We start from the raw sequence: 144,179 nt of genomic DNA on the forward strand, positions 1-144,179 counted from the left end.
CAATGATGAACAGCACAATAAATGAAATTAAAATTTCTCTAGAAGGAATCAATAGAAGAATAACTGAGGCAGAAGAACGCATAAGTGACCTGGAAGATAAAAGAGTGGAAATAACTACTGCAGATCATAATAAAGAAAAAAGAATGAAACGAGTTGAGGACAGTCTCAGAGACATCTGGGGCAACATTAAACACACCAACATTCAAATTACAGGGGTCCCAGAAGAATAGGAGAATAAAAAGCGTCTAAGAAGATATTTGAAGAGCTTATAGTTGAAAACTTCCCTAACATGGGAAAGAAATAGTCAATCAAGTCCAGGAAGTGCAGAGAGTCCCATACAGGATAAATCCAAGGAGAAACACACCAAGACACATATTAATCAAACTATCAAAAATTATATACAAAGAAGCAATATTAAAAGCAGCAAGGGAAAAGCAAAACAATAAAATACAAGGGAAATCCCCATAAGCTTAACAGCTGATCTTTCAGAAGAAACTCTGCGAGCCAGAAGGGAGTGGCAAGACATATTTAAAGTGATGAAAGGGAAAAACCTACAACCAAGATTCCTCTACACAACAAGGATCTCATTCAGATTTGATGGAGAAATTAAAATCTTTACAGACAAGCAAAAGTTAAGAGAATTCAGCATCACAAAACCAGCTTTAAAACAAGGAACTTCTCTAGGCAGGAAATACAAGAGAAGGAAAAGACCCACAAAAACAAACCCCAAACAATTAAGAAAATGGTAATAGGAACATGCATATCAATAATTACCTTAAATGTAAATGGATTAAATGCTCCAACCAAAAGACATAGACTGGCTGAATGAATACAAAAACAAGAACTGTATATATACTGTCTACAAGAGACCCATTTCAGACCAGGGGACCCATACAGACTGAAAGTGAGAGGATAGAAAAAGTATTTCATGCAAATGGAAGTCAAAAGAAAGCTGGAGTAGCAATTCTCATATCAGACAAAATAGACTTTAAAATAAAGACTATTACAAGAGACAAAGAAAGACACTACATAATGATCAAGGGATGAATCCAAGAAGAAGATATAACACTTGTAAATATGTATGCACCCCACATAGAAGCACTCAATACATAAGGCAAACACTAACAGCCATAACAGGGGAAATCGACAGTAACATAATAATAGTAGGGGACTTTAACACCTCACTTTCACCAATGGACAGATCAACCAAAATGAAAATAAATAAGGAAACACTAGCTTTAAATGATGCATTAAACAAGATGGATTTAATTGATATTTAAAGGCCATTCTATCCAAAAACAACAGAATACACTTTCTTCTCAACTGCTAATGGAACATTCTCCAAGACAGATCATATTTTGGGTCACATATCATGTCTTGGTAAATTTAAGAAAATTGAAATTGTATCAAGTATCTTTTCCGACCACAACACTATGAGACCAGATATCAATTACATGAAATAAAACTGTAAAAAATACAAACACATGGAGGCTAAACAATACACTACTAAATAACCAAGAGATCACTGAAGAAATCAAAGAGGAAAGCAAAAAGTGCCTAGAAACAAATGACAATGAAAACACGACGACCCAAACCTATGGGATACAGTAAAAGCAGCTCTAAGATGGAATTTTACAGTAATACAATCCTATCTCAAGAAACAAGAAAAATCTCTAATAAACCACCTAATCTTACACCTAAAGCAATAAAAGAAAGAAGAACAAAAAACACCAAAGTTAGCAGAATGAAAGAAATCATAAAGCTCAGATCAGAAGTAAATGAAAAAGAAATGAAGGAAATAATAGCAAAGATCAATAAAACTAAAAGCTGGCTGTTTGAGAAGATAAACAAAATTGATAAACCATTAGTCAGACTCATCAAGAAAAAAAAGGGAGAAGATGCAAATCAACAAAATTAGAAATGAAAAAGGGGAAGTAAAAACTGACCCTCCAGAAATACAAAGGATCATGAAAGAGTACTACAAGAAACTATATGCCAATAAAATGGACAACATGGAAGAAATGGACAAATTCTTCAAAAAGCACAACATTCCAAGACAGAAACAGGAAGAAATACAAAATGTAAACAGACCACTCACAAGCAAGGAAATTGAAACTGTGATTAAAAATCTTCCAATAAACAAAAGCCCAGGACCAGATGGCTTTAGGGACGAATTGCATCAAATATTTAGAGAAGAGCTAACAACTATCCTCAAAGTCTTCCAAAATATAGTGGACAGAGGAATGCTCCCAAACTCATTCTATAAGACCATCATCACACTGATACCAAAACCAGATAAAGATGTCACAAAGAAAGAAAACTACAGGCCAGTATCACTGATGAACATAGATGTAAAATTCTCAACAAATACCAGCAAACAGAATCCAACAGCACACTAAAAGGGTCATACAACATGATCAAGTGGGGTTTATCCCAGGAATGCAAGGATTCTTCAATATATGCAAATCAATCAATGTGATACACCATATTAACAAATTGAAGGATAAAAACCATATGATCATCTCAATAGATGCAGAAAAATCTGTTGACAAATTACAGCAAGGATTTATGATAAAATACTCCAGAAAGTAGTCATAGAGGGAACCTACCTCAACATAATAAAGGCTGTATATGACAAACCCACAGCCAACATCATTCTCAAGGGTGAAAAACTGAAACCATTTCCTCTAAGATATGGAACAAGACAAGGTTGCCCACTCTCACCGCTATTATTCAACATTGTTTTGGAAGTTTTAGCTGCAGCAATCACAGAAGAAAAAGAAATAAAAGGAATCCAAATCGGAACAAGAAGTAAAAGTGTCAGTGTTTTCAGATGACATGATACTATACATAGAGAATCCTAGAGAGGCTAACAGAAAACTACTAGAGCTAATAAATGAATTTGGTAAAGTAGCAGGATACAAAATTAATACACAGAAATCTCTTACATTCCTATACACTAATTATGAAAACCTGAAGAGATATTAAGGAAACACTCCCATTTAACATTGCAAGAAAAAGAGTAAAATATCTAGGAATAAACCTACCTAAGGAGACAAAAGACCTGTATGCAGAAAACTATAAGACACTGATGAAAGAAATTAAAGATGATACAAACAGATGGAGAGATATACCATGTTCTTGGATTGGAAGAATCAACAGTGTGAAAATGACTATACTACCCAAAGCACTACCAATGGCATTTGTCACAGACCTAGAACAAAAAATACACAATTTGTATGGAAAACTCAAAAGACCCTGAATAGCCAAAGCAATCTTGAGAAAGTAAAACGGAGCTGGAGGAATCAGGCTCTCTGACTTCAGACTATACTACAAAGCTACAGTAATCAAGACAGTATGGCACTGGCCCAAAAACAGAAATATACATCAATGGAAGAGGATAGAAAGCCCAGAGATAAACCAATGCACATATGGTCACCTTATCTTTCATAAAGGAGGCAAGAATATAAGATGGTGAAAAGACAGCCTCCTTAATAAACTGTGCTGGGAAAACTGGACAGCATGAAAAGAATGAAATTAGAACACTTCTTAACACCATACACACACGAAAAATCTCAAAATGGATTAAAGGCCTAAATGTAAGGCCAGACACTATAAAACTCTTAGAGGAAAACATAGGCAGAACACTCTATGACATAAATCACAGCAAGATCCTTTTTGACCTACCTCCTAGGGAAATGGAAATAAATACAAAAATAAACAAATGGGGCCTAATGAAACTTCAAAGGTTTTGCACAGCAAAGGAAACCATAAACAAGATGAAAAGACAACCCTCAGAATGAGAGAAAATATTTCCAAATGAAGCAACTGACAAAGGATTAATCTCCAAAATTTACAAGCAGCTCAATATCTAAAATCCAAAAACCCCAATTCAAAAATGGTGAGAAGACCTAAATATACATTTCTCCAAAGAAGATATACAGATTGCCAACAAACACATGAACGGATGCTCAACATCACTAATCATTAGAGAAATGCAAATCAAAACTACAATGAGATATCATCTCACACCGGTCAGAATGGCCATCATCAAAAAATCTACAAACAATAAATGCTGGAGAGGGTGTGGAGAAAAGGGGACCCTCTTGCACTGTTGGTGGGAATGTAAATTGATACAGCCACTATGGAGAACTCTATGGAGGTTCCTTAGAAAACTAAAAATAGAACTACCATATGACCCAGCAATCCCACTACTGGTCATATACCCTGAGAAAACCATAATTCAAAAGAATCATCTACCACAATGTTCATTGCAGCACTATTTACAATAGCCAGGATGTGGAAGCAACCTAAGTGTCCAGTGACAGATAAATGGATGAAGAAGATGTGGCACATATATACAATGAAATTTTACTCAGCCATAAAAAGAAACGAAATTGAGCTATTTGTAGTGAGGGAGGTGGACCTAGAGACTGTCATACTGAGTGAAGTAAGTCAGAAAGAGAAAAACAAACACCATATGCTAACACATATATATGGAATCTAAAAAAAAAAAAAATGTTCTGATGAATCTAGTGGCAAGACAGGAGTAAAGACGCAGATGTAGAGAATGGACTTGAGGACACAGGGAGAGGAAAGGGTAAGCTGGGACAAATGGAGAGAGTAGCATTGACATATATACACTACCAAATGTAAAATAGATAGCTAGTGGGAAGCAACAACATAGCACAGGGAGTTCAGCTCGGAGCTTTGTGACCACCCAGAGGGATAGGATAGGGAGGGTGGGAGGAAGACGCAAGAGGGAGTGTATATGGGGATATATGTATACATATAGCTGATTCACTTTTTTATAGATCAGAAACCAACACAACATTGTAAAGCAATTTTTCTCCAATAAAGGTGTTAAAAAAATGAATGAAATTCTGCCATTTGCAATAACATGGATGGATCTAGAGTTTACTATCCTAAGTGAGGTAAGTCAGACAGAGAAAGACAATTACTCTATGCTATCACTTATATGCGAGTCTAAAAAATAAATGAATGAATATAATAAAACATGAACAGACTCAGAGATATAGAGAACAATCTAGTGGTTACCAGTGGAGTGAGGGAAGATGTTAGTGGCAAGATATTTGTATGGGATTAAGAGATGAAAACTACTATGTTTAAAATAAACAAGCAACAAGTACATATTGTGAAGCAGAGGTAAATATCTGAATCATGGAGTCTTAAAACTGCTTTTTCCTGAATTCCAACACACTGAAGCTGGATGAATTGATATAAACACCAGGGAAGACACCATAACAGATCATTCATGTGCAACCTTCATGCTCGCTGCTATGTGGGTCACTCACATTACCATTACCACAGACATTCAAATTACAAAATAGAATATCAATTGAATTCCTTGACTCCATCATCTAAAGATGCTTTGAGCCCAACACCTAGAAATCTGAAATGATTGCCCTCTGGAATCAGAAAATGAGTTAACTATAAATCTTTATTTTTGTTTTATTTTCATAGTATCTCCACATCATTAAATACCTGAAAATACCCACTACAGCCAAGTCTCAACAGATGATTAACCAGATCCTTAATGAACAAAGTTGAACCCAAAAAGAGTTGAACTTAAAATGTTCAAAGGAAAGAAAGAAAAAATCTCTTGTTTTTTCTTGAACTTGAGGTGGTAAAATGACAAAGATTCTTTGATTGGCCTAACTTTAGTCAGGCCCCTGAACCTACTCCGAGGCACATGTGTGCACTTTCTAGTAATATCTTCAGCAAGAAAACTTCTAAGTGAGCTCAGCAATAGTTCCTCATCCTCCATATCTGATTGCCCTAAATATCTAATCAGAATTCTTCTCCTCCTTCCACCAGGTGATGAATGATCTGCCTGGCCTCTCTTTGCAACAATCCAGTTAGATTGGTTTAGTCAGAATGCTCTTTATCCTTACTGTTTCCTTTTAGCAATTTTATAAAAAGTGGCCTCTACCAGGCTCCTTGACTATATATTCACATTTGCAAATTGTTCATTCATATTTGAAACTGGTTCTATACTGAAGTCTCCTTCCGCCATTACAATAGTTTTTAATAAACCTACTTTTTCTGCTTTAATGACTGTTGAGCTACACTTTTTCTCTAACAGTAGTCAGAGTGAATCACGCCAGATAGTACAGTAAATTCCCTCTTTACCAGTTGATTCAGAGGCATGAGGAGAAAAATGTGGCAATTTGGCAGCCTTAACTTCCATTTCAGGGGAATCATTGTTTTGTCTACTGGTGGAAGCATTTATTCCTCTGGAACTAAGACTTCTAGGTCAACAGAGCATGAGATTAGAGGAAAAGGAAGGAAAAATTTGCTTGTAGGTTAGTAGAAGTAGGAGGTAGTCATGTCATTCCCGTTGCCAACCTTCATTTCTGGACCCATGAGTACCAGAAATGAAGGTACCAGAGTAACACCACAATATGCTGAATGTAATTCAGAGCATATACAACTTCTTGGAGAGCCCTGCTACAGCATTCCAACACATTGCCACCCAGCTGGCACTGAAACTGAGTCTTCAAAAGGCCCTGTCTCTGTTCTATCAAGTCAGCTGCTTTAGATGGTGGGGATCATGGTAGGATACTGAATTTAATGAACATGGACCCATTGCCACACTCCCTTTGCTGTGAAGTGAGTTTTTTAATCTAAAAACTATAGTTTTCACTACTATAGTAGTGAATAAGACATTCTTTAATCTACAAAATGTAGTTTTGGCAGTAACGTTGCATGCAGGGAAAGCAATTTCATACCAAGTATAAGAGTCAGTTCCAGTAAGGACAAAACAACCACCTTCCTATATGGAAGCAGCCCAATGTAATCAATCTACCCCCAGGTAGCTGGTTAAACACCCCAGGGAATAGTGCCATATCAGGGACATAATGTTGATGTCCCCTACTGGCAGACTGGACACTTGGCCTTGGTAAATAGAAGTCCAAGTGGCTGAACCTATGCATGACTTCCATCCCTGCCACTACGGCCTCTTTCTTTATTAACCTGCTGGGAAGTAACAGGGTGGTGAGGGAAAGAGGCTACTGGTATCCACTGTTGTGTCATCCTATCCACTTGATTATTAAAATCTTCCTCTGATGATGTCACACGTTAGTGAGCATTCGCATAGGAAACAAAATCTTCATGTTCTTTCCCCATTGAGAGAGAACTATCCATATACATCTTCATCAAATTTCATTGTCACCAATTTTCCTATTAATTTCATTTTAAGTTCTTGGCAATAGCACCAAAGCATTGGCCATAGCCCATGTAGTGGTACATAATTATACATTACTAATTTCTCCCTTTTAGTAAAGTGAACATCCAGGTGCACTCTCCAAAGTTCTTCTCACTGGGAGGACTTCCCTCTACCACTATCCTTCAGGCATATCTCAAGAAGGGCTGTAGTCCTGCAAACTGTCTACTTTCAGGTGGTGCTTGCAATGGAAGAGAACAATCTGTTATCTAGGCTCACCTCATTTCTTCTTCCGTCAACTGAATTCAGGGAGCTGCTAGTGTAGGGTAGCTTTTTTTTAGGACTTAGTAGGTCTGATAACACCCAATACATGATAAGCAGTCCAGTCCCATGGAAACTTGATGGCCCATGGTCAAGCATTCACTCCCTGGTAAGAATCAGTAGCAAGCCAAGAGCTGTTCTCTAAAGGAGAGTAGGTATCTGAGGATGACAGCAGTACCTTGCACCAAAATCCTAAACACCTATGCTGATATTCACCTAAAGGCATTGCCAAAGTCTCCATATAACATCCCTATCTGCCAGTGAAGCTTCAAGAACCATTGGGACTGCTGGAATATATGGCCAAAAGTTGTAGAGGAGTTTTCACAGCTGCCTAGACCTTTTGAAGAGTCTTCTCTTCCTCCAGGTCACACTCAAACTAGCAGCTTTTTGGGTCACTCAAAAAATGGGCCAGTGTAACACACCCAAATGAGAAATATATTACCTCTAAAATCGAAAGAGAACCACCAGGCAATGTTCCACTTTCTTGGTTGTAAAAGAGGCCAGATGCAACAACTTATTCTTCACCTTGAATTAGATATGTAATTAGATATGTAAGTGTTTCTATAATTAAGTATTCCTAAAACTATCAGAAATATAGAAATAAATCCAATTATTTAAAGTTTTATAATCTAAGACCATCTTTGGTAAATAAAGCTAGTTTTTTTAACTTGTTGGTAAAATTAAAACAGGCACATCTTCAGAGTTGCCAGCATTAAATATAAGGCAGACATATATTTCTTTCTACCTAGGTTTATCTGTCAAACAAGCTTAAGTTATCTCTCCTAGGTGGTAATAATTATAAAACTATAAATCCAACTTAAAAATGTACAATAAATTGAATTGCTGGATGCATGTCAAGAACAGGATTTTTAAAAGAAAAAAACAAAGTGAGAGGCACCATATGTTTAATTTTTAAAGTTATGGGTTTCTGTGATTTTGGGGGTGGAGGGGTATATGCTATATTTGCCGACTTGAAAAATAACTTGGGATGATGACTAGATTTGTTTATTTAACTCAAATATTTCTATGATCAATTTAACTATAATTTTAAGAACAAGTGATTTGAGTATATGTAAGTGGGATAAAAGTTTATAAAGTATCTTTAAACAATAAATGTTTTATTATAGGTCTACAAAAAATAGTTCTGCAGGCGTTTTAGTAACTTGAAACTTTATGTACTAAACTAAGATAAATAATAGATATTCAATGAATATCTAGATCATTCCCAAATTTAAAAAATTGAAGCACAAATTGCTGAACAATATTTTTCTTTCCTTAAAAATTAGTCATTTTAATAATGAAAACATGGATTCATAATATTGTACATAAGATCTCAGGTTTGGTTTGATATCTTCATAGCACTTGCTACAATTTTAACTAACTAACTGCATATAATTAATTTAATGTTTTAATTCTCAGATAGACTATAAACCTCAAAGGCAGGGCTCATGACTCCTAATCTCACCTGAAGTGCCTGACACAGTGGTTGGCTCAAAAAATCCCTGTTGAATGAATGAATGGCTTACTCATCTAGTCTCATGGTTCCTAAACCTTCTTTTTAATTGTTGAATACTTTATTCAAATTAAACAAGATAAAAAAAAGTGCTGTTCTGCTTTGAGGGGGCTTAGGGGCTTGGACACCAGCCAGCTGCACCTTGTCCTTGCCACATACTGTGCTTCTTCAGGCACCAAGTGGAGGCACTAGGCCTCCTTAGAAAATCCTTTGTGAACCACTGAACCAGTCTAATTGCTTGGATTCTTTTCTGTAATATCCGTATCAATTAATCACCTAACGGAAGCTTGAATCGTCTAACTCTGGGGAACTCACTCTGTTCTAAGACTGCCTGTTTCCTTGTTGGACTGCCTCTAGATTAAGATTCTTTATTAAATTAAGCTGAAATCTTTTCTTTAGTCCTTAGGACTATCATCTAGGAATGATGAGAACAAGTCTATTTTCTTCCACATTTCAAATTTCTGAGGTCACTATTATAGTCTTCTTTTTTTTTTTTACATCTTTATTGGAGTATAATTGCTTTACAATGGTGTGTTAGTTTCTGCTTTATAACAAAGTGAATCAGTTATACATATACATATGTTCCCATATATCTTCCCTCTTGCATCTCCCTCCCTCCCACCCTCCCTATCCCACCCCTCTAGGTGGTCACAAAGCACCAAGCTGATCTCCCTGTGCCATGCCGCTACTTTGCACTAGCTATCTATTTTACGTTTGGTAGTGATATATGTCCATGCCACTCTCACACTTTGTCATAGCTTACCCTTCTCCCTCCCCATATCCTCAAGTTCATTCTCTAGTAGGTTTGTGTCTTTATTGCCATCTTACGACTAGGTTCTTCATGACAATTTTTTTTCTTAGATTCCATATATATGTGTTAGCATATGGTATTTGTCTTTCTCTTTCTGACTAACTTCACTCTGTATGACAAACCCTAGGTCCATCCACCTCACTACAAATAACTCAATTTCATTTCTTTTATGGCTGAGTAATATTCCACTGTATATATGTGCCACATCTTCTTTATTCATTCATCCAGTGATGGACACTTAGGTTGCTTCCATGTACTGGCTATTGTAAATAGAGCTGCAATGAACATTTTGGTAATGACTCTTTTTGAGTTATGGTTTTCTCAGGGTATATACCCAGTAGTGGGAATGCTGGGTCATATGGTAGTTCTATTTGTAGATTTCTAAGGAACCTCCATAATGTTCTCCAAAGTGGCTGTACCAATTCACATTCCCACCAGCAGTGCAAGAGGGTTCCCTTTTCTCCACACCCTCTCCAGCATTTATTGTTTCTAGATTTTTTGATGATGGCCATTCTGACCAGTGTGCGATGATATCTCATTGTAGTTTTGATTTGCATTTCTCTAATGATTAATGATGTTGAGCGTTCTTTCATATGTTTGCTGGCAATCTGTATATCTTCTTTGGAGAAATGTCTATTTAGGTCTTCAGCCCATTTTTGGATTGGGTTGTTTGTTTTTTGGTTATTGAGCTGCATGAGCTGCTTGTAAATTTTGGAGATTAATCCTTTGTCAGTTGCTTCATTTGCAAATATTTTCTCCCATTCTGAGGGTTGTCTTTTGGTCTTGTTTATGCTTTCCTTTGCTGTACAAAAGCTTTGGAGTTTCATTAGGTCCCATTTGTTTATTTTTGTTTTTATTTCCATTTCTCTAGGCGGTGGGTCAAAAAGGATCTTGCTGTGATTGATGTCATAGAGTGTTCTGCCTATGTTTTCCTCTAAGAGTTTCTGGCCTTACATTTAGGTCTTTAATCCATTTTGAGCTTATATTTGTGCATGGTGTTAGGGAGTGTTCTAATCTCATACGTTTACATATACCTGTCCAGTTTTCCCAGCACCACTTATTGAATAGGCTGTCCTTTGTCCACTGTACATTCCTGCCTCCTTTATCAAAGATAAGGTGACCATATGTGTGTGGGTTTATCTCAGGGCTTTCTATCCTGTTCCATTGATCTATATTTCTGTTTTTGTGCCACTACCATACTGTCTTGATTACTGTACGTTTGTAGTATAGTCTGAAGTCAGGGAGCCTGATTCCTCCAGCTCAATTTCTCATTCTCAAGATTGTTTTTGTTATTCAGGATCTTTTGTGTTTCCACACAAATTGTGAAATTTTTTGTTCTAGTTCTGTGAAAAATGCCAGTGGTAGTTTGATAGGTATTGCATTGAATCTATAGATTGCTTTGGATAGTAGAGTCATTTTCACACTGTTGATTCTTCCAATCCAAGAACATGGTATATCTCTCCATCTATTTGTATCATCTTTAATTTCTTTCATCAGTGTCTTATAATTTTCTGCATACAGGTCTTTTGTCTCCTTAGGTAGGTTTATTCCTAGATATATTATTCTTTTTGTTGCAATGGTAAATGGGAGTGTTTTCTTAATTTCACTTTCAGATGTTTCGTCATTAGTGTATAGGAATGTAAGAGATTACTGTGCATTAATTTTGTATCTTACTACTTTACCAAATTAATTGATTAGCTCTAGTAGTTTTCTGGTAGCATCTTTAGGATTTCCTATGTATAGTATCATGTCATCTGCAAACAGTGACAGCTTTACTTCTTGTTTTCCGATTTGGATTCCTTTTATTTCCTTTTCCTCTCTGATTGCTGTGGCTAAAACTTCCCAAACTATGTTGTATAAGAGTGGTGAGAGTGGGCAACCTTGCCTTGTTCCTGATCTTAGTGGAAATGGTTTCAGTTTTTCACCATTGAGGATGATGTTGGCTGTGGGTTTGTCATATATGGCCTTTATTATGTTGAGGAAAGTTCCCTCTATGTCTACTTTCTGCAGGGTTTTTATAATAAATAGATGTTGAATTTTGTCTAAAGCTTTCTCTGCATCTACTGAGATGAATATATGGTTTTATCCTTCAATTTGTTAATATGGTGCATCACGTTGATTGATTTGTGTATATCGAAGAATCCTTGCATTCCTGGAACAAACCCCACTTGATCATGGTGTATGATCCTTTTAATGTGCTGTTGGATTCTGCTTGCTAGTATTTTGTTGAGGAGTTTTGAATCTATGTTCATCAGTGATACTGGCCTGTAGTTTTGTTTCTTTGTGACATCCTTGTGTGTTTTGGTATCAGTGTGATGGTGGCCTCGTAGAATGAGTTTGGGAGTGTTCCTCTCTCTGTTATATTTTGGAAGAGTTTGAGAAGGATAGGTGTTAGCTCTTCTCTAAATGTTTGATAAAATTCACCTGTGAAGCCATCCGGTCCTGGGCTTTTGTTTGTTGGAAGATTTTTAATCACAGTTTCAATTTCAGAGCTTGTAATTGGTCTGTTCATCTTTTCTATTTCTTCCTGGTTCAGTCTTGGCAGCTTGTGCATTTCTAAGAATTTGTCCATTTCTTCCAGGTTGTCCATTTTTTTGGCATAGAGTTGCTTGTAGTAGTCTCTCAAGATCTTTTTTATTTCTGCAGTGTCAGTTGTTATTTCTCCTTTTTCATTTCTAATTCTATTGATTTGAGTCTTCTCCCTTTTTTTCTTGATGAGTCTGGCTAATGTTTTATCCATTTTGTTTATCTTCTCAAAGAACCAGTTTTTAGTTTTATTGATCTTGCTATCGTTTCCTTCATTTCTTTTTCATTTACTTCTGATCTGATTTTTATGATTTCTTTCCTTTTGCTAACTCTGGGGTTTTTTTTTGTTCTTCTTTCTCTATTTGCTTTAGGTGCAAGGTTAGGTTGTTTATTCAAGATGTTTCCTGTTTCTTAAGGTAAGATTGTATTGCTATAAACTTCCCTCTTAGAACTGCTTTTGCTGCATTCCATAGGTTTTGGGTCATCGTGTCTCCATTGTCATTTGTTTCTAGGTATTTTTTGATATCCTCTTTGATTTCTTCAGTGATCACTTCGTTATTAAGTAGTGTATTGTTTAGCCTCCATGTGTTTGTACTTTTTACAGATCGTTTCCTGTAATTGATATCTAGTCTCAGAGCATTGTGGTTGGAAAAGATACTTGATACAATTACAATTTTTTAAAATTTACCAAGGCTTGATTTGTGACCCAAGATATGATCTATCTTGGAGAATGTTCCATGAGCACTTGAGAAAAATGTGTATTCTGGTGTTTTTGGATGGAATGTCCTATAAATTAAGTGCATCTTTTTTAATGTATCATTTAAAGCTTGTGTTTCCTTATTTATTTTCATTTTGGATGATCTGTCCATTGGTGAAAGTGAGGTGTTAAAGTCCCCTACTATGAATGTGTTACTGTCGACTTCCCCTTTTATGGCTGTTAGTCTTTGCCTTATGTATTGAGGTGCTCCTATGCTGGGTGCATAAATATTTACAATTGTTATATCTTCTTCTTGGATTGATCCCTTGATCATTATGTAGTGTCCTTCTTTGTCTCTTCTAATAGTCTTTATTTTAAAGTCTATTTTGTCTGATATGAGAATTGCTATTCCAGATTTCTTTTGGTTTCCATTTGCATGGAATATTTTTTCCATCCCCTCACTTTCAGTCTGTATGTGTCCCTAGGTCTGAAGTGTGTCTCCTGTAGACTGCATATATATGGGTCTTGTTTTTGTATCCATTCAGACAGTCTGTGTCTTTTGGTGGGAGCCTTTAATCCATTCACATTTAAGGTAATTATCGGTATGTATGTTCCTATTCCCATTTTTTTAATTGTTTTGGGTTTGTTATTGTAGGTCTTTTCCTTCTCTTGTGTTTCTGGCCTAGAGAAGTTCCTTTAGTGTTTGTTGTAAAGCTGGTTTGGTGGTGCTGAACTCTCTCAGCTTTTGCTTGTCTGTAAAGTGTTTAATTTCTCCATCAAATCTGAATGAGATCCTTGCTGGGTAGAGTCATCTTGGTTGTAGGTTTTTATCCTTCATCACTTTAAATATGTCCTGCCAGTCCCTTCTGGCTTGCAGTTTCTGCTGAAAGATCAGCTGTTCATTTTATGTGGATTTCCTTGTGTGTTATTTGTTGTTTTTCCCTTGCTGCTTTTAATATGTTTTCTTTGTATTTAATTTTTGACAGTTTGATTAATATGTGTCTTGGTGTGTTTCTCCTTGGATTTATCCTGTATGGGACTCTCTGTTCTTCCTGGACTTGATTGACTATTTCCTTTCCCATATCAGGGAAGTTTTCAAGTATAATCTCTTCAAATATTTTCTCATTCCCTTTCTATTTCTCTTCCTCTTCTGGGACCCCTATAATTCGAATGTTGGTGCATTTAATGTTGTCCCAGAGGTCTCTGAGACTGTCCTCAGTTCTTTTCATTCTTTTTTCTTTATTCTGCTCTGCAGTAGTCATTTCCAGTATTTTATCTTCCAGGTCACTTATCCGTTCTTCTGCCTCAGTTATTCTGCTATTGATCCCCTCTAGAGTATTTTTAATTGCATTTGTTGTATTGTTAATTGCTGCTTGTTTCCTCTTTAGTTCTTCTAGGTCCTTGTTAAATGTTTCTTGCATTCACTCTAGTCTATTTCCAAGATTTTGGATCATCTTTACTATCATTATTCTGAATTCTTTTTCAGGTAGACTGCCTATTTCCACTTCATTTCTTAGGTGTGGTGGGTTTTTATCTTGCTCCTCATCTTCTGTGTGTTTTTCTGTCTTCTCATTTTGTTCATCTTACTGTGTTTGGGGCCTCCTTTTTTCATGCTGTAGGTTCGTAGCTCCCTTTGTTTTTGGTGTCTGTCCCCAGTGGCTGAAGTTGGTTCAGTGGGTTGTGTAGGCTTCCAGGTGGAGGGGACTATTGCCTGTGTTCCGGTGGATGAGGCTGGATCTTGTCTTTCTGATGGTCAGGTCCACGTCTTGTGGTGTGTTTGGGGTGTCTGTGGCCTTATTATGATTTTAGGCAGCCTCTCTGCTAATGGGTGGTGTTGTGTTCCTTTCTTGATAGCTCTTTGGCATAGGGTGTCCAGCTCTGTGGCTTGCTGGTCGTTGAGTGAAGCTGGGTGTTGGTGTTGAGATGGAGATCTCTGGGAGATTTTCGCCGTTTGATATTACGTGGAGCTGGGAGGTACCTTGTGGATCAGTGTCCTAAAGTTGGCTCTCCCACCTCAGAGGCACACCACTGACTCCTGGCTGCAGCACCAAGAGCATTTCATCCACACAGTGACAAACTGGCCCCAACCTGCCAGCCCCGGCCTGACCTAGGTGGATTGCTGCTGTTGGCATGCCACAACCTCGCAGCCTCATGGCAGGCCCTGAACAATAATTTGATGTACTTTTGGAATAACTTTTTATACCATATGGAGAAGGTAAATATATTCGACCTGTTAATAAACATGAGAAATTATATTATGAAAATGCATATACAGAAAAAAAGTCTCAACAAAATATTAGTAAACTGAATCCAACAACACATAAAACGTTCATACACCATAATCAAGTCGGATTTATACCATCACAAGAATGGTTCAACATAGGCAAACCAATCAATGTGATATACCACATCAACAAATAAAAGACAAAAAATTACATGAACATCTCAATAAATGCAGAAAAAGCATTTGATAAAATTCAACATCAATTCATGTTAAAAACCCTTCAGAAAGTGGGTATAGAGGGAACATATCTCAACATAATAAAATATATTTATGACAAACCCACAGCCAATATAATACTCAATGGTGAAAAGCTGAAGGACTTCCCACAAAAATCTGGAACAAGACAAGGATGCCCACTCTCACCACTTCTATTCAACATAGTACTGGATGTCCTAGCCATACCAAACAGATAAGAATGAGAAATAAAATATATCTTAATTGGAAATCAGAGGTAAAACTGTCATTTTATGCACATGACATGATACTATGTGTGAAAACCCTGAAGACTCCACACAGAAACAAACAGAACTGATAAACAAATTTAGCAAGGTACCAGGATACAAGATTAACATACAGAAATCAGATTCATTTCTTTACATCAACAATGAAATATCAGAAATAGAAACTAAAAAAAAATCCTTTCTAAAATCTAATCCAAAAGAATGAAACAGTTAGGAATAAACCTGACCAAGGATGTGAAAGACTTATTTGCTGAGAACTATAATACATTGATAAAGGAAATTAAAGAGGATTCAAAGAAATAGAAAGATATCCCATGCTCTTGGATTGTAAGAATTAATATTGTTGGGACTTCCCTGGTAGTACAGTGGTTAAGAATATGCCTGCCAATGCAGGGGACACGGGTTCGAGCCCTGGCCTAGGAAGATCTCACATGCTGTGGAGCAACTAAGCCTGTGCAACACAACTACTGAACCTGCGCTCTAGAACCCATGAGCCACAACTACTGAGCCCACATACCACAACTACTGAAGCCCGCATGCCTAGAGCCCATGCTCCACAACAAAGAGAAGCCACCACAATGAGAAGCCCATGCACCGCAACAAAGAGTAGCTCCCACTCACCACAATTAGAGAAGAGCCTGCACTCAGCAATGAAGACCCAATGCAGCCAAAAATAAATACATAAATTTATTTTTAAAAAAGAATTAATATTGTTAAAATGGCCAAAACAATCTACAGATTTAATGTGAGCTCTATCAAATTACCCTTGATATTTTTAACAAAACTAGAACAAATAATCCTAAAATTTATATGGAACCATAAGGGACCCAGAATTGCCAAAGCAATCCTGAGGGAAAAAACAAAACAGAAAACAAAGCAGGAGGTATAACCCTCCCAGACTTCAGACAATACTGCAAAACTACAGTAATCAAAGCAGCATCGTATTGGCACAAAAACAGATATATGGATCAATGGAACAGAATAGAGAGCCCAGAAATAAACCCACACACCTATGGTCACTTAATTTTTGACAAAGGAGGCAAGAATATACAATGGAGAAAACACAGTCTCTTCAGCAAGTGGTGTTGGGAAACCTGGACAGCTGCAAGTAAATCAATGAAGATAGAACACTCCTTCACACCATACACAAAAATAAACTCAAAATGGCTTAAAGACTTAAATATAAGATATGACACCATAAAATCCTAGAACAGAACAAATGCAAAACATTCTCTGACATAAATTGTACCAATGTTTATTTAGGTCAGTCTTCCAAGGCAATAGAAATAAAAGCAAAAATAAACAAATGGGACCTAATCAAACTCATAAGCTTTTGCACAGCAAAGGAAACCATAAGCAAAATGAAAAGACAACCTATGGACTGGGAGAAAATATTTGCAAAGGATGAGACTGAGAAGGACTTAACTTCCAAAATATGTAATCAACTCAATAACAAAAAGTCAAACAACACAATTGAAAAATGGACAGAAGACCTAAATAGACATTACTCCAAAGAAGACATACAGATGGCCAACAGGCACATGAAAAGATGCTCAGTATTGCTAATTATTAGAGAAATGTAAGTCAAAGCCACAATGAGGTATCACCTCACACCAGTCAAAATGGCCATCAATAAAACGTCTATGAATAATAAATGCTGGAGAGGGAGTAGAGAAAATAGAACCCTCCTACACTGTTAGTGAAATTGTAAGTTGGTGCAGCACTATGGAAAAATGTATGGAGGTTCCTTAAAAGAAATAAAAATAGAGTTACCATATGATCTACCAATCTCACTCCTAGGCATATATCCAGAGAAAACTCTAATTCAAAAAGATACATGCCCCTCAATGTTCATAGCAGCACTATTTACAATAGCCAAGACATGCAAGCAAAGTAAATGTCCATCGACAGATGAATGGACAAAGAAGATGTTTAGATAGATGATAGATAGATAGATAGATAGATAGATGATAGATAGATAGATGATAGATAGATAGATAGATAGATATAATGGAATGCTACTCGCCATACAAAAAGAATGAAATAATATCATTTGCAGCAACATGGACCTAGAGATTGTCATACTAACTGAAGTAAGTCATACAGAGAAAGACAAATATATGCTATCACTTATATGTGAAATCTAAAATATGACATAAATGAACTTATTTACAAAAGAGAAACAAACAGAAACAGACTCAGAGACATAGAAAACAAGCTTATGGTTACCAAATGTAAAAGGGGGTAGGGGAGGAATAAATTAAGAGTTTGGGATTAACAGATACAAACTACTATATGTAAAATAGATGAACAACAAGGTCCTACTGTATAGCACAAGGAACTATATTCAATACCTTGTAATAACCTATAATGGAAAAAATATGAAAAGTATATATACATATATATGCAAAATTAACATATAATATATACATATATATTATATATGTGAACCCCCTTCCTGTATACCAGAAACTAACACAACATTGTAAATCAACTATACTTCAATTTAAAAATGCATATACATATAGAAAAATATGAAATGATGTATTCATAAATCTGCTACAGAATGATAGTATATGACAGCTTAAAGTTGGTTACATCTTACTTTTCTCTATAAAAATAAAGGTGTCTAGTGGTTACAAGTTCTAATCAATATATGTAATGACACACTGTGACTAATAAAGTTAAAGAAAAAAACCTGTGTGCAAGAAATGAAAGATGTGTTTTTGATAAGAAAATGGATAACAAATATCTTTGTTAGGGACAATAAGACAGTCATTTTGATATAGAGTAGAAAACTGGTTGTTCAAGATTGAGAAAGATAAGGAAGTAGGAAAAAAGTGAATGGACGCTTTTAAAATTTTGTTCAAAATTTGTGAGGAGGGAATTTTGGAAAAGGAATCTTGTCTAGCCGGATCTGGCTAAGATTAGATGGATATATTTATAATGTTTGTTTTTAATTGGCCCAAGAATATTATAATGATGCAAAATAGGAGTTTAGTTCTGTCTCTCTAGTGTTGCAAAACATTTTTCAGAGATTATTAGATGTCTCTTATTAGAAATTGTGTTTAAAAAAATTTTTTTTTCTTTACCTTTCAAGGAATCAGCCTGGGAAACCAAGATTTTGTGTCTTTAAATAATTTCCTGTACTTCATGTTGCCTTTCTCAGGTCTTTAAGTACTTAAGAAAGTGTTAACAAAGATGAACCAATTCATTTTCTCCCTATCTTCCAGAGTTTGAATACTCTTAGTGAATATTGTTATTTCAAGGAAATATATTTATTTGCAGATATAAATATAATATATATATTAGATTATGTTATAAATATAATTTATAGTATATAAATAGATTAGCAGATTCAATAGAACCTGCTATCCTTGTAACAGGACATAATTGGAAACATTGACTATATTACCAAAGTGTTGACTGGAATGTCATATTTGAGAATCATGTGCATTGAATCAAACATGACCAGATAGATTTAAGTGACTTAAGGGGCTAATGCCTATAATGCTCCCTTTGGAAAACTGGCTTTAACCTGGCTAAATATGTTCCCCATTTTAGAGGTTAAGGAAGTTCCAGGGCCTACCATTAAGATGCCTGGAACCACAGGATATTTGGGGGAACTCAAGATAGAGGAATTTGCTTAAATCTGTAAGTATTGCCAGCAAAATCTGGTGGTAAGTGATATGCTCTGCTTCCTAGCCTAAAGAGGGTTTTTAAAGCCTAACCTGAGATTCCTTAAGAAAAGTTCCAGCATGCAAATTCAAAATACCAATGTGACCAATCATTGTCCTTGCTGCCTTAGGTAAATAATTAGGCAAAGTTTAGTAACAGTAGACTTATTTTGAAAACAAATTCATCTGACTTTGATTCTGTCAAATAAAAAAATGTGGTGATTATAGAGAGAAAAATTATGTCTCAATGAAAAACTCTACTGTACCCTTATGGGTTCAGGCCTACATATTTCACCAGTCTTTGATAAACTTGAATTCCTCTAGTATTATCCAATCTCTGGCTACAAGTCGCCAAATTAATGTTTCCATTTGCTTAAACTGACTTGGAATAAATGAAACATAAAGGGGTGGGATAGGGAGGATGGGAGGGAGGTTCAAGAGGAAGGGGATATGGAGATATTTGTATACTTACAGCTGATTCACTTTGTTGTACAACAGAAACTAACACAACACTGTAAAGCAATTATACTCCAATAAAGATTTTAAAAAGTAAAAAAAAACAAAAAACTGCCCATTTCCCAATCCCTGCAAGTTGAATCTGCACAACTTGATATAAACTTCATGGAAATATCTACAACAGATAACAAATGGGCACCCTTTGTGCAAGCTTCTGTGTGAGCCGCTCAAAATTTCACCAGAACACCTATGCCATCACCACAGACACTCAAAGTGCAAACCAGTAATATCATGTATTGTTTCTGCTGTCCTCACTCCACCATGTAATGATGATTTGATGCCCAAATCTAGACATCTTCTCCACTGGTTGCCCTCTAGAATCAGAAAATTAATTTTAACTTTTATTCTTGGGTTTAATTTTCATAGAGACTCCCCTAATTAAATGCCTGACATCTAGCACCAAATAGTATATCCTCCTCTGTCAAGTCTCAACAGATGATTCAGCTGGTCCTTAATGAACAAAGAAAACCAAACAAGAAGTGGGCTTATATTGTTTAAGGAAAGAAGAATATCCCCTCTTTCCTGTGAACAATAGAAGGCTGACAAAGTTTCTTTCTTGACCAAACTTTATCACACTCTTGACCTTCTCCTAGGCCCACCTGTGTACCCCCTTGTAAAATCCTTAGGAAGAACCCTACTAAGTCATGTGGAAGAAATATACCATCCTCTTTTCTGATTACCCTTGGTATGTGGTGGAGCTTCTCACCCTACACCATCCACCAGGTGTTGTCTGATAAGGCTGGCTTGTCTTCAGCTAGAATCCTGTTAGGTTGTTTTTGCCAAAATCCCCTTATACTTGATGTTTCATCTTATTAGTCTTTCATTCACTGACCACCATCAGGCTACTCAGCTATAAATACACAATTGCCTGTGATGTATTCAGATTCAGATTTGAGCCCCCTTCTATACTGAGGTTCTTTTCCCCCTCTTGCAATAGTTCTGGAAAACAACTGTTTTTTCTACTTTTAACACATCTGCAAGCAGATTGGGCACAAGGAGTGATGAATGGAATCCCATGATGCTGAGCCCATGGATAACTTCATCCTGCCACCATGGTCATTTTGTTGATCCCATTGAGCAGTTAGAGGATTGGCTAGGAAAGAAACTGAACAGCATTCACACGTGTCTTCCTAACCATGTGATTACCGAAATCATCTACTGAGGTGGCCTTAGTAATCATTCACATGGAACACAAATATTTTCAGGTATATTTACATATTGAGAGAGGTTTATCCATATATTTTTTCCCCAAAGTTTATTGTTACCAATTTTCCAGTCATGTTTCTTTCAAACCCGTGACTAACCATTGGTAACAACACGTGAATCAACATATAATCAAATATCTGGTCATTTAGGTCAACAAACAGGTACATTGCTCAAAGTTCTGCCCATTAGGAGAATTTCCATTCACCATTGTCCCTCTAGGATATCCCAGAGAGTGGCTCTAGTGCTGCAGCTGTTCAGATTCAGGTTGTGCCTATATATTGTGCAGAACCATCTATAAACTAGGTTTTAGATATTTTCTATTTCTCTGTTAACTAATAGAGAGAACTCCCCACTATGGACTATGTGTAGGCTGAGAATGATAAGGCAATATAGCAGGGATAGGGACCATATTTACTCGTGACAATGTTTCATGTAACTTATTTGTGTTTTCTTTGTGGGCCTGGACACACACCACCCATTTGATGATGGAGATTTGCTGTCTAGGGCCAACTTTATGACTTGGTGGGTCAGATAACATTCAGTCATAATAGGGAGCATAGGTCACATGGGAACTTAGTGGTCTATTGTCAAGTATTTAGTCTTATAAACCCAGTAGCAAGCCTGGAGCTGTTTCTCAAAAGTGAGTAGGTATCTTTGCATGATAGCAATACTTAGCTCAAAATCCTAAATGCTTGTGATGCCGTTCACTTATAGGGGCTGCCAAAGTCCCAAACAGCATCTCTATTTACCAGTAAAACTTTATGAACCATTGAGTGTGCTGGAATATATGGCCAGCATTCTGGAATGTTTGCAGAGCCTTCTCTGGTTCTTGGCCTCATTCAACACTAGCGGTTTTGGAGGGCACTAGATAAATGGGATATAGTAACACCCCCTAGATAAAAAATATTTTTTCTCCAAAATCCAAAGAAACCCACCAGGCATTAAGCCTGTTTCTTAACTGCATGAGGACCAGAAGCAACAACTTATCCTTAACCTTAAAAGGGATGTCTGAACATACCCCAACCCAGACCACAGGACCCTAGAAATTTCACTAAGGTAGAAGACCTTTGAATTTTAACCAGATTAATCGACACCCTCTGCCACATAAATCTCTTACCAATATGTCTCGAATAGTTATTATTCTTGCTCACTAGGTCTAATCAGCATAACAATCAGTGTAATGGACCAGTGTAATATCTTGTGTAAGGGAAGGGCAATCAAGATCCCTTCAAACTAAATCATGACATAGTGCTGGAGGCTTGAGATACCCCTGAAGTAAGAAAATGGAGTTGTATTGCTTGCCTTGCCATCTGAGAGAAGTAAGCTATAAGTGGGCCTTCTGGACATTTATGGAGAAAAAGACATTTGCTAGATCAATAACTGCATATCAAGTACCAGGTGACATGTAAATTTACTCAAGCACTGGTACAGCAGCTACAGTTAGAGTAACTACTAGGTCAAGCTTGCAAAAACCCACTGTCATTCTTCAAGATGCATTTGTCTTTTGCACACCTAAATAGAAGCGTTGAATGGGGATGTGTTAGGAACAATACCCCTGCGTCTCGCAAGTCCTTCCATGATGACATGAATATCTGCAATACTTCCAGGAATTAATATTGCTTTGGATTTACTATTATCTTAGGTAGAGGCCGTTTTAATGTCTTTCATGTTGCCTTCCTCACCATAATAACCCTCATTCTGCAGGTCAAGAAGCCAATGAAAATATTATGCCATGTGCTAATTATCTCTATTCCAATTATGAATTCTAAAACTGGGAATATAACAACAAGATCAGTCTGGTGACCACAGGGACCACTGTAAGATCATCTTAAGCTAAAAACCAGAGATCATCTGACATTCAAAAGCTCCCACTTTGAATGGAGGGCCACAGTAACATTTTGGGTTTCCTAGAAACTATGTCAGTTCAGTTCAGTGTACATGAAAGTTCTGATTATTTTCTTTCTGCCATTGCATATACCTCCACCAAATACTGTAGGTCCCTTTGGGGAAATCTAGAGAAAGATTAACATGATAAACTTTTGGTACTGTACTAGGGTCTTTCCTCAATGGGACATGAACTCTCCTTAATTGAAGTAATATCTGGGTCTGTAAACTGAGTCAGTTCTGGGAATTGATTAATTGACCCTGACTCTCATTTTTATGATTCAAGTTAGACTATAGTTCACTTGCCCTACATATCAAGGAAGAATTTAGTAGGCTTTCTATTTCTTTCACTTCTAGGAATATTATGTATAACTAGGCCATAAGTCTGTGCAATTCAGAATATTCTGATTACTGCTTTGACCCTGAAACTAAGCCTACTTTGCCTCAGTAGATAAGCAAAGCCACCTTATCACTGCCACCAAAGGATCCAACTACTCCTGTCGCATTTAGATTTTCCAATTGAGTGGCTGTGGTTCTCATTCTAAGTTCTGGCCTAAAGAGAAGAACATCATAGACTCTTCAAAGATATTGGAACTCCACTCACTAATTTATTTCACAAAGTATTGGTGAAAGATGTGTCTTCTACACCTTCCCATTGTGAATTAGTAAGTCTTAAATCCCAAATCCACTTTAACATTCTAATGTTCCTAAACTTTGGAAAATCTCCCTTTTTATTAAACCAAGGGAAATTGGACATATCTGTTTAACTTAAGGTGGCCCATTTTTTGATCCATCTTTCAGCCAACCAATCCCCCAAAATAATACATCCCTTTTTATCTTTCTGAGATGCAATATTAAATGCTTAGTGGTTCCATAGCAATAAATTTGGCCTAATTCAACTTTATGGAACTTCTGCTGTTATCCAATAGCTTTAATATCCTTTCCCACACACATTCCCCCAAATTCTGATTGTATAAATTTTAAAACTCAAGCAGTTATTTTGAAGTGTAATGCAACTCCTCATATTCTCACTTTGTACCACATCTTTGGGGGCCTCGAATCTAGTCATAGGTGGCAACTGTCTCAGAGGAGACCATTACTTTTTTCTCAGGCAATGTAAGGTCAACCCCCTCAGATTGAGGTGGAAAAGCTGATACCACCGTGAGTTAGGAGTGTGCTATCATTTGGGTGAGGATACCACTATAACTGAGGTTGACAAGGCCACTTTTGCTGGGGTTAAAGAAACCACTTCTATGGGCAAAGGAGACTCATAATAATTCAAGGACTAAATGTCCCTGGCTTCATCAGGGTCTTCCCACAAGTACCCATCCGATTTGCAGGATCCCATTCTTTTTGAGTCAATGTCCTCACTCTAAGAGTAGATACACTTTGAGCCTGGGATTTCAATGTGCCAAATTCAGCCAATTGAAATTTAATTTTCAGCAATTTCAGCCCTGCCTGGAGATGAGTCTGCCTTGGGCACACCTAGAATTTCTTAGGATATTTGTGCAATGTTTGAGATGAGAATTTCGAATTCCTTAGCTCATCATTTTCTTTGACCATCATTTTTTTTGACCAACTCCATTAGAAGGAACCAACCGTTTATATCCTTTAGTTTTCAAAAATATGTTAGAAATTATCATATATAGAGTTACCTAACTCCTTGCTTCTTATAACTCGTCCATTAGAAGTAGACTCTGTAGATATTTTGCTTAGGTCTATGAACAATTTCACACCCTGGACTATCAGTGCTGTGTTTACTACTGGAAATAGTCAATAGCACCTTTAAATCTAATCAGATTCCAGGAGCCAAGTAAGTAATTTTGAAAACTAATACTTAAAATTTTGTTACTCTAGAGCCACTCTCCTTACCAAAGTCCATATTATGCAGATTTATCCCCAAAACAGAATCAATAGGGTATATACATATATAGAGGAAGAGAGAGACAGAGAGAGAGAGAGAGATCCATAGACCTATGTAAGAGGAGATTTAATATAGGAATTGCTCAGACATTATGGAGGTGCAGAAGTCCCATAATCTGTCATCTGCAAGCTGGAGAACCAGAAAATCCAGGGGAATAATTCAGTCCAGCACTGAAGGCATAAAAAAAGAGACCACTTGTGTAAGTCCCAGAGCCCAAAGACCCAAGAAAGTAGAGTACTGATATGCTAGGGTAATAAAAGATGTACATGGAGCTCCAGAAAAAAGATAGGAATTTGCCCTTCCTTTGATTTTTTTATTCTATTCAGGCTCTCTATTTGGATTGGATGATATTTGCTCACATTAACAATGGAGGATCCCTTACTCAGTCTAGTGACTCAAATGCCAATCCCTTTCAGAATAAAGTCTCACAGACACACCCAGAAATAATATTTTACCAGCTACCTGAACTTCTCTTAAGACAAGTCAAGTTGACACATAAAATTATCCATCACATTTCACCCCTTGTCAACTTGACCCTATACATATGGCCTTAAACCATATTAATCTCCAAAAAAAGTAAATAATGAGGTCACAATTCTATCTAACATAATCCAACTATGCTGCATACAATAAAAAATGCACTAATTCCTTCTCCAGATGAGAAGGGGAAGTCCTTAATGAATGTGTACTCTTTATCCTGCACCAAATAATATGATGTAAAGTTAACAATATTTAAATGCTATGATATACAGTTAATATATCTAGTGTTACCTGATAAGGCAATAGAAGAGGATAGAAAATAAAGATATTTGCTTAATATATGTTTATACACACACACACAAACATATTCTTAAGAAAATAAGAGAAATATTGATGGCAACAGTATATATACATACACATGTACACACAAAGGTATTCATAACAAAATAAGGAGGACATACTCATGACAATTACAGTCCTCACTTCTCTAACTGGTCGTTAGGTCAAATTTGGTATGTATACCTGCCAACTTTTGATGGGAAGACCCAAACATACATTACTGAAAGGTCTGGGTAATTACTAGCATTGCTTGAATCGGGTTGTTGTCATTTCCCATTGATCTTAAACATAGGTTATAGTAATCCTGAGAGACATCTTAAGGGGTATTGCATACTCCAGATGTACTCTTTCTTTCCTTCATTGAGTTAGTTAGCTAAATTCCCTCTGGTAGGGACAAAGATTTTTTGCTTCACCAAAAGTTAGGCAAGTTCCTGAACATTCTCCTAGAACCATCTGTGCACATCCTCACAAAATCCTTAGCAAGAACTATGCTAAGACTGTGTAGCAGGAGTGTCTCTTCATATATGTCTGATCTTTTTTTTATATCTAATCAGGTTTCTCATCTTCTACCCTCTACTGGTCTACGGGTGATGTCTGATCAGACTGGCCTACCTTAAGGAAGAATTGTGTTAGGTCAGTTTAGCCATAATCCTCCTTACCCTTGATGTTTTCTCTTGGTAATTTTCCATCTATTGATCCCCATCAGGCTCCTTGGCTGTAAATTCCCACCTGGCCTTCCTGTATTTAGAATTGAGCTCAGTTCTATACTTAGGTATTTTTCTCCCATTACAATAGTCCTGAATAAAATCTGTTTTACCAAAGTAATTGCTTTCTATTTCTAATTTATATTTGATACTACCGTGATGCAACTTTGATAGGATCAGTTTATCATTCAAGCCTCAGACACTCATCCAGGACCCTATGTGCACACCTTTGAAGTCTTTTCTTCATTCCTAACTGATTTATCAGGTATCCATTAGTGAGTCTGTCCCCTAAATCAATGATCCAGACCAATTTCCCTTGTAGCTGGTAGGAACAGATTTTGAATCTTAAGATTTTGATTAAACTCTAGAAGCTAGTTTAGAGTCCCAGACAAATATGCTGGGTTATAGTTCAAGGTTTTTCTCTTTGTAAGAAACTGGGTTAGTATCCCATGCAAGCAGAAGTTGGGTTAGGGTTCTAAATTACACTGTTCATAAGTATATAGGTATCATAAGTTATGAGCTTAGGAACTTATCAGTGACTGGAAGCCCCCTTCTTGAACCCCTGCTGTTAATGCCCTTTGCCAATTGTGTCTGTTTCCTCTCTTGTTGGCATGATTTTACTAAGGATAATTTGGAACTTTAATGGCCTCTTTGGGAAAAAAATGTCTTTGCAAACTGGCTCCTTAAAACGCTCCCTTCCCATCACAGCTGTTTCTACTTTCTCCTTTTACTGCTTTAGTTCTTTCCTCCAGTTTCCTGAATCCTTTGCTACATCCCCCTTCAAACCCTTCAAACCCTTACCTCCTCCATCCCTCTGTGAATCCTGCCAGGTTTTCTCATCCTACCTCAGCTCCTCAGCTCCCTACAAGTCACTTGAATGTTAGGCCCCCTACCCTCCATTGAGGGTTCTTAAGGGACTTAGGAACCCCACAAGCAACCACCTGAGGCTGAATAAAGAACAAGAAGCTATTTGGAAACAGAACAAGAACTTTTGTCCACTCAGTTGGGTTTTGGAGACATCCAGACAGCTGCTAGATATCTACATAGTCACTGTTCTGAAATTTACTCCACAGACTTTATTAGGTTATATATCAGGGAAAAAGAAAATCTTAAAAGTCTCCCCCACAAATAGTGGTAAACATGTAGTCTTAACCTGTCCCATTTGCCACAAAAACAATTCAGATAAAAATATAAAGTTGAGATAAGCCAGTGACATTATATAATTATGTTTTATTGACTCAAGGCTGAAATTTTAGAATGAAAGCTCTGAGATGTCTGTTTGCATCTGTCTGTATGTTTATGTATGTGTGTGTGCCTGCATGAATGCATGTGTGTTATATATACCTGACATTCTTCTACTTCTAGATATAACCAAATTAACTTATAAAATCTCTTAAGAGAATTATATTAAAATTGGCTTAGAGATAAATGAGTGCTTCTATAAATTAAGTATTTCTTAAAAAATCTCAGCTAGGGCTTCCCTGGTGGCGCAGTGGTTGAGAGTCCTACTGCCGATGCAGGGGACACGGGTTCGTGCCCCGGTCCAGGAGGATCCCACGTGCCGCGGAGCGGCTGGGCCCATGAGCCATGGCTGCTGAGCCTGCATGTCCGGAGCCTGTGCTCCGCAACAGGAGAGGCCACAGCAGTGAGAGGCCTGCGCACCGCAAAAAAAAAAAAAAAAAAAAAAAACTAAAACAAAAAAACACAATTCAGCTATATAGAAACTAATCCAACTTTTTAGGTTCACATGATTTGGGATACTCTTTGACAAATAAAACTAGTTTTTTAAAAAATTGTTGTTAAAATAAAAACTGGCCTATCTTCAGAGTTGTCAGTATTAAATATGACATGCAATATTTTTGTACCTGAGTTTAGATGTTCTCTACCTTATGTTATCTATCTTATGTTTAGAAAACACACACAGTCAAACAAGTGTATGTTATCTACACTACATGTTTAAGATTATAAAACTATAAATCCAAACTAATAGCAAAATTTACAATAAAAATGAATTTTTGGTACCCATCAAGTGTGCTAGTAAATTTTTACAAAAGAAAAGTAGAAAGGAAGAACCATATGTTAAGCTTATTAGTTTCTCTGCTCTGAGATTCTTTTTTATTGTTACCTAATTTGTAAACAAGAAAAACAACTTAGAATGATGACTACATTTGTTTGTTTAGCTTATGAAATTTTCATGATCAATTCAAACATAATTGATAAGCACAAATGATTTAAATAGATGTAAGTGAGCTAACATTTCAGTAATTGTGTTTTATAATATAATTCTCTTTTATACTCTTCCATTGGCATTTAATTTTTGTAACCACAGTTTTATTGAGATATAATTGCTATGTAACATTGTATTAGCTTAAGGTGTACTACAAAATGATTATAAATATATTTGACTACCACAAAAAGTTTAGTTAACATCCATCTCCTCACATAGTTAAAAAGTTTTCTTTCTTATGATGGGAATTTTAGTTCTATATGGTTAATTATAGATACAGATAGATGATAGAAGATAGATAGATAGATAGATGATAGATAGATAAACTATAGTCACCATGCTCTATATTATATTCCCAGAACTTATTTATCTCATAATTAAAAGTTTGCACCTTTGACCACCTTCACCCATTTCCTTCATCCCCTCTCTCCCACCTCTGGCAACTACAAATCTGCTCTCTGTATCTAAGAGCTTGGCTTTTTTAGATAATACATTTAAGTGAGTATTTCTCTGTGTGTTTGTGTTTTCTGTGTGTTTCTCTGTGTAACTTATTTCATTAAAATAATGCCCTCAAGTTTCATCTATGTTGTCACAAATGGGAGGATTTACTACTTCTTTATGGCTTAATAATATGCATATATTAATAATATATAAAACTTATAAACAACCTAAGTTGTTTCCATGTCTTGTACATTCCATGTACTTCAATGGAAGTAGAGTTATCTCTTCAAGATACTGATATTGTTTCCTTCAGGTAGATACCCAGAAATAAGATTGCTAGATCACATGGTAGTTATATTTGTAATTTCCTGAGGAATTTCCATTCTGTTTTCCAAGGTGGCTGCACTAATTTATAGTCCCACCAACTGTACACATATGTTCCCTTTTAACACATGCTCTTCAACAGGTCTTATCTCTTATTTGTTTGATAGCAGCCATTTTAACAGGTGTGAGGCAATATCTCATTGTTTTGATTTACATTTCCCTGATGATTAGTGATGTTGAGACCTTTTTATGTCCCTTTTGATAATTTGTATATTCTTTGGAAATAAGTCTATTGAGTTCCTCTGACCTTTTTAAAATCAGATTGCTTGATTTTTTGCTGTTGAGTTGTATGAGTTCTTTATATCATTTGGATATTAATCCTTTATCAGATATATGACTTGCAAATATCTTCTCCCATTCTTCACATTGCCCTTTCACTTTGTGAATGGTTTGTCTTCTGTGCAAAATGTTTTAGTTTGATGTAGTCCCACTTCATTACTTGTGCTTTTTTTCCCTTTGCTTTTGATTCAATATTAAAAATCATTTCCAAGGCAGGTGTCATGAACATTACTCATGAAGTTTTCTACTAGGAGTTTTATGGCTTCAGATCTTACGTTCAAATCAAGTCAATTTATAAAATTTATAAACATACTTATCAATCATTGTGATTTGTAGTATCTTATTTTTATAACATGCTTTATAATAATTATGTTTTATAATATGTCTACTTAAAAATAGTTTCACTAAGCTTGTTGGTAACTTGAAATCTTAAAGCTGTACTAAGACAAAAAGTGTGTAATCATTGAATAATTAGATGGTATCCAAATAAGATAAAATATTAAAACATTAATTGCTGAACATAAGTTTATCTGCACTTGTCATCTTGTACTATATGCTATAGAGGAGCTTAACATATTTGGATCTATTTTCGTTTCTGGTTTTGTTTTTGAAGTATAGTTGAGTTATATTTTTATTGAAGTATAGTTGAGTTACAATGTTGTGCTAATTTCTGCTGTACAGCAAAGTGATTCAGTTCTACACATATATACATTCTTTTTAAAATTCTTTTCCATTATAGTTTATCCCAGGAGATTGGATATAGTTCCCTATGCTATACAGTAGGACCTGGTTGTTTATCCATTTTAAATGTAATGGTTTGCATATAGTAACTCCAAACTCCCAGCTCATCCCTCTTCCTCCCACCCTCCAATTTGGCAACCACAAGTCTGTTCTCTATGCCTGTGATTTCTGTTTCTGATTTGTAGATAGGTTCATTTGTGACATATTTTAGATTCCACATATAAGTGAAATCATATGGTACTGTCTTTCTCTTTCTGACTTACTTCTCACTTAGTATGGTAATCTCTAGTTGCATCCATGTTGCTGCAAATGGCATTATTTCATTCTTTTTTATGGCTGAGTAGTACTCTATTGTATATATGTACCACTACTTCTTTATCCATTCATCTGTCAATGGACATTTAGGTTGTTTCCATGTCTTGTTTATTTTGAATAGTGGTGCTATGAACATGGGGGTGCATGTATCTTTTTGAATTATAGCTTTGTCCAGGTGTATGCCCAGGAGTGGGATTTCTGGATCATATGGTAATTCTATTTTTAGTTTTTTGAGGAACCTCCATACTGTTTTCCATAGTGGCTGCACCAACTTACATTCCCACCAACAGTGTGTAAATGCTCCCTTTTCTCCACACCCTCTCCAACATTTATAGTGTGTAGACTCTTTAATGATGGACAATCTGACTGATGTGAGGTGGACCTCACTGTAGGTTTGATTTGCCTTTCTCTAATAATTAGCAACATTGAGCATCTTTTTATGTGCCTCTTGGCCATCTGTATTTCTTCTTTGGGGGAATGTCTATTTAGGTCTTCTGCACATTTTTGGATTGGGTGGTTTGTCTTTTTGTCATTGAGTTCTATGACCTGTTTATAAATTTTGGAAATTAAGCCATTGTCAGTTGCATCATTTGCAAATATCTTCTCCCAGTCCATGGGTTGTCTTTTCATTTTGTTTACGGTTTCCTTTGCTGTGCAAAAGCTTGTAAGTTTGATTAGGTTCCATTTGTTTATTTTTATTTCTATTGCATCGGGAGACTGACCTAAGAAAACATTGGTATGATTTATGTCAGAAAATATTTTGCCTATGTTCTCTTCTAGCAGTTTTATCGTGTCATATCTTATGTTTAAGTCTTTATATGCTCCATTAATTAGATTCATTTAGCATGTTAAGCAGGAAATATTAACAAATAAGTAGTGATGATAAACTTTTATAGGTTATATATCTGGGAAGATATATATTACTAATACAGGTATTTCAAAATTTTATGAAGTTCATAGAAACGTGTCAATACCATTGCTGTCCAGCTATTTTGCTTAAATGTTGAATGCCAAAGAAATAATTAATTTTCTTGTCCATGAACTCTCATCAGAAGTTTAACCTTGGCCTTTATAAGTCATTTGCTATTCTCATTTTTTGCTTCAATTCCTCTGTTTACAATCAGCTATGGGCATAAATGATTATGATAGCATAACTGTAATAACTTTGAGACCATGACTCTGGACTGAGTAAGAATTTTCAGAAATAATAAAGAAGATATTGTATTCAGAAACTAGTAATCTAAGATCTATTAGAACAAGAATTAATTACATGGGACTTAATGAACTGATAAGGATGATTATACTTTTTAATAATTTTGAATAAACATTGCTTTTTTTTAAAGTTTTTCATGTATAAGGAAAACTTTTTCCTCTTAAGCTATGTAACTTACTGCAATTTGGTAAAGTAGAACTTTGTGAACAAACATGAAACAATTGCTTTTTTCTCCCTAACTCCTCCAGAATTTGAAAACTCTTAATGAGTATTCCTATTTTTATGGCAATATAGTTATTTGCCTAAGTTCAGTAAGACTCTGTTATCCCTATAAAAGGACCCAACTTGAAACTTTGGTTATATTACCAAGGCTTTGAATGGCAGATCAAATTTGAGAATAAAGTGCATGGAATGAGACATGACCATACAGCTTTAAGGAACCTAGGTTGACTTTAAGGAGCCAATGCTTATTACCACCCCACTTAAAAAAAAAAAACACACAAAAAAGAAAAAACAGCCTTAACCTTTCACATAGGTTCTCTACCTTAAAAGTCAGTATAAATGTCACTTCCTGGCAGGATCAGAAATCTCAGGATAATTTTTGGACCCCTAGAAGAGAGAAATTCATGTAAATCTATAGGTATTGCATGAAAAATCTGATGTCAAGTTTCTGACTTGGTTTCTTAGCCTTGAGAGACTGAAAAATCCAGTCTGAGATTCCTTATGAAAAGTTCCAACAAAACAAACACAATTGACCTGTGTGGTTAGTCACCATCTTTGCTGCCCTTATGTAAACAATCACACTAAGTTAAATGAGTCTGGACTTACTTTGAAAAAAAAAAAAGACTTACTTTAATTATCTTTGATTGAATAGTGATAACTATAGAGAAAAAAAATTATGTTTCAATGGAAAACTATAATGTACCCTCGTGGGTTCCATGTTGCACATTTTACCAGTCCTCAACAAATCTTAAGTCATCTAACTTCCTCCAGTATCTGACAACAGCTCTCCTAATTAGTTTCCATGTTTTCTCCTTTCTGACTTGGAATCATTGAGAACTAAAACTTCCATTTTCTCAAAGTCCTTGAAGCTGAAGCTCAATGACTTGATGTAAATGTCAAGAATATCACCACAACAGATTTTACATATATAGGCAAACTTCCCACTTGTTGCTGTGTGGGCCACTCAGAAAGTTCACCTGGACACCTGATATAATCACCACACACAATCAAACTGCAAACAAGGAAATCCATTATATTGATACTATTGTACACACCACCATCTAAACATCCTTGAACTCAGCATCGAGAAATCTCAACAAGCTGCCCTCTAGAATCAGAAATTGGGTTTTAAGTGTCAATCTTTGTGCTTTTTTTTTTCATAGAAACCTCTATTACTAAATGTCTGACAGCTTGCACCACACAGCATAGCCACTACTACCAAGTCTCAACAAATGATTAGGCTGGTCCTTAAATGAACAAAAGGCAACTAAACAAGAAATGGACTAATATTGTTCAAAGGAAAGAAGAATGTTTTTCTTTCCTTCTTAAAATAGGGGGAACTGACAAAGATTCTTTGCTTAGCCAAACTTTAGTCAGGCTCCTGAACGTCCTCATGGTTCCATCCGTATACTTCTTTCAGCAAGAACCCTGCTAATTCATATAGCAGAAGTCCCACATCCTTTATATCTTCTCACCCTCAGTATCTAATCAGGTTTCTCATTCTCCACCATCCTCCAGGTGATTTCTGGTCAGCCTGGCCTGGCTTCAGCAATAATCCTTAGATTTGTTTAGGCAAAACTTTCTAACAGTTGTTTTATATTAGTAATTATTAATCCACTGACTTCCTCAGGATCTTTGGCTATAAATAACTACTTGCCCATACTGTATTCAGAATTGACACTGGTACAACACTGGACTATTTTAACCTGTTACAGTAGTCTTGAATGAAACTGTTCTACCACTTTAACTATTTTCCAGCTACGGATTTCCTCTGACAGTAGTCACAATCACCCTAACCTGCATCCAAACTCCCTGCCTTACAAGTTGATTCAGAGGCATGAGGAGCTCTGTGTGGCCAGGTTTCAGTCTTAAACTTCATTCAGGGGAATTGTTGTTTTATCTCCTGGTAGAAGCATTTCTTCCTCTAGAACTAAGGCCTCTAGACCAGCAAAGCATAAAAACACGGGAACAGGAAGCAAAAATGGTGTCACTCCCATTTTCACCACTTGATATCTAAAACTATGAATCCTTGATATAAAAGAAACAGCACCATATATCAAAAGTTTATTCAGAAAATATACAGCTTCCTGGAGAACCTCGTTACAGCACTGCAAGTAGCAGTGCCAACTAACTATTACCACCTAACTACCTCTGTACCTGAGTCTTTTAAAGGCCCTTACCATTCCATCAAGCCAGCTGCTTCAAAAGTGTAGGAAATATAGTGTGACCAGTGAATCCCATGAACATAAGCTCATTTTCATACTTCTTTTGCTGTGATTTTCTTCACCTGAAGCAATGCTATGTAGAATACTTTGGCAGTGGATAAAGCATTCTGTGAGTACACAGATGGTTGTTTTGGCAGAAACATTGTATGAGGGGAAGGAAAATTCATATCTAGATTAAGCGTTTATTCCAGTAAGGACAAAAAACTGCCCCTTCCATGATGGAAGTAGACTAATATAATCAACCAGCCACCAAGGTAGCTGGCTAAACACCCAGTAGAGTGGCTCTACATGAGAGACTCAGTATTGCTATCCAATGCTGACAGATTGACACTCAGACTTGCTGAATAGAATTCCATACTTCTAGCCCACGCATAACCTCCATCCCTGCCATCATGCCCTCTTTGTTCACGAGCTCTTTGGGAAATGACAGGGATGGCTGGGAAAACAGGCTAACTGGTATTCACAAAATTTATCATCCTGTTCACTTGATTATTGAAATCTTCCTCTGTGAGGTTACACTTTGGTGGGCATCACATGGGACCCACTCTTTTTTGCCCCAGTGCAAGACATGTCCATATATTTCTTCCCCAAATTTTATTGTCAACAATTTTCCAAACATGGTCATTTCAGGTCCCTGACCACTGATCCAAAACATTGGCCAGAGCCCATGAATCAGCATATAATCACATGTCTGACCACTTCTTTTTCCTGTAAAGTGAATAACTACATGCACTGACCCAAATTCTGCCCATTGGGAGGGTTTCCCTTACCCACTGTCTGTCAGAGATGTCCCACAGATAAGCTGTAGTGTTACAGCTGTCCACTTTCTGGTGGTACCGCCATATCATGCAAAAATGTCTGTAAACCAGGTCTGCATCTTTCCTTTCTCTGTCAATAGATAAACTGTATGGAGCTTTCCATAAAGCTACAGGTAAATGCTGAGAGAGGGTGGGTATTATATAGCAGTAGGGACAAAGAACATTTGGGCTACAACTTCCTGTAACTTACTTGTACCTTCAGTGCCTGCCCAGGTCTGATCATGTATGTATTACTTTCATTTGATAATGCAGTAATCCTGTGCATGACCAACTTTATGACTTCCTGAGTCAGATAACACCCAGGTCATGATGAACAGCTGAGGCTGCATGGTAACTTGATGGCTCATGGTTACATTTTTTTCTTTTTTAATTTTACTTTATTTATTTATTTTTGGCTATGTTGGGTCTTCATTGCTGCACGCAGGCTTTCTCTAGTTGTGGCAAGTGGAGGCTATTCTTCATTTCGGTGCATGGGTTTCTCATTGTGGTGGCATCTCTTGTTGCAGAGCATGAGCTCTAGGCACATGTGCTTCAGTAGTTGTGGCACGTGGGCTCCGTAGTTGTGACTCACAGACTCTAGAGCGCAGGCTCAGTAGTTGTGGAGCATGGGCTTAGTTGCTTCACAGCATGTGGAATCTTCCCGGACCAGGGATTGAACCTGTGTCCCTTGCATTGGCAGGCAGGTTCTTATCTACTGCACCACCAGGGAAGGCCCTGTGGTTAAGTATTCATTCTCTGAAACCAAAGGAAAGACGTTGGAGCAAATCACAGCCCATTTTGAGGGGCAATGACAACCGCTTGTCCTAAAAGTCTGCCCCTCCCAGGTGGGCCAGCTTTGGGATTCAGAGGGATTAGAGTCAGCCTGTGATGCCAAGCTGGGCCTCAGTCTTAGCTCAGATCCCTTCCTGCCCTCAGGTTCCTGGGGAGCAAGGATCTAGGACTATAGCCCTTGGAGCTTTAGCCTCCAGGATCACTCCTTCCTACCCAGCTCTCTACAATCCAGTGAACCATGGGTATAAATTTTGCCAGCCTCTGAATCCAGTTCCTGCTGCTGTTCTGTAACTCAGGAGGAGGGAACGTCTCAGAGAGGCTTCAAAGCCCTATAGTCAGTCCTCCATGCACTGTCTCCAATATGATACTAAAGCAACAAAGGAGGGAGACTCGGTTCCTCATTTTTTGACTGGAGATGCTTTTGGAGCCTGGGTGTTGGCCCATGGTTTCTCCACTCATGTGACTGCATTATCAAGAAAGACCTTTGTTTGCCAAATAAAGATTTGACTCAGAGGGAAAAAAAAAAGAAGACCAAGAGTTGCAAGAGTTGTTACTCAAAAGGACAGTAGTTATTTGTGGATGATAACAAAGGCTTCCTCCGAATTCCTAATATCTGCACTGTGATTCACCTACGTATCTGCCAAAGGCCCCAAACAGCATCTCTAACTGCCAATAAAACTTCCAGAACTATTAGGTCTGCTGGAATATGTGGCCCAAGTCACAGAGCAGCTTGAACAGCAGCCTAGAACTGTTATAGAACCTCTCTTGTCCTGGACCCCACACAAAACTAGCAGCTTTTCAGTTCACCTGAAAAATGAGCCAAAGTAGTAACCTCAGCTGAGGAATAAGCTGCCTCCTAAATCCAGAGGAGCCCACTAGGCACTGTGCCTCCCTCTTGGTTGTTGGAGGGGCCAGATGTCACAACTTATACTTCATCTTGAAAGGGATACCTGACATGCTCAACACCACTGACCCCTAAATATTTCATCAAGTTAGAAGGCCCCGATATTTTAGTCATATTTGTTCTGCACCCTTTGACACTCAAAAGTATATCAAGTCTAGTATAGTACTATTCCCACTCACTCTGTCTAATCAGCATAATATTATCATTGTAATGGAACAGTGGGATATCTTGTGGAAAGGAAAGGAAATCAAGATCTCTACAAACTAAACTGGGATATAAGGATGGAGAGTTGATAAATCCATGAGGTAGGACAGTGAAGGTGTATTTTTGGCCTTACTGGTTGAGAGAAAATGACTTTTGACTGGGCTTTGGATAGATATGGAGGAAAAGTTATTTGCCAGATCAGTAGCTGCATGGAGGTACTAGGGGATGTGTGAATTTGCTCAAGCAATAAAACCATATCTGGTATAGAAGCTGCAGTTGGAGTTGTCTGTAGGTTAAGCTTGTGATAATCCACTGTCATTCTCCAAGTTCCATCTGTCTTTTGCACAACCAAATAAAGAAGTGAATGGAGATGTGGTGGGGATAACCACTCCTGCATCTTTCAAGTCCTTCATGGTGGCACAAATCTCTGCAATTTATCTAGGCATGTTGTACTGCTTTTGATTTACTGTTTTCCTAGGTATAAGCAGTTCTAATCACTTTATTTAGCCTTTCCCATCATAATAGCCCCAACTTCTCAGGTCAGGGAACCAATGTGGTGATTTTCTCTACTGCTAAGTATGTCTATTACAATTATGCATTCTAGAACTAGGGAAATAACCACATGATGGGTCTGGGAACCCACCGTGAGACGGACCTGAACTAAAATTTCATTGGTCACTTTACTCTCAAAAGCCCCAACCCTGAGTGTAGTGCCACAGTGACATTTTGGGTCTCCCAGTAACAATGTCAGTTCAGAGCCAGTGACCTGTAGTCCCTGAATTGTTTAATTATTTGCTTTCCCCCAGTACACAGTTACCCTGGTAAAAGGGTATCAGTTCCTTTGGGGAAGGCTGGCAGTAAGATTTTAAGAATACTCTTTAAGTTTTGGTAGTGTCAGGGTCTTTCCTCAGGTGGACCTTGTCTCCCTTTCATTCAAGGGATTCTGGATTTGCAAACTGGTTCAAGTTTGGAGATTGGTTAAGCGTTGACTTTATATTTTTTGTGATTCAAGTTACACCATTGTTTGACTTAGACCATTACTGCTTAGACAGATCAAGTAAAGATTTGGTGGGTTTGCTATCTTTTATACTTAATGTAACAACATGATTAACTAGCCAATACCATAGGTCTGTGCCAAACTATTCTGATTGCTGCTTTGACTTTGCTGTTTTCTATAGAGTAACTTCGTATTTGCTTTTGACTTTGTATAGAGGAACTATACCTAACTAGAGTTTAATTGTTGGGCAAAGCCCCTTGGATCTGATTACTCCTATCACATTTAGATTTTCCAGTTGAGTGTCTGCAGTTCCAAAAGCAAGGTCTAGTCCACAGAGAAGAACAATCATGGTGCTCATCACGGATGCTAGCATTCTACACACAAATATATTTCTCAATGTATTGTTGAAAGGTATGTCTTCTGAACCCTCCCATAGTGGTGAGTAGAACTTAAACAAAAAATCCACTCTATCATTCCAATCTCCCTAAGCTTTGAATCCTTTTATCTACATTGAACCAAAGGAGATCTGGCATTTAAATTTCACTCATAGTGGGCCATCTTTTGATCCACGCTTCAGCCAATTATACCCACAAACTGTTAGAGCCCTTTCTAAGGATCCAAGATGCAACAATAAATGCAGAATCTCTGCTTAGTTGACCCAAATCAATAAATCTGGTCGGACCCAACTTTATCCTACATTGTTAACAAGTCCCACACTTATTCCATAGTTTTCTGCTTGTATAAATTAGAAAACTCAAGGATTTGCTTTGGATTGTAGCACACCTTCTCAAGGGTTATGCTTTGATCCTCATCTTTAAGGACCTGCTGGGACTTGAGTCTAGTCATAGGCGGCAAGCCTCAGGGAAGACCATTATGGTTTTCCGTGACGTTGCAGTGTTAATCCCCTCAGACTGAGGTAGAGAGGCTGATTCCTCTGTGCACAGGGATGCTGCTACCCACTTGGAGTGGGCATGCTGCTGCCACTGAGGTTGAGGAGACCACTTACACTGGCAACAAAAACTCATCAGAACTTAGGGGCTCAATGCCCCTAGCTTCATCAGGGTCTTTCCACACACCCTCATGCCACATTACATGATTCCATTCTTTCCCAATCAATTCCTTCACTTTAATAGAAGACACCCATTGAGCATGGGAGTTCCACTTGTCTTGAAATTCAGCCAATTACAGTTCATTTTCAGCAGTTTCATCCTTGCCAGGAATAAAGCTCTCTGACAGGGCACACTGACAAGCTTTTAAGTCAAATGCAATGCTTGAGTTTAGAATTTGAATCCCTGAGCTTATCCTTTTATTTGTCCAAAGATATTAGGAGAAATCAATGTCATCATATTCCTTAGATTTCCAAAGTGTTTGAAAGTGTCATATAGAGTTACTTAGTTCCTTGCTTCTATAAGTGGCTAATTAGGATTATCCAATGTAAATATTTGTGTATCACTATAAACTGTTCAGACCATGAATTATCAATGTTCTGTTTACTACTGAAAACAATTATTAGTGTCTTTAAATCTAATCATAATTAGAGAGCCACTTCTAGAATCCCAGAACCAATTTAGAAAACACTTTCCTAAAATTCTCTTCCTCTAGAACAACTCTCCATACCAAAGTCTATATTAGTCAAGTTTCTCCACAGAAATAGAAGCAAGTGTATATATATAAAGAGATCTACATAACAGGAGATTTATTACCTGTTTACCTCAGGAGTTTATGGAGGCCAAGTTGTCCCATAACCTTCCATCTGCAAGATGGAGAACCAAGAAAGCCAGTGGTTGAATTCGGTTCTAGCTCAAACGCTGGATAATCAAGAGTTGTGATCTGAAGGCAGGAAAAGGTGGAAGCTCCAGCTCAGGAAATGCAGCCCTTCCTTGGCCTTTTTATTCTAGTCAGGCCCTGAGGGGATTGGATGATGCCTAACCACACTGTTGAAGGGAGATATCTTTATCAGACTACCTAATCAAATGCTAATCTCTTAAAGCAACACCCTCCAGACAAACTTAAATATAATATTTTACCAGCTATCTGGGCATTTCTTAGCCCTGTCAAATCAACACATAAAGTTAAACATCACCCTTATTCTATTTAATTTTATTCTAATTCCATCTAATTAAATATCCAAACATTTTGACATTTTTAGAGGACTTTCCAAAATAAAATTATAAATAAAATCTTCTTTACCTTGAACTGACTTTGAGATTTCCCATAGGGCCCATGGAAGAACCCAAAGGATTTGTTCTCTCACCTTATAATAAGAGAGATATTAAACTAATTAGATTTATTTGATATATCAAGTTGCATGGGAAGCATTGTCAAAAAAGAGAGACAACCTTTCCTAGGTTACATTTGTATGCATAAGTTATTATTTCTGAAATTGTATAAAATTCCTATAAATTTGTCAGTGCTCTCACTATGATATTTCTTATATAATGTTATCAATCATAATTTTAAGTATTTAAAATATTATATATCACAAAACAATAAAATTTCCTTGTCAATTGTGTTATTTGGAAATGGACTCTTATCAGATATTTAACTATGGCTACTTCAAGTCTTTTGTCATTCACAGAGAGTGTTGTTTTACTCTGATGCTTTCCTAACATCTGGTAGAATCAACTAGCTACAGGTTAGAGTACTTTAACAAAAAGAAACTGTCTTGGAAACCAAAGGAAAAGAACTATGTCAAGCATGCTGGTATACAGGCTTTGGATATCATTATTTAAATAAAGTTGATATCATACCAATGGGCTAAGTCAGAATTTCCGAAACTCTAATATTAAAAAGCTGATATGTTCATAAAGCTGCTAACCTAATGTCAAGTAAAACAAAATTAATTACATGAGACCCGGTAAGCTGATGAAAGTTAATTATACTTGTTATGGTTTTTGTTTGAAATTCCCCTGACTCTTTAAAGTTCTATTTTCTAGGTGTAAGAAAACCCTTTTTCCTTTTCTCTTAAGCTATCTATGACTCATAACAATGTAGTAAATTATATTTTTGTAAACAAAATTGAAACATTTATTTGCCCTCCCTGCCTGATTCCTCCAAAAATCAGAAACTATTAAGTATTCTTATTTTCATAGCGATATAGTTATTTTCATAGATCCAAGAAGAATCTGTCCTCCTTGTGATAGGACACAGTTGGAAACAATGGTTTTATTGCCAAGGCTTTGACTAAAATGTCATGTTTTAAAATGATGCACAAAATCAGACATGACTAGACCGTTTTAAAGAATTAAGTTTGACTTTATGAAGCCGATGACTATAAAGCCCGCTCAAGATATATGGCTTGGTTCTTGGCATGCAGGCTTCCTATCTTTACAAATGAGTTGGGGAGGTTACTTCCTGGCAGGTCCTGGAAACGTAGGGTATTTTGGAGACCTCAAGCAGAGAGAATTCACTCAAATCCATAGGTACTGCTGATGAAATCTGATTGACAATTATTAGCTTGGCTCCCCAGCTTTGAGGGGCCTTTAGAAGTCCAATCTGAGTTTCCTTATAAAAAGTTCCACAAAATAAATTTAAAAGGTCTCTATAGTTAATTACCTTTCTCACTTTCTCAATGAACTTATGTAGATAAGCCAAATTTAATGAGGCAAAAGTTATTTTGTAATCAAGAATAACCTTACTTTGATTATATCTGGTTAAAATGAGTGATGGAGACAAATCTTATGATTTTTTTTCATAGTTACATTTATTTTGTGGTGGGAACGTTTAAGATCTATTCTCTCGGTAAATTTCAAGAATACAATACAATATTGCTGACTATAGTCACCATGATGTACATTAGATACCCAGAAATTATTTATCTTATAACTGAAAGTTTGTACCCTTTGACCAACATTTCCCCAATTTCCCCACTTCCCAGCGCCTGGCAACTACCAATCTACTGTCTGTTCCTGAGTCAACTTTTTTAGATTCAAGATATAAGCGAGATTATACAGTATTTGTCTTTCGGTGTCTGGCTTATTTCAAGCATAATTAATGTCTTACAGAATTATCCATGCTATTGTGAATCAAGGCATTTTCTTCTTTATTTACATTTAAATTTAAAAAGTATAAACCCGGGCTTCTCTGGTGGCGCAGTGGTTGAGAGTCCGCCTGCCGATGCAGGGGACACGGGTTCGTGCCCCGGTCCGGGAGGATCCCGCATGCAGCGGAGCGGCTGGGCCCGTGGGCCATGGCCGCTGAGCCTGCGCGTTCGGAGCCTGTTCTCCGCAACGGGAGAGGCCACAACGGTGAGAGGCCCGCGTACCGCAAAAAAAAAAAAAAAAAAAAAAAAAGTATAAACCACCCTTTTGGATAATAAGATCCTAATCCTATTTATTTTATTTGAGGTTTTATTGCCTTCCTGTAAATAGAACAGAATTCTGCCATCTTACACATTTTGTCAGCATTTATCAAATCCTCAGTCCTTCTAGTTTCCTTCAACATTTGGCTACAACTCTCCAAATGAATGTTTCCAACTTTTCTACCTCCCTCCTGGCTTGGCATCACTAAGAACTGAAACCTGACTGCCAAGATCATTATTGTGACTCAGGTGATCTTGTAGCTGTTCTTTCCTCCCAGGATATGAAAAAGTTCTGCAAGCAGAAGCTGAGCATCTTGATATAACTTCAAATAACTCATCACCACAACAAATCATGTGTTGGTAACCTCTGCGCCTGAAACTGCTGCTATATGCATGGGCCATTCAAAAGTCCACTTGAAGTCCTGCATTTTCCATGCTCTATTCCAGAAAACAACCAACCATGACTGTGACACTGATATTTATGCCATCACCTTGTGGTCAAACTATAAGCCAAGAAATCCATCATATTACCACTGCTGTCCTCACTCCAGCATCTAAAGATGCTTAGAGCTCAATGTCTAAAAATCTCAACCAGCTGCCTTCTGGACTCAAATACTGGGTTTATAATCTGCTCCAAACATTAATTTCTTTTTCCCCTTTCTGTGTTCATATAGATGCTCTCATTAAATGTCTGACCACGCACACCATCCAGCAAATATCTTTTGCTTCCAAGTATAAACATATGGTTCAACTTGTCCTTAATAAAAAAGAGGTGATTGAAAGAGAAATAGGCTTATACTGTTCAGAAGAAAGAAGAATGTATCTTCTTCTACCCAGGCTCCTCTGAAATCTGTTCTTTACTAAGTCTGAACGTTGGCCTATAAAAACTTGAACAAATAATAATATAGTTTCTAACAGCTTAAGGTAGCATTCTTATGAGGACTTAAATTCTTTTAAGGTGCCTGCCTGAGAAAACCCAAGGCTACCAAGAGAATTTTCTGTTTCTTCCGGCCTATACCTGAAGGTAGGCCCCCTGCCTCCCCATCTCCCTGTCTCTGTGGGAAGGTAAGAGTGCCAGTTAACAAGCTCAGATGGGTTTCACATGGACCAATCCCTTCCCGCTTTTTGTAATTTTTCACTTTCCTGACTCTACTGAGCCCCTTCTCATGCCCCTCCCTATTCCCTCATTTTCCCTTTTTTTTTTTTCTTTTTTTTTTGGCCATGCTGTGTGTCTTGCCGGATCTTAGTTCCCCCACCAGGGGCTGAACGGCAGTGAAAGCACCAAGTCTTAACCACTGGACCAGCAGGGAATTCCTTCATTTTCCTTTTAAAATGTCCAGTCACTTCTGCAAATCCAAGTGGAGTTCAGCTCACACTGGATTCTTTTCCCTATAACAATAGTGTGTTTCTGACTAAAATCTGTCCTCACCTTTTTACTAGCATCCAACCTTGTTTATCTTTGACATATCTTGCTACCTTGCCACAGGCACCTATCGGAGTGTTACTGTTTTATGTATCAATTTCACAATTTTTTAACTTTTTAATTGAAGTATAGTTGATATACAATATTATATAACTTACAGGTGAACAATATAGTGGTTAAGGTTATATTTCATTTACAGTTATTATAAAATATTAGCTATATTCCTCATGCTATACAATATGTCCTTGCAGTCTATTTTATATATGTTTGTACCTCTTAATCCCTATCCCTATACTGTCCCTCTCCGCCTTTAATTGTTTACTTTAATTGTTGCCTTGTTTGACCTTATCTGCAAACATGCTCTCAAAGGGTGACTCGAATTTGTCACCACTCTTCACTTATCTGTAAATGACCACAAAAGTGCCACAGTATTGAGTTGGGGGTTACAAATAAATTGTGGGAGTAGGTGGATTTGCAAATACTGAATCCACAAATAATGAGGATCAACTGTCGCAAAACAATATGAGGTGTGAACATTAGTTTCTGAAGTAGCATAATGGGCAAGTTAATTCTTAAAAGGTGAATACTACATAACCATACAAAATCTATGGGATACAGCAAAAGCAATTCTTAGAGCAAAGTTCATAGCAATACAGGCCTTCTTTAAGAAACAAGAAAAATTTCAAATAAACAATCTAACCCACCACCTAAAAGAATTAGAAAAACAAGAACAGACAAAACCTAAAGTCAGCAGAAGGAAAGAGATAATAAAGATCAGAGAGGAAATTTTAAAAATAGAGATTAAAAAACATTGGAGGGACTTCCTTGGTGGTGCAGTGGTTAAGACTCCACACTCCCAATCCAGGGGGCCCGGGTTCGATTCCTAGTCAGGGAACTAGATCCCACCTGCATGCTGCAACTAAGAGTTCTCATGCCACAACTAAGGAGCTGGTGAGCTGCTACTAAGGAGACTGCAAGATGCAAAAACAGAGCACACATGCCACAACTAAGGAGCTGGTGAGCCACAACTAAGAGCTGGCACAACCAAATAAATAAATCAATAACAATAGGAAAAAATCAGTAAAACCAAGAGCTCATTCTTTGAAAGGGTAAAATAAATTGACAAACCTCTGGCCAGTCTCACCAAGAAGAAAAGAGAGAAGACCCAAATAAACAAAATAAGAAAGGAAAGAGGAGAAATCACAACTGATACCGTAAAACTACAAAAAAAATAATAATAATAAGAGAATACTATGAACAATTATATGCCAACAAATTCAACAACCTAGAAGAAAAGGACAACTTTATAGAAACATACAGCCCACCAAAACTGAATCAAGAAGAAATAGATAACTTGAACAGACCGGTCACTAGAAAGTGAACTAGAATATGTATTAGAAAAAAAAAAAAAAGAAAACTCTCTACAAACAAGAGTCCAGGAACAGGTGGCTTCACTGGGGAATTCTACCAAACATACAAAGAAGAAGTTATACCAATCCTTCTCAAACTCTTCCAAAATATTGAAGAGGAAGGAATACTTCCAAAACATTCTATGAAGCCACCATCACCCTGTTACTGAAACCAAAGACACTAACAAAAAAGAAAATTACAGGCTAATATCTTTGATGAATATAGATGCAAAAATTCTCAAAAAATATTAGCAATCCTAATCCAAGAACACATGAAAAAGACCACACACCACAACCAAGTTGGATTCATCCCAGGGTCACAAGGATGGTCCAACATAAGCATATCAATCAATGTGATACACCACATCAATGAAAGAAAAGACATGATCATCTCAATAGATGCAGAAAAAGCATTTGACAAAATTCAACATCCATTCATGATAAAAACCCTTACAAAAGTGGGTATAGAGGGAACATATTTCAACCTAATAAAACCTATTTATGAGAAACCCACAGGCAATATAATACTCAATTGTGAAAAGCTGAAAGCCTTCCCACAAAAATCTGGAACAAGATAAGGATGCCCACTCTCACCACTTCACTTTAACATAGTTTTCACAGTCCTACAATAAGAGAAGAAAAAGAAATAAAAGATATCCAAATTGGAAAGAAGATGTAAAATTGTCACTATATGCAGATGACATGATATTATATATAGAAAACTCTAAAGACTCCACACAAAAACTACTAGAACTGATAAACGAATTCAGCAAGGTAGCAGGATACAAGATTAACATAAATAAATCACCTGCATTTCTTGAACTAACAATGAAATATCAGAAAGGGAATGTAAAAATCAACACCTTTTAAAATTGCATCCATAAAAATAAAATACTTAGGAATAAACCTCACCAAGGAAGTGAAAGAATTATATGCTGAGAACTACAAAATGTTAACCCTGGGAGGCATAACCCTCTCAGACTTCAGACAATACTACAAAGCTACAGTAATAAAACAGCATGGTATCAGCCCAAAAACAGACATATAGATCAATGGAACAGGATAAAGAACACAGAAATAAACCAACATACCTATGGATAATTAATCTTTGACAAAGGAGGCATGAATATACAATGGGGAAAAAACAGTCTCTTTAGCAAGTGATGTTGGGAAAGTTGGACAGCCACATGTAAATCAGTGAAATTAGAGCACATCCTCACACAATACACAAAAATAAACTCAAAATGGCTTATAGATCTAAATATAAGACATAACACCATAAAACTCCTAGAAGAGAACATAGGCAAAACATACTCTGACATAAATTGTACCAATGTTTTCTCAGGTCAGTCTCCCAAGGTTATAGAAATAAAACCAAAAGTAAACAAATGGGACCTAATCAAACTTATAAGCTTCTGTACAGCAAAGGAAACCATAAACAAAATGAAAAGACAATCCATGGACTGGGGGAAAATATTTGCAAATGATGTGACAAACAAGGGCTTAATTTCCAAAATATACAAACAGCTCATACAACTCAATAACAAAAAAACAAACAACCCAATAGAAAAATGGGCAGAAAACCTAAATACACATTTCTCCAAAGAAGACATAGAGATAACCAATATGAACATGAAAAGATGCTCAATATTGCTAATTATTGGAGAAATGCATATCAAAACTACAATGAGGTACCACCTCACACCAGTCAGAATGGCCATAATTAAAAAGTCTACAAATAATACATGTTGATGAGGGTGCGGAGAAAAGGGAAAGGGAACCCTCTTACACTGTTGGTGGGAATGTAAATTGGTGCAGCCACTGTGGAAAACAGTAGGGAGGTTTCTTAAAAAAAAATAAAAATAGAGTTACCATATGATCTATCAATCTCACTCCTAGCCATATAGTCAGAGAAAACTCTAATTCAAAAAGATACCTGCACCCCAATGTTCATAGCAGCACTATTTACATTATCCAAGACATGGAAGCAACCTAAGTGTCCATCACATCAACAGATGAATGGACATTTAATGAACAGATGAATGGATAAAGAAGATCTAGTGTGTGTGTGTGTGTGTGTGTGTGTGTGTGTGTGTGTGTGTAATGGAATATTACTCAGCCATAAAAAAAGAATGAAATAATGCAATTTGCAGCAACATGGGTGGACCTAGAGATTATCACACTAAGCAAAGTAGCTCAGAAAGAGAAAGACAAATACTATATGATGTCATTTATATGTGGAATCTAAAACACTACACAAATCAACATAGCTATGAAACAGAAACAGACTCACAGACCTAGAGAACAGACTTGTGATTGCCAACGGGGAAGGGGGGTTGGGGAGGGAAGGATTGGGAGTTTGGGATTAGCAGATGCAAACTAATATATATAGGATGGATAAAAAATAAGGTCCTACTGTACAGCATAGGGAACTATATTCAATACCCTGTGATGAACCATAATTGGAAAAGAATATGAAGAATAATATATATGTATATATATGTATAACTAAGTGACTTTGCTGTACAGCAGAAATTACACAACATTGTAAATCAACTATACGTCAATAATTTTTTTAAAGGTGAATACAGATTTTTAGTGTACAGAGTAAGGAAAGGAAAGAACATGCAATTGGAGAGGAAAATTTGCAAGTGTAATGAGGCCAGGAGGAGCATGGCACACAGACAAATTCCAAAAAGATCAAAATGCTCTGTTCATAGAGTTGTTAATGAAGGTTTGGAGGAGGAGATGAGACCAAACAGGTAAGGTAAACTGATGTCATTTTACCTTGATGCAATTAGGGGAAACTGAGGAATCATTATGTAGGAAAAGGTCTAATAACATTTTTCAACTTTAGGGTGGCATTACTTAAATGCTAAATTGTGTCTAATTGGGAAAAGGGAAGATGGGTATAAGGAAATACTTGCATGTGTACAAACAAAATTTAAATGGCAACCATGTGGCATGTACTTTGTTATATTTAGTGGATGAACAGGTGAATGAAAAATACAGCTTTCCTCCTGTCATCAATGGAGTGGAACTCAAATAAATGAATAGGCAATTAAATTGTGGGTAGTGACAGGGTTCAGGACACACTCCCCCAAAATACAGTACCCTGGTATATTGAGTATTTTAAGCTGAAGTAATTTGAGAAAGGAAAGTTTCTGGGAGGATTCTCTGACCTTCTTCCCTGAAGGAGGTGATAAGATGGCTCAAGTGAAATATTTATTTAGGTCTTCTGCCCATTTTTGGATTGGGTTGTTTGTTTTTTTGTTATTGAGCTGCATGAGCTGCTTATAAATCTTGGAGATTTAACCTTTGTCAGTTGCTTCATTTGCAAATATTTTCTCCCATTCTGAGGGTTGTCTTTTGGTCTTGTTTATGCTTTCCTTTGCTGTGCAAAAGCTTTGAAGTTTCATTAGGTCCCATTTGTTTATTTTTGTTTTTATTTCCATTTCTCTAGGAGGTGGGTCAAAAAGGATCTTGCTGTGATTGATGTCATAGAGTGTTCTGCCTATGTTTTCCTCTAAGAGTTTGATAGCGTCTGGCCTTGCATTTAGGCCTTTAATCCATTTTGAGTTTATTTTTGTGTATGGTGTTAAGGAGTGTTCTAATTTCATACTTTTAAATGTAGCTGTCCAGTTTTCCCAGCACCACTTATTGAAGAGGCTGTCTTTACTCCACTGTATATTCTTGCCTCCTTTATCAAAGATAAGGTGACCATATGTGCATGGGTTTATCTCTGGGCTTTCTATCCTGTTCCATTGATCTATATTTCTGTTTTCGTGCCAGTACCATACTGTCTTATCAGTTCTACAGTAAAGCTTTTTAGTATAGTCTGAAGTCAGGGAGCCTGATTCCTCCAGCTACATTTTTCATTCTCAAGATTGCTTTGGCTATTCAGGGTCTTTTGTGTTTCCACACAAATTGTGAAATTTTTTGTTCTAGTTCTGTGAAAAATGCTAGTGATAGTTTGATAGGGATTGAATTGAAGCTGTAGATTGCTTTGGGTAGTAGAGTCATTTTCACAATGTTGATTCTTCCAATCCAAGAACAAGAGTCAGTTTTATGGTACCTTGCTTTTGAATTAAGTGTTAATTTGAAATTCTTATTTCTGAACCATCTGCAGGATATCAGATAGTGGGAAACCAGAGACTATGTGGCCACTGTCCCAAAGCTTAAAGGGCAGGGGCTGTGGTCTCTCCATCTATTTGTATCATCTTTAATTTCTTTCATCAGTGTCTTATAATTTTCTGCATACAGGTCTTTTGTCTCCTTAGGTAGGTTTATTCCTAGATATTTTATTCTTTTTGTTGCAATGGTAAATGGGAGTGTTTTCTTAACACATGAAAGTATACTCAACATCATTAATCATTAGAGAAATGCAAATCAAAACTACAATGAGATATCATCTCACACCAGTCAGAATGGCCATCATCAAAAAATCTAGAAACAGTAAATGCTGGAGAGGGTGTGGAGAAAAGCAAACACTCCTGCACTGTTGGTGGGAATGTAAATTGATACAGCCACTATGAAGAACAGTATGGAGGTTCCTTAAAAAACTACAAATAGAACTACCATACGACCCAGCAGTCGCACTACTGGGCATATACCCTGAGGAAACCATAATTCAAAAAGAGTCATGTACCAAAATGTTCATTGCAGCTCTATTTACAAGAGCCAGGACATGGAAGCAACCTAAGTGTCCATTATCAGATGAATGGATAAAGAAGATGCGGCCCATATATACAATGGAATATTACTCAGCCATAAAAAGAAACGAAATTGAGCTATTTGTAGCGAGGTGGATGGACCTAGAGTCTGTCATACAGAGTGAAGTAAGTCAGAAAGAGAAAAACAAATACCATATGCTAACACATATGTATGGAATCTAAGAAAAAAAAAAAAAGGTCATGAAGAGCCTAGGGGTAAGACGGGAATAAAGACACAGGCCTACTAGAGAATGGACTTGAGGATATGGGGAGGGGGAAGGGTAAGCTGTGACAAAGTGAGAGAGTGGCATGGACATATTTACACTACCAAACGTAAAATAGATAGCTAGTGGGAAGCAGCTGCATAGCACAGGGAGATCAGGTCTGTGCTTTGTGACCACCTAGAGGGGTGGGATAGGGAGGGTGGGAGGGAGGGAGACACAAGAAGGAAGAGATATGGGAACATATGTATATGTATAACTGATTCACTTTGTTATAAAGCAGAAACTAACATGCCATTGTAAAGCAATTATACTCCAATAAAGATGTTTGAAAAAATAATGAAAAATAAAAAAAAAAGAAGGGTCAAGTGAGAGGTTCCCTCCCCACACTTGGAGGAAAGGAACATTCTTATCTCTGAAGAAGGAGGAACATCAAGCGGAATGAATAGGCCTTGATAAATTTCCAATTGTTTACTACACTTAGCTCATATCCTTTTGTCCTATCACATTTTCCCATGATTTTCCATTCTTCATCAAACCACCTGTAAAAACACTCAGGTTTAACCATTTCTATGCATCCTCATTTCCTTATGAAGCCTCCTGTATCATGTAAAACAAATTAATTTGTATACTTTTGTCTTGTTAATCAGTCTTTTGTTACAGAGACCCTGCTGAGAAACTAGCAGGGTAGAAGGAAAAAGGGTTTTTTCCCTCCCCTTCAGTAGGAATGCTGTGATTTTGATTGTGCACAGCACTGGAGGATTTCAAAGGGTGTATGGGCATGCAGTCTAGACTTAAGTGGTATGGGAAGGCTTCCTAGAGGAAGAGACATAGGACAAGAGACATAAAGGATAATTAGTAGAAACTTAAGGAAAGTAGAATAGGGAAGACAAAAATGGGATTCCTGTTCAAGGTAGGTAACAGGCTATAAAAAATGACAAAAATATTTGAGGTACTGTAGGTAGAGCATATTTCATCTGTATGAAATATGACATCTGTATGAAACCTGACAAGTTGAATACATATGCTGGGGCTAGATTTTGAGAATGACACTTCAATTAATTGATTTTATGTTGTTTTTTTCTTATGCATTCATTAGCTACATTTGGCATCTTCCTAGTAGGAATGCCACTGGTGTGAATGTAAATTGAAATATTTTGGTTTCTTGGTGTCTCAAATGTTGTTAAAGCAAACCCTTGGTTTTAGAGAAAGAGTCTGTACAGACAAAGAGGTAGAGGGTTTGACAGAGGAAAAAAAAATCCTAAGGGCCAAGGGAGAGGTCACAAGGAATTATGGTCTATAGCTTGCACTATTCTCTTCATTCACTTAGACTTTCCTGTGCAGGATCCCAAATTAGTTCGTGAATATCCCATGTACTACAAGTTACTTCAGTGCCTTCATCATTTCAGAAATGGAAACTTCACTTGGTTTATAGGATTCAGGGTTGCAGTGCCATCTGGCAGCAATAAAATTAGAGGCCAAAGTCAGCCTCATTGAAAAGCTCACAGAGGGTTATCAGTAGCTGCTGGGGATAATGCTGAGTCATGGTGGAAGGCATAAAGTCTCAGAATGCTGAAAGAAGGAAAAGTCAAAACAAGGAAAAGATGGGCACAAGAACCAAAAATAACTGTGTTCATTTGAGCAAGAATCTTTCTTCTTTTTAATTTTTATTTTAAAATTGAAGAAAAAACACAATTCAGAATTAATCACAGTAAAAAATTCAGGGAAGCCTGGCTCCATATCCATTTATTAATGCTACTTTCTATAGTTAACTGTTGTTAACATTATTGTGAACCCTATTAGGCTGACTGATTTCATTTACAAACATGGGCATACAGAAGCGTGCTTCCATAGTTCATATTTTATTATAAAACCTGTGCAGTTGTGTTTGTCCTGTGTTAAATTCATCCTTCCATAAGTGTGTGTATGTATGCATGTCATTTTCCACAAAAGTTGCAAGATGGTTCATAAGATGAATGTAATTTCATAGCCTAAATCCTTGGTAGATTGTTTTTAAAAAAGTTTTCCAACCTGAGTGAGAAAAAAAAAATGACTTTATTTTCACCTTGCTGGAGGTTCTCTAAGTGAATTATATTCTCATGACTGTTTTTCTTCTTTTGCTAATTTTTCATCGGAAGGGGTCTAGTTACTAAATTTGAATTCTTCTATTCTTTCTAACAACTGAAGTTTTGTTAGCATTTTATTTTTCCAGGCTTTTCTCTATCCACTTTTTCTCTATAGCTCTTTGAAAACTTTGTAATAGAGTCCAAATTATCAGATTTCCTATCATGCTTGAAAAGGTACTCTTAAGTCTGAAGTTAAGATACTTTCTTTGTATTGAAATTGTAACATTTGATTTAACTTTGCCATTTTATGCTCTTAGAAATGTCTTGAGTATTTTCCCCCAAGCCAACCGGTTAGGTTTATTATGCTGAGATTTAGTTAAGACTTTAATTGAAATCTGTTCATTTTAAGCCAATTTGCACAGCATCTGAAAACTTAAAAGAGGACAAAACCTTCTTGAAGTCTGTGCTTTTCTTTCAGTATGTTGGTACATAATAAGTTTTAATTTATAATGCTTTTTTGGAAGAGTCAGTTTTATGGTACCTCGCTTTTGAATTAAGTGTTAATTTGAAATTCTTATTTCTGAACCATCTGCAGGATATCGGATAGTGGGAAACCAGAGACTATGTGGCCACTGTCCCAAAACCTAAAGGTCAGGGGCTGTGGTCTCCGTTCCATCAACGATCCCGCCTGGCACTGTTGCCAGCAAGGAAAGCATAACTTGTCTGCAAGCTGGGTCACTTGGCACCTGAGAAGGTCCAGGGACTGGCCAGGAGGACTGCGTTCCGCAAGGTACCATCCCGGGAATAAACTCTAGCTGGGGGGCAGAGCCAGGTGGGACATCCCTCAGCCTCCCAGCCTCTGTCTTCCAAGCTTCTGTAGGATCCTTCAGTTTGGGGAATTTCCATCAGTGATCACCAATAGTGCTCGCCTAACTCCCCTACTGGTTCTCTCCTGGGAGGAAGGAGGGGGGGAATTCTTGTGTTGTGAATTTAGAATTTTAGCATATAATCAGTCTTTACTTAGAAAAATAAAGTGCTATTTTTATATCCATATACTTTTATTTTATAATTATGGTCTGTAAAAAGTTGCTTATAAACTTATTTGTAATATTGTTTTCATTTCTCTTTTATCTAATTTAACTGGTCTGCATTTTCAATGGGCATACCACTTTAACAAAGCTAAATTTTAGGTTTTGTCTTGCATTCTTGGGTATTTCCTTTTTAAAAAATTCCATAAACTAACTCAAGAAAATTTGCCTGGATGGGAAAAAATTTCAGCTGAGTTTCAAGATTTATGTGAAAAATGTGAATTTTGATAATTAAAAATGTTCTTTGACATGTTTTGTGTGTTTTGTCAACTTTTGAAATAAATAAGTCAGAGTTCTTTCCAAAGTAACTACTGATCTTCGTTTATCTTCACCCCTACTGTATGCATCACCACTCCCTTTCCTTCCTCTCACCAGCTTGCAGTGGAGCACATTTTGCTGCCTCAACATCATTGCCCAATGGACCCGTTTCTCCACTGCTGTTCTCCTTCCAGCTTCATTGCATTTTACAAAAATATGGCAGAAACTTTAGTATGTCGCATTCCACTACATAAATAAGTCAATACTTCAAACTACTACAAAAATTATGAATTCCTTATTTCCTTAATGTTAATTATTTGGAGGGTGACCTTAAAATTTTTTTAAGTAATGATTGAAAACATTAGGACTACTGGAAAATTAAGGGGGAGGCAAGGAAAAATTCCAATGCAGTAAAACTACTAGTGTCATAGTTAGGAATGATCTTCAAATATTTCCAGTCCTTTTTTTTTTTTTAATAATCAGAGACATGTTGGCTGTATGTATGTATTTTTTTCACCATGTAGACTTTATTTTAAGGAGTGCTAATGTTACAAATTGAAAGAATAACCAATTCAAAAATTAGGAAATGAAAGTCCACCTCAGCCTTCTAAGTTGTACAGGTAAACCTTGCAGCATCTGAATTTTGGTTTCCTTCTGCTCAGATCTACACTTATGAGATGCCCTCATTGAATGTTTCTATGTATGCTTCATTGTATACATGTGTATTATACAGTTCATTCAGTGGCAACAGTGTTAAATTAGCTGGTAGCAGAATGTATTTGTTCAGGAATATGCCAAGTTTGTAATATAACTAAAGAGAGGAAAATTTCCTTATATGTTGCCTTTTTTTGTTGGGGGGGTGTCAATGATTCAATTCCTTCTGAATCAAACACTTCTTAAAGGGGCATATGTTTTACAGTGGTGTTATGCTGTATTAATTCTTTAAAACTTGTATTTTTGGACCCTTCTGAGGGGAAATTACTCATTACTTGATGAACTTAAGTAATTAGTAATTCTGAAAAAAAAAATTTTCTGGCCAACGTAGCCTGCTTAGAAAACTAAAACCATTAGAAATGTTTCACTCGAAGAAACGCGCTTACTAAGCCCTTCCCGTGCCAGTCTTTACCAGCAAGACCAACCAGCACCGCAGCCCAGAGGAAATACGTTATTACCCGGCGCGGCTGGCTTGCCCGCGGGGCACTCTGGGAAGGTGACGTACCTAATGGAGTGAGGGGTGACCGCGGGGGTGTGTCTTGTCTGTGTCTGCACGGTGTGGCGCGGGATGTCGCTGCGGTAGGTGTCGCTGCACTTCTCTGTCTTCATTTCCACTGCCCAGGGAAACCATCACGTTTCATAATTGGGTTTTTTGTTCCTTCGTTATTATGTTCAGGATTTAGTTTTTTAAAACATGGATTCGCACCTACACACTTAGAAATGTACCCTAGGGCTTCCCTGGTGGCGCAGTGGTTGGGAGTCCGCCTGCCGATTCAGGGGACACAGGTTCGTGCCCCGGTCCGGGAAGAACCCACATGCCGCGCAGCGGCTGGCCCCGTCCAGAGCCTGTGCTCCGCAACGGGAGAGGCCACAGCAGTGAGAGGCCCGCGTACCGCAAAAAAAAAAAAAAAAAGAAATGTACCCTATATAATACAGATTTTAAAAGACCTCATTTCCCCTTTTTATCTCTTATTTTCTTCCTTTAGTTTTGACATTACAAAATGTGGTTTAAAGAGAGCTTTGGATTTTATACAGAACGATATGAAAATATTTTGCATTGATTCTATGGCTATAGAAATCATCTGTGGGCAAATATGTGTGCCTTCCTTTTAAAATATTATTTTGTGCTGTTTTTAATATATGAAAAAATGTTTTAAATGTATTTCGGTAAAGTTGATGGTTGAGTTCATTCTTTTGTTTTTTTTATTTTAATGAGACTCCTTTTATTTAAAAGAAAAAGAAGTATTCAGAGTTTTCTTCTGATTCTACCAGTCACTTTTCTAAGGAAGTATTCCTGCATACATACAGCAGAGACAAGGGCTTCTTAAAGATAATTGCCACAGTATCATTTGCTTTACCTTTAAAGCTCATACAGGTTTTGCAGATCAGTATATAGTTTGTTTCACTTTCGTGTGTGTGTGTGTGTGTGTGTGTGTGTGTGTGTGTGTGTGTGTGTGACAGAGAGAGAGAGAGAGAGAGAGAGAGAGAATGGAGGAAATTGAACTTCTATAGTTTCCTCCTATCTGTATCTCCCCTTTCCAATGAACACAAAGCACATTTTTACATAATTTCAGATTTATACACTTGTATTTTGAATGAACTGATAGATTTTCTCTTTGTAATTCTCAACTTCAGTAAAATGAAGCTGAATTTCCTCTGGATGTTTTGCTGCCCCTTTTTCCAGTCATGGGTGGTACTTTCTCTTATGTAAGTAGAAATCTTACATATCTCTGGCCTCTCACTGATTACCCTCCACTTCCATGCACACCCTGTCTAGTCCACCACCTCCTCTGTTTGTTATGGATGCTTAGAAAACTTTTCTTAATCTTAGAAACATTTTTCATATTGCTAAAGCAATCATCATTTCACTTAAAATTTAATCACACTGTTTAGCCCTTTCCTCATTTTTAGATATTTGCTTTTTTTTTTTTTTTTTTTCCTGCAGTTCTGCTTGAGTCTTCTGTATCTCTGGCAAGGCAGTGATTTCCCCACTTGAGTGTGCATCGGCATCAACTGAGAGCTTGTTAAAACAGAGTGCAAACCCCCACCCAGGTTTTTCTAATTCACTTGGTCTGGTTTGGGGCCTGAGGATTCATATTTCTAACAAGTGCCAGGGTTGATCTGAGGACCACACTTTGAGAGAATAGTTCAAACAGTGGGACTGGGGTTCACTAATGGGGTGGAGAAAATCACTAAAGTGCATCAAGTCTGAGAGTGCAGAGCTGAAGCCCAGTTTAATATTGGACTCAGCATGTAAGCCAGTTTCTTTTTGCTTGTCCTTGTATTTTGAAGAAACTTTGTGCTTAACATACCTCCCAGTATTACTGTTATGACAACACGTGTGAAAATATACTTTATTTTTAATTTTGTATAGGTGTTCTGCCTTTACAAATATCAGTGTCTACCCCTAGAAGACCCAAATATCTCAATTTTTGTGGTTGAGTAGTGTAATATCCTGTAAATATATCCTAAGCAGGTTTGTTTTCAGCACTAATGGAAAACACCAGTGTCAGTTTTTGTTGTTGTCAGCAGTTGTATGTTTGCTGAGTATTTATGACCTGAAATAATATATTTCTTCTTAGAAAACATTTTTTTACATAAGGATGCCTTTTTTAAACAAAAGAATAAAGTATGGCATTTCTGTTGAAAAAAATGAGTATGCTTTACATACTCAAACTTTCTTAAGGCAAAGGGGGGAGGGGTTTTAGTCATAAACTCAATTCTGGAGGCAAAGGAGTTGTTCAAGATCCCCCAGCAGTTTAGTTAAAATTAGGAGTCTATCTAATCTGTCTCCCTGGCAAGTAAGCCCTTAAGCAATATGCTAGACCTTTGTTACTCAAAGTGAGGTTTGTGAACCAGCAGCATTGGCATCACCTGGGATCTTGTTAGGAATGCAGATCTCAGCTCCCACCCCAGGCTTACTGAATCACAACTCACAGGGTAACAAGCTCTCTGGTGAATCCTATGCTCACCAGACTTAAACTGCCTCCCAAATCTCAAGTCCCAGAAGCAGAGTTAAGCCCAGAGAGCATTTGGATGGCTTTGTAGTTATGTTCTAAGTCAGCTGCTGTTTAAGATTTGGTTTGGAGAGTTACCCAGGTGTGGGACCCTTTCAAATAGACAGGGGTGTAAAGCCCTAGAGGTATAGTATCTTCTCTTTCTACCTCAGGACACCTTCCAACTGACAGGGCAGAGACATCCCATGATTTGCCTGGTGGGGACAGTCACAAATTCTGGGAGTGGTGTAAATCCAAAGACGGTTACGATATCCCAACTGTGCAAGGCTCTTCTGACAGGATCACCTTCATGCATGACTGGTTCTGACCCAAAGCCGATGGAACCGGAACTAGCACTGCAAGTTGTATTTGTGAAGGATTCTGAAGCACCCAGGTTTAAGAAACTTGACATCAAGCAGGTGAACCGAGTTTGACCTGAGGCTTACTCAGGAATCAGTAAGGAAACAGGTGCATGCTTTAATATGCTTGAAAAACACATGTCCTGAAGGAGTTGTAGACCCTCCCGGAGAATGTTGCTGCAGAATAAGCTGGGAATCATTTTCTGTTTGCACTCAAGAAGAGACTTCCTTCTATTAGTCTAAGGAGAGCCCGACTGATTATTCAGGTAAGCAACAGTGATGCAGAATCCTAAAGCATGGGGTTTAATTGTAATACAGATGACGTGCAGGATCAGTTTTTCCAAGTCATCCTGTAGTTAAGGGGCTCCAGCCAGAGAGATGAGCTGAACTCCTAGGGAAGTGAGTAGCCCAGGGCTTGGTAAAAGACATGTATGTTCAGCCCTGGGCCTGTGATCATGTCAGAACTCAGAACCTGCTTCCATTTTCTGGTCAAGCGACCAAGGCTGATAAGAAGGTGGGCACAGCCATCCAGACCAACTCACAGTGGTCCTCCTTGGCACATTAAAACCGTTGTACTTTTGAGCAGAACCTAGGATTATTGGGGTTTGAGTACAACAGAGGATGTGAATGGAACCAGTACCAGCCAACATCTATTGAGTACTTGCTCTATATTGGTCACTTGTTCTTGCTCTCCATGGAATATTCCATTTTACAGATGATAAAAATGTCATACAGGGAATTCCCTGGCGGTTCAGTGGTTGGGACTCCATGCTTCCACTGCAGGGGGCCTGGGTTCAATCCCTGGTTGGGGAACTAAGATCCCACACTCCGCACAGTGCGGCCAAAAAAAAAAAAAAAGTCATACAAAGAGGCTAAGTGCCTTATTCAGGCCTACACGCAAGTGAAGAAATAGAAGATGCATGGCTCTCCTAAAACTACTGGGTATCCCTTCCCAATCTTGACCTCCTCTTCCAACAGAGATAAATCCTCCATGCTGTTCTTTATAATTTTATCCCTTGTGATTACATATTTAAGCTATAGGAATACAGTTGATATAGTTTTGCCTGCTCTTAACTGTATATATTTTTTTTCACTTAATATTATGTTTTCAGTATTCATCCATTTACTTGTAACTACAGTTGTTCGTTTTCATCTCCAGATGGTATTCTATCATTATCCATCTGTATCTATCACCACTATATCTATATCTCATACCACTATATATATATAGATGTGTATATATACATATATACTTATGAATATTTGTGTGTACATAGTAATGTTAAATATATGTATATATGTATGAATGATACCATTATATCTATATCCCAGAGTAGATGTGCCCCTTCTATACCTGACTATTGTTTAGGTCACATGAAGTCTGCAGTTTTCACCAACACTGCTGCCATGAATATCTAAGTATGTGTATCCTTAGACCCTAGCACTTAAATGTAAGAGTAGACCAGACACGTTCACTTAGCAATGTGAAAACTGACAAATGATGATTGTTAATAGATACCTATATGTCCAGCAGGAGGTTTTGGTGAGAATTGAGGCCTCTGGTTTAGTTATGGTGATTTTCTGGCTACTTAAATACAAATTCCATTAGTTCCATCTATCTCTTTATTAGACTGTGAAAACAATAATGGCAAAATCCATATGATTATTTTCTTTGTTGACTTAAACAGGATTGTGTGTGTGAAATACTGAAGTTATTCAGGATTGAGGCAGGAAAAGCTAAAATTTCGACCTCTTTTTTCTTTTCATCTATGCCTCCAAGCATATGGTACACATGTTAGTTATTTGTCTATAAAGGGCTCTTGGGGGAAAGACAGTTTCCAGTGTTTTATGTAAATCACAGAAGAAGTATCTGTATGCCTATAGATTTTGTAATTCTTCGATTCTCAAAATTAGCATTGCTAGCTCCCCTTGTGTACCTTCCACACTCTACTGGCTGCACACCCCCTTTCCTCTGCTACCATTTCTGCAAATGTACTCTATGAAGCTTTCAATATTGTACTCTTGGAGTCTTCCTTTCTGTATTAATTTTTCCAAATCATTTAGAAGGACGTTTGAGAGAGGAGTGGGGCTAGAAACTGTAATCCATGTGAAAGTAATGGTGCCTCAGCATGATAAACCAAATGTGGCAAAATATTTAAAATTAGTGAATCTGGGTAAAGAGTAAATGAGAATTCTTTTTAATATTCTTGCAATTTCCATGTGTTTAAGATTGTTTCAAAATGAAAGTTAAATAATAGCATGGGTATACCCATTTGTTTAAAATTTAAAAAGATAAAATTTATGTAAACTTATATATTAGTAGAATTCCTCCAGGAGTATACACAGACACTGTTAACACAGGTGTTGATGTAAGTCTTGGTGTGGCAGTCTGGTAAAGGAACAGGGATCTAAGTATCATTCAAACTAACATAATTCTGAAAGAAGGGGCTATTCATAATCATTCCAGGATAACGGTTGTAAACTGAGCCTTTACGAGGCAGATAGAGATATATGGTCAACAGAGGTTAAAAGCAGACATCACTGTATGTCGTTTTGTGCATTTGATTTTTTAAAAATATATTTATTTATTTACTTTGGCTGCAATGGGTCTTGTTGCGGCATGCGGACTTCTTAGTTGCTCATACATGAGGGATCTAGTTCCCCAACCAGGGATTGAACCTGGGCCCCCTGCATTGGGAGCATGGAGTCTTACCCACTGGACCACCAGGGAAGTCTCACATTTGATCTTTTTAAACTATGTGAACATATTAGCTATTCAAATACATAAAAATAACGTAATTAGATAAGGAACCACTTAAATATTCATAAAAATAATAAGCATCAGGAACTGGCAGAATTATTGGAATATCCTTAGAGTTAAGAGAATTAGGTAGATCTGTTCTATGAGTACTCAAAAAGTGTAAATCTAAATATCTATACTTGTTTCAGAACCTAACATTTTCTCACAATAGAAAAACTTTTTATACAAATACTTTTATACTTACATAACTAATACATACATATTCTATGTATTTAAAATTTTTTAAACAAATGGGTGTAAGTGCTCACTTGGGCAACACATGTATTAAATACATGGGTATACTCTAACCGTACTATTTTTATTTTACTTTTATTTGGAAACAACCTTAAAATTATAGAAATTACAAGAATATTATTAAGAACTCTAACTTACCCTTTACCCAGATTCACTAATTTTAAATATTTTGCCACATTTTGTTTGTCATGTCCCTCTTTCCCACTATGTGTAAACTTTTTTGTTTGTTCTGGCCAATTTGAGAGACTGTTGCAGACATCATGCCACGTATGCATATATACTTCCTAAGAACAGGGATGTACATTTAGATACCCACAGTACAGTTATTAATTCAGGAACTTTAACATTTATGCAATTCTTTTATCTAATCTACAGTCTATATTCCAGTTCCTTCAGCTATCCCAATAATTTTCTTTATAGCATTTTTTTTTCTGTTACAAATCTAGTTCAGGACTATAGATCCAATCAAGCTGCCATGGCTTTTTTTTTTTTTTTTTTAACATCTTTATTGGGGTATAATTGCTTTACAATGGTGTGTTAGTTTCTGCTTTATAACAAAGTGAATCAGTTATACATATACATATGTTCCCATATCTCTTCCCTCTTGCGTCTCCCTCCCTCCCACCCTCCCTATCCCACCCCTCCAGGCTGTCACAAAGCACCGAGCCAATATCCCTGTGCCATGCGGCTGCTTCCAACTAGCTATCTACCTTACTACGTTTGTTAGTGTGTATATGTCCATGACTCTCTCTCGCCCTGTCACAACTTGCCATGGCTTTTGAAGATTATCTTTAATCTGGAATGGTTCCTTAGCCTTCTTTGATTTTCATGTGGTTATTATTTTTGAAGCATACAAGCCAGGTATTTTATAGAATGCCCTCTGTGTAGGTCTGTCTGAAATGTCTTCAAGACTGTGTCATCTTAGCAAAGAAATACGCCAGGGAATCTTTGAAGGAAGAAATGAATCAGATGATGATAACATGTAACAGTTACTTCATTTACTTCTATTTTAAATTTCTAATACAGTTCCATGTAACTGTTTAGCCCTTTGGATTATTACATACCCACTGACTAATTTTCATTAAATTTTTGTCTTGTAATGATTAAAAAAAAAAAGTTGCCAAGCTTTATTTAGGTTGCAATCATGATGCCTTTTTGGTTTGCAAGAAACAATTTTTTACTATCATAGTCCAAAATGATGTTTTATAACTACATCAATCCTTCAGTATTTTGTAGTTGACATTCTATAAGAAAGGACTTTTCTCCCCCATCCTCCCATCTTGCCCCCCACTCATTTCTTACAATGTGGAAAGGTATTTAGAAGCTAAAGTCTCAGTGATACTAATAGATTATTGCTCTTAGGTCCTTTCAGATATATAGACATAGCTATGTATATAACTATAACTATATATAGTATATATAACTATATGTAGTTGTATATAAGTATATATAGACATATAAAATCTGTATGGGGTTGTGTATTTTTTTCAAGTATTTATAATGTGTTCAATCCCAATTCAGTCACACAGGATTTTTCCTTGCCTTCTTCCATTCCCTATTTGTATCACTTCCTTCCACATTGACAACCCTCTCTCCCAAAGTTGTCTTCTCTCCTCCTCTTTCTCCCCTTCCTTTCCTCTTCTCCATTCCCCTTCCCTCCCATTGGTTGTCAGGCTGGAGGAGCACAATGCAGGCATCAAAGATTTAATATCAAACTTTAGAAAATGTCACAGAAAATGAAAACAGACTTCTGGAAAGTGAGAAGGGCTTGATCCAAGAGGAAGAGGAATAATTGTAGGCACTCAGAGCCTCGAGTGACCTTGGCTCAGGGGCAGCTGCAGGGACCCTTTACCACCCTCGTATTTGTCTGAGCCTTGCGTGGCAGAAGAAGCCTCAGACCCTGGGCTGAGTCCCAGCCAACCTTCCTTGATGCTGCCACACAGTTTCCTATGAAAGTCATATTGACATTTTCTTCCAAGCTATGTCCAACATTTCTTTTTCTGTTGGATAGTGAACACGAGGTCTGGGTTCAAGCAGTGATTCTTCTGTCAGTATCAGACTCTGCAACAGGAGAAAAATCATATTTTTCAAGTAAAGTTAAGTAACCAAATTTCAAGTTTGCCTAAAGAAGAAAATGAAAAACCTACTTTAAGATTGAACTTTGGGGTTCTGAGTAAGGAGGTCTCTGAGTAAATGTTGAATAGGTGATTTATTGGTTTTTAAAGTTTCCTTGGTGGAATGGACAATTATATTGCTTTATGAAAGAGAGGGAAGGATATTTTATGCATAAATATTTTTCTTTTATTGTGCCCATGTCCTTAGTTTAAATTCTTAGAAGATAGATTACTATCTTCATAAATCTATGAATCTATGTCCTGTTATAGCTATACATTATTGGAACTGAGTTTTAACGATTTTAAAAGCTGTTTTGTAATTGAAAGTACATTGCTACAAGCTAATTTTTTAAAATTTATTTTTAGTTATTTTAATTACAATTGCATAGTCTTTGATTACCAGGAACTTCACAATTAGTGTTGCTTCCACTTTTTTGCTTAGTTTTTAAATTAATTAATTAATTTATCTGTCTGTCTATCTATTGGCTGTGCCACGTGGCTTGTGGGATCTTAGTTCCTCGACTGGGGATTGAACCCAGGCCCCTGTGGTGAAAGCACTGAGTCCTAACCACTGGACTGCCAGGGAATTCCCTGTTTTTGTTTTTAAATTAAAGTGTTTTATTTACAGAAAAGTCACAGGAAAGGATTACAGAAAAGTCCAGAAAAGGATTAATACAATTTTATGAACACAATTTTGTTGGTAATAATTAACAGAATCAAGAGTAGTTTAATATCATTTGGTATATAATACACATTAAAATAGTTTTCGTTTTATGAAAGTTTATAAGTTTATCCATTAGTTTTCATGCTAACTCTATCCATTAGTATTTTATATTCCTTTTTTTAAACAAATCTAAAACTAAGGCAGTATACATGAAACAGATTTGATAAATATTTTAAAATCTTGCTATCTTCTGTATCAGATACTACTTTAATTTTAGAACCATCTTCAAATAAAATAGTCTGTCCATTATAATTCCTAAATGAATGAGTTAAGCATCAAATGGACATCAAAATACGTAGAAGAAACTCATAAAATTTTAATGGAAAATATTGCATTAGCAATATCATAAATTAACAAAGAATTTTTAAAGAGTATTGCATGAAGTAAGGTACATTAAATGTTTTGTAATGATTAGGTCTAGAATATTTTTTACTTGCATTCTTTTTTTTTTTTTTTACTTGCATTCTTGTTCACATAGTTTAAAACACTAAAGCACTGACTTGAATGAAAGAGGACTATATTAAAATGAATAAGATTGCAGCATATGCCATTTTAAGAATAAAAGAAAGATGGACTAAGTGCTTTGATTTTATGTTCTCCATTCAAGTAGTCTTCAGTGTTTCTGTTATCTTTGAATAACAGAAAGGATTCTTTAAGTACTGTGTGGGAAAAAAAAGACCACCTTTTTACTCATAGAAGAATTCTAATCTTATTTGGATTGAATCGTCTAGATGTCTCAAGGCAATTCCTTTAAGTAATAGCAGTTCATTATAAGGTGGCCAAAAGTAATCACTAATTTTGACATATGGATCATGTGGGACATCAAAAAATCTATTTATATGAATCTCTAACATTTCATGTAATGCTATCAGTTATGCAGTTGATTTTTTTAATGTTTTTCTTTTTTCCTCTATATTTTTGTTATCATTTAAAAATTTCTTTTTAATTAATTTATTTTCAAAAAAATTTTTGAAGTTTATTTGCTGTATAAAGCTGTATGTTACAGGTGTACAATATAGTGATTCACAGTTTTTAAATGTTATGCCTTATTTATGGTTATAAAATATTGGCTATATTTCCTGTGTTGTGCAATATATCCTTGTAGCTTATTTTATCAATAATAGTTTGTGCCTCTTAATCTGATACCCCTATATTGCCCCTCTGCCCTTCATTCTCCCCACTGGTAATCACTAGTTTGTTCTCTATAGCTGTGAGTCTTCTGCTTTTTTTGTTGTTGTTATATTCAATAACTTATTGTATTTTTAGGTTCCACATATAAGTGATATCATACAGTATTTGTCTTTCTCTGACTAATTTCACTTACCATAATACCTTCCAAGTCTATCCATGTTGCTGCAAATGGCAAATTTTTGTTCTTGTCCATGTATATATGGAGAAAAATATATGTTCCATATATACATAAAATGGAATGTTACTCAGCCTCTTTATCCATTCATTTGTTGATGGACACTTAGGTTGCTTCTATATCTTGACTGTTTTAAGTAATGCTGCTATGAACATTGCGGTGCATGTATCTTTTTTAATTAGTGTTTTTGTTTTTTATGGATATATACCCTGGAGTGGAATTGCTGGGACATATGTTAGCACTATTTTTAGTTTTTTTTGAGACACCTCCAAACTGTTTTTCACAGTGGCTGTACCAATTTACATTCATACTGGCATCGTATGAGGGTTCTCTTTTTCAAGTCCTGGCTAACATTTATTATTTGTGGGTTTTTGGTTTTTTTTTTTTTTTGTATTTTGGCTGCACCACACGGCATGCAGGATGGTTCCCCAACAAGGGATTGAACCCAGACCTCTGCAGTGAAAGTGCCAAATCCTAACCACTAGGCCACCAGGGAACTCCCTTATTTGTGCTATTTTTGATGATAGCCATTCTGACAGATATGAGGTGATACCTCATTGTGCTTTTGACTTGCATTTCCCTAATGATTAGCCATGTTGAGTATCTTTTCACGTGCCTGTTGGCCATCTGTATGTCCTCTTTGGAAAAATGTCTATTCAGGTCTTCTGCCCATTTTTTAATCAGAAGGAGAAATTAAGAAAGCAATCCCATTTACCATCACATCAAAAAGAATAAAATACCTAAAAATAAGCCTACCTAAGGGATCAAAATACCTGTACTTGGAAAACTATAAGACACTGATGAAAGAAATTGAACACAACACAAACAGATGGAAAGATATACTGTGTGATTGGAGTGGAAGAATCAATATTGTTAAAATGACCATATTACCCAAGGAAATCTACAGATTCAATGAAATCTCTATCAAAATACCATGGGTGGGACTTCCCTGGTGGTCCAGCAGTTAAGACTCCATGCTTTCAATGCAGGGTGCCCAGGTTCGATCCCTGGTCAGGGAACTAGATCCCACATGCCACAATTAAGGGCCTGCATGCTGCAACTAAAATGATCCTGCATGCCACAACTAAGAATCCAGCACGCCACAGTGAAGATTCTTCCTGCTGCCACTAAGGCCTGGCATAGCCAAATAAATAAATTAATAACTATTTTTTTTAAAATGCCATGGGGGCTTCCCTGGTGGCGCAGTGATTGAGAGTCCGCCTGCTGATGCAGGGGACACGGGTTTGTGTCCCTGTCCAGGAAGATCCCACATGCCGCGGAGCAGCTGGGCCTGTGAGCCATGGCCGCTGAGCCTGAGCATCCAGAGCCTATGCTCCGCAACGGGAGAGGCCACAGCGGTGAGAGGCCCATGTACCGCAAAAAAAAAAAAAAAAATGCCATGGATATTTTTCACAGAACTAGAACAAATAATTTTAAAATTTATATGGAAATGCAAAAGGCCCCAAATAGCCAAAACAATCTTGAGAAAGGACACTTTTGGAAGAATCAGGCTCCCTGACTTCAGGCTATGCACAAAGCTACGGTAATCAAAACGGTATGGTACTGGCATAAAAACAGACACACAGGTCAATGGAACAGAATAGAAAGCCCAGAACTAAACCCAGGTGCTTATGCTCAATTAATCTACAACAAAGGAGGCAAGAATAGACAATGTTTTTCTTTTTCAATTTTCTATCAGTTACAGGAAAATGGTCTTCTCAAAACTCACCCAAGGTAATCAAGAGTTTCTCCTTAAATTCTTTTTTTAAACATCTTTATTGAAGTATAATTGCTTTACAATGTTGTGTTAGTTTCAGCTGTATAATAAAGTGAATCAGCTATATATATACATATATCCCCATATCCCCTCCCTCTTGTGTCTCCCTCCCACCCTTCCTATCCCACCCCTCTAAGTGGTCACAAAGCACTGAGCTGATCTCCCTGTGCTATGTGGCTGCTTCCCACTAGCTATCTGTTTTACATTTGGTAGTGTATATATGTCAGTGCTACTCTCTCACTTCATCCCAGCTTACCGTTCCCCCTCCCCGTGTCCTCAAGTCCATTCTCTACGTCTGCATCTTTATTCCTGTCCTGCCCCTAGGTTCATCAGAACCTTTTTTTTTTTTTAAAGATTCTATATGTATGTGTTAGCATACGGTATCTTTTTTCTCTTTCTGACTTACTTCACTCTGTATGACAGACTCTAGGTCCATCCTCCTCACTACAAATATCTCAATTTCGTTTCTTTTTATGGCTGAGTAATATTCCATTGTATATATGTACCACATCTTCTTTACCCATTCATCTGTCAATGGACACTTAGGTTGCTTCCATGTCCTGGCTACTGTAAATAGTGCTGCAGTGAAAATTGTGATACATGACTCATTTTGAATTATGGTTTTCTTAGGGTATATGCCCAGTAGTGGGATTGCTGGGTTATATGATAGTTCTATTTTTAGTTTTTTAAGGAACCTCCATACTGTTCTCCGTAGTGGCTCTATCAATTTACATTCCAACCAACAGTGCGAGAGGGTTCCCTTTTCTCCACACCCTTAATTCTTTTATATTAAGCATTTTTGTTTTCAGCTTATTAAAGGTTCTCAATTCAGAAAAAAATGTCACTATGTGATGTTTCATTGTTTACTATATTAAGAGATTCCAGTATCTGTTGCTGTTCATCCAGCCACTATTTTTTCTTTATCTTTTCATTCTTTGACATTATCATTCTAGACAGTACCATTTGTAGATCATGTCTTAATTTTTGGAACTCTTCTTTTCCTAATGTTACCAGAACATCTTCATTCAGTGGGATTAATTTAGGAGTTTCTTTCTGCCATTGACTAATTCCAGTGGTGGTTAAACATTTCACTGACATAATTAATGATAACTGAGCATTTGAATCAGTGAATGTCTCAGTTCCAGCAAGCAATGTTTTATTCTGACATTCTTCCACATCATTTCATATTTCTTCACCTTCTTTGGTAAGTTCTTCTTCAGCATCTCTAGTGTCTTCCACATCTGTAGTACACTGTATCTTGCTGATTCAGTGACTCGCGCTTATAATTTTCTTAGCCTTATGATAATTTAAAAAGTTTTAGGACCTTGGGCAATCCCTTAAACCAGTGGTCCCCAACATTTTGGCACCAGGGACTGGTTTCATGGAAGAAAGTTTTTCCACAGACCAGGGTGGTGGGGAGGATGGTTCAGGCGGTAATGTGAGAGATGGGGAGCAGCAGATGAAGCTTCGCTGGCTCACCCGCCACTCTTGTCCTGCTGTGTGGCCCAGTTCCTAACACGCCGTGGACCGGTACCAGTCCACAGCCCAGGGATTGGGGACCCCTGCCTTATACTATCTGTGCATGAGTTTCCTTATCACTCTATTCAGAGAATGTGCTAGAGAATAAAGGAGTACTTGAAGGGAAGCCCTCAAGTTAATCAGTTTCCTCAGTTCCCTACCACTTTGTCTTTCCCTCCTAACAGGTGGGTTTTTGGAGCTGTCATTGGTGCAGGAGCTAGATAAGAGTGGCACTTGAGGCCTGGCTGGACTTTGGGTAATTCCCAATTCCAGCACGTGGGAAGTTTTCCCCCACACCACCAAGCAATTCTCTAGGTGTCCTGCAATTCAACTCAATTCTGACATTATCTATCCAGTGATAGCATCAGATTCCACAGGTTAAGGACTCAGTCCCACAAAACTGCCCCCTTCTGCTTCAGATATCAATCACAAGTTTAGGTTGTCACCTGTGTCTCTGATCAACTGGCTAAAAATCAGAGGTTCCTACGATCCCCTCCTTGGGTTCAATTAATTTGCTAGAATGGCTCACAAGACTTAGAAAACCAATTTACTCACTAGATTATCAGTTTATTACAAAGGATATTAAAAGTTAGGAATCAGCAGCAATAGGAACAGATACCTAGAGTAAGGTCCTGAACAAAGGAACTTCTGTCCCCATGGAGTTTGGGTCCAGCACTGTGGCGAATGGAAGTGTTCTAGTTCACAAACCTGGAAGTTTTAGAAACCCCATCCTTTTGTTTTTTTATGGAGTCTTCATTATATAGGCATGGTTGATTAAATCATTGGCCACTGGAGATTGATTTTAATTTCAGCCCCTCTCCCCTCCTCAGAGGTCTGGGGATGGGACTGAAAGTTCCAGCTCTCTTATCAATTGGTTATCTTGGCAACCAAGCCAGCCCTCACCCTTCCCGACCTTCCAAAGCCACCGTATTAACATAACAAAAGATACCTTTTTCAATCTCAGCACCAGAAATTCCAAGGGTTTTAGGAGCTCTGTGCCAGAAAGGGGGACCAAATATATATTTCTTATTCTAAGTTGCAGTATCACAGGTATCCAGCTCCCAAGTGTTGCAGGAAAGAAAGTGGGGCCAGAGAGAATGGTAACATCCCAGGTCACATCCAAGTCCCTGGGATAGCTACCGAGTGTGGGTTCTTGGCTTCACACAGGAAAGAATTCAAGAGCGAGCCATAGTAAGTTGAAAGAAGGTTTATTTAGGGAGATACATACTCCATAGAGTGTGGGCCATCTCAGAAGGGGAGAGGCACTAGGATACAGGGTTGTCAGTTTTTACAGGGGTGGGTAATTTCATAGGCTAATGAATGGGAGGATTATTCCAACTATTTTGGGGAAGGGGGCGGGGATTTCTAGGAATTGGGCTACCACCTGCGTTTTGGCCTTTTATAGTCATTGGCCTCAGAACTGTCTTGGTGCCTGTGGGTGTGTCCTTTAGCTGATATATTACAATGAGCATATACTGAGACTCAAGGTCTAGTGGAAGTCAATCATCCACCATCTTTGACCTAGTTGGTTCTAACTAGTTTATGTCATGTCCTCAATGGCTATCATTCTTTTAAAGGTTGTGCCTTGCCCCCTTCCTATCTTACCAGCAGTAAGGGGTCTCTCCTTCAGGGCTGGGGCTCCATATCCTGTGAAATGCCAGGCAGCCCCAGTGGCAAGTTGCAACCATTATGGCACTCTCCTCAGCCCATCACTTACCACCACAGAGCCACTGCTTCTGTTTTTTAGTTTTGCCTGTTGGCCCTCCTCTACTAAGCCCCTGTTTATACTAGCAATGATGCCAGATATACTAAATGGTTTCTAGCTTATTTCAGTCTTCTTTGTTAATTATACTGTGCCTCCCAGCGGTGAGAGTCATTGATTCCGTAATGTTGATTGAATGTTTACTCTTTGTCAGCCCATTTGTGGAATTGTTGACAAATCAGCTATGACTCTTGTGGGGAGCTAGTTTGGAAAAGAGACAGGGCAAACAATCAGACAACTTGCTGTCTACAAGAGGATAATGAGCTAAGTGCCTGGTGTTTAGGAGTCTAGTGGAGGGTGATCAGGAAGAGATTCTTAGGAAAGTCATTAATTGGGTTGGGCTCAGGGGTGAGCCCGTGGTTTGGAAATAGAGGGATTTGATGGAAGTTCACAGACAAGGAAACTGAACACATCAGAGGCATTGCCAAAAAGCAAAAGACCTGCCTCACAAACATATGGAGAGAGAAGGGAGAGCAAAAGTTTGGGATTTAACATGTATATGGGCCCCATAGAGTAGAGGGAACATGGCATTCATTGAAGGATTTTTATCAGTGTTGTTCTCTGGTGAGATAGGGATAAGTCTACAAGATAATTGGAGAAACAGAAAGAATGGGATCATAGAGATACATTTGGGAATGATTCAAACTGTATTCATTTATACTGAGGGTCAGCAAAGTACAACCTGTAGTCAAATCCAGACCTCTGCCTTGTATGTATAAGGCTTGTGAAATAAAATTGGTTTTTATATTTTTAAGTAGTTGAGAAAAATCAGAGTACTATTTCTTCAAATTTCAGTGTCCATAGTAAAGTTTTATTGGAATACAGTCGTGCAAATTTGTTTACAGATTGTCTATGGCTGCTTTCACACTACAATAGCAAAGTTGAGTAGTTGCTACAGAGACCTATATCTCTTAAGGCTTAAAATATTTACAGCTCTTTACAGAAAAGGATTACTAACCTGTAGTTTACAGAATTAAACTAATTTTGTTGAATGCCCATGTCAAGGCAGGCTATCAGTTATTCATGTATATGTTGTAGGGGATCACAAGTTAAGAATACAAGACCCCTTTCATTTTAGAGCTTCCATTTTGGTGGAAGTTAAATTTTACTTAATAGGTGGGTTTATTTGAAATCTAGATAGAAATACTGGCATATGGAATGTGAATTATGTTATGGCATCTCTGCCTCTGAAAACCTCCTGAGAGACTTCCTGAAGGTAATGCTGTCCAAACTGAGACAAGAATGGAGAGAGGTTAGAGGCCAGAGGCAAGAGTCTGAAATTCGGATGTGAAAGGACCATGGAGGAATGGGGAGTGTTTCTGTTACCAGGTTCGTCGACAGAACCCATGCTGGGGTCCTAGCCTGGCTGAGACCCCTTGTTTCAGCCAGGGAGGTTCTTTTTCTGATCGGATCCATGCAGTCAATAATGAAACTGATGCTGAGACTGGAACAGCAGTGGCCAAAGAATGGAGAAGCAGGAACCTAGTTCACAACTCAACTTCTCAACCCAATTCAGGCAGAGACACCAAATATATAGGAGAGTCGAAATAAAAGGGAGGGTTTTGGAAAGAGTGGGAGGGATATTCATGAGTTATCTGAGACAGACGAGTGGTTTGGACCCAAAACTGATGCAACTCTCCTTTTTAGTCCTTGTGTGGAATTTTCTGGTTGTTGTGGCAATCATCAGCTGTTCTGGCGCTGGTGGGTGTGTCATTTAGCTAATGTGTTACTGTGAGTGTATAATGAGGCTCAAGGTCTACTGGAGGTTGAATCTTCTGCCATCTTGGGCCTAGTTGGTTCCAACCAGTTCTTGTCTTTTTTTGTCTATGCAGCTTCCTCCTGAAACTTAGATTAAGTGTAATTGGTTTCCATTTGAGAGAGTGGCAGCGGTATGATTCTTGGGCAACAGCCTTGGTAACATTTCTTGTCTTGTTTGTGAAGTGGAAAGCATTTTTGGAACAGGGTAGGGAAGGGAGAGGAGACATTGAAGGATCCCAAGGAGAATGATCCATGCCAAGTCCTCTAGATTGGAGATCGCTTTGCTCTAAACATGTCATTTCTAGCATGCGTGGCCTATTTGGAGTAAACACAATTAAGGGAGGTTCTAAACAGGAGAGCTTTCAGTGCAACGGTATCTGAAAAGTTGCCCTCAAATAAGGTTAGGTATTAGAAAGCTCTTCCTGCTTTTGAGAAAAGTGAACTCTGGGTGTCCACTCTTTGGGACTATGGCAGAGAAGTATTATAAATTGTGTGGCTTATATTCTTTCTCCTTTTTGCACTCTTCCTGCTCCTTCCCACTGAAGATTCCCATGAGTGGCCTCTGAATTGTGTAATTAATGAACCTCTTGCTGAAATATACACTTACTTATATTCCATGATTTTGTGTAAAACTTGTCTTTAAGAATCAGGGACAGCTTAACATGCCCTTTGGCATCAAGATCTGGGAGGCCAAGTTTGGTGTCTTATAAACTTTCAGGGAACCCAGATTCCTGATATCTGGTAAGAAGGGTGGTGCTGAAATGTGAAGGTGTTGGGAATCAGAGTCTCAGTGGAGGGGAGACGGATTTTGATCATAATGCACCTTTGGACCAACGGACTAATGATGGTTGGGGCCAGGGTAGTGGGGACCAAAGAAATATTTTACTTATTTTAAATTATCAACAGAATTTATTGTTGATACAAATGTTAATTAAATATATTTTACCAATAACTTGTAAAGCAATTGATAGAACCAAAACAATTTCCCTCTAAAGGTATAATACTGACTTTTTTTGTTTTTAAAAAATTTGCATCTGGTCTTGCTTTTCATGAATCTAATAATTTGCTTACTCATCATAATGCTAGGCACTATTATTTTTTATTGTGGTAAAATTCATGTTAAATAAAATTTACCATTTAAATGTACAGCTCAGTGGCATTGTGTGTCACCTTGTTCTGCAGTCATCAACCATACATCTCCAGAACTCTTGCAAAACTGAAATGGTACCCACTAAACACAATTCCCCATTACTCCCTATTCCCAGCCCCTAGCAATGACCATTCTGCTTTCTGTCTCTATGAATCTGACTACTCTAGGTATCTCATATAAGTAGAATCATACAATATTTGTTCTTTGCTGTCTGGCATATTTCACTCACATAATGGCCTGACATTTCATCCATGTTGTAGCTATGTGTCAGAATTTTCTTCCTTTTCAAGGTTGAATAATATTCCCTGGTATGTACATACCATATGTACATACCACATATGGTATTTCTGTTTTCTTTTGTTTTTTTCCCCCAGAAATAACATAGAGATGAATCCATAACAGATGCACCATTTTACCTTCCCAAGGGCAAGGCACAAGAGTTCCAGTTTCTCTACATCCTTGCCAACACTTTTTTTTTTTTTTTTTTTTTTTTTGATGTGCGCGGGCCTCTCACTGCTGCGGGCTCTCCCGTTGCGGAGCACAGGCTCCGGACGCGCAGGCTCAGCGGCCATGGCTCACGGGCCCAGCCACTCTGTGGCATGTGGGATCTTCCCGGACCAGGGCACAAACCCGCGTCCCCTGCATCGGCAGGCTGACTCCCAACCACTGTGTCACCAGGGAAGCCCATTTTTATTATTATTATTTTTAATACAATAGTTATCCTAATGGGTGTAAAGTGGTATCTTGTTGTATACTGATTTTTACTGATTGGTATATCTTCTTTGGAGAAATGTCTGTTCAAGTTATTTCCCCATTTCTTAATCAGATTGCTTTGTTGAGTTGTAGGAGTTCTTTATATATTTTGGATATCAGTTTATAAGATTGCAAATATTTTCTTCTGTGGGTTGCTTTTTTCACTCTGTTGATTTGGTACACAGAAGTTTTTAATTTTGATATACTCAAGTTAATCTATTTTTCTTTTGTTTCCTGTGCTTTTGGTGTCATATTCACGAAATTGTTGTCAAATCTAATATTACAAAGCATTTCTCAATGCTTTCTAAGAGATTTATAGTTTTAGCTCCTAAGTTTAGGTCTTTGATCCATTATGAGTTAATTTTTGTGTATGATGTAAGGTAAGGGCCCAACTTCATTTTTTTTTGTTTTTGCATGTGGATTTCCAATTTTCCCTGCACCATGTGTTGAAAAGACTGTCCTTTTCCTATTGAATGGACTTTACACCCTTGTTGAAATAATTTGACCTATATGCAAAGGTTTATTTCTTGGCTCTCTATTCCATTGGTCTATATGGTTTGCATTCTTCTTTAAAAATATTTTTTAGGCTTTACATTTCAAAATCAGCATTCCTAGTACAGCATATAGGAATAAATACAGCGGGAAAGATTTTTTCAAGTTGTATTCAGAAATAATTGCCAGACATCTCTTTATAAGTTTAAGATGTTATAGCATGATGGTTTCATTTACATATATTGTGAAACGAAGATTTAAAAAAATATTTATTTATTTATTTGGCTGCTCTGGGTCTTAGTTGCAGCATGCGGGATATTTGTTGCGGCATGCGGGATCTTAGTTGTGGCATGCGGGATCTAGCTCCCTGATCAGGGATGAACCTAGACCCTCTGCATTGGGAGCATGGAGTGTTAACCACTGGACCACCAGAGAAGTCCCTGAAAGGAAGATTGTTAATTACACTATTCTGACTAGGAATCCCTGACAACTTTTGTGATGTAAGTCAGGTGACTAACATAGAGATCAGCAAACTTTTTCTCTAAAGGGCCAATTTATTGGAGAGACAGAGATTTATTTTAAGAAATTGACTCATGTGATTGTGGAGGCTGGCAAATCCAAAATCTGCAGGGTAAACTAGCAGGTTGGAGACCCAGGGAAGGGTTGATGTTACAGCTTGAGTCCAAAGGCCATCTGCTGGCAGAATTCTGTCTTTCTTAGGGTACCTCAGTCTGCTTTTGCTTAAGACCTTCAGCTGATTTAATGAGACTTATCTACATTATGGAGGATAATCAGCTTTACTCTAAGTCTACTGATTTAAATGTTAATCCCATCTGAAGAATATTTTCACAGCAACATACAGGTAGTGTATGTATACAGGTAGTGTTTGACCAAATATCTGGGTACTGTGTCCTAGTCAATTTGACACATAAAATTACCCACACAGTCAGATAGTAAATATTTTTGGCTTTGTGGACCAAATAGTTTCTGCTGTGTAGGGGAGGAAAAAGCTTTCCTCAGTCTTCCCCCTGGCTAGGTCTGAAAATTAAACTGAAAAAGGCGTGCAAATTTATTTATGACTTAAAAAATTTTTTTGGCAGCACCGCGGGGCTTGCAGGATCCTAGTGCCCTGACCCGGGATGGAACCCCGGATCCTCGGCGGTGAAAGCATGGAGTCCTAACTACTGGACTGCCAGGGAATTCCCCATGCAAATTTATTTAATGTGAGTTTTGTGTGACACGGGAGCCTTCATTTCTAAGGAAATTAATACCTGTAGAAACAGACCTTGAGTATTTTTATGCTAGGTTTGATGAGGAATAGACAGTTGTATAGAAATATGATAAGTCAGAGAGGATGAGGTTAGTGTAGAAAACTGGGGAAAATTTATTAAAACCTGTTTGTTCTGATTCTTCTTGGCATCCTTTTGTCTTTGGAAATAAGGATGATCCTTCCCCCAGGGTATAGGGAGGGCACATCTCACATGAGGCTTTTATGACTTGTTTCAGAGGAAGAGGGTTGGGAGAAGGTCAAAGTGACCTTCCTGCTTCTGCCATTTTCTCAAACACCTTGAGCTTAAAATATTCAATATGCCAAGGTGCCGTATGTTGGGGTAGTATGCCCTTAACCCCATCAGTTGTAACTACTCAACTGTGCAGCTGTAGCCATAGCTAATATGTAAACAAATGTACAAAGCTGCTGGGGGATAATAGAAAAAAATATATATCAGTCTCTGCTCCCAGGTCCTGGCATAGAGCTCCTAAAACCTTTTAAATTTCCTAAGTAATAAGAACACTAGGAGCATCTCTTTTTCTAATATTTGGTCTTTGACCTCATCCTTGTCACAGGGCTCCTAAATCTCTTGTAAGTTCCTACATGATAAGAACACTTGGAGCATCTTCTATTCTAATGAGGTGACTCTGGGTGGGCTCCTGGGTGGCTCCTGGTCATCAGAAAGACAAAGCCATGCTTAGAAGCTTGGAATTGTTCAGCTCCACCCTGCACCTCTCCTTAATAATTGACCATGCCTACGTGAGGAAGCTACCATAAAAATCCCCAAAGTACAGTGTTCCAAGAGCTTCTAGGTTGGTGAACATATCAATGTACTGGGAGGGTAATGCACCCCAGGTTCATGGGACAAAACCTCCTATGCTTGGGACCCTCCCAGACCTCACCGTAAGTATCTCTTCATCAGACTATTCAGCTGTATCATTTATCATATCCTCTAATAAACCATCAAATGTAAGTAAAATTTTCCCTAAGTTCTGTGAGTTGCTCTAGCAAATTAATTGAACCTGAAGTGGGAGGAGGTTATAGGAACCTCCAATTTGTAGCCAAGCCAGACAGAAGCATCAACTGGAAAAAAAAAAAGCACAACCTAAAAGTTGAGAATTATGTTTTATTCAGCAGATTTTCTGAGGACTTAAGCCCAGAAGACAGCCCCTCAGATAGTTCTGAAGGACTGTTCCCCAGAGGTAAAGGAGGAGCCAGGATATATAGAAATTTTTGCAAAAAACAAACAAACAAAAACTCCCCCAAAACCAGGTAGTGGGAATATTAAAAGATTACTGTTAATTAAAGAAAAACCAGCTATCTCAAGTTAATGAATTTAACACTTTTCTTTGTTTGGGAAGATGCAAGAGTCTGGGCTCATTGAAATCATTCCTTTGATATGCACCTTAACCATCTAGGGGATGGCATCCTGTTTTTCTCCATCCTGAATCCCCTCAGGGTGCACAGTTGGGGGCGGCTGCTGTGGCTGATGGCTTCATGGTGGCAACATCCTTTGTTTACTAATATGGCAGTCTACATTCTCTGTCCACAGAAGTTATGGGTAACCTGGGGACATGTTTCTTGCATTTGGAATCTGATGTGGGGTGGGAGCAGTCTTGTGGGACTGAACTGTGGGATCTGACCTGTGGGATCACACTATATCGAGGTGGTTAGTGTTAGAATTGAGTTAAATTGTAAGACACCCAGCTGGCGTAATGGATAACTGCTTGTTGTAGAGAAAACCCCACACACGTTTGGTGACAAAAGTGTCAGGAGTGAAGTATTGTATGCGAGTCTGGTAATTGTGTAAGGTTAAAGGAGAAACACACAGGAGTTAGGGACCTGGATTTATCCCTACTCAGGGAAAGCCTGGGTTTTTCTTTTTATTTATTTATTTATTTATTTTTGGCTGCATTGGGTCTAGGTGCGGCGAGCGGGGGCTACTCTTCGTAGCGGTGTGAAGACTTATTGTGGTGGCTTCTCTTGTTGTGGAGCACGGGCTCTAGGCGCGCGGGCTTCAGTAGCTGTGGCACACGGGCTCAGTAGTTGTGGTTCGCGGGTTCTAGAGCGCAGGCTTGGTAGCTGTGGCACAGGGGCTTAGTTGCTCCTCGGCATGTGGGATCTTCCTGTACCAGGGCTCGAACCCGTGTCTCCTGCAGTGCCAGGCGATTTTCTTTCTTTTTTTTTTTTGCCAGGCGATTCTTAACCACTGTGCCACCAGGGAAGCCCGTGCCTGGGTTTTTCTATTCAGGCATGTTCTGCATGCACTTTATTCCTGGATACTGAAATTTGAACTTCATATAATTTTCATGTGTCACAAAATAGTCTTTCTTTTGATTCCCTCCCAACTGTTTAAAAAATGCATAGGCTGTAGGTGGGATTTGATGTAGTTATCTGACAGTCTAGAGAATTCTTGTCCCAAAGCCTGGAGACACAGTGAGAATGTGTGCAAAATCTGTGGGTGGAAGAGTGTCTTTTTATTGCTTGTGTCCTGTTTGACCATTTTCTAGAGGAGTAGGTACTTTCTTCCTCTGTTCAGCCTCTTCCTGAGTTGGTCCTGGGATTTTCCAAGAAGGCTGCTAATAGGATAATCTTCCTCCTGCAGTTCCCAGGATCAGGGAGGGATCCTGCACCAAAGATTTCTCTCTCCTATTCAGCTTTCTTGTGAACCAATTGTGCATGTAGTGAAAGACTGCCACCCAGTGCCTTAAGCAAGGAGCCTAAGGGGGCAGTTTTTGGGCTTTTGTGCTGTTTTCTCTTTTCGCCCAGCTCTCTGCTTGGGCTTGAGGTTCATCTATGTGGATTTGTCACATCCTTTGTGGAATAAAAATTATAGGGAAGAGAGCCATTACCCCTACGAGACAGTCATTACAGCATACAGTAGTGGTTAAGAGCAGAGGCACAGGAACCAGGGTGCTGGGCTTGACTCTGGGTTCAACCACCTGTGACCTGTGTGACTTTTGAGTGTGGTTCTTCACTGCTCTGGGTCTGTTTCCTAATCTGTAAAAGGGTTGGAGATTGGAGATAACTTATGTGGTTGTTATTTGGACTAGTGTTAAAGTACTTCATAATGACTGGGCATCCTTGCACTTTTTTTCTTTGAGGTTCTCTTTTCCTTATTGATTTCTATAAGTTCTTAATGTAGTGGGTAGATAATTAATTCATTATCTAAGTATATAGCAAATGAGTTCTCTTGTCTTTTTTTCTTTTAACTTTGTTTATTGTGTTTTTTGCCAGACAAGTTTCCTTGAACAACTTTTTTCTGTACCCTTTACTTTTTATTTCATACAGTTCATAAATTTGAATTACAGGAAAAAATCTTTTAAATTAGAATTACAGAATTTTTCAGTGGGATGTCTCCCTTCTACTCTTGTCTGTGCGCCTTCTTCTCCTTTATAGGCGGCCATGTTAGGATATTTTTGTATATCATTTTCTGATCAGTTTTATTACCTTAATCAACATTAATTTCAGAGTAGTTTTATATTTACATAATTATTTTGAAGGTAGTACAGAGAGTTCCCCTGTACCTCATACATATATTCCCCTATTATCAATGTCTTTCTTACATTAGTATCGTACATTTGTTACAATAATGAACCAATATTGGTACATTATTATTAACAGAAGTTCATACTTTATTCATGTCCTCAGTTTCTCCATAATGTCCAGGATCTCATTCAGGATAATACATTTAGTACTTCTGTCTCAAGGCTCTTGGTTGTGACAAGACTCAGAAAGTTTCTCAGCCTTTGTTTTTGATGCCCTTGACAGTTATGGGGATTACTAGTCAGGTATTTTGTAGAATGTCCCTCAATTGGGATTAAAAAAAAAAAAAGATTTATAATGCACATACCAGAAAACCTACTTTTTAAAAAATGCACAATTCAGTGCTTTTTAATATATTCCCAATGTTTTACAACCATCCCTACTATCTAATTCCAGAACATTTCATCATTCTGTAAAGAAACATTGTAACCATTAGCAGTCAATCTCCATTTGCCCTTCTCGCATTTCCTGACAATCGCTAATCAGCTTTCTGACTCTATGGATTTGCCTATTTTGAACAATTCATTTAATGGGCTCATAAAAAATATGGCCTTTCACTTAGCATATTCAGGGTTCATCCATTTTGTAGCGTGAATCAATACTTCATTCCTTTTAATGGACAAACGCTATTCCATTGTACATTTATGCCATACCACATATTTTGTTTATCCATTCATCAGTTGATAGACATTTCGGTTGTTTCCACTTTTGACTGTTATAGCATGGTTGCTATGAAAATTCATTTACAAGTTTTTGCACAGATGTATGCATTTATTTTGGGTTATATACTTAGGAGTAGAACTGTGGGGGGTCATAGGGTAACTTTATGGTTAAATTTTTAGGTACTCCCAAACTCTTTTCCTGAACTACACTACTTTACATTCCTATGAGCAGTGTTAGAAGGTTCCAATTTCTCCACATCCTCCTTAACATGTGTTATTGTCTTCTTGATTATAGCCCTCCTAGTGAGTGTGAAGTAGTATCTCAAGGAGCTATTCATTTGCATTTCGCTAAAGACTGATGATGCTGAGCATCTTTTCATGTGCTGATTGGCCATTTGTTTGCCAGTTTTGGGTGAATTATCCAATTCAAATCCTTTGCCCATTAAAATTTTGTTTTGTCTTTTTAGTGTTGAATTGTAAGTCTTCTTTTATCAGCTAGTATATGATTTGCAAATATTTTACTATTATGCTGGTTGTCTTTTCATTTTCTTAATAGTGATCTTTGAAGCAAAAACTTTAATGTACTTGGGATGAAGTCCAATTTATCTTTTTTTGTGTGTGGTTGCTTGTAAATTTGATGTCATATCTAAGAAAGCATTGCTTAAGTCGAGGTCACAAATTTACATTTATGTTTCCTCTAAGAGATTAACATTTTACTCTTACATTTAAGTCTTTGATCCATTTTGAGTTAATTTTTGAATACGGTGTAATGTAGTTCAGATCGGTTTTTGCAGACTTCAGCTTCAGTTGTATACAGAATAGTTTTAGTCCAGATTTTATGTTCTTTAAGCTCATATCTTTGAGTGTTTGAACTGGGATGTCTCGACTTTTTTTTTTTTTTACAAAAAGGAATGGTTGGGAGACATCAGGTTCTAGCTGCACAGTCCTTATAGCTTGCTGGGAAGTCTCCTTTTCTGTATATTCATTACCAAATTGCAGGATATGCTCACCAGGCCTATAAACTGATTTAAAATATCCGCTTTCAATAAATGAGTGAGCCAAAATGGCTGCTGTCTCTAGATCGTCTGTAAGGTCAGGGATCCTATCATGGCTTCCCCGGCATCCAAAGGCAGCTTCTGAATACTGTAGAGCAGTCAAGAAATTAGTAGAGTAGTCAGACGTTTCAGAAAAAGCAGGCTAGAAAAGGGTGAAGAAGAGTCAGGAAACTGACAGTCAAGTACATTAGATCTTAGAGTGAAGTTTAATTTTGTTTTACCTTAATAATTTTTAATTGTGAAAGTAATTAATGATCACTGTAAAAATATAAACATGGTGAAAGTTAAAAAACAAAACCAAAAAAAATCTAAACCGTCACAACCAAGAGGAGTTTTAAAGAAACATGACTACTGAACATAATATTTATGTTACCTTTCAACAGGAAAAGGACACTGGGGAAAAACCTAAGGAAATCTGAAAAAGGTACGGACTTTATAAAGTTCACAAAAAATAAATACTCAATTCCCACTCCCCTGGGTGGAAGTACCACTGTAACATTTAGTGCGACTCTGAGAGCCATTAACTGCAGGCTGGTGGTGGCTCCTGGATTCCCCCCACCCCTAAGGCCCCCGTGCTTTGATCACCTGGGGTCCGGAAGATACCATCCCCCAGTTCTTCCTGTCAGGTAGGGCGCCGGGGCACCTGCAGGGCTGCGGCACCGCTACTGCGGCAAACAGACGCGCATGCGTGCCCAAGGCCCGGTGGTGAGGGGGTTGCCGCGCACGCGCAGGCAAAGCCGGCGTATTTCTTGGTGCCGCCCCGGCAAAGGCCGCGTAGAGTGGAGCTGCTGCCGGAGATGCCTAACGGTGTGTTCTGAGGAGCGGCCAGCGGCGCGATGGAGCGGGCCAGGTCAGCCGTGTGGTGTCTTCCCTCAGAGGCAGCATGGGAAACATTTTTGTTTGCATGATATCCCAGGCTTCCAGAACTAGAAATATTTCAGTATTTACTGGGGATCTGGGCCCTCAAGTTCTTTGTCCGGAGGCCGGATAGGGCACCTTCTGGAGGCTTGGGGCTGGGCTGGCCCTCCTCGGGGGTATTCTGTCCGCGTCTTGTCAGGTCTTGGCGCGTCTGCACCATCCTGTCGCGTCCCCTCAGACCCTCTCTAGGGTGGCCCTTTGTCCTTGAGGTCCAAGGCCGTGACCGCGGGTGGCGAGGGTACATCGCGGTGGCCACTGTGGTGTGTTAAGTGGGGGAGGGTACAAAGGGTGGGGTCAGTGGGGCTGCAGTACTGGCCAGGGAGCAGCAGGTGCTGTGTCCGCGGAGGCACTGGTGTGTGGCAGTAGTGGGAGGGGGTGGTTGGGGTGGTTCCCGTGGCACTGATATGAAGGAGGTGGCGGGGTGTCCGCAGTGGCTGTGGCGGGGATGATTGGAGGGCGCGGCGGGGTGACCGCGGCGCCTGTGGCGAGGGTGATTGGAGGGGGCGGCAGGAGTGTGGCGGGGTGGCCTGTGTTGCCACGGTGTGGGGACGGCGGGGTGACAGCGATGATGGGGGCCGCAGGGTGGCGGTGGGGCCGTGACAGGGCTGGGGGTCTCGCGGAGTCGCTCTCTGGGCAGTGGTAGAGGGGGTTGAGGGGGAGGGGCGGGGGCGGGCAGTTGGAGGAGGCCATTCGTTTGAAGAAAAGAAAACGTTCAATTTTCTGTGACTAGTGGTGCTCTTAGAATTTGAATACTGTGGCGAAACTCCTACCCTGCGCCTCAGCTGAAGGGGTGGCTGCAGAAATGTCCGGTCCTTATATACTTAAGTCCTTTATTTTTCTCACATTTGTGGGTTTGGTGTAAGATGAGGGATATGATGTCCACAGCCTGTTTAGTGCATCTTGCGGGGGACCTGCCAGGTTCTGGGATGTGACATGTAGGGGTGTCTCTCGTTCGCGTAGGTTTTCCCTGCGTTTGGAATGAGAATTTCTAAGGCCAGCCCGGGAGTGCGCGGGGATCGCTGTCGCGTAACTGCCATTGTGCAGCTCCGCGAAGATGGCTGCTGCCGCAGCTGTATGGGTCTGCGCAGGCGCGAGGGGGGTGTGTGTGTGTGTGGGGGGGGGGTGCTGCCCCTCCCCCCAGTGCCGCAGTGTGGGAGGGTCAGCTGTGCCACTTCTGCCTGGCAGGGGTGTCAGCCGCACCCTCTGCAAAGCGACGTGCTAGGTAGAGGAGGCGGGCCTGGGTGGGCGGCTGCCGCGTCCTAATGCCGCAGTAGGGAAGGTGTGGGTTTAGGGTGCGCAGGCGCAGCAGCGACGACACCACTTCCCCCCTGCGGTGGGGCATGCTTCGGGGGAAGGGGTTTGCGCAGTCTTTGCTGTGTGGGGTGGCCAGCCACCTCCTTCACCTGTGTACCCAATCCCTGTTTTCTTCCCTACTGTGCTGCAGTGGGGGTAGGGGGAGGGGAGGAAGGAGACAGGTTTGCTCAGCCACTGCCTGGCGTTCCACCATTTCCTTGCAGTGCCGCAGTGGAGTGGGGAAGGTGGGGAGATCAGAGATTTATACAGGGGGCAATTTGTACATTCTTTGCCTGCCTGGAATGGCAGGGCAGCCGCACTGTGCCCCGGGTTTTCTGTTACGCTTAAGGGCCTGGAGGCCAAGAGAGGTGAGGGCATTCCGGGATTTACTGTGCTACTTAAGACAGCCTCCATCACCGGTGCAGGAGCTTTTCCATTTTTGTAGATTCTCCCTAGGTTGTATTGTGAACAGTCTTAATTGTTCGCCACATTCAGGTGGCTTCAGTATCCCTTTAGACAATTCCCGTTCCTATAACCTCTGATTTCAACTTTCCAGGTTATATGATTCCACAACTGCATCTCTTTTAAGTGTCTGTCGTATTTCTTAATCGCTGGATATTCCATTGGTGATGTCATCTTTATAGATACTTTCCTTAAATCAGGGGGTCGCAGCTCCTCCAGAGCTCCTAGGAACTGAGGGCTGAGTTGTGCTTGCTCAAGGAGAACTGGAGAGAGAAAAGTAGAATGTGGGTGTATGTGGGATTAGTGAATTCTTGCCCTTAATCGAATTTTTAAATTAATGGTTTCGTTCCATCATTTTTGAAGCTGGAGCTGCTGTGAATATTTGCTGAGAAAGGATAATTAACAAAGTAACTATTCCTGTATTATGTATTCCACTACTTTGACTTTTGGGGGGATATTTTTAAGGACTTTCTTTGCAGGATTTTGATGTGCTTGCCTTTTTTCTTTTTTTCCTCGTGCATCATAAACAGTATGCCTGGTTGTGTGCTGAGTTAGAATGTAATTAAGGAAAATACAAATTCAGAAGCCTGGGAAGCTTTGTTCTGGAATTATTTTCCAGTAGTTTGAAAAATAGCAGGAGTCTGGTATTTTGCGATACTTATATGATTTGCACCTACTTTTTTCTGCTTGTAGGAAGATAGTGCTTCAAATATGAACTTCTGATCATTTGGCCCTTTGCAAGATGAGTGTGCATCATTCCTGGTCCGCCATTTTGTAGTCATGCCCTCGGGCTCAGGACTTCAATATGGCGGACCCTGTGGAAAGAGGTGAAGTTTGAAGGTCTCTCTCCTGCCTTGTGAATATTTGGTATAGTACCACGGCTTTTTGAGAATGGGGAGGGAGTGTGAACGCTTTCTGAAGTTTAGAGCAAGGACACTTAGTCGAAGGACTGTGTGTTGTTTTCTAAAGCAAGGTACGTTGAGCAAGGGTTGTTGATGGTTAAGGCCGCATCCTTCACTAGTAAAGGTTTGGCAGAGAAGTTTATTTTCTGGTTCCTGAATGCTGGGTGGCTCAGAATTCTTGATGATTCTATAGCGTTTGTTTTGGAGGCACTGATCGTCTTATGTTTGTTGGAAGATCACAGACTGGGATTACCTCACATTATCTTTGTGTTTTTTTATTTCTCATTCTTGAGGTCCTAGTCGTTGAGTTTATAATTGAGTTTTTTTTGAGGGGAGAGGTGTAAGGCATCCTAAATATTTGATAGAATATTAGGCCGTTAGGAAAAATATTGTGTGATCTCATCACATTTTCTTCAGTGCATTTTCAGATTAGTATTTTTTTAATGAAAGTGATTTTGGAGCAAAAAATTAACATTATGTACATATAACATTTTATTTCCTTAAGTGCTAATTTTCTGAAATGTTCACTTTTGATGAAATCCTATTTATGGATTTCTTTCTCATTAGGTACTTTAGGTGTTGTCACATTGCCTAATCAAAGGTCAAGGAGATTAGCAAAGTATATTCAGTACTTTTACCATTTAAAAATCTGATATGTGATTTCTTAAAAAATGGTCTTTTCTACTGCCTGATTAGAACATTGACGTTTTTGAAGCAAGAAAACAATTTGGGGTTATTGGTAAGCTATTTTGGTTACTTTGCATAATCTAAACATGAATTCTAAAAGCACAGGTTTAGGGAATTATCTTTTGGTATGTGTCCTTTGAATTCTGCCTTTGATATATTACATTGCATGACTTGTGTAAAATGCCTTTCTCTCCTTTCTGATTTGACATTTTAGAATTTCAATTTCGTGAGTGGTTCCTGTAGTTTCTAATCTGGTTGACCCAAGTAGATTTCATGTTCAGATCCTTTGAGCAGACATTTTGTGCGCTGTTCTGAAGATTATAATGTCAGTGGCTGTTTCTTTTTTTTATACAGTTTTAAAATTTCTTATTTTGCAAATCCTAAGAAGCATTTGCACAAGAGGTTGCTTAGACATTTTGAAATTTAAATTTTATTCTTTATTCCACTATACAAAATGATCTATCATAGTAAAATATTTTTCAAACCATTTTTAGAATCAACGTTATTTTTCAGGGATATGTAGGTATGGGTAGTATGCCTGTATATAAATGTATCTCTGTAAGTGTATAGTTTTATATCTGTATGTGTGAATATATGTAGGAATACACAATTTTGCTTAATTTTTAGATAGTTTTTCTCCCAAGTTTTCTGACGTCAAAGGGATGCTAAAGGGAGAAAGTGGTTTTAGGATAGATTTTGACTATTGGTGGATAAAGATATTCTAAGATTTCAATTTTACTTTTTTTTCTTTTCAGTTTTACTGAGATATAATTGATATACATCACTCTACCATGTTTTAATTAGATTTAATTAGGTTAATTAGATGGAGTTTAAAAACTCCATCATACTAAATGTAGTTCTAAATATAATCTTTATTTACTTATTTATTTGGCTGCCTTGGGTCTTAGTTGCGGCACATGGGATCTTCATTGCGGCATGCGGCGTCTTTTGTCACAGTGCGCAGGCTCTCTAGTTGTGGCGTGGGCTCAGTAGTTGTGGTGAACGGGCTTCGTTGCCCTGTGGCATGTGGGATCTTAGTTCCCCGACCAGGGATTGAACCCATGTCCCCTGCATTGGAAGGCAAATTCTTAACCACTGGACCACCAGGGAAGTCCCTATAACCTTTAAAGAAATGGTTATTTCAAAAATTGATGAAGTGGATAAAACAAATCCTCTTTCTGCTTCAGGGACCGTTTACACCTGAGACGGACCACAGAACAGCACGTACCAGAGGTAGAAGTCCAAGTCAAACGGAGAAGAACAGCCTCACTGAGCAACCAGGAGTGAGTACAGTCAGCGTTGAGAACCAATTTAGGGCATTTTCAAATTGGAACAAAGTATCCTGTGATCAGGGGCTTGAAATGAATTTAATTAATGAAAGAAGCTTGTGCATGTTATATCGATATAGCAAAAAAGCAGTTAAATCATCCTTAACCATGCCATCCTAACTTAACTCAACTTTTGTTAAAATTTTAGTGATAAGTATTTCCCTTTTTTCCATATATGTGTGGGTGAGTGGTATCTTGATAAAATTCTACATCCTTCAACATATTTATATTAAAATTATTTCTGCTGTATTTATATTGTTACTAAGTCACTTTTTCTGTGCTTGCAAAATGTTCTGTGCTTTGAAGAGATGTTAATTTATGTATTCATGCTTGCTCTGCAATATTTAGAATTTTATTTTTAGTTAGTACATTTACCCAGTTAAAAACTTGTATACATTTTTTCCCTTCATTTATTTAGGATATGCATACGTATTTCTAGAAGGGACATTTCAATTAGAAATATATTAACATTTCTAATGACATGGTATATATTGAGTCTACAGTTACGTGCATTTTGTCATTACCACAAATCTTGACAGTATCTGTGGGTAACATCATTTTTCTTTCCTAAAGCTGTTATTTTTCAAAATTATAAGTATTAGTAATATATGAATATAATTTCTTCTTAAAACACATAATTTTGAGATAAAAAGTGAGTGCCTCCTTCAGTATACCACTACTCCATTCCCCTTCTCTCTCCAGATATAATCCTCAGGTACTTCGATCTCTATTGTTTCAAACTTTTTCCTATGCATTCATGCGTACACACATGGGGTGAGGGGAGGCATCTTTGTGATTTGTTTGTTTACATACATGAGATTTATTCTGTAACAATGTGCCTTGGGGATCTTTCCATGTCAGTGCATATAAATCTACCTTATTTTACAAATTGCAGAGTATGGGTGTTGTAATAACATAGTTACATTTATCATTAGCTTACTGATGGATATTTAGGTTGCTTGCTTTTCTTAGTTATTACAATGAAGGTAAGAGCAGTCAATCTGAAAATTAATATTGCAGTTGTCCCTTGAGTAACAAGGGAGTTGGGGCGCAACCCCCCACATAGGCAAAAATCCCCATATATCTTTTGAGTTCCCCCGAATTTAACTGCTAATCGCCTGCTGTTGACCAAAAGCCTTACTGATAACATAAACAGTTGATTAACACATATTTTTACGTTAAATGTATACCTACATATATTTTATGCATTCATGACATACCTAACGTTTTCTTTTTTCGATATTTTTATCCTCTGTGGTTTGTCTGCAAGTTTTTTCAAATTGTCATAAGTCTCCAAAAACTTTTCCAATATATTTATTGGAAAAAAACTCAACATATAAGTAGACCCACGCAATTCAAACCCATGTTCAAGGGTCAGCTGTAGTTATTAATATTTATTTGTATTTTATTTCACTTCAAATGTAAAGCTTTTTACAGAAATTGTTGTAAAAAGTAGATAACATTTTGCGTCTTATTTTTGTTATTTGTTCATTTTGTATGTGGAAAAACTTCAGTATATTTGCACGTTTAAAACTATTGGTGAGGCGAAAGATTTCTCCATTTTCCCATGTTTATTTTACTTATTCTTCATAGTTCATTATTCTTTCCTTTGTTACATTTTCGTTTTGGAAATTACTTTGAAAAGGAATATTTAAGAGTGAATAGTTTATAGTTTGTCCTTTATAATAGGCATTTGCCTATTTTCTTTTATATAGTAATGTAATTTTTCCCCTTCAGTCTCTTGTAACTTCAGAGTTTTTAAAAGTGCCATTTTTTCCTCCCCAGAGTCTCTAGAAATATCTTGAGGTAGTTTAGAGATTGGTGGAGGTATGGGTGGAGGGGATTTCTTGGGGGAGGATCTTTGTTAGTGGGTGAAGGTTCTATCATATTTGTTATATTTTATTAGAGCCTTTATCCAGTGCAGCATCAATGTGGACCAGTATAACAGATTATCATATCCTAATCTTGTAAAAGACTGCTTTAGGTGTCATTAGTTTGTCAATATCTATGGAAATATTTTGTTGCTTTTGAAGAAGAAATAACTTCATTTTCCTGATGTCTGTTATGTATATTATGTAAAAATACTAGAGGGTGCTGCACTATGGGAAGAAGCTGAGGGGAGTTTTGAGTTAGGAAAATAGTGTAATTTCCCCAGCCACCTTTATCCACTTTGTGAGTGGATTATAGGAACAGGTAAGCAGTATTGATATTCTCTAAGCCCAGCTTTAATCCTGAGTCATCTAGTTAGCATTAACTTTGGTGTGATCCCAGAGGCCCACCATGAATAACAAAGATACTGCTATCACTTGTTAAACTCAAAGGATTAGAGGTTACCTCCAGCCTAATTCTTTATTATATAACAGAATGTTAAAAATGTTATTTAAAAACTACAGAAAATAGCGGAAAACCTTTTAGCACAGTCCCATTTTCAAATCCATCTGCTGTTGAATATTTTCATATATATATACTTATCAACAAGGGCAGAATTGGCTGGTGATTTTTTTTTTTTTTTCCGTGCTTGTATTATTAGCCAGCAACTATGTAACCTCCTGCATCTCTTATCCTCAGGATCAGATTCACAGCTAGATGACTGATAGGTAGGAATATATTGAGCGTTTTTTTCCAGAATTCTCTGATGACTAACAGATGGTTGTTTACATAGTTTAAGAGCTTAAATAGCCTGGGCCCTGAAAGTTCTTTGTTTCAGGTAATGACTTGTCAGCATGAATGACAGCCTTAATGTCTCACTGGAAATGCCTTAACAAATGCCCACCTCCCTCCTTGGGGGTTAAAGAATTGTTTCCAGATTGGAAAGTAAGTAATGGATATTATACTGATGGTACTTTTCACAGGGCATTTTAAACAAAAAGAGCTTTTTTTTTTTTTTTTTAAGTTCCTTGCTAGTATCCCCCAAGAGGGTAAGTATCCCTCAGTCCCAGTAACTCTGTGTGGAGTCTCCAGTTTTATACTTTCTTCATAAGGTAATGGCATGCTCTGACCCTAAATGAGGATCTCCTTAAATGTAAGGGTCTCTGTGTTTTCTTTCACATTGTTATCTATATAGGAAAATGTCTTTTCATTTATGTGTATTGTGTTCTTGTCATAGGTGTCACCTGTATCCAAGGCGATCTCAGCAGCAGCAGCAAGTACCTGTGGTGGATTTCCAGGCGGAACTGAGACAGGCATTCTTAGCTGAGACACCAAGAGGTGGTTAAAGAAGTATTGGAACACCCAGGTAGCTGATTCCAAGAGAGAAAACAAAATAAAACAGGTTAGAGCTGATGCAGTCATGATCAAGAATAAAGAACTAATTAAAGAGTAGGGTGTTTGGAGGTCATTTAATTATTTGGGTTATGTCCAAAGAAGTTTTTTTTCTTAAAGGCTTCATACAAATAAACACATAGCAGAAAGTTTAAAAAAGTAAAAGCAGGGTCTTAATGCTTTTACCCTGATGCTTGTCATGTATTACTTTTCAGACATTGTATAGTCCTTGCTTTTTTAGGTAGTTCTTTTTTTTTTTTTTTTTTTTTTTTTGTGGTACATGGGCCTCTCAGCGGCCATGGCTCACGGGCCTAGCTGCTCTGTGGCGTGTGGGATCTTCCCGGACCGGGGCACGAACCCATGTCCCCTGCATCGGCAGGTGGACTCTCAACCACTGCGCCACCAGGGAAGCCCTAGGTAGTTTTTTTATTCATATTTAACTTGTACTGATTTTCACCGTAACATATGAAAAATATTTCATTATAAATAGCTGCTGAATATCCTGCTAATATGTTTTATAATTTCTTTTTATGAGAGACTTCATTTTTTTTCTGCTGGTAGTTTGAAATAAAGCTTCAGTGAATTGCTTTGCATAAAACTTTAGATAGGATCATTTCCTTGGATATGCAGATGTAAAAATAAATTGAGTCAAGGAATTTGAAATTAAGGTACATTTTCTGAATTGTATTATGAATTATTACATTAGTCTGTTGTCATGAAAAAATATAGTGCCAGTTACACTTTCATCTTCATTGTTTATGTTAATTATATATAATTTGTTTCTATAGAATTATAAATACATATCACATCCATTAGCAAATGAGAAGCTAAGTATTTCCCATGCTTATTTACTAATTTTTTTGTTTTATCTTTTTCTTACCTTTTTTTACCAATGTGTTTAAATCAGCTGACAATGTAATAAAGCTATTAATCTATGATTTTTCAATGTTACGTAGGTTTATTTACAGTGTGTCTTGTGTTGGTTGCTTAGATTTTTAGGAAAACGCTATTAATTTTGATTTAATACTTTATTTTTCCTTTCCGACTTTTAAAAAATTAAGATCTCAATCCAAAGGGTTTAATATATACTTTTTAGAAACTACTAGAGGAAAGGGGTTTATAGATGAGTTTTCTTCTAGATTTTCTTTATTTCTATTTTGAAATATAACCCCTCAACTCAAATTAATTAGGCCTGTTTATGGCCATCATTTCAAATTTTAAAGCAAAGCGAAAATCCTCCCCAGCTGAATCCTTTACCCAGCATTCGGCAGTAATTGATTGGATTTCATTGCAAGACAGTGGAATTGATTTCGGGGGGCGGGTAGAATCTGATCATTGTCCTCAGCTGTTCCCCAGAGTAAGGGCGTTTTTAAATAAGTAAGTGTGCATAATTGACTATTTTTAACCAAGAATTTTTTGGCTTCTCAGTGCAGTTTACATACTCTTGTAAGTTCCTGAGTAAAGTATTATTTAAATTATATATTATCTGTAAGTAGGACCATCCAGTTTTCTGAGTTTCAAGTGCTCGTTTCATCTAAACAGTACTAGGTACTAGGATTGTTATAGAGCAGGAGTTGGTAAAGTATCTGGCCCATTTATTGCCTGTTTTTGTAAATTTATTGACACACAGCCATGTCTATTTATTTACGTATGGCCTGTGGCTGTTATTGGCAGTACAGTGGCAGATGGGAGTATTTGTGACACATTGAATGGCAGGCAAAGCCTACAATATTTATTATCTTTCCCTTTAAAAGAAAAAGTTGGCTAATCTCTCTTAGAGAACCACTTTCAAAGATGAAAACACTAAGATGGGGCCAGTAGGGAAGTGGTGATAATATACAGTGTGGTGAAGGGAAAGGGGTTGTAGAAGGAGAGTATATGAAGTAAATATTCCACGGTAGAGAACCAGATGAATTTCTGGGATAAGGGTCAGGTCTAAGACTAGTGCTAAAGTCTACTATACATGTAAATGGGTAAAGGCATTTTAACAATTGATATGTTTTCTTTTTCATTATAAAAATCTAAATCATGTGAGTGATAGCCAAGAAAAATGGGAAAGTAAACCACAGACTTTAAATACCCATGTTTCAACCGCAGCAGCATGAGGTTGAATTTTCTTTCATTTTGCCCTTTTGCTTTTCTTTTGAAAATGTAGTTAATTGTAATCATGCTTTTAAACTATTCCACTTAAATGTATATCATTAATGTTCCTTCATTTTATTACATAGTCCTCACAGTTATCATTTGTAATGAATAAATGATGGTCCATTCATGATTTACTTTTCATTTGTACCTGTGTTTTTTTTCCCTAGTTTGCTATGCTGTTATGAATATTAGTGCTATATTTTTAAGATATATTTGGTACTTTTAATTTATTAGGGTAAGGATCCAATTTTGGGCTTAGGGTATAAATACTAGTATGATTCTTAAATGTTTTGTTATGTTGCTTTCTAACAGCATCATAAGCAGTGTTGATTTGCCATCAAGAATACTTACTAGAGTGATAATTTCTCAGTACCACCTTTGTTGTCTTTTTTTTTCCCTTTGATAAATAAACAGTTTCAAAAAGGGAAACATTGTTTTCCTCTGGTTTAAATGGCATTGCTTTGTGGATTAATAATTTCCACTTATTTGTGTTTTCTCATGTTAGACTTTTTGCATTTTTTTTTTCTGTGAAGGGTCTGTTATTTAACCAAGAGAATGAACACTAATACATTACCATTATTCTGTGACTTCTCATTTCTTACATGTTGCTTGGCCAAGTCTGACCATCATATCCTTTGATTTAAGGAAGCTTTACATATTTACGTAGTTTAATCATTTCAAACTCCACACTTTTCAAAAGTTTGAGAACTTCCTCCTCTGAGGAATCCCAGGATATTTTTGGTCAGGCTTTCTGGGCCATTTATTTGCTTATGTGCACTTTCATCAGGAGATTTACCGTAACTGCTAATTCCTTAATGCAGTGTGATATTGCTGCTCTTGTCTTCTTCCTCATAAAGCATTTTGTTCTCCTCTACTGTGGAGATACATTTGATCATTCTACAAAGTGATATATCTCCTTTCCCTTACAAGGGTTCATGATTATGGTGTGCTAAATTTAGGGACGAGAGATAAGTGTTCCTAAATTTCAAGTCCCTCTTATTAAGGGAAGCCTTTCCTAACCTCCCTAGTCAGTCAACCCCTATTCTGAGTGAAATGTATATCCTATTATGCAAATTATTTTATACATATTACATCCTCAGTTCTGAGGTCTCCAGTTCTTTAGTCCATGACTCAAATCACCAGATGCATTTTTATACTTGATAACTGGGTAACAAGATAGTGGGTATGGGAGGGGTTTGGAACCTCAAACAGGTTAGATGGACAGACACATGCCTGACTGGCCTTCCTTTTTTGTTCTGATCCAGTATACCAGGAAATCTTGTTTGCATTTGTTGATCTCTTAATAGCTAAACTCTATGAACTAGGGCTGATGACGTATGTGTTTACTGAAAGGCCAAGCGGGATAAAACATTTGAAACAGGTCGGATTGGGAAATCTCAACTCTAAAATCTGTTTGGCACTTGAAGGTAAAAGCCCTGTCTCTGAATTTTAAACTTTTACTGGAGAGGTTACTACAAATTCCCACCTTAAATGCACATTTGATACTAGTTTCCATTATATTAATCTTTACATCTGAAACCTTTTTGTGATTACATTTCTTTCCTTTAAATGAAGTTTTCAAAAGCTACATCCAGCTACATCTTTTTTTTTCCCTAATAATCACTGTCTTGTGGCTCATTGTCTGGTTGCATGTCTCCATTGTTGGTAAGGGAGTGAGCTCCAGTAGTAGTGTCTTGTTGAACGTTTAGCTGTGTTATTTTTCTTTGAGGGCACCAATGGCCGTGTAAAAAGTAATCTTACTATGAACTTTGACCATTATTTGAAAGTCCAGACAGTTTACTTTTTAAAAACAGCTTTCTTGGTGTATAGTTCCTATACCATAGAATTTATCCAGTTATAAACAAGTGCTTTTTAGTAAATTTACAGAATTTTGCAGTCACTGCCACATATACTCTTAGTATTTTCCATTACCCAAGTAAGATCCCCTCGTGCCCATTTAATTCATTCCCCATTTCCACCCCTAGTTCAGATAACCACTTGATTTACTTCCTGTCTCCATAGGTTGATGAAGATCTTAAATCTTAGATATGCTATCATAAAAGTGGAAGTTGCTAGTAATTCAAACATACGAAGTATTCCTGAATTTATCGTCTGCTTTATAGAGAATCCTGTCAGAATTCAGAACATCTGAATTATAGGCCTTAAACTTCTCATGTGAATTTGGATTAGAAACTACATTTATTGGGGGGAGGATTGACTTTCAGGAAAAGCTGCACAAAGGATGCATGGTGGTTTACATGTGGAGAACAAAGCTTGGGAGATATTCTGAGTAATGATCAGTTTATTTTATTAGAAAACCGGATATCCCCCAAGTTCTCATAAAAATGTATTGAACTGCCATCAGATTTTGGTAATTATAGCGAAACATCCCCTCTGCATTTTACCATCCTTACTGAATTATTTATTTTATATCATTATGATCTCTTCTAATCTAGTGTTATATTTCCACATGTATAATGGTATCCTCACCATTCTTTTACTTTATTGTTTTGATGTTGCCATAGTTCATAACCACTATTTAAATGATTTCATTTTCACATCCTAAAATAGATTTTAAATGTACTTAAGCAGTTTACTGTTTGGAAATTTTCTCTATTGAATATAGAGACATAGTGGAGACAACAATTTGTGTGTTTCCTTTTAAATGAGTATAATTAGCAGTTTGAGACCCTTTATCAGTTTTGGCTAGGTTTGGTTCTCATACTTATTCAAAGCATTTTCTTAAGTATATTGGGGGGAAATGAGAGTATTGTTCTAATGCCTGTTTCTTTGATTACTAAGAAAGTTGACCGTATATCCGTGTAAACATTTAGTAGTTTTATGTCCCCTTTTAACAAAGGACATCTTAAGCAGGTATATGATAATATATTAGCTTCTTGGTGAAGGGAGATTTCCTAGCTTATTTTGAAGGGACTTTGGCTTGGGGAAAGGGAACACTGAGTTGGAAAACATTTAGGTAGTTCAGCCAAGGAGCAAAAGTTTGGACTAACTCAGATGGAGAAACTTAAAGATACCAAAATGTTGAAGTTGAGATGACTTGGTGTTAATTTGTGACCAGAGAATGAAACACTACCTTAAATAAGGATGGAAAGAGAAAATAATACATTTTGGGAATGGAAAATGAAGCTTATTTTTGAAACGTTTAAAAATTTCTGTGTAAAATTAAATTTAACCACCTGTTAACTCTGGGTGTGTACAATGTGGAAGTTAAGGTGATGGAATAGTGAAATTTGGTGTTTACTTGGTGGGTATGAGAGTATGAGGGGATGTTTTTGAATGTCTTTTATAGTGCTTTTCATGCAAAATTGTCTACCTGTTTTAAAACATGGTAGATTGCAGTGCAGCTAGATCATGCTTTCCTCTGCAGGCTCCATCTACTATTCGAAGCTTCCGCCCCAGCTTGCATTGTTTGTAGGAGAACGTGCATCATACCTTTATCTGTAGCCTTCCCTTAGGTCTTAAGGATCCTGAAACTTGCCTGTGGACATTGGATTTGGTGGAGCAGCAATCATGGTAAGATGTATATTAGGGCAGAGGGGTGAGAAGCTAATGTAAATGCCCAATATAATTTCCAGAGTGTGGGGTGTTTGGGGGTTCTTAATATGGAATTAATCTATAGAGATGACGGTTCATTCATGGAATAACAACTGGTGAAGACCTATGTCTGTGGTCCTGTTACAGTGGTATAATGGTTTGGGAAACATCTTAAGAGGAATCTTGCATTGTGAGGAAATACAAAAGAGAGTTTTTGGTCATAATTACAGTGGTAAGGGACCGTCCTGCAGATGGGGGACTCTGAGGTCAGATTTCAATAGATAACAAGACTACTTTAAAAATGGAGGGTCCAGCAAAACCACAGCCAGGGGAAAGGCCTTGGCAGAATCAACAGGGAAAGAAAAATGGAGGGGTTTGGGGCTTTGAGGCTTGATTGGTACAAAGGAAGGCTGTCTGTAGAGAGAAATACAGCATCCTAATCCACTTTGTGTTTCTGTTTAAGTTTAGCTAATCAAGAACATATATTCTTAACTGGAAAGATATCCAAAGGGACTGAAAATTAGTTTTTGAGGAATGGGAAGAATGTTAGATTTGACAGTGGTTTGTGGTCTTCAAAAGGGCCACAGTATGTAAATAGATACAGTATTTCTGCATATTAAAGTTTCATTGGAGTGGGCAATTAGGATGAAAATCTTTTAAAAAGGTGCCTTAGTGGGACAAAAATGAAAGAAAAAGAATTTGAGGAACACTGATCAAAGTTCTGAATTATATGGGACGTGGGGTGTGGTGGAACCAGGACAGAGATCTTTAAAAGGGAACTGAAAAATGATACATCGTATTTGCAGTGGGTCGATGGGAGTTGCAAAGATTTGATGGAGATAGGAGTTTCCCACCATTTGGCTAGGTGTCTAGAGGAAAAGAAATAGCTAACAGCGTAAAGTATTCTGTATGAGGGTGGAGCTTGGGATTAGAATTTGGGAAAGGACAGGGATTAAAATGATGGAATACTAGAAGGGAGAGCTGGGTTTGGGAGTCTCTTGGGGAGGAAATATATTTAGGGTACTGGAAGACTGCATAGGGAGGGATTCTGAGAAGCAGAGCGTTCCATAGGGGAGTATAAATGGTCCTGGGTCCAAATTTGGTCTAGTATCTTAAAGGTATGGAGAAAAGAAATGGAGGCATGATATTTTTGTTAAGAAAGCCAGGTTTGGATTGTTATAGGAGTGGGGAAGAAACAGGAAAGGGTTAGAAAGTAGCTGCAGACAAGCTGATGACTAACTCTTCTCTTACTCCTTCCAGACTGTGGGAAAGAGCAGCAAGATGCTGCAGCACATTGACTATAGGATGAGATGTATCTTGCAAGATGGCCGGATCTTCATTGGCACCTTTAAGGCCTTTGACAAACATATGAACTTGATCCTCTGTGATTGTGATGAGTTCAGGAAGATCAAGTAAGGCCATTTGGGTTTGGGCAGTGGGATACTGAGGGAGAAGCTGAACAGTAGGGAGGGTAACTGAAGGAGGTAGGGTAAAGGCAGGACTGGTCTCTTGTCTAATATCCTGGCCTCATCTCTGAATTGGATGAATCTCCCAGTGTTAAGAGTCAGCTGTATCCATACTACTGTTTTAATTTTGGAAATACAATTATGAACTAAACTGGGAATAAGACTGTATGGTATGATCAAAATAACAAGTTATATTTATTTAGAAAATTGAGAAATGATCAGTAACATTAATCTGCAACATTCCCTCAACAAGATTGAGGGAATCTTAAGAATAACAATTACTCTTCATGGTTGAGGAGTTGAGATGTGAATAGAATAATTCAGGCTGTGTCTAGCAATTGTTTGGCCAGCCTCTTTGCATGCCCCTTGTTTTGTCTGAGTCCTCATGGTCAGTGTTGATTTGGTCTCAATCCCTAATCCCCTTGCTTATTTATCTTTGTGGTTTGCCCATGCTGTTTCTTCAGAAATAATGTCTGTATGTTTGTGCCTTACCATAGGAGGTCACCCTCTTTGCACCTGTGATTGGGGAGCTTCCTTTAACTATAAGAGCATGCCACTTGCTAGATCCCAGGGACATTCTACTTCCATTCAGTTGACTTTTCATTCAGAGTATTTGGGTCAGTGCTTGTAATATCTCCAGATGTTCAAGATGGCTTTGTTTCAGGCTCTTGGCAGAATTTACAAGGCATCACCCTTGACCATTGGCTTTATTTCTTCTGTTTCCACAGTTAACGATATACTGTCCAAAAATTTAATTTGACCACTTCATTTAGGGATTTCAGATATGAAGAGAAAGGTGATGATGACCTTTGCCTGACTGCTATAAGTCTGTTCTTCTCAAATCTGAATAGAATTAGTAACATATTCCTGTCCTTCCCTTTTTATTCATTCTTAGTCGTCTTCCTGCATACAAAGTTGGATTATTTCAGAAATTCTAGAATGGTGAATGCTTCAATGTTAATTTTTTGTTTAAATAATCTGCCTTTTTACTGAAAAGAATTTTTAAAAATACAGTGTTGATGAATACTACAGACATTTGATGAATGCTTTAGGTATATTCTTAATTTCTGTTTCACTCTTCAGTAAGTTACAGGAATAATCTCTCCTAAATAATGCATTACCTGTAGTATGTGGTATAAGCCTCATGCATGTATGATTTTTGCTGCTGACAGATGAAGAAATTAGAATCACAGAGATTAGAAGAAAGTTTTCAAAAAAATTTCCCATGGTTATATAGTATGTGGTAAGTCCAGGAATAAACAGGTGTCTGTTATTAAAAACTTTTTGGTATGGCGTCATTGCCTCTTGCTGTTCCCATCCTTTATTTCAGTTGTCTGTCGTCAGTATTTACGTATTTAGTTAAAAAATGATTTAAATCCCATCTTAACATGAAAACTTGAGGTTTCAGTTTTGCCTGTCTTTAAAGTCTTAGCCAGTGGCGATCATTTTATAATGTATAGAAATATTGAATTACTGTGTTGTGCATCAGAAACTAACATAGTGTTGTAGGTCAATTATACTTCAAGAACAAACTCATAGAAAAAGAGATCAGATTTGTGGCTACCAGAGTAGGGGATGGGGGAGGGTGAGTTGGATGAAAGTGGTCAAAAGGTACAAACTTCCAGTTTTAAGATAATTAGGTACAAGGGATGTAATGTACAACATGATGAGTATGATTAACACTGTTGTATGTTATATATGAAAGTGGTTATGAGAGTAAATCCTAAGAGTTTTCATCACAAGGAAAAACATTTTTTCTTTTTTATCTATAAGACGTGTTGGATGTCCACTAAACGTATTGTGGTAATCATTTCATGATGTATGTAAGTCATTATGCTGTACACCTTAAACTTACACAGTGCTGTATGTCAATTATATTTCAGTAAAACTGAAAGAAAAAAGTAAAATTCCAAGTTTTGCAATCAGTACTATTAAAAAAACAGTCCTAGCTGCGTTACTTGCATCTGTGTTTCACAAAGAAGAAATTAGTTTTGCTGTAGTATAACACTGAGGGAACATTCTGGAAGATTGAAGTATGATAGGAAAAGAGCCATTCACCCTTATATATCAGTTGAGTCTAGTTTTGTTTGTCATAACTCATTAACTGTTTGAGCATGAGCATCTGAGCATTAATTATTGTCTTCATTGATACTTATCTATAAAAATGTTAGTGAGTGACCCATAACTTATCATACTAAAATTTTCTTCTGATTTACAGGCCAAAGAATGCTAAGCAGCCAGAGCGTGAAGAAAAGCGGGTTTTGGGTCTGGTATTGCTGCGTGGGGAGAACTTGGTTTCCATGACTGTGGAGGGACCACCCCCCAAAGATGTAAGGAAGATGTAGGACAGGACAGAACATTAATGTGGAAGGACATCACATTATTTGAAATATGTGCTAAATCAGGGTACAGCAGAGGCACAGTATAGTGTGCCTTTGTCAGGTAACACGTGCCTGGCACTTGATGTAAGTTCTTGCTTGTCTATTCTGGGAGATTAAGGGTTTTCTGATGGGTTAGTCTACCTGCTGGCTGCAACCTAGATAAGGGTAGGAGTTGGTGATTTATTTCCTCTTGGTAAGGTTGTGAAAATATATGGACTCACAGTTTGACAAATGTACAATTTAATCTGTAGGATGCCTTCGGTGATGCTATTTTGAATACAGAACTAATATGAGATAGGTAATAATGGGAAAATGGTGGGAAAGGGGTAGCTTTTTAGGAATAAGATTATTGATAACTTTCATAAATCATTTGATTTCAAGCTATAATTTTTTTGTTTCAGACTGGCATTGCTCGGGTACCACTTGCTGGAGCTGCAGGAGGCCCTGGGGTTGGTAGGGCAGCCGGCAGAGGTGTTCCAGCTGGTGTTCCAATTCCCCAGGCTCCTGCTGGATTAGCAGGCCCTGTCCGAGGTGTTGGGGGGCCATCCCAACAGGTGAGGAACCACAAGTTTTTATATTATTGGGAGAAAGTGCCTAGAACCTGAGGCTGAGGAGACTGAAAAAGCTGAGCGTACGTACTATACTATGTAAGCAGCATATACTGTAGAGGGAAGAAAGGTACAGATGTACATTAGGAAGGCAGTAGATTAAAGCCACCATGATAACAGTAACTCATCACTGTTGATGAGTGAAGAGGAATATGGATGGATAAACCGGAGTTGAGAAAATGCAAAAGGGCTGATTAGGTTAAAAGGGGGCATGTTCAGTTTAAAGGAGAATGTGATAGTGTGCCAAGATTTTTTTAAATGAGAATAAGAGAAGTGCAGAATTGCCTTAATTTTTTGTTTAATAGTCCGTGATCAACTGCTTATTTTCTGTATTTGAATGATGCAAGGAAGTGCCTTACCTTTACTGTCTTTCTAACCATTCCTTCTCAGGTAATGACCCCACAGGGAAGAGGCACTGTCGCAGCTGCTGCAGTTGCTGCTACTGCGAGCATTGCTGGAGCCCCAACTCAGTATCCACCAGGGCGTGGGACTGCACCTACACCTGTTGGTCGAGCAACTCCACCTCCAGGTAAGGAATTGATGGACAAGAACTAAAAGAATTTGATTCTTAGATATAGGTGTGGATCTGTGAAAAAATTGTATCATCTTGAGGAGTGATGATGAAAAATAAGAAGATACTGAATTAAGGCCCAGCCTAACTACCTAACTAGGAACTTGGAATATGTTTTCCACTTTTGGAAACTGATTTTAAATGAAAGGCTATGAACTCTTTTGGATTGGGATGGCCAGCATGGCAGTGGTCAAGGAGAAATTGTTCAACTCTACTTAGTACCAGGCTTATTTCTTTAAATATTATCTTGTGTTTAATGCTCCCATCTTAGCTGATTTATGAGGCCTTTATTTCTGCCATTTTTCATTCTAGGAATTATGGCTCCTCCACCTGGTATGAGACCACCCATGGGCCCACCAATTGGGCTTCCTCCTACTCGAGGGACGCCAATAGGCATGCCCCCTCCAGGAATGAGACCCCCTCCACCAGGAATAAGAGGTTAGTGGGTATTCATATTCTCAGTGGTGCTATCCAGGCCCCTGAATATTTATATGTTTTTCTATTATTTTATGATCTCATGGAATTTTGCTTTTTCTTTTCAAGGTCCACCTCCCCCAGGAATGCGTCCACCAAGACCCTAGGATACTATTGATCCTTCTTAGTCACTTTTCTTTCCTGCAATGTGTCTTGTGAAATGTGTGGAGTGTTTGTGAGCTTTTGTCTTCTCTGCTGCATTAATATTAGCTAATAAATACATAAATTAAACTGTGAGCTACTGTTGTACGTTTTTTTGCCTTTTGTTCTTATTTTTGAGGTCAGGGTGAAGACTGGGATTTTTCTGGTCTTGAAGTTATTTTGGATTAGGTAAATCCTGTTAACCAACTCCTTTAAATAATTTTCTCTTTAATTCTTATGATAAAATGGTCGTGATACTTTTTTCAGCTTCATAACTTTGACTTTGTGCACTGACTGGTGTCAGGTAATAACCTTTACACGTAAGGATCCAGGGGGTTAAGTGGTTCATGTAAGATTCACACATAGCCCTCTCTACTTTACTATGCCATACATACTTGAAGGAAAGTAGGGATGTGATGAAAGGCCTTGTAAGGCCATCTATAGAAGGAAACTGTGGTGTTGAATTAGACTTTGTTCATTCAATCAAAGCATTTGGAATAGGAGGGTACTCCTTTTGCTTGAAAGTTTACCTCAGTTGATGAGCTTTTTACTGTGCCCTGTGCCTGTGCGGTCAGAGAGATGACACTATCCTGGAGTAATCATCATTCCCTACTAGTGAGTATTTACTTACAAATTTTTAAATGAATGGCAGAGCGTGGGTCTTGGGAGCTGGGGAGACTGCATATTTGAGACAAGTTGTGTTACTTAAAGATAACTTACACTCTGAAATACAGTTGACACTTTTTTCTTTTACTTTTTGGCTGTGCCACGCAGCATGTAGGATCTTAGCTCCCTGACCAGGGATTGAACCAGTGCCCCCTGCATTGAAAGCATGGAGTCTTAACCACTGGACCGCCAGGGACAGTTGACACTCCTAAGTACAAATTATGATTATATCCAGCTGCATCAGTTAGTGATGTATGGGAAGTGTTCAGTGAAGTAGACATTATCTTCCAGTTAAATAGTTAAGGAATGGCCAGATATCTAGATACAGTTAGAATTGGTTAGGGAACAATGAAATCACTTTTAAAAGGAAGAGGTAGGAGGTTTTAAGCTTTACGGCTAAGGTTTCAACTAGACAATAAATGAGTCCTTATTGATTGTAGGAATTAGCTTGTAAAATACCACAGTTAGATATTGGTAGTAATAATAATAATTTAAGACTGGTAGACTGATTGTGTCTTCTCCTTTGATGTTTATCAGCAGAGGTTGTATTTGTGTTTCGTTTTCTAGCTTTTAAATCATAACCTTTCAAGTAATAGTCTCTGGAAGAAAAGGGGCCTTCAAAATGACTACAGTTGCTGGCACCAACTTTATGTGGTCTATCCCAAAGTAGTTTTTAAGATCAATGGCCACTATGAGGTAAGGAACAAAAGAAGCCAAGCCTTCCTTCGTTTAGGAGATTTTTATAATACATATGTGATACTTTTTTCAGAGTTTGTGAATGTTACAAAGGAACTGTGGTTATCAGAGCCCCAGGCATCTGGATCACTGTAGACAAAACCAACCATTCTCTTAGGATAAAATTGACCCTGATATGTATGACAGATACAACCTTCAGTTTTTAGAGCAAGAGTATGTAAAGAGCCTTATTTTCTGAGCGGTCTCCTCACTGGATCAACTTCAAATAATTTGTGGTACTCTTTTTCTGTTTTTGGAGGGAAAACATTCATCCTTGTATACATCTGCTGGCATGCATGGCCTTTAGATTTTGACATGAGTGGTCACACGGCATATTTGAAGAAGACGTGTTCTCTAATATTCTTAACTAAAGATGGCCTTTTTTGCAAGTGAGAGGTGAGTGATGAGAGCTCTATATTCTGCAAGATGCTTATTTCTAATGGCTGTTTTTGTTTGGTGATAATAGTCTTCTCTGCCTAGAGCTTCCTTGAATTTTTTTTGAGAGATCTTAATTGTGGAAAATATACTAAGAAAACTTGGGACACAGATATGCATGTAATTGCATGTTGGGTATAAGGTAAGTGTGGGTATTTTGTTATGGATTGCTAATTCAAAGCTTCTGCAGAGTTCCGTTGGGGTCATGTACCAGTATACTCAGTTTGCAAACATTCATGGAAGTAAATACTTGATGTCCCTAAGAATTTTTCCTGCATTCCTGCATTTAGATGAATACATGTTTCATCTAAAACATGGTTGGACAACAACTTCCTGATTTCCTGTTCACATTTATTAACTGTGACTCCGTAAATATATTCACATTGCATAGCAATACATATTTTCAGTGTGGTTTACAGTTTCAATTAGAATTCTGGGACGTTTTAAAACTGAAGTAAGAATTCTGGGATATAATAGTTATACTACCTTAAATAACCTTCATGTTTCTGAGTTATTTGTGGTATTCTGTGCTTATGTGATAGGTAAACTGGACTTGGTGTAAAAGCATGTCAGATGTGACATAGTTCCCTGCCTTCATAGACTCATTGTTACTTAATCATGTAATCCTGTCAAATTTTAAAATCCTGTAATTTTTTCCAACTTCATTGATATCTAAGTGATAAATAACATTGTATAATTTTAAGGTACGCAGCATGATGTCTTGTAATGTGTATATATAGTGAGAAGATTACCACAGTAAGTTTAGATAGCACGTCTATTACCTTACATAGTTACCATTTCTTTTTTTGTGTGTGTGAGAATATTTAAATCTACCATCTTAGCAGATTTTTAGTATACAATGTAATACTGTTAACTAGTCAACATGCTGTTCATTAGGTCCCTAGAACTTATTCATCTTATAATTGAAAGTTTATTGCCTTTGATCAGCATCTCCCTATTTCCCCCACCCCCTAAGCCCCTGTAAGCAATCACCATTCTATTCTTCAGATTTTTTAGATTCCACATTATAAGTGAGATCAGAAGTCTTTAATTTTTGTAAACAAAACTGATGTTTTGTTTTATAGGTCTTTACTGGTAGAGGTAATTTATGGAATTATGTGAAAATGGTAGTACTTGTCTAGAATTTTCAAAATCTTACAAAGATCAGAAACACTTTATTGTATTAATTTCAAATAAAACTTTTACTGATTACAGCACATAGTCCGTTATAAGCCTCTACTGTATCATGAAATTTTCAGGTACATGGTTTTCAGTTTATAATACATTGCCAGATTCTGTTGTACTCATCTTTGCATTCTAATTCCCTTGGGACTGGCCATAAATATAATAATTTTCAGTTATTTGTATTTTCTTAAAGCAATGCATGTTATCTTTTTTTTTTTTTTTTTTTTTGGTCTTGAAACTTTTTCAGTCATATGCAGTGCCAAAGGAAGAGAGAATCTGGTCACTGAATTTTCTGAAATGTCATTGTGGATCCTACCCAGTAGTGTTGCAACAAGGCTAAAAGTCATATTAGCTGCCTTTAGGACAGAAACAAACCACTCCTTTTGTGGACCAAACCACAAGGTAAAATAACCTTGTTTAAAGAAAAAAGTAGGAGTGTATTGCAGAGGCCTTGACTAGGTTTATGATGACACAGGACCTTGTCTGAACATGATGATTTCAAAATTTGAGCTTAAAAGGACACTCTGAAATCCAGTCACTGTGCCTCAATAGACTTTTCAGAGGACATTATTCTTGGCAGAAAATGTTGGCTTGACATGTGAAAACTGAATAGCTAGAAATGGCAGGTGTAGTCGTACACTTTGCCAGTTTTTCAAACATCCCTTTTTTTTCTTTTCATAGATTTTTCTGAGCTAATTATTTTCTCTTTTTTCTTTTTTTTATATATACATATATGTGTGTGTATATATGTGTGTGTGTGTGTGTGCGCCCACACACACTGTTCAAAGCAAAAATGGGAGCTCACCCTTGGATCTCAGAAGGCACACAGGTGGCGAGATGGAAACAAAGACATATAAAAAGGAAGCTGCCACCTCTTGGATCAGACATTGAATGACAGAGCTCTAGGTGTCTAAGCGTTGTCCAGAAAGAATATTTATGGAACACATATGAAACGCAATGAGTGTGGTAAGTGCCCTTAGAGGGATGTTGGTGTTTAAGGAATTTTTTTTTTTTTTCTTCAGTTGCTTGCAGTTGGTCAGTGCGTTCAGAGCCTATCACAGGGTAAATGTTTAAGAAATATGACATTACTGATTTTTTAAAATGTTATTAGATACTTTACAGTTACTTCTTTTAGTGAAATATCTGAAATTAGAATCTAGGGCTGTCTGATATCTAATTTCATACTCTTAATACTCCATAGTCTCAGTAGTCAGTTTGACCCTTATCTGGGAATAGCTATTTAGTGTATTACCAGGATGTGTTTCAGAAAAGCTAAATACTTTGTCATGAAGTTTACAATGTATTTATAGGGATACATTTTAGTCACTTTTGTTGGAAAGTGGAAATAAAGTGCTGTTTCAGTTTAGTTACATGGTGAAGGCCTACTAGAAGAGCAGTATTTGAAATCCAGTTATGTTTGTTCTAGATGTGAATGTTAATATACAGCTTCAGGTGTTCACATGGCCAGTCCATCTTTGCCAGCAGTGAATAGGAGCAGTTAGTACAGGGGAGCTGCTGGGTTTTTGCTACAGGATTCTTCATTCAACTTCGCAAATGGTAGATGAAGAAACCTTGTTTCTATAAGACTTCTGCCCTTCAGTCATAAAAATGACCAATAAACAGAAATTTCTAGGAAGCCGTAGATGTTTTAACAAATATTTCTAAGAGTAGATATGATCTCAGTGAATAGTGTGTTGATTTCCTAGATGTGGTAACTTCTACCTATTACTTATACTTTTAGGGTAAGGTTTATCCAGTTTATATTCTGTTTTAGTCACTGAACTATGCATAACTTGAATTACTTTGCATTTAGGCATATATATTTTATTTTACGCATCCACTTCTGGGTCATTTTAAGTGGACCATAAACTGGCAATACCAATAGATTTCCACGTGTCCTGTTTTCTGGGGAAATTTCATCAAATATGTTATAGCTTAGCAGTAAATAAATACTCTGGCCATATTGGTTATTGAAATCTAGTACTGTTTTCTAATGATGGTTCTCTGTAGTGTTAGTGTTGTAATGAACTGTCCACTTTACTTATGAAATCTGAAAATTAGTCACTTTAGTTGGGATTCCTCTAGGTTTGTAAGTGGTAAAGAATATAAAATATGAGTCAAAACAGAGTCACTCCCCATGCTATAGCAACTGAAGAATGAACCCAGACTTGAAACAAGGAGACTTCATTTCCATGGCTTGGACTGAATAAAATAAGAAATCACAGAGGATTTTTAAAAATTGTGATATGATTACTATGAGAATAAGTTATTGCAGTGATACCAATTTTTCTTTTGTAGGATGGCAGAAAATTCAGGCATTTTTCTAATTATCTTTTGCATAATGTGTAACCCCCTCTCTAGAGAACTTGGCTAGACACTGGATTTGAATTTTAGGGTGTTTTCTCGACTAAAAGAGTGAATTATGGCCCTAAGTGATGTCAAAGTAACAATACAAATATTCCACCTCCTAAAATCGCTTAAGTCACAATGAAGAAGAAACTTTTATAAAAGCCTTGAGTTACTGAATAATAGTTTTGTTTGTCTAAGATTATAACATGACAAGTTTTGGAAAAATGATTACAAGAATGTGCATAGATAGGAGAATGAAACATTAATGGTTCACTAGAGGAGTTGGTGTCATTATGACTGTTCTTTTTCCAAGGCCTGTCATAAAAGTTGGCATCTAGTAGGTTTTTGATGGATAGTAAGTTTTGTTACATTGTTGTCTTAATTACTGGTAGAATCAACATGTGAATGAACAAAAGATACAAGAAATTTGCCTTATAGTATAGGCAAAATTTGGCTTTCCGTTTAACCTTTATTTTCTGATTTTTCTTTTTTTTTTTTGTAAGTGTTGAGTCAAGAAACAAGGAAGTTTATTGTGCCACAGCCTGGAAGCAGGGAATTGGGTGGTACTTTCTCCCCCGCCCCACTGCCTGCACTGTGTGGCTTATGGGATCTTAGTTCCCAGACCAGGGATTGAAACCAGGCCCTCAGTAGTGAAAGTGTGGAGTCCTAATCACTGGGCCGCCAGGGAATTCCCTGAATGGTACTGCCTTCAACTCACTTATGTGAGAGTGCCAAATTTTGATTTGGGACTTTGCTGGAAAGAGAAATTGTTGTCTCTTCTTACAAGACACCTTTCCCTGTTTAGTGTAGCTCACTGGAGAATAAATCTTCATGTACAGAAACAAAAGGCATGTCTTTATTTGAATTTATTTCTAGAGCATACCTCTTAGAAATCAAGAGGGCATAGTTGTTGAGGCATATACAACAGAGTTTACTTATTAGTGGCTAACAGAGTACTTGACCACATAAAAGTATGTGAAAATTCATCTGTGATATTATTTAGGTTGGCAAAATATATTGATTATTTATTCTCTTGGTTTTTATAATGCACCTTAAACATTGTACTACAACTCATTGTAAAAGAAAAGACTGAATACTTGTTTTTGAAATGACAAACACATGTACAGATAATTCAAAGAAAGTAATGGCAAATAAATGGGAAATATCTCAAATTAATTCATAAATCCTTTTAAAATCATCGTGTAATATATATTTCACTATCAATTTTACAGAGATTTGAAACATGATGTCAACTAGAAGGTGATTGGCTATCATTCATGGACATGAATGGAGCCTAAGAAAGATGGACAAAGGATTTCATCCAGAAACTTAGAATCTTTTTTGCACAATAGATACTCCAATATATATGGCTGTTTTGGAGCTACCTTTCATATTGAAACTTCTAACTGGTCCCCTTACTTCTAGCTTCAGATTCTCTAATTGATCTGTCTGCCATAGCAGTCTTTGGGAAAGATGACGAAACCACATCATGTCCTTCATAAATCTGCAGTTGACATGTTTTAAAAGTGTTAGAAATAAGCAATAATCAGAGAAGAGGACAAAGATTATATAAACTGATAATATTTAGAGCATCTTTTGCCACTGTCAAAACTGGAAATTTTCCAGTTCTAGTGGCTGAACATTTGGATTCATAAAATTCAGACACTCCTTTCCTCTTACCCTTTGGTCCATAAGAATCTCAAGAAATTTGCACAACAAGATACAATGTGATTGCAACCCAGGATAATTTTAGGGTAGTTTTGCAAACCGTTTTTCTGTTAACATAGATGAACAGATTTTTCTGGAGTATCCTGAGCAATTGTACTTACGGACTGCTACGGAAGTCTACACCTCATACCAATTTAAGGGGTTTTTGGCCAGGGCTCTCCTGTAGAGACATTTTCTAGATCTTTTAATCTGTATTGATTTGCCTGATCCAACAGCATCAGGACAGCATCTCTCATTCCAGGTTTCTCCCCAAGATTCAAGTGTGTGAAGGGTATCTACTGAATTGAAAATTATTTCAGCGGGGTAAAACCTGAAGTATTGGCTAGTCTGTACAAACTGAAGTGAACATAAGCTAACCCTGTAAGAATATGTGGATAGGAAGGGAAGGACAACAGATCTTGAGTTTAGCTGGAAGCTTCACCAGCTCTAAAATTACAGACAAAATAGAAATTTATACTGGCCTGTACTTCATCTTGGCTCTTGTATATTTGCATTTCATTGGCAGTCTTTGGATTGGTGGGGTGGAATATTTTCCTTGCCATGGAATATCAACTTGCCTTCGAAAGTTACCAGTAAAAAGCCCCTATATATGTGGCATTTGTATGCATACGTGATAAACCTTATTTTCCCCCACGGCATTTTAAAACAACTTGAAATCTAATCCCATTAACTAATTAGCTGGATATATGTACCTTATGAATTTATTTAAATACTTAGAAAAATTGTGTTTGGGTAATGGTATTGAAATTAAAATACTCAGTGAATGATGAATATGTGTGAACTGTTCATTGAATGTTAGGAGATGAATAGAATGAAATTCAACATGTAATAGTTTATTGTATTTTATTCTTTCTTTGCTTAATCTTTTGGAATCTAATACTCAAGTACAGAGGCCTACATTTATAAACAAATCTATTATTTTTAGATACTTTTTAAGATGAATGTTGTAATAATACAGCTTGTTTCCTAAGGAAGTTTCTAAAAACATGTTTGGTAAAATTGTCTTCTGGAAAAGACTTAAGAAAGGGATTCTGAGGACATTTTGTAAGCTATACACAATTCTGTATTATTTATGGATGGCAGAAAAGAGAAGGACATGGGAATGTTTAATACATCGATCATAAAAGCAAAAGAAAGCACTAATTACTATTTATATGCATTTTGAGAATACTGTGTATGAAATAACCAAATATAATTGCTTTGTGATATTTCTTAATGTATTGCAAATGCTAACAAAGAGTTTGCTAATATATGTAGAAGAATAATTTTTAATACATGATTATAGAAATAAGGATTGTTAGAATAACTCTGAATGATGTATGTTTGAAATCATTTGATTGGATTATTGTGGTGGGTTTTTTTGGGGAGGGGGATTGTTCTGTATACAGTTGTTACCTAAGAAATTTTATTAAGGGTGCTCTATCTGGTGTAGATGTTATCCTGTAAATGATTTTTATGTTACAATTTGTATGGTATGAGATTGCCTTATCATGATGGAATTTTTGCACAGGAGAAGAGCCTCTATGAACACTTGTATGATTAGGGTTCAGTGGGTGTTTTTTTATTGCTTTGTATATAATAGAAAGACTACTGTGCTGTACCATCCTATCAGGCATAGAGGTGGGTGGCATTTTGGGCACTTCAGTTACTAGAATATAATGTTGGTTACTGAGGAATTTCTAGACCGCTTTGTATTAGGTAAATAAAAGCTGAATTTAGGAGATAGAGAATTAGGGGGTTTTGGAGGATTGTGTGTTTATATGCATATGCACAGAGACAGTTCTTAAACAGCATCCGGGCTTTACTCCATGCTCAGATATGTTGGGCATCTACATATATTTTATGAATATTCTAATATTAAACACAGGTAGAATTTTTTTCGTTTTGCCAGTGGAATTGCCTATCAGTATTCATTTCTGGTAGAAATTGTTAAACGCTTTGTTATAAACAGTGTTATAATGTTTTCTTGTTTAGCCGCTAATTTTCTTTTTCTTTTTTTAACCTCTAATTTTCTACATGTATAAACATCATTGTAAATACATACCAACCTAATAGGATAGAAATATTTTTGTTTGCCAAAAAAAAATGTTCCATTGTGTTCATTGGATCACTAGACTCAATTTTTAGGTTGTGAGAAATACATTGTGTAGTATTTAATATAAATATATCATTGTTTTATGACAGGATTCATCATGGTGAAAACGTCACTGGACTGCCTTTATTTATAGTTTTCAGATATATTTGTGTACAAATAGAACACAGCTCTTTGTATATCTTAAAGAAAGCTCCACATGTGGTAAAATAGCATAGGTTAAAAATGTTTTCATTTGTGAGTAGAATTTGACTTTTAATGAAAATAGTGAATTGTTGTTTTAAAGTGCTTATTTCTAGTTGTATAGGCAATTTGTAAATTTTTATGGATGATGTTAGTGATGGTATATCACCTGAGTTCATTAAATAGTGGGCTGACCAAAGGAATGTTTTTGTATTATGTGAATATAATAGACACCATTATTGCATGTTTTTAGGCATATGAGCTATAATTTTTGCATATTTTGTAAAATATTAACTATATAGAGTGAAAATTCTCGCTGTCAGCTTATCTTAGTGAATAATTGGGCAGCTAAAGGGGTGTTTTTATAGATGGTTGTTAATAAAATAGTTAGAATGTATAATAGTTTTGCTTTAAACTTTTAGTCCTCGATTTATAGGGATTTCTTAACATATACATATGTATACGTATACACACACATGAATACATGCACGTATGTCTTTTATAAAACTAGTGATATTAAAAGTCATAGAATGGAATTATTTTTTGGCCTAAACAATTACCATTTGGCCTTGAGGGCAGATGATATAGGAAGTTTTAGTTTATAAACTATTTAGTTGCTGGAGGATATTGTGAGGCTGCTAGATATGTGGTAAACAAATGTTGGTTGTTTTTTTTTAAATAGCATCTGCCTAGGATTTGCTGAGTAGGCATATATTTTGTGAGTACCAAACTGATAGACAAAGGTGAAAACACTGTTCTGGTAAATTGAATTGCTAAACCATGTCTATTTGGGATATATTTGGTTGTTCCGGATTGTATTATTACTTTCTTTTCTGTATTGAAGATACGTGTTATTTCATGAAATAATTTTGGATATATAATTTCTGTCAATTTTGGAAATACCTTTTCACTTAAATGTTAAAGTTGTAATCATTGATCATAGATAGAGTGAGCATCTTCATGAATTAGGCTTGACTTTTGAAGGTTGTTTTTATGTTCTTGAGGTTTTGTAATTAGACATTCTTTGTTTAAAGTGTAGAAATCATTGTCATTCATATTTTTAAATACGTAAACTTGTACAGTTTTTCTTATACTCCAATCAAATTTTTGAGTTTTAAATGTTGGGACAGAGCAGGGAAGCATTTGACTGCTGTGTGTTGAACAGACAAGCTCTTCTATAACAACTTCCTAGGTATTTAGAACTCCCTCTCCATACACACACATACACACAATTAATATATTAATGTTGAACTAATGCTGAAAAATATCTTACCAATAGAAGTGTTACATGACCCCTATGTGTTTATACTTGGTCTGTATGGGAGGGGGGGGAATTATTAGGTAATTGTGTGCATGTGATCAGATGTTTGTTTTTTATACCATATAATTCAATAGATGTGCAGAAATTTCTGTCATAGTTTTGAACATATATTTACCTAAAATTAATAGCACATAAGCTTTTTTATTCTTGTAGAATGAAATGGTATTTAGCTGAGTGACATTTAGACTTCTGTGTATGTAATTACATTACAAACACATGTTCTTTCTAGATATAGACATTTCTGATATACATATAATTTTACCTCTTTGTGGCACATGTAGGTATAACTTATTTTCCCAGATGTGCTGAGATTCATGATGAAATTCACTTTTCTAAAGAACATTTTATAGAAATGTTTCTGTGTTCATTTGTTACATGGCAGTAACCAAGACAATTTTGTAAATAAGGGACAAGAGAAATAATTTAGTTTTAAACATCTGGTATTTCTAGATGTACTGAGAGTCTCAAAAAGTATAATTTTGTAAAAACTTTCATTGTAAATGTGTTAGTGTTGATACTGTTGTCTTTTAAAATCAACATGGCAATGAAGTTGACAAACAGGCTCTTGGAGCTATGCAAAATTTATCATATCAGTTCGGTTGTTAAGAGGAAATGTTGACAAGATTATGCATTTACCCTGTTCTCATATAGAAGAAGAATTTGCCATTGTATCAAGTATGTATATTTAAAACTTACACCATGTAAATTCACTTGATATTTCTGGGTGTACCGAGATTCCTGATATAGTTCATTTATATTATCTTTTATTAAGACTTTTTATTAAGGGCAGTTTTAAGGTCACAGAAAAATTGAGGGGAAGGCACAAAGATTTCCCATATGTCCCCTGCCCCGACACGTGCATAATCCCTCCCCCATTATCAACCCAGCATGTGTATAATCCACCCCTATTACCACATTCCCCCATCAGAGTGGTACATTTGTTACAATTCATGAGCCCATATTGACACATCATAAGTCACCCAATGTCAGTAGTTTATATTATGGTTAACTCGTGGTGTTGTACATTCTGTGGGTTTAGGCAAGCATATAATGACATGTATTCATTGTCATCATATTTTAATGGCCCTAGAAATCCTCTTTGCTCCAACTACTCATCCTTTCCCTTGTATTTCTGTTTTTTACTTTGTTTTCTTTTTTTCCCCCTTAATATTCAAATTAATAAATGACTTGGTCAGATTTTATACTACCTCCTGGAACTATACACAGTTCTGTATGTGTTCCTTTGGTTGCATGACAATATTCAAGACAACTTTGTAAATAGGCAGATACCGGTTTTTAATTTTTATCATCTAGAATTTCTAGATGTATAGAGTCTCACAAAGTATAATTTTGTAAATAATTCACTGTAAAGTTTCATTGTTTTCTTATGTCTCAGCAGGGAAATTGATGGAACTGTGGATTTCTTGAGCTATATACATATTTCGGGATCTGTTGAGTTTTGGGAAAGCAAAAGTTAAAAGGGTATTTTTTAACTTTTGCATTCTCATCTAAAAGAAAATTTTACATTTTAATTATTGTTTAGTGCTTGGATTTTTATACATTAAAAAAGCCAAGTCATTATTTGTAGTTGTGTTGCTGATAGAGCATTACATATTTTAATCAGGAGATTTTATTCTCTTTGAATTATACAGTTTTGTGTTTAATTGGACTGCATGACAACATTCAAGACAACCTTGTAAATAACAGTAAATTTATCATTTAAAAATTAGTTTTTCTAGATGCATGGAATTTCACGAAGTACAAATTTGTAAATATCTCATTGTAAAGTATCATGAGGTGGCTTCTATAAATGTTTTAGCAGTGTAATAGGTAACTAGCAATTGGCCTTTTAGGGCTTTGTAACATTTTGGTGTTTATGTAGTAGGTTTTGGGGGATAGGGGTACACAGATTGTCTCCATATCTTCAGATTTTTAGGTTCTCATGTTATAAGAAAAGATTAGATTGTATACTTTTAACAAGCAAAGAAAAATGCCCATGGGATTTATTTTCATCTTTAGGAAGAAAAAGGAAGACATGAGAAGGGAATTGTCGTTTTAAACCGCAGGTATATTCATAGTTATATAACATTGCTGAAGTAATGGTTATTTTGCTATGCTATGTAAACCTACTGTTTGCAAATTTATATATGTATATGCATGCATATTATAAATGTATATACATGTACATATGTAAAATTAGTTTTAGGGGTATAGATATAGTGTTCTTTCTCATTTATTAGATTATTGCTTTACTTTTTTTTTAATGGAAATAGTATTTCAATTGTAAGCTTAAACGTGTAGAAGCCCACTTCATGTTATATCTAAATGAATGTTAATTTTTATATAAAATGTTTAAGCATTTTATATAATGCTTAAAAATGTTTAAGCATTTTATATAAAATACTGTGGATATTTTTTTTTAATGTTTACATATATACATCTGTATGAGAACAGAATTTCCATGATTATGAATATTTTTCTGAGCTTTTGAAAATTTTCTGGAGAGCAGTTAATTTGTATGTTATAATCAGTAACCAATGTCAAAAGTATTCTCAGTTGCCTATAATGTAAATAATGGAAATTTCTTAGAATCCTATCCATTATTATCAAAGTGTAATCGGTACACCTTTTTGAACAACAGTTTGGCAATGACAATCGAAATTTGAGTGTGTAAAATTGTTGAAATGATATAATCTGTTGACGGAATTTTATATATTCCTACTCAAATCCATAAAGAAGAAAGTATGTTATAGATCAAGTATAACAAATAATTTGAATGTATGAAATACACATCATTAAAATAACGATTTTAATGATAGCTAATTCATATGGATATTATTCAAACACTGAAAAAGTATTCTGATATTGAAGGGTGTTTTAAGTTGATTTTTTAAATTGTCATTTTTGTACAAATATCAACTAAGTGTGTGTGCTGAGGTGTGTCCATATGCCTCCGGTTTTTCTATTTGAAATATTAATGGTTACTGTTCCTTGGGAATGGGATTATTCAGACATGATAATGGAGTTAAGTAATGCTTACTCATTAGTGTTACTACAATAGTGATTATTTTAGCATTCTTTTTGAAATTTTTATACATGTGTAAGTTAAATACTAAAACATTGTTTATATATTTGTGTATTGCTACTTGAAAATCTAAAATGCAAATGTGAATTATTGAATAGAAAATTGTCTGGAAAAACATGGCAAAATTTTAACATTACTGTGTAAAAAGATCAGAAAAGAAGGGACTGCTGCCACTTTCTGCCTTTAAAATTTTAAAGGTATTTCAGAAGCAACATTTAAACAGCAGAGGAAATTTTAAAGATACAACCAATTTGTGCCTGTCTTCATCGTTACCTATTGACATCTCGGGAGTGTTGGGCTGTTGTGTCCAACTTTGTATTCCCAGTGACTGTTATGAATAGTTTTTGAGTGATCGTGAAGAGCGTGTGACTTAGATACTTGTGCTAGTGCGGCAAAGAGTTTTACACAGTGAAACAGAGTATTGGACTATCCACGGAAAGAAGGGAGAAGATGGCATTTGAGGTAGGTGCTAAACAATTATATTTGGGGGCTTCCCTGGTGGCGCAGTGGTTGAGAGTCTGCCTGCTGATGCAGGGGACACGGGTTCATGCCCCGGTCCGGGAAGATCCGACATGCCGCGGAGCGGCTAGGCCCGTGAGCCATGGCCGCTGAGCCTGTGCGTCCGGAGCCTGTGCTCCACAACGGGAGAGGCCACAACAGTGAGAGGCCCGCGTACAGCAAAAAACAAAAACAATTATATTTGGGTTGACAAACACAAAGGGTAATTTTATAAGGCAGTGCCATATTTGTGGCATATTGTAAGGGGGAGGAATCTCTTGGGATAAACTCGAATTACTCTTAGTAATGGGCATAATTGGAGAACGGATTGTTTTCTTTTATGGTAGTTGAGTCTCTCAGAAGGATTTCAAATAGGTCTTTATGGCTTTTTAGATTATTCAGAATTGGCATGAAAAATGTTTCAGTAGTCTCAATGTTTGTGCTAAAGGTACTCTGAAAAGGTGAAAAAGTAAAAACAAAAAAAGTCTCTTTGGGCAGTCATATTTGCTAGTTTAATTATTTCCATTCACTATTCCTGTCAGTTCTAAAGTCAAATATTGTATACTTGCTTCTCAGGTGAACATGATGAAAGAAAGACATAACATGCAGATAACCTGAGGATGTCTGACATCATCAGGAACATTATTCCTGTGAAGTTCCTTAATTTATAAATCTGAACTGTAAACCACAGGTAAGAAGGTTCTGGATCAAGAAATGCTGTATTAGGATGAGATTTTGGCTAGGTTCAAGAAAATAACACTGGGGGCAGACTTTGTTCTTGAGTACCTTTGAGTTACAAACATTCCTGAGAATAAATAAACCAGTTATTTTAAAATACAGTTTTATAAAGATGGAATCCATGAATAATGTAGGTACTTATGCCTTCCTTCAATTAATTTACTTATGACGAAAGATGGCAACTAATATTATAAAGGAAATGATCAATATTTTAATAATTATAAATTAGAGAATAGACCAACTATTTTTGCATGTGTAGTTTTGTGGTATGAAAAAGAGAAGTTCATGGCAACCTAAAAAAGATACTAATATAGAAGAGTAGTAGTAATAAAGTCATGTTGAAGTTGGAGAGTTGAATCAGCTATAGGATTGATTAATGAGGAACTGTTACTAAGCCTTAACTGAAATTGTAACAAAGTTCAACATGAGCCTCCATTTACCTGCTACTTCAGTGTTTGGTCAGAATGCTATGTATTTTACCTTATAATGTTTCTTGTTTTTCCCTATAGGGAGATGATAGTTCCAAGAAAAGACACTTTTGCCATCTTTGTTTTTAATCTCAATAATTGGTACCATGAGACCTGTTGCAGTATTCCTCTTTTCAAGTGTTCATCACTCCCATCCATCCCTGGGCCTAGGAGAACCCCTTGGCGATAATGATTGTGTAAGGACACTTTGAGTGCTCATTTGATTCACGGAGGGGCACTTCGGTTAGACAGGAATTGATTATTCTGCTTTTCTTAAGCTTGATGGGATTTTTGGTGGCAGCTAGTGGATATTGTTCAGGGTAACGTATGAGTAACAAATTATCCTAAAACTTAGTTATGGATAATACATTATTGTGTTATTTCCATGGATACTGTGAGTGAAAATTTCTGACAGTGCTAGAATGTCTGTGGGATCAATTGGGAAGGCCCAATCGAATAATTGAGAGTGATTCAGACCACTGGAGTCTTTGGATACTTTTTCACTCACGTCTGGCACTGGTTTTAGATGACTTGGAAGGTTGGGCTTAGCTGAGGCTTTAAACTAGAGTACCTTCGCACAGCCAGGTTCCCATATGAATCATAAAAATAAATGTAAGAAGAGAGCCTTGTGAAAGTGGCGTGGCCTTTCTGAACTAGTTTCAGAAGTCATGTAGCATCTTTTATGCCATATTCTGTAGGCTAATGGTGCCATATGGCCAACCAAAGTTCCATAGCATGGTGGGATAGTGCCAAGGTGACTGTAGACCAAGACAGCTTGTAAAACCAGATGAAAGAAGGCACAGTAGGTAAGAGCTACAAATGTGGTGCTTCAGTAGTTTTTGTTTTGTTTTCTTTTTGGGGGGTGGTCCTTGATTTTCAGAATTTCACTTCTCTCACACTCAGAATCCCTTGCAGATAATTTGCAACAAACGTCTTATTCATTGCCTGGCATAAAATAAAGTCTTAATGAATTGTTTTGTGATTTGGGGAGTAAATTAGGCAAAAGATAAGAAGTTAAAAGTGCATGGTTTTTGGATTAAGCCAGTTTGGGGAATGCAAACGGGAAAAGGCCCAGGTGCAATATGTTGATACCGAAAGGTACAATCTTAGAACTACAAAAGCTATGGAACTGTTAAAAAAGAATGAGTGGGGACAATTGTTGATGAAATCAATAACGTTATAACACATACTGAATCTGTGCTCTTAACACACCAGGAGTTTTTCCCTTCATTTCTTACTATACCCCACAGGAAGGTTAATAATTCATGGGATGTGCTGTGAAGAGTGAATGCTGACAAATTCCTTAGACATTCTTTCTCAGAGACCCTCATTGCCTACCTCCTGTCCATGGGATAACGTTGAAAGTGGAAGTTTTAATCAGAAAATGTTTATTTTTTTCTCAGGATAAATCATAGCTAAATAGAAGATTAATGGTTTTTTGGGAGGTACCTACTCAGGAATTTTGATGGACCCTGGAATAATGAATGGGTCAGGAGCCAAATCTTTTCCTAAGTTCCGTTTTAGTCTCTATATCTTTAATATAGTTACTGTTTTTCTTGTCAAATGGACTAAGCTCCTTGGTTATTTTCATTGCAGTATTTAAGCATTGTTATATTTCTTGTACAGAAAGGTATGTAGATTGCATGATATCATGAATGAGTGATCTGGAGATAGAAGAAACCATACATAGTAAAAAAGAAATACAGACAACATGAAGAGAAAGTTTGAAGGATCAGTCCATTTAGCAAGATGTAAGAAGAACTCCCAATATCCGGCTTTCTCATTGTTAGAAAATTCCAAAATGAATTTTGATCCACCTGTTATTCATAATAGAATAGCTGTTGCATCATGAAGTATGCTACTAAACTGTTCCCATTTTTTTCCCCAGTGTGTCCTCTCAGGTGATGACTGAATAGGAAAAACTGATGCCATTGCTTCTGCCACCATCTTCAGTAAAACCAAAGACAGTCTTCATAATGTATAGAGATTCCTCATTGATGCGTTGCAATGGACACTCCCTGTAGATCACAAAAACAGGCTGAGAAGGCTGAAGTTTCAAAGTGACCTAAAGGGTGATATTGGAGAGAACTGTAACCAGGCATGTTGACTGTTTTCATTGTTGCCATTGGACTAAATCTCAGGAGCTTGAATGATGGAGGCATTATTACACAGAGAAGCTCAGGATGGTATAATTTCAAGGCTTCATTACAGTGCTCCCATAAGTATTAGGTGCACATTTTTAAAATTTTCATTTATCACAGGGAAATTGAAAATTGACTCATAAAAAATCATCTTTTTCAAGATTTCAAAGGACATGGAAATTTGTGAAGTATAATATTTTACTTCTTAAATGCCTTTTTTCCTCTTCTAATTCTGCCACCTCTGTCTGTGTTATCTACTATTAATGAAATTTTGTGCACATCCTTTTGGGTGTATTGATAAATTAATATGCAAGTTATTTTTTGGGTGGTCTATATACTAGCTACAGATTTTCTACACAGTAAACATGATTTATATATAATTGTAAATTTATCCAACTAATTTGTTGAAATAATTCCAGTGAATTGGAACTGCTAGGACTAAGGGTATCCAAAATTTATAGTTTTGAGTCCAAACTAGTTTTCCCTACTATACAGACAGGACCTCATCAATCTTGTTCCCCAGTGTTTATGTGGGTATATTTCCTAAAACTGTACAAATGTTACATTTTTAATCTTTGGTAATATGGTATTACAAAGAAATTGCTTTTCTTCTGTTACTGTTTAGCTCTGTCATCTTCATATAGGCTTAATCCTTACTAGTCATTTGTGTTATTTCATTTTCTTCTGTTTTTTTTTTCCATTCCATTGATATATCAATGTCTTTGTTACTGGTTTCTAAGAACTCATTTTTTATTAAGGATGTTAACCATTTGTCATGCAGTGCAAATGAAGTACCATATTTTATTGCTATCAATTTACTATGGTGTTTTGTATTTTGGTTGTGTATTAAAATATAATCATGTACTTTATGCCTTTTGAGTTTTGTGTTTTTCTTAAAAAAACACGTTTGTATTAGTATCATTTCTTGGTCTGTATTTTCTTTTTTGCATCAAATATTTTGTCATGTTATTTCTCTTTCCATTAATCATTACTGTAGTTTTAAAGCATTACGTATTCAAATTACTCACCTTAACCTAAGTAGTTACCACTTATTTTTAATTCTACCATAATCATATAGAAATTCCGACATGTAATTGACTGCATTTCTATTTATTGGTTTGCCTTACCTTCTATTGATACTTTAAAATTACTGTTGAGTCTTATCTATTCCATTGAGTTCTATCTCATTTCTCTTCTCTTTCAGAATATTCCCTGTCTGTACTTGCATTTTTTTCTCTCAATTGACGCTTAAAATTACTTTGCAAGTTGGAAAAAATAATGCAGTTTTTATTTCATTTGCAACAAATTTAATAGATTAATTAGGAGAGAATAGATCTCTTTAAAATTGAGTCTTCCTATCAAACAGCAAGGTATGTCTTTCTATTTTTTTATCAAATTGTTATGTTGGGATACTGCTAGTTTAGTTTTTTTAAGTTCATTCCCAAACATTTCATAGTTTTCTTAATGTAATGATGGGGGTTGTACACCTAGCTTATTTTCATATTGATATAGGAAAGCCATTTGTATACTTTTTAAATGCAGTTTCATCGAAATTCCAAAATTATGTTCTTTTTTCACAATTTGTAAGGACTTATGGGTCATTTCAGGAATTTTCCTCTCTTTAATTAAGGATTTTTCACCAGATTTGGTAACAGGTTTAATAAAATGTCTCGTGTTTTACAGTTGATATATTTGCCATTATAATTATTGATTAGGCTAAAAATTGAATTTTTCTAAAAATGAACATTTTTCATCGAGTGAATATGTGAACTAAATTTTGTTTTTCTGTTACATTCTCCCCTGTTATAGTCATTATAATTTTAATTGCACTTTCTGAAAAGTTAATCCTAAAAAAAGAGCTTTATTTTGTTCTGTTTTTGTTGGAATTTTATATTTGGTTTATTGGCTATATCAAAACTGTTTTGACTATTTTTTTCATGAAGTAGACTGAAAACAATTAAATACTAGTATTATTTCATTTTTAATTCTATTTTGATATAACCTTATACCTACAAAAATGTAGCAAAAGTAGTACATAGGTTTCTTTTGTTGTTGTTCATTTGGGTTTTTAATATTTCCCAGCTTCTTATATTAACATTACCTGTGCAGGATACAATTATCTAAAACAGGAGACTTCTATTGATGTACTACTATTAACTGATTGTTTTATACATCCAAAGTGAGATCCAACATTACATATAGTTGTCAAAGTCTCCTTTTCATGATTTTGACACTTGAAGAATCTACAAATATTTTAACCATGAATGTCTCTCAGTATAGGTTTGTTTGATTTTTTTCTTTGAGTTTGAGGTTATATACTTTTGGCAAGAACACTACAGAAATGTTATAGTTCTCAGTTCATCACTAGGGATCACATAATGTTGATAGTGCCTTATGACTAGCAATGTTACTTTGCTTACTTAGTGTTGTAATTAATAAGTATCTTTTGGGAAAGATACCGCAAGTACTGTTTCTTATCATACTTGCATATGCTAAATTTTAGCATTTATTGAGGTTTCCTGTCAAATCATGATTTTAAAAAAATTCTGTCAATCCTACATTTTATTAATTGGAGTGGTCCAATTATTTGGAACTGTCCATTCTTCTCCATTCAGTTTTTCAGTTATTCATTTCAATGTAGACTCATGGATATTTTCTTTATCCTATGGATAAAGATGGATAGCCACTACATTACTCAGTTTTTTTAAAAAAATTTTAAGTTATCCCACATTTGGCCTCTGTGTCTTTTTAACATGTCCCTATCCTTTCTCGAGCACTTACTTTCTGGCCATGTAACAGTGTCCAGGTTCATTTTGTTCTTCTCTTGCTCTAGCCATTTCTCCTAGGATCCCTGGTTCCTTATGGGAAATAGTATTTGGGAAGCAAGATATGTATCAAAAGTTCAGTTTTATGGCTGAATAATATTCTATTCTATGTATATACCACATTTTATATGTTGATGAACACTTGGGTGTTTCCAGTTTTTGACTTTGAATAATATGGCTAGTGGCTATCCACATTGAAGAGGGACACTATGAACATTGGTGTACAAATGTCTGAGTCTCTATTTTCATATCCTTTGGGTATATACTTAGGAGTAAAATTGCTAGGAGTGATGGTAATTCCATGTTTAGCGTTTTGAGGAACTATCTTAGTTTTTGTTATGAAAAGTTTCAAAGACAAATGAGAGCATAGTAAACTTTCATGTATGTAGGAACTAGATATTTTGCCATATTTTGAAAATTAAGAAATACAGTAATATTTCAGTCCTGAATTTGTATATGTACAGATCACATTTTTAAATAACTACAATGTTATATCCCTAGTTTTATTAACTAGAACCCCTTAATATATTTTAAAATAAATCCTTATGTAAATTTGTTAGTTGTTCCAAAGATATCTATGATAGTTGAAAGAAATCTGAATCCAAGCTGGGACCATACATTTTTATCTAGGCCATTTTTATCTTAGTTTTGTCAAATTTATTAATTATCAATATTCAACCTCGTTATTTTGATATGACATTACCCTTGCTTTTTTATGTGTGTGTTAAAAACATTTAAGATTTGGTCTTTTGTAATTTATTTCATTTGGGAGGAATTTAATATTCATGTTTGTTATATTCTTATATACACTATATTTTAGTGTACTGAATGCATTTTGGTGAGCTAATTGGTTTAGGTTATTTCTACCTTGAGATTTTCTCTGTCTCTATCTCATGTATTCTCTTTCCCACATACATATACTTGTATATATTTATAGACTATGTAAATACCTTTATAAATTATATATATACACACATATAGATCATAACAGAAGTACAGCCCATATTTGTAGCTGTGTTAGGGGTGCTAGGAAAGATGCATATTCTCCAGTGTAGAGTTCTATAAGTGATTGTTACCATGGTTAACTGTAAACTTGATAGAGATCTGTGTCTCTATCATTCTATTCTATATCTCTATCATTCTATTAGAGATCATTTTAGTCTTACTAAATTGACTTGCTATTGATTTCCTGACCTTAATTTTCTTTTTGTTTCATTTCATGTAGAATATTTGATCATGCTTTCAATCTTCCATGAGCTCTTAGCTCATGGAATGTCTTAAAATATGTCCCAAATAGAATCTGATAATGCATCTTCCATTTTCCCATCTTCTCATTCAAGAAATAACAACTGAGATCTAGTTTTCTTTTATTTCTTCTGAATGTATTTTGTTACCTCAAGATTTGGGGACACCAGTCCTTTTAAGACATACCATCATGCTGCCTCTTGAAAAATATAAAATGTAATCATTCCATATAGTATATCACAGCAGGATACCTAGTCCCACCTATGAAATATTTCTTGATAAAAATTCTCATTTAAACTTCTGTATGTGTTTTTAAAATAGTTGTAGTGTTCAACTCAGCAGTTGAAGAATTACACATTCCGTCTCCTTTGCTGTGTTAATCTATGGTTCTGCAGCATCCCTTGGTTTTTAATTTTTTTCATGTCATTTCCCTTTGGAGGAAATCAGGCTATTTTCCTTTTAAAACTTGCATTTCTATATTCTGGACATGGTAGATGGCATGCTACCTATGATGGTATTTGATATTTTCCTCAATTTTATATGGTATTTAGATTTTAAATGCCTTATCAGACTGGTTTTATTCATTCTTTAATCATTTATTTTAGGACTGTTTCCAAATGCATCACATCATAATTCATTATAAGGACATTATCACATCATAATGTTTGTATATCTTTCTACGATGTCAAGAATCACTCAGTATTTAATTTTGGCATCAGCTTTTCACTTAAAAAATCATGGCCTTTATTCATTATTTCATTAATAGTTACACATTTGCTCTAAATAAGTGATAAGAAATTTCTTAATTTAAATAGGAACTTTCTACAACTGTTAAAATTCTTAATTCAAATGGAAACACAGGATGAATCCTTGATTCTTTCCATTTAATTATCAGTTATAGGATAATGAATTTGATGTCCTATCAGTCTCCAAAGATGATTAATATAAATTCATGTACTATAAAGACAGAACTGCATAAACTTGAGTATTTAACAGTTGTATTGCTAATATAATAATGTTAGTATGGCAGTTAGGAAACCCATGTGTACATATAGACAAAGGATAATTCTAACTATTCAAATTCGTATTCAATTTATGGAATTCACTTGTACAGCTTGTAGTTAGGATATTTTTTCTCAGCCTTTATAAAACTTATTTTTATTCTATTCATATATGTATAGCAAATAATGCTTGGTTTTTATTTACCTTTTAAATGCTTTTTATTTACCTTTTTGTGTTCCTTTCTCTACAAAATGTTTTGTTATGTTTCCATTTGGTTACCTTTACTTACTTTCACTATCTCATTTTGGAAAGATGCACAATGTTTTTTCTTCATTTAGCTCATATACTTTAAAATAGTCTTAAATATATATTTAACTTTCAAAGAATTTGTGAATGTGTTATTTTTGACATTTTTTCGCTTGAAGGTTGAAGACAGTAACATGTTCTGTCTTACTGTTCATGGGAATAAGGAGATGATTTGCACTGATCCTGTATATAGACAGATATGTGAGGTCTCCATGTGTGCCAGAGATACATGAACTTAAAAAAGTTATCAGTAACTCACTTCCAAGTGTATAGTTACAGAGCAAGGACAATGCAACTGCAATAAAAACTGCGTAATGTAAGGTGTTGAATGTAAGACATAGTAATCACTGTTCCTTAGAAATTTAAAAATTGCACTTGGAAGATACTGTGAGCACCCTTGGTCTTGGGGTTGGAGAATATTTAAGTAAGTCTTGAGAGATACTCACTTGTCCTTTGTTCTTCCTGGCCCTATCTAGGCCTCTGACACATTGTTCCACTCCTGTTATCCTGCTTAATTATTTCTAAGATAGGCAATGTGAGAAATACCCTCCAGGGTTGCTGCACAGCTTTCTCTACTCCGAGAGAGAAAGTATAACTCACTCTAAAATGTAGCATAAAAAAATAAATAAAATGTAACATGCCAGTGTTGTTTATTTTGCAAGTGTTTAGATACTTTCCTTGTGTCTTCCTTGATTTCTCATTTGAATCCATTGTCAGAGAACACACTCTGATTTCAATTACTTTAAATTTGGTTAGATTTGCTTGTTTTGTGGCTTGAGCTGTGGTCTGTCTTGGTAGATGTTCCTTGGGAACATCTGCCACGGTTTCATGGAGCACACTATGGATGTCTACTAGATCTTGTTGGTTGATTATGTTGTTCAGCTTTGTATATCCTTGCTGATTTTCAGGATAGTAGCCTATCAATTGCTCAGAGTGGGCTGTGGAAGTCTCCAACTATAATTGTGGATATGTACTAGCATTTCTATACTTGTTTGTTACAAGAATCAGTTCATATTGCACACATGCTACATCATGCTCTTCTCACCCAACAATGCCTTGTGAATCTCTTCCAGTCAACCATAATAAAACTAATTCACTGTTTAAAGAAATGTAGCATGCCTGAAATGTGTCATGGGCAGAAGACTTTAATAGGTTGCATATGATTCTGCTTCATCTCTTAACCTGTGTTGATCATAGAATCAAGTGTTGAAGCAGAGGAGAATATGCCACAAAAGGAGAATATCCTGGAACAATAAGCAGTAACATGGAGTAGAGGTCTTTTCATGCATGAAAAGTAATTGTTTTGTTAATCCAGTGAGATTTTGAAGTTGCTTTGACTTTGACTAATATAGATGGATAAAATGCAGACAAGAATTCAAGGATTGATGGATGAATGCATAGAATGGAGAGTTGGATTGATGGTTTAAAACTTGGTTGTAGGAGTGGATAGATTGAAGGAAGGATGTAAATAAGATTTTCCACATAATCAAGCTTATGTGGATTTAAGAATTAGTGGGTGAAATAATGCAAGGTTGGATATTTGGAAAGAAAGAAGGCTGGGAGAGATGGATGCTTTACGGAATTTAGGGTACAGTAATGCATGAATGAATGCAAAATTGCCTGAATGTAAGACCAAATGGAAACTAGAATATATATGAGTGGATGGCTGGATGCAAGAATCAGTTAATATTTTGGAAACAAACAGTTGTGTATATGGATTGACGGACTCAATATTCAGTGAAGCTGTAGATAGATACCTAGACATCAGAATTTGAGTGGATTCCAGAATGGAATGTTAGATGCATGGATCATATGCGTGTTTAGATTGTCAGATGCAAGAATGTCTGGCTAGAATAATGGATGAATGTAGGGATCAATGCATATAGATAGATTGATTGCATGAGTGGATAGAGGTATCATTGATGGTTTCAGGGTGGCCTGCTAAGTGGATTGATGCATGGATGGATTGATTCAAGTAGGGATGGTACAATAATTTCATCATTGGGAAAACAGACATACAATAATAAAATCACATATTTAACGTTGAATGAATTGATGGATGTACTGTTGAGGAATATAGGCTAATTTATTGTTATTTTTAATTTAATTTAATATATTTTTGGCTGCGTTGGGTCTTTGTTGCTGCACGCAGGCTTTTCTTTGGTTGCAGTGAGGCAGTGAGTGGGGGCTACTTTTCGTTGTGGTGCACGGGCTTCTCATTGTGGTGGCTTCTCTTGTTGCGGAGCATGGGCTCTAGGCACAGGCTTCATTAGTTGTGGCACACAGGCTTAGCTCCATGGCATGTGGGATCTTCCTGGACCAGGGCTCGAACCCGTGTCCCCTGCTTAACCACTGCGCTACCAGGGAAGCCCTGTTATTTTTAGAATTAGAGAAGTTTAGTGATTGTATTCAAACAGTTGTGATAGTAAATAAGAAAAAAAAAAGAAACCAAAATCCAACTGTAGTGAGTTCACAAGAGTATTTTATCTAATGATGATTTTTTATATTTTAGTAAGTTGGATACTTTTAGGTAATTGATCAAAGAGCCAACTTTACCTTCTGTATATTATGTTGGTCATGATATGTGTCACAATTTTCCCATATTTCCCACCGTTTTAACTGAGGTGTTATCAACTTAAGAAGTGAGACCTTTTCATGGGTCACTGCCTGACATTTCTGTAATCGATCCAAATATTTGTACTTGTTTATCATTTCTATGGATTTTATTCTTCAAAAGTGCTGGTAAGGATTGGTAATGCCAGTGTATTCTTTGTTCAAAACAGGAATTCCATAAAACATATAAGATTGTCAAATTGTGATTGCCAATTGGATGCTATAGAAGAGATAAAAAGGCTCTTACATTTTGATGTAGTATTGGTACATAGATCATATAGATTTTGATTTACTACTCTTATCTCCTCTCACCAGAGAATTTGATATTATCTAGACAGAGGCTATAATCTCTGTCTGTACATTCAGTAAGTTTTACTTTTATTTAAGTATTAAATGTTTTGGAATAAATGCATTAATGGTAGCTGGATAGAGGGAGACAAGGAAGGACATCAGGCAGGTAGGAAAATGTGAAAGGGGTATAAAAAGACATCAGAAAGCAAAACAATTAGAAAGTAGAATTTGCTGCAGATAATGTGGGTCTTAATGATAGAGGTTGAGTTTTATTCCCAGATGTATGAATTGTGGTATTACTAACATTGTCAATGGGTAGGTAAGGTGGGTGGACAGGAGGAGTTAAGGAATATTCCAATATTAGTGTGATGGAAGGAGGTTCTTAACACCCTTTCACTTGATGAGTGAATGAAGATTCTTCAAATATTTTTAAGCTTTTCTTTTTCCTCTCCCTCCTTTTCTCCCTCCTTCCCTTCCATCCTTCTTTTCTTTCTTTCTTCCTTCCCTTTTTTTCTTTCTTTCATAAGCATCTTTCATACGCAAGGGACCAAAGAGATTTGGGCTGTAGGTAAGAGCATTAAGGCCTATATTCTTATTTTTAAGATAGCCTTTTAGTTATATTGATGATGAATTGATTCTTGTTTGAGTTACTTGACACTATATTTCTTTTTCATCAAACCTGTTATGTGGCCTATGTGATCCTTTGAGTTTAACCCCAGATTTTTGAGTGGTCTCTTGTTAGTGAAAGACACTCAAGTCACGAGTTGAAATACAAAGAGTTTTCGTCCAGTTATGACCATCAGAAGTTGCACTAGCACGAAGAATGCGGATATTGTGATAATGGGTTTTGATATTGGAAAGATTTCTATGAAATACTATGGAATTTACAGGCCACGTTATTACCTTCTGCTTGTGCCATTGTCTTTTTATTTTATTTTTAACCCTGAACTGGTCTATAAATTAGCACTAAGAAGTTACTTAGGAAATGGTGTTTCAAAGAATGTATGTGTGATTGAATGGCATGGAAATAATTTTGAATAGAAGATGGGTACTGAGATCACAGTAAATGGGCTGAGGAAGGAAAATTATGGTTTCATCATTTTTGTACATAAACCTGGTTTTTGTAGCCTGGAGATATTTAGCGTCAGGATCATGGGAGTTGTTTTCTATCGAGTACCAGTAAAATCTTGACTCAAAGGTGATATCCACCTGTCACGAGGCATAGCTATGTGATAACCTGTTGTTTATTTTCATTTGCAGTCTCTTCCTCTGTACTCTTCCAGGTGGTGAACATGTGGACAAGAGGATCATAGATATCTTCTGCAGTGGTTCCATCCACAGCATCACCCAAATGCTGTCATTATTTCCCCCTTTCGGAAGCTTATTGCATCTTTGTATCCCAAAGGGCACAACTTTCATATGTGTCCTCAGGAATAGAAGTGACATGCTTTTGAAAAGTAATTGCCTGGAATGTTGTTAGTATTTCTCTGTGCTCTGAGTATATCTTGTGTTTTTCTTTATTGTTGTATTTACCTCATTACATTTTTTTATCCATGTTTTACTTTACAAATGTGAGATTTGTGTCTGATAAATGTAATTAATGCAACTCCATGGACACCTTGGTCGTGCCCCAGATAATAATCAGGCTTTCTCACGAGCCCAGTGCCTCCCATGTGCCAGTTCTTGTATCATTTGTAAGATACTTTGTTCCTCATTTGAATCATGAGCCCACAGTTTTTAGAGTGGTTCCAAACAAGAACCTCTTAAAACATTTGCAATACCTGCAACAGGTCATCTTCAGTTTTCCTTTTTATTGAACCTACTAGTTCTCATTCTAGAACAGGATCTGAGTCTGACTGTAGTTGTCATCTTCCCCATACACGAATTTAAGATCTGGATGCCATCAGAACTCTGTGTAAAGGAGAGCCAGACCCTTGCCTTGACATTTTGAGTCATGATGATACAATCTTGTAGAAAAATGTTGCCATAATTTTCTTGGCTACACTGGCATTTTCTTCTTTGGGATTGGAGTAGAAAACTCATGAGGTTTTCCTTTAATCCACATTACTCTTGATTTTCACTTGTTTTCTGTTTAACCTAAGTGGGCTTAATATAGATGGCTGTGTTTACTGGAAGTTTTGTCTACTTCTGGAATGTCAGATGCACTGTCATCAGGGAACTACTAACTGCATTGCCTAACCTGTCTCACTAGACAAGCCTGATACCTAGTGCATTGAAATGGGGCCACCAAGAATGAAGGGTTATTAAACAACCTAAAGCAAATTGTAGTCATTCATCCTTCATCTTCCATTCCTACTTTCCAGGGGTGAGAAGAGTTAACTATTTGTGATATAGTGGTCAATAATTTGTCTAAGCTTATATAAGTTGAATTTATTTTATAAATATGCCATCATTATGGTATTTGTTGTTTAGCAACTTTATTTTTTTCTTTAATATTTTGTAGACATTTTCCAAACCAATAAATATAGCTTATCTGCAGACTTTCCATTGGCTGGTTTATCTATTTCTCTGTTTGGAAATGCAGGTTAACTATTTGTTTATGTTGCTGCATATAATACTATAATGTATGTAATTTTATGTATATAAACTTGGTCTCCTAATTCTATGATAGATTTTTAGATGTGGCATTGTTGGATCATCAATTCTGCATACTTTAATTTTAGTAGATATTGTGAAATTGCTCCTGAAATGTTTTCTAGGCCAGCACACTTATATGGAGTAATGGCAGTGCTAATTTTCATAAAAACTTGTACATGATGGATGTTATCAGTCCTTTAAGATTTTAGCCAATCTAATAGGTGAAAATAGTAATGGCATATATATGGAGTAATGGCAGTGCTAATTTTCATAAAAACTTGTACATGATGGATGTTATCAATCCTTTAAGATTTTAGCCAATCTAATAGGTGAAAATGGTATTTTTAACTTAAGTATAAACAGTCAGTGGCCATGGATAAAAAGGCCAAATAGTGATGGATTATTTATTTTTTAAAAAAGCAGTAGTCCGCGTTTCCTATAATCACAAGAATTGTCAGAGGTAGAAACCATAGACCTCTTCTAAATGCAGTGCTTCTTGGGGGTTCACAAACTTCCTCAGCATATCTTATACCAGTGTTTATTATTTTTGACTGTTTATTTTTGAAATTATTTTAGATTTAGAGTTGCAAGGATTATATAGAGAACCCCCGTATACTTGTCACCCAGATTTTTCTGCATTCCTGTGTTCTTTCTCTTTTCCTCCCTTCCTCCCTCGTCTCTCCCTCCCTCTTTCTTTCATTCTCTCCCTGCCCAATTATTGTTCTTATTTTAAGAATTAATTGTAACTTCCAGATATGTGTCTAAACCAAAATACTTCAGCATTCACTTTCTAAGAGCCTGAGCATCCTTTTAAATTAACTTGTTACAGTTTTCAAAACTATGAAATTTATCAATAGTACAAATATATTACACTGATATACAGTACATAGATGTCACCAGTTCTAGTAATGTTCTTTCTGTAATTTTTCCCCCTTTCGGACCCAGAAGAGGATCCTGTTTTGCATTCAAGTGTTACAATTCTTTAGTCCCATTTAATGTGGAACAGTTTCTCATTCATCCTTTGTCTTTGATGATGTTGGTATTCTTGAAAAATAATAGCTCATAGTTTAAAAGATTCCTCAAATTATTAATTTTCTCATATTTCCTCATGAATAGGTTTAAGTTAATGTATTGGCAAGAATACTTCAAATTGATATGTCTCTACCTCAGTGATTCACATCATATGGCAAGTGATATCACTTTGTCCTATTATTGGTGACATAACTGTGATTGTTTGGTTCAATTGGTATAAAGTTAACATTCCTTTGTAATTAATAAATATTCTGTAGGGAAATCATTTGAAAGTATGTAAATACCCTATTTGTCAACAGACTTTTACACCATAGTTTTAGCAGTCACAGGTGATTTTTAGCAGAATCAATGGTGATTTTTCAAACTCTGTTACTGGTTTATGTAATGTATATTAGCTGCTGTTCTGCTTTAAGGAGAAGTTTGTATATCATGGCTTGTGAGAAATGGTCAACAAAATATTTTCTAACTGAAAATACTGTGTGAAAGAATGAGATGGTGACCCACAGTACAAAAAAGGGAAAGGGTTATCTAAAAGGTTTAATGAAGTTTATGCCTAAACTAGGGAGTGGAATGTGAGGGGCACGTAGAACTCTTTAAGAGGTAGTTGGTAGAGGGAGAAGGGTGTGTTTTTAGTAGTAAGTCCCAACTAGGGAATGCAACAATACCATCATTATTGGCAAGATGTTCAGCAGTTTTCTTGGACTGTTATTATTTTGTTATTGCTTTATTAGGTTTTCATAATCCTTTATAGTGTCTGAGATTGATGGTGAATGAACTCCAGCCCTCTGTGGTGCTGCGTATAGATGATACAGACTGATACAGTGGTTATGTTGCCTAAAATCTGTATGTCCCTAAATTTTGTTCTATGTTCTCTGTAACCAGGGAAACTTAAGCAATCTATAATCATAATCCCAAATTTTATTCTAGTTAAATAAGATTTCCAGAATAAAGATATGCTGAGTTTTGAAAAAGTGACCTCGTTGAATTGATGAAATGTTCTTAATCATCCTGAATATGATGAGTTTCAAAATCTGGCTCATTGTTGCTGAGGTGCAGTCCAGGAATGGAAATGTCATATGAGAGTATAAATTATAAACCAATGCAGTGTATTTACAGAGGCATGAGGATGACCTCAGGCTTTGGGTCAAAACAGTGCTCCCTGTTTCTAACTTTGTACTTAGTCTCTGATGACAGGCTTGTAGTGGAGGCTCAGTAAATATTGACCTTACGTGCTTGAAGAGGAAAATGGAAGTGAAGCCAGAATTACTGATTATAAACAAATGAAGTATGAACTAAATGAACGTGCAAATAAACAGGCAAACGAATTTCCATTAAAGAAACTTGTCATCTAAAGAAGGTGAAACAATTGAAGACAGGGACAAAAGGAAGTTTTTAATCATTTTAATATAAATATGGTGCTTTTACATATAATAAGGGTATCTTGGAAAATTTGAACCAGCCTGGCTAAAACACATTCTCCTCTCTTCCATGTATATATATAGATGATTGTTTTGGTGGTGTTAAGGCTTTTTTTTTTAACCATATTCGTAGATTCAGCCTCAATCTAGCAAACCCTTAAAATTTCCATGGCATGAAACCTTCAAAAAATAAATAGGGAATCACAACAGAAAAGCATGTTACTGTTTAATTATTCTCTGGAATGATAATAAAACTGTGCTGCCAGACGCTTTTTAATACAGGAGGAAAGGTAGAGTAGTCCCAAAGAGAATTCAGTGTCTCTAATTTAAAAATAAATGGAATGCTCTTACCTTGGAGAAGAGGAGAAGGGGGCAGCATGGCTGGGTCTTTTTCACGAAGAAAGGTACTTTCAAGGCAGCATCCATGAACACGAAATGAAGACACAAAGGAGAGTAAACACATGGATGACCACAGAACACAGGGACTCCTCATTAAAAAAGAGGCCCAGCATTTACTTGGAATGTCTCCAATCAGGATGGAGCCTCTTCCTCCCATATGGAGCAGAATGAGTTAGGCCAATGAAAAGTTTAAGGAGAAGACTGTAGCCCTTATTTCTCCCCATATCTCTTGAGTTTTACTACTCTCTGATAAATCATTTGTACAAAAATCCAGGACTGTGACTTTTCTGGTATTTGGTTTAACTAAGACAGGACACTAAGTTAATTCCAAGGCAAAACTATGCAGTTGGTTAAAAATACTGTCTCCACATTTATTTGACCAATTTAAATATTCTCTGCTATATTCTACCTAGTTTATCATATGGGATTATAAAACAAATCCTGTTATCTTTAATTTTTCCATAAAAAATTCTAAAATTGATGTTTATTTTCAAGGATTATAGACCCTAAAAATTTCTGCCTTCCCATAATGCCTAATTAAGTAGGACTCTGGGGATTAGAGGGGAAATTGGGGATTGAGGTATTAATTTGGAGTAATCAATAGCAGACTTATGGCCATGGGGAAGGATGAGATGTAGGCATGGAATATATGTAGGAATAGGAATATATTCGCCTGAAGACTGTGCCTTTTATGTTCTGGCATTTAGATACCGAGTTAATAAGGAGGATCCAATAAAGGAGATTTGTCAACAGTGGCTAGAGTCACTGAAAACCAAAAGATTATGTTGTCCATGGAGAGAAATGAAGACTGAATTTCAAAAAGGAATACCAGGGATAGCAGGTGGCTTTTGCATGGCACTGAAAGGCGCAATTAAGTTTGGAAATGAAGAAAGAGAAGATCATTGATTTTTAGTAAAAGTGCTATATGGAAAGGGATGGTTAATTAGTACTTTTAATATTGGCAAGGCCAAATCAAAGGATCCTTCTGAGTCAACAGTTTGCCCTGTAATACTGTTACCAGTGTCAGTCTGGTACAGACACATGCTGATAGCTTGTGAATTGATTGCTTGAATCATGAAAAAATGAAGATGCATCTCAGTTGTACAGGTTGAGATCTACTTCAGAATTCCACATTGTATGCATCCAGGATAGAACTGATTGTCTTTGTTACAAGTCATCAGTATTGCCCTGATAACTTTCATGCAACTTTATCTTTTCAGTTCCCATTTATGTCTATCTGTTCCTGTGTCCATTGGCCATGGTAAAATATCTCATTAAGGCAAGATTGCACAATAGTTCCAGAGATTTTGGCTTTTGTGAGATATTAAGCAAAGACTGTTGAAAGAAGGAATGGGTGAGGGGCCAAGTGAAAGAAAAAGTAACGACCTAATCATGAAGAAGTGAAAAAGGATGGTGCTAGGAATCAAGGGAGCAAAGTCAGATGGAATGTACAGTAGGTAGAGTTTTGAAGGAAAAAGCTGCAAGGGCAAGGCCAAAGTGTGCTGAACCTACATTTTAGATAGTAGTTCTAGAGGACAGTAAATGTCAATAACATCACTAAGTCAAGGAGAATACAGGACTGTGGAAAATGATCTTTCCCGACTGAGTCTGGAATATTGCCAGAAATTTATTGTATAACTAGTGGTTTGGAAATGAGCCTGAATTTTTTTGGTCCAAACTGTCTAAATTGCTAACATTTAATACACAACATGCATTATGTCTCTAACATTTCAGTTGCTAAATTTTGTTTTATTTTTGTGTCTGTTTAAATAGACTAGAAATAATGAACTCCTTTTTTTGTGTGTTTAAATAGACTAGAAATAATGAGCTCCTTTTGACAGGAATATTTTCCTGTTCATATATAACTTTCCATTCATTATTTTATAGAGCCTACCATGTAGCAGATGTATAATTTTAACTGTTGATTAAACTCCTTGTTTAGTGTTTGGGTGAGTGAAAGTTTGATGATTTAGCCAATCACTTAAAGAGCAAGGAAAGTAAGAGTTTATAGAGCCCCTGCCTGAGGGAGTTCTTTGAAGATGTTTTTGGGAGTGTTCTGGCCATGAATGAGGAAATTACAGATTTTATAGCTTAAGCTGAGTTGGAATGTGCAAATATAGATTTAGTACTGGGGAATCGAGCATCTGCTGGATTAGACTTTTTATGATGAAAATTATAGGTTGAGTTATAAATCCCTATTAATAGTTATGGAGTAGTATAATGCAACCCTTGTTTTCTTTCCTGCTTGAATAGCATATACCAGAGGTGTCCTTTTTTTTTTTTTTTTCCTGCCATTTTCTTTTAAACAAAACAATCCAGAGACGAAGGTTTATAGATGGTAGACTTTTTCCTCTGGATAGAATCAACATATTTTGCAGTATTGTCCTTTTTATGTACCGTATGTCCCTAAAAATATTCATTTTCTCTGTAATATAAACTTTTGTATTTTTAAAGCTACTTTGAAAGTGAAAAGCTGATTTTGAGGCGAGACTGTGTACAGATCAATAATAAGACATTAAATTGTAGAATACAGTCCATTATCAATGGTTTTCAGTCATAAGAAGGAACAACATAGTACAGTCTGTATGGCTGATTTCAGTGAGAACTTTCAGTGTCCCCATAATACTGTATTTACATGTCTTCAAACTTCCTAACTTTAAAAAATTCTTCCCTTGTGTATCTGTATGCCATCAAGTATGGGTTTTTCTTCCAAGTATGATAGTTATATTCACCTTTGTGACCCAGTTCACTCGTTTAGTGTTGAAATTCGAGGAATGCTGAAGGAGTGTATACTGTTGATAGGTGGGGAAGGATCTGTGTCTCAAACAGGAGACCAAGAAAGACAATAAGGAAAAGGAGGAGATTGTATGTGAGCCTTTCACCACATTACTCTTAGGTTCACAAAGTCCAAAAGAGTAGGAATACTCACCTTTATGGAGATTGTGAAGAGAGGGAAAATGCCCTATCAGCAGCAACCCGACCAAGTTGTCAGAGAGTGTTGATTTCTAGAAGGACATTGAAACACTAGGTGAACAGGAGATGTACCTCCTCCTCTTGCTTTCCTTTTGGGTTTTAATCAGCTATTCTGAGTAAGTTTAAGAATTCTGAGTTTCTTACCTTGAGAAAAAGTACTGCTGTTGATTCACATTGGAGTAGTGATAGCTTCAACCAAAACCCCGTTAAATTGTCTAGTTGATTGATGGTTATCAACATTCATAATATGAATTCATAATTCCCACCCACATCCCCTTCTCTTAGTGGAGAAAATGCTTCTTTGGAGAGAGTATCTGAATGGATCATGATAAAATGGTAAATTTGGGATGAGAGCATTGTTGAATGGCACTCAGATCTGAAGTATCTCAGGATTGTTCAATATGCCTTAATGTAAATAGCTGTAAGTATTGAGTCCTATTTGCTTTGGCTCCTCACTTTACCCTTAAATGTTATATTTATATCCTTATCAATACGTGTACCAATTTTGATTTATTTTATGTCTTGTCTCCTTTTCCTAAAATGTATATAATGAGCTCCTACTTGACAGGGATTTTTTTTTTTTCTATTGTCTTATGCTGCAATGCCAGAAAATGAGAATTTCATTGAAGTTTGTTAAACACATTTATGAAGGAGTGAGTGAGAGTTCATAAATAATGAGAGAATATAACAATAAAGGAGCGATAGTGTTGTTCAGATAGACATGTGATGTCATTTGAGTAATTTGGGAATCTCCTGTGTTTGACAATGTTGAAAGAAAAGAACATAGAATTTAGTGATTTTTTTCTGAGATGTAGGCATGTAGATATTAACTCTTGGGTTTGTTATAAAATAAGTAATAGCAAAAACCATTAAACTATCTGCATTTGGGAAATCAGAAAAGGATCACTCTCTGGGGCCTCTCTCCTATGTTGGTTCCATGTAAATGTTGTATAAATCTCAGTTTGTCATGGCTCCCACTTTGCTAACTCTTTTGAATTTCTCTAGGAAAGGAGAGAAGGGAACCACTGATAGTACTATGAATCTGTCTTCAGATTTACTGGTGTGCAGGGAAATGAACTTGGTGAATTAGGAAGTGCTCTCTTTTGCCTGTAGAACCACAAGGCTTAGTTGTACTAGTTGCTACTTGTTTGATACTGTTTAAGAAATCTATATTCCTAAAGTTTTTTTCCCCTTACACTATATTATCCCACCTTCTATGTTTTCTTCTGGGAGTATTATGATTTCAGATATTACATTCAGGTCTTTAATCCATATGGAGTTGATTTTTGTATATGGTGTAAGATAGGAGTCCAAGTTTTATTCTTTCACCTGTGACTGTCCAGTGTTTACAACACCATTTACTGACACAGCTATCCTTTACACATTGTGTATTCTTGGCTTCTTTGTTGAAAATTAGTTGACCATATGTGCATGAGCTTATTTCTGGTCTCTCTATGATGTTCCACTGATCTACATGTCTGTTTTTATGCCAAAACCATAGATTTTATTACTATAGCTTTATAATATAGTTTGAAATCAGGATGTGTGATACCTCTGGCTTTGTTCTTCTTAAGGTGGCTTTGGTTATTGGGTCTTTTTTGGTCCCATACAAATTTCAGTATTTTTTTTTTTTTTCTATTTCTGTGAAAAATGCCATTGGAATTTCTATACAGATTGCATTGAATCTGAAGACTGCTTTCGGTAGTATGGACATTTTAACACTATTCATTCTTCCAATCCATGAACACAGCAGAATATCTTTCCGTTTATTCATGTCCTTTTCTATTTATTATATCAGTGTATTATCGTTTTCAAAGTATAGATCTTTCACCTCCTTGGTTAAATTTATTCCGAAGTATTTTATTTTTTTCAATGCTATTATAAATGGAATTGTTTACTTAATTTGTCTTTCTGATAGTTTGTTGTTGGTATATAGAAAGAGAATTGACTTTTTTTTTTTTTTGTGGTATGCAGGCCTCTCACTGTTGTGGCCTCTCCCGTTGCAGAGCACAGGCTCAGCGGCCATGGCTCACGGGCCCAGCCGCTCCGTGGCATGTGGGATCTTCCCGGACCGGGGCACGAACCTGTGTCCCCTGTATTGGCAGGCAGACTCTCAACCACTGCGCCACCAGGGAAGCCCGAGAATTGACTTTTTGTATTCTGCAACTTTGACTGAACTTGTGTATTAGTTCTAACAGTTTCTTGGTGGAGTCTTTGGAGTTTTCTATATATAATATAATGTCATCTTCAAGTCATGACAGTTTTTCTTCTTTTCCATATTGGATTTCTTTTATTTATTTTTCTGGCCTACATTGGCTAGGGCTTCCAATATCATGTTGAATAAAAGTGTCAACAGTGGGCATCCTTGTCTTGTTCCTCATCTTAGAGGAAAAACTTTTAGCATTTCTCTGTTGAGTATGATGTTTGCTGTGGACTTGTCATTTATGCCCTTTATTATGTTGAATTATATTCTTTGTGTACCTTGAGGTGTAATGTTAGTTTGTTTGAGATTTTTTTTTTCTTAATGTGTTTATCACAATAAATGTCCTTAAAACTGCTTTTGCTATATCCCATATGCTTTGGTATATTATGTTTCCTTTTTTGTTTATCTCAAGATATTTTTTTGATTTCTGTTTTGATTTCTTTATTGGTTGTTCAGGAGCACATTGTTTCATCTACATATATTTTTGAGTTTTTCAGTTTTCTTCTTCAGATTTCTAGTTTAATATCATTGAGGTCAGAAAAAATGCTTGATATGATTTCAGTTTTAATTTATTAAGACTTATTTTGTGGCCTAACATGATCTATCCTAGATAATGTTCTATGGATTCTTGAGAAGAATGTTTATTCTGGTACTGTTGAATGGAATGTTCTATAAATATCTGTTAAGTCCATCTGCTCTAATGTGTAGTATAAGTCTAATGTTTTTTCTTAGTGATTATTTCTGTATGGGTGATCTATACATTGTTGAGAGTGGGGTATTGAAGTTCCTTGCTATTAATATATTGCTGTGTAATTTTCCCTTCAGATTTGTTAGTATTTGCTTTATAGATTTAGGTACTCCTATGTTGGGGGTATAAGTATTTACAATTGTTATATCCTCTTGGTGAGTTGACATTGTATATAGTGACCTTGGTTTTCTCTTCTTACAGCCTTTGACTTAGAGTCTATTTAGTATGATATGAGAATAGCTATTCTTGCTTTGTTTTGGTTTTCATTTGCATGGAATATCTTTTTCCATTCCTTTGCTTTCATTCTGTGGGCATTTTTAAAGCTTAGGTGAGTCTCATAGGCAATAGGTAGTTGGGTCTTTTTTTCTTAATCCATCTAGCCAGTTTTTATGGCAGCCACCTGAGGGACAGGCCACAATATCACCTAGCTTTTTTTTTTTTTTTTGGCCAGGCCACGTGGCATGTAGAATCTTTGTTCCCCAGCCAGGGATCAAACCCATGCCTCCTGCATTGGAAGTGTGGAGTCTTAACCACTGGACAGCCAGGGAAGTCTGCTCACCTAGATTTTGATTGGAGAATTTAGTCCATTTACATTTAAAGTAATTATTGATAAGTATGGACTTATTATTGCCATTTTGTTAATTGTTTTCTGGCTGTTTTGTAATTCCTTTTTCCTTTCCTCCTCTCTTGCTCTGTTTCTTTGTGATTTGATGATTTTTTGGAGTAGTAGTATGCTTTGATTCCCTTCTCTTTATCTTTTGTGTATTTAGTATAGGCTTTTGCTTTGTGGTTACCATGAAGCTTACATAAAACATCTTTTATGTACAACAGTCTATTTTAAGCTGATAATAACAAATGCATACCAATGCTCCCCCACCCCTACATACTCTGTTTCTGATGTCACAATTTGCATCGTTTTACATTGTGTATCCAATAACAAATTATTGTTGTTGTAGTTATTTTCATATTTTTGTCTTTTAACCTTTATTCTAGAGTTTTAAGTGATTTACCCATCACCATTACAACTTTAGAGTATTCTGAATTTAACTCTATATTTACACTTATTGGTGAATTTTTTACTTTCATATGTTTTTCTTCTTCTAATTAACATCCTTTCATTACAGCTTGAAGAACACTCTTTAACATTTCTTAAAAGATTGGTCTAGTAATGATGAACTCTTTTAGCTTTGTTTGCCTGGGAAACTCCTTATTTCTCATTTAATTCTGAGAAACCAATTAGCTGGGTAGAATATTCTTGGTGGTTTTTTTATTTCAGCACTTTGAATACATCATTGCACACCCTTCTGGCCTCCAAGGTTTCTGCTGAAATATTTGCTGATAGTGTTATGGGGTTTCCCTTGTACATAACTTTCTTTCTCACACTGCTTTTAAGATTCTCTCCTAGTCTTTAGCATTTGAAAGTTTAATTATAATGTATCTTTGTGTGGGTCTCTTTGGATTCTTTTTTTTTTTTTAACATCTTTATTGGGGTATAATTGCTTTACAATGGTGTGTTAGTTTCTGCTTTATAACAAAGTGAATCAGTTATACATATACATATGTTCCCATATGTCTTCCCTCTTGCGTCTCCCTCCCTCCCACCCTCCCTATCCCACCCCTCCAGGCTGTCACAAAGCACCGAGCCAATATCCCTGTGCCATGCGGCTGCTTCCCAATAGCTATCTACCTTACGTTTGTTAGTGTTTTTTTTTTTTTTTTTTTTTTTTGATATTTTCTGAGATTCCTGGATCTGGATGTGTCTTTTTTTCCCTACATTAGGGAAATCTTCAGCCATTATTTCTTTGAATAAGCCTTCTGCTCCTTTCTCTCGATATTGTCCTTCTGAGACCTCTATAACACATATATTGGTTTGTTTACTAGTATACCATAAGTTCCTAAAGCTATTTGCACTTTTTAATTCTGTCTTTTGACTTACCTGAGTGGATGACTTCCACTGCACTGTGTTCAATTTTGCTGATTCTTTCTTTCACTTGTTCTAGTCTACTGTTGAACCTTTCTACTGAAATTTTTCATTTGGCTATATTCTTTAGCTCTGTGATTTCTGTTTGGTACTTGTAAAATTTTTCCTGTGTCTTGGTTAAAATTCTCATTTTGTTCCTACATTTCTCTCCTGTCTTTGATGAGCATCTTTATGACCATTATTTTGAACACTCTGTCAGGGAAATCACTTATCTTCATTTTAATAAGATCTGTTTCTGGTTATTTTGTTGTTTTGTTTCAAATATTTTCCTGTGTTTCTTCATTTTTCTTGACTCTCTGTGTTGTTTCTGTGCATTAGGCAAAAGAGCAATCTCTCCCAGTCTTTTTTTTTTTTTTTTTTTTTTGCGGTACGCAGGCCTGTCACTGTTGTGGCCTCTCCCGTTGTGGAGCACAGGTTCCGGACATGCAGGCTCAGCTGCCATGGCTCACGGGGCCAGCCACTCCACGGCATCTGGGATCTTCCCAGGCCGGGGCATGAACCTGTGTCACCTGCATCAGCAGGCAGACTCTCAACCACTGCGCCACCAGGGAAGCCCCAACCTCTCCCAGTCTTGACAGAATTGTCTCATGTAGGAGATGAACCTTGTTGATCAGCCCAGCCCAGTCTCCCATTTGTCAATCCAGCCTTTGTGATTGTCCACGCCGCCTTTGTTCTTAGCGGCTCCCAGTAGTTTTGGGTGTGCCAAGACCTATTTGTGTCCCAAAGGAAGTTCACAGTTAGCACCTAGATGCTGACTGAATAGAAGCTTGTCCCTCAGGCAGCAGCTGGGAAAGTCTGTGATTGAGTGTCTTTCAGGAATAAACTGAGAGGTGGACATTTTTGACTGCTCCCTCTGTTGTGGGCATGGATGTATAGACATGAAGTGGGGGCGCTCCTGCACCCATTAAGAACTATTTCTTTGTTGGCTAAAGTCATGTGGGACTTGTGAATGCAAGTCCCCTTTGGTGGTAGAGCTAGGTGATATTGGAGCCTGTCCCTCAGGTGGCTGCCATAAAAGCTGGGGCACTAGATGTGGGTAGAAGATGCTTCCTGGGTAATACTGGTAGCCTGGTTTTATTATTGGAGTGGGCTAGAGGGAGAAGGCTGAGTGTCAGTGTTTTTTCAAATTGAAGTGAAGTTGATGTACAATATTATGTATTATATTATAAAAATTACAGGTATACGATATGATAATACACAATTTTTAAAGATTATACTCTATTTATAATTATTATAAAATACTGGCTACATCCCCTTTGTTGTACAATATATCCTTGTAGCTTATTTTATACACAATAGTTTGTATCTCTTAATCCCTTACCTCTCTATTGCCCCTCCCTAGTTTCTTCTCCTCACTGGTAACCACTAGTTTGTTCTTTATATCTGTGAGTCTGCTTCTTTTTTGTTATATTCACTAGTTTGTTGTATTTTTAGATCTTACATATAAGTGATATCATTACAGTATTTGTCTTTCTCTGTCTTACTTATTTCACTTAGCACGGTAGCTTCCAAGTCCCTTGATGTTGTTGCAAATGGCAAAATTTCCTTCTTTTTTATGGCTGAGAAATATTCCACTGTATGTGTACGTGTATGTATATATGTATATACACATCTCTCTATCGTCCTATTTCTCTCTATATCTATCTATGTATCTCACATCTTCTTTATCCATTCATCTGTTGATGGACACTTAGGTTGCTTTTGTATCTTGGCAAAGGTAAATAATGCTGCTATGAACATTGTGGTGCATGCATCTTTTGAATTAGGGTTTTTGGTTTTTTGGATATATACCCAGGAGTGGGATTGCTCGGTTAGATGGTAATTCTATTGTTAATGTTTTGAGAAACCTCCATACTGTTTTTCACAGTGGCTGTGCCAATTTACATTCCCACCAACAGTGTACAAGTGTTCACTTTTCTTTTTTTTTTTTGAGATGTAATTGACATAACATATTAGCTTCAGATCTACAACAAAACGATTCAATATTTGTACATACTGTGAATCACCACAATAAGTCTAGTTAATATCCATCAACACATACAGTTAAATTTTTTTCTTTTGATGAGAACACTTAAGATCTACTCTCTTAGCAACTTTCAAATATACAGTACAGTATTAACTATAGTCACCATGCTGTACATTACATCCCCATGACGTTTATTTTATAACTTGAGGATTGTGCCTTTTGACACCCTTCACCCATTTCACCCCTACCCTCTCTCCCAACTCTGGCAACCACCAATCTATTCTCTGTATCTGTGAGTTTGGTTTGTTCTTGTTGTTTTAGATTCCACATATGAGATCGTATGGTATTTGTCTTTGTCTGACTTATTTCACTCAGCATAATGTCCTCAAGTTGTTGCAAATGGCAAGATTTTCTTTTTTATGGCTGAACTGTATACACACACACACATTTTCTTTATCCATTCATCTATTGATGGACACTTAGGTTGCTTTCATGTGTTGGCTATTGTAAATAATGCTGCAGTGAACAGGGGTGGGAGGAGCATTGCGGGCTGATGCAGATATCTTTCTGAGTTCGTGTTTTTGTTCCCTTTGGATAAATGCCAAGGAATGGAATTGCCGGATCATGTTCTATTTTTTGAGGAATCTCAATACTGTTTTCCCATAATGACTGTACCTATTTACATTCCCACCGACAGTGTACAAGCATTCCCTTTTCGCCACATCCTTACCAACACTTATTTATTGTCTTTTTGATAATTGCCATTCTAACAGGTGTGAGGTAATATCTCCTTGTGGTTTTAATTTGCTTTTCCCTGATGATTGGTGACATAGAGCTCCTTTTCATGTACCTAATAACCATCTGTATGTCTTCTTTGGAAAAATGTCTATGCAGATCCTCTGCCCATTTTTTAATCTTTTTCTTTTTTTTCCTTTTGAGTTGTATGAGTTGTTTATACATCTTGGATATTAACCCCCTATCAGATAAGTGATTTTGCAGATATTTTCTCCCATTTGGTAGGTAGGTTGCCTTTTCATTTTGTTGATGGTTTCCTTTGCTGTGCAGAAGCTTTTTAATTTAATGTAGCCTCACTTTTTTTTTTAACATCTTTATTGGAGTATAATTGCTTTACAATGGTGTGTTAGTTTCTACTTTACAACAAAATTAATCAGTTATATATATACATCTGTTCCCATATCTCTTCCCTCTTGCATCTCCCTCCCTCCCACCCTCCCTATCCCACTCATTCACTTTTCTGCACATCCTCGCCAACATTCGTTATTTGTGTTATTTTTGATTATAGGCATTCTGAAGGTGTGAGGTGATATATCATTTTGTTTTTGATTTGCAGTTCCCTGATGATTAGTGTTGTTGAGCATCTTTTCATGTGCCTGTTGGGCATCTGCATGTCCTCTTTGGAAAAATGTCTGTTCAGGTGTTCTGACCATTTATTGTTGTTGTTTGCTGTTTAGATGTTGAGTGGTATAAGCTGTTCATGTATGTTGGATATTAACCCCTTATTGGTCACATCATTTGCAAATATTTTCTCCCATTATGTAGGTTGTCTTTTCGTTTTGTTAATGGTTTACTTTGCTCTGCAAAAGCTTTTAAGGTTGATTAGGTTTCATTTGTTTATTTTTGCTTTTATTTCCTTTGCTTTAGGAGACAGATCCTAAAAATATTGCCCAGATTTATGTCAAAGAGTGTTCTGCCTATGTTTTCCTCTAGTAATTTTGTGGTTGCCTCTTACATTTAGGTCTTTAATACATTTTGAGTTTATTTTTGTATATGATGTTAGAGAATGTTTTAATATCATTCTTTTACATGTAGCTGTTCTGTTTTCCCAATACCACTTATTGAAGAGACTGTCATTTCTCCACTGTGTATTTTTCCCTCCTTTGTCATAGATTAATTGGCTATAAGTGTTTGGTTTCTTTCTGGGCTCT

At 36.8% G+C, this 144,179-nt stretch overlaps 2 protein-coding genes, 1 long non-coding RNA gene, 1 other non-coding gene and 1 pseudogene across 10 annotated transcripts; 4 read left to right on the forward strand and 1 right to left on the reverse strand.

Moving 5' to 3' along the window:
* Positions 1-64,395: 64,395 nt before the first annotated feature.
* On the reverse strand, positions 64,396-70,058 carry LOC101337065 (centromere protein K-like; annotated as a pseudogene).
* An 11,473-nt stretch (positions 70,059-81,531) lies between these two features.
* Positions 81,532-95,347, forward strand: SNURF (SNRPN upstream open reading frame). Of its 6 annotated transcripts, none has more exons than XR_002178511.3 (4): positions 81,532-81,668; positions 86,268-86,363; positions 89,515-89,679; positions 90,577-91,951. XR_002178511.3 is itself a non-coding variant. In XM_019945901.3 (4 exons), exons 1-3 carry the CDS (start codon positions 81,655-81,657, stop codon positions 89,621-89,623), a joined length of 219 nt encoding a protein of 72 aa, XP_019801460.1. In that variant the 5' UTR covers positions 81,532-81,654; the 3' UTR covers positions 89,624-89,643; positions 95,203-95,347. The 6 variants fall into 6 exon arrangements, 5 of the variants coding, with proteins under 5 accessions (XP_019801460.1, XP_019801462.1, XP_019801461.1 ...); XM_019945901.3 differs by lacking the exon at positions 90,577-91,951 and adding an exon at positions 95,203-95,347 and having other exon boundaries at positions 89,515-89,643; XM_019945903.3 differs by lacking the exon at positions 90,577-91,951 and adding an exon at positions 95,291-95,341 and having other exon boundaries at positions 89,515-89,643.
* SNRPN (small nuclear ribonucleoprotein polypeptide N) lies at positions 89,624-101,106 on the forward strand. Of its 2 annotated transcripts, none has more exons than XM_033852054.2 (8): positions 89,624-89,679; positions 95,291-95,348; positions 96,630-96,781; positions 99,054-99,165; positions 99,618-99,770; positions 100,215-100,353; positions 100,708-100,833; positions 100,939-101,106. In XM_033852054.2, the coding sequence occupies exons 2-8, from the start codon at positions 95,346-95,348 to the stop codon at positions 100,974-100,976; spliced, it is 723 nt and encodes a 240-aa protein (XP_033707945.1). In that variant the 5' UTR covers positions 89,624-89,679; positions 95,291-95,345; the 3' UTR covers positions 100,977-101,106. The 2 variants fall into 2 exon arrangements, with proteins under 2 accessions (XP_033707945.1, XP_073657428.1); XM_073801327.1 differs by having other exon boundaries at positions 89,632-89,679; positions 95,280-95,348.
* Positions 101,107-104,489: 3,383 nt separating this feature from the next.
* LOC117311496 (small nucleolar RNA SNORD107) lies at positions 104,490-104,563 on the forward strand. The gene has a single exon (XR_004525691.1). It is a non-coding gene; the product is annotated as a small nucleolar RNA SNORD107 (small nucleolar RNA).
* A 12,741-nt stretch (positions 104,564-117,304) lies between these two features.
* Positions 117,305-119,502, forward strand: LOC109551813 (uncharacterized). Its single transcript, XR_012330240.1, has 2 exons — positions 117,305-118,243; positions 118,381-119,502. It is a non-coding gene; the product is annotated as an uncharacterized lncRNA (long non-coding RNA).
* The last annotated feature ends 24,677 nt before the right edge of the window (positions 119,503-144,179 follow it).

This window comes from Tursiops truncatus, chromosome 2, assembly GCF_011762595.2.
Source record: "Tursiops truncatus isolate mTurTru1 chromosome 2, mTurTru1.mat.Y, whole genome shotgun sequence".
NCBI classification, from domain to species: Eukaryota; Metazoa; Chordata; class Mammalia; order Artiodactyla; family Delphinidae; genus Tursiops; species Tursiops truncatus.

Coding starts and splice junctions, on each gene's coding strand:
- SNURF (XM_019945901.3), top strand. Junction 86,364..89,514: donor GCCTCACTGAGCAACCAGGA/GTGAGTACAGTC, acceptor TTCTTGTCATAG/GTGTCACCTGTATCCAAGGC.
- SNRPN (XM_033852054.2), top strand. Junction 96,782..99,053: donor GATGAGTTCAGGAAGATCAA/GTAAGGCCATTT, acceptor TCTGATTTACAG/GCCAAAGAATGCTAAGCAGC. Junction 99,771..100,214: donor TTGGGGGGCCATCCCAACAG/GTGAGGAACCAC, acceptor ATTCCTTCTCAG/GTAATGACCCCACAGGGAAG.